The sequence below is a fragment of the Dermacentor andersoni genome, chromosome 2 (assembly GCF_023375885.2).
Source record: "Dermacentor andersoni chromosome 2, qqDerAnde1_hic_scaffold, whole genome shotgun sequence".
Taxonomy (NCBI): Eukaryota; Metazoa; Arthropoda; class Arachnida; order Ixodida; family Ixodidae; genus Dermacentor; species Dermacentor andersoni.
In genome coordinates, this window is record NC_092815.1 from 117,726,212 (window position 1) to 117,833,908 (window position 107,697).

The following is a 107,697-nucleotide window of genomic DNA, read 5'->3' on the forward strand; positions in this document are numbered from 1 at the left end:
GTTGCATACCAGGACGTTTTCTGCGTTCGAAAGTGTATCTGCACCAATTTCACTACAGTCGGCATTGCTTTATCAGCAGGCCTAATTAAAAATCCAGCCTTTAAGATGCCCCATAAAAAGCGTTTAACTCACCCAGCCACACTTCAAATAGTGCTGGCGGTTTCACGGTTGCAGTACTGTTAAACGATAACAAAACGGCACCTTTTTTTTTTTAATCCAGGTGAGGCAGAGCACACTGAAAAATTGAATGAACACACCATTTCTTATAGACATTTTATTTTGTACGAGGAAAGAAAAAATATCAGACAGGCGCTGTGGGTAAGTACGTGGAAGCATAAAATATCCTGATTTGGGACGTGCCAATAAGAAAGGACGGGGAGGCTCTTCGCATGGACTCTCGTCGCAGATTAAGGAACAGTGACACAGGTGGAAAAAAAAAACGGTTTCGCTGCTGCGCGATTACTCGTGGCCAGTTATTTGCTTCAAAATTTCTGACCTCTTTATTTCCTTCTCTTGATAATGTGTACCGTCTTTTGTGGATGACTCAATGTGAAATTCGAGCACGTAAACTTGAAAGAACCCTGTAGTAAGCACTCAAGCGCGATTGTAGACGGTAGTGTAAGTGCAATTAAAGGAATGTCCACCTGTGCATGCTGTACAACGCGCGCAACAGAAAACCAGCGGTAAAATATCACTGCAGAGTGTACTTAAGGGAATGAGTAAGCAACTGAGGCAGGCAAATCATTAGAATTCGCACATATAAGGTTGGTTTGCTAGACGTGAGAGAGATGTGGCCGAAAACCTCTGAGCATTTATCTTGCAATGGGCTCAATTAAAGTGATAATTATTATTATGACGACGATGATGCTGACGAGGACGAACCAATGCTGTGTCCGAGCAGTGCCCCTTCGTTGCGGCATCACATGAAGCATGGCTTCTCTGCCGTGAAGCCTGCCTTGCTAAATATGAAACGCTCACCAGCATGGCCTTGGATATGGGTAGTTACTACAGTTGCTACGGCAACTTACAACGATTGCTTACTGCAAAGCGGTGACTTTCTGATCTTATCACGTCGCCGACGGCGAGTGTTAAAGGGTGTGTCGAACTAGCACGACCGGACGGTTCTCGTGCAGAGAGTAAATGTAAGAAGGTGAATTAGATGCACGGACCAGTGGTGCAGAGGCATTGTATAAAAGGTGTTTTTTAAGGTGAAAGCCTTTCTAGGCTCATGGTGAAGTTTGTGTCAGCCGACCTGACCGTCGGAGTGTCCGCCGAAGCATCATCACGCCATGTGAAGACAGATTAAAGACAGATTAGAGAATGAAAAACGATTGATAGTGACAGTTAGTGAATGATAACGTTATAATAGAGATTGGTAGAGGTTAATGACAACTAATAATGACTACTAATGACTCCGAAATGACCAATATGTTTAACGACGGCTTGTAATGACCATAATTGATTAGAAATGTCTAGTAATGAGCAGTAATGACTAAAGTGACCATTAATGACTTCTAATAACTACTAATGACTACGAAATGACCAATATGTCTAACGACGATTGTAATGACCACAATTTATTACAAATGACTAAATATGCTTACTAGTGAGCAGCAATGACTAATAATGACTTAAATAACTTGTAATGACTAGTAATGACTATGAAATGACTAATATGTAACGACAACTTGTAACGACTACAATTGACTAGAAATAACTAAAAATGCTTAGTAATGACCAGTAATGACTAAAATGACTTGTAATGACAACTGATGCCTATGATATGACCAAAATGTCTAACGACGGCTTGTAATGACCACAATTGATTACAATTGACTAAAGATGCTTAGCAGTGAGCAGTAATGACTAATAATCACTGAAATGACTTGTAATGACTATAATAATGACTACGAAATGACCACTATGTCTAACGACAACTTGTAACAACTACAATTCATTAGAAATGACTAAAAATGCTTAGTAATGACCAGTAGTGACTAATAATGACTGAAATGACTTGTAATGACTACTGAGGACTACGATATGACCAATATGTCTAACGACAGCTTGCAATGACCACAATTGATTACAAATGACTAAAAATGCTCAGCAGTAAGCAGTAATTACTAAAAGAAAGAATAGAAGAGGCAAAGAGAAAGAGGGGAATTATAAGAGGAGAAAGAGTAGGCCTTCGCCGTTCACCTCTTCAGAGAGATCTTAAGAGACCCTGCAATTATTTCTAGACAATGCGGATTTTAAAAAAAAAGTTTACGACCGTGAGACACCAGTCCTCTTCGCATACGAGCTGTACCGCGAGGTGGAAATAATTTACCGCTCTATAAGTTAATTATTCTGAAAAAATTGATTTACAAAAACGAATTATTAACTCCTTTAATTTTTTACTTGAGGGCAGTTTATGTGGAAAGTTGTAGAGCGTCACAACTTATGGCACGCCCATTTTATTAGAAATTAAAAAAATCACACGTAATTTGAGATATTCATAATCGAAATTGAAGTTTGAAGATATCTTTGTTTCTGCATGCATTAGAGAAGCAAGAAAAGGGCGAAAAAAGAAGCGTCAAGGAATACGATCGGTAGGGAACAAGCTATAATAAATCCAAATCCAGGAAATATCGAGACTGAGCGCGTCCCGCTGCACGTCAGACTAAAACGCCTCGTAAAGAAGTGTGGGAGGAAATTTGAATGATAGCACGCCGTGGCAAGTACTGCCAACCAGCTCACCCGATTTTGCTCAACCAGCCAATCAGCGCGCTCCTGACGGCGATAGCTGATTGGCTGATTGAACATTACGTCATGCGAAGATGGTAGTATCGCCGAAGTGATCGTCGCAGAATACGTCCCCTGACCCGACACAGCGGCACACGCTTGCCAGTCAAAGCGCGCCGTATCATAGCTGTTGCAACTGGCCGAGACGGTCAGTTTGACACCCTTGAAACTTCCTCGCGCTTATCACCTCGCTGCGTTTCAGTCTGATGATAGCGGGGTCGCCTTTCCTGCGCTCTCGCGGCGCTTTCTATTTTCCTGGATTTACTGTTGAAATTCGATAACTCGAATTAGGTGTCACTTTCAATAATATTTTTTAAATGAAGGTGCATTAAAATAGGACTGCCTTCAAATTCGCCGTTAAGCACTAACCCTAACGCACCAATAAAAATGTCAATTAATATTTTTTTTGTCAATTAGTCGCCTGAAGTTCACGTTATTAGCGGCAAAGTATGTCCACCTCGCGTAGGAACTCCTCTGCAAAAACGCCACGTTCGCTGCGATTGTAGACCTTTACAGCGAAGCTGTATATGGCTAGCCGCTTCGTCCGTCCGTTCGTCTGTCGCCTGCACGCCAAAAACTCATCCGGCACAAACCATGCGCATGTGCGAAATAAAAAGAGAAAGAGAGGCGCACGATTGGCTGCGCCAGCAGTGACGTCGTTGCTCTCCGTCGCAGCCGAGCGCGCGCGCAGCAGTTTCTCATGGTTTCTCTCCAGCTCCGAAACGGGCAGGCCACGCGTTATACGTACTCTTGAGGAGCAGGCAGCTTTCAATCAGCAACGCCGTGAGCGGAACCGAGAACGAGCTCGTTCGTTTATACCGTACCGATGCTGCCCCCCGGGCATAAGAAAAGGCTCGTGCAGCCGAGCACAAGCAGCAATCTGCGTACCATCAAAGCAACCGCATGCCCGTTAGCGTTGAAGCGCGTGCTGTACCGGTGGTTATTGTGTTTACAAATCGGCAAGCGTAACCTGATCATCCCGCGCAAGCTTGACACATAGTAATTGTTTATTGTTGAGTGCCACGTATAACAGCATCGAAAATACAAAACACTGGGTACAACCCGTGAAACCGATTATTCCAGGGAAATTTGCAGGTGTGACAAGCGGTGCGCTGGACACGGAGTCAAATCGAGCATTTTTCATATCTTGTGCCTTCTTTTGATACGTGTCTTGTAATAAACCGAGTGGCCCCGTACGTACAGAGCGATAAATTTTAGTAGGCTTCGTACATACGGGCGTGTTCACTCAATGCTGACGACCCCTTTTGAGAAAAGCACGTTATAGGACCAGCTGATCAGGAACATTGTCATGGTTAAGTGGGCAGTGCAGAGACGCAGCAATTGCAATATCATGCACGTTTTGGTAGCCATGAAAAGGGCATCGCTCATGGGTGCCTTATAGAAATGAAAAAAAAAAGATTAATTAATTTATGGGGTTTTACGTGCCAAAATCACGATCTGGTTATGTGGCACGCCGTGGTGCGGGACTCCGGAAATTCGGACCACCTGGGGTTATTTAAAGTACACCTAAATCTAAGTACACGGGTGTTTTCGCATTTCGCCCCCATCGAAATGTGGCCGCCGTGACCGGGATTCGATCCCGCGGCTACCTCGCAGCCCAACACCATAGCCACTAAGCAACCGCGGCAGGTTGCTTTAGAAATTCTAACCGTGGTTTGCGAGCCTGTGAAACGGCGGCGTGAAACAACAGCTGCAGTAGTTCACACAATTGGCAATTGAACACTGTTTAATATAAGGCACTTATTTTAATCTTTGCACGCAGGTGCCGTCAGAACTATAGTAATTTATTATTCTTTCAATTATGCCGTTCACATAAGTGATGCTAATCATTTTTGAACAACGCGCGATCGGGAGTACGAGCTGCTTAACGTCTCCTTCTTATAAAAAAGCACACACCTAACGACGTTACAATCGCAAAACAGAATTTCATATGATATATGCCATTATCGCACCCGTGTTCCCATGTTTCTGAAACAAACAAGCATACAAAAAAATTCAATGCCCTTCCACTCTATGGAGAAGGATGACCAGCGAATTCGAAGCTATGAATGTGGGCCCCTTAATGGCGAACTGCACCTCCGCGCGGGTCGGCCCGGTATTGCGCAACCTTCGGGATCGGCCCACATAAGGGGAGTGCTTAACGCCTGCTTCACCTTCGCCGCGAGTCGGCCCGGCACTGCGCAATCTTTTTGGGGTCGGCCCACGTATAGGGAGTACTTAACGCCTGCATCATCCCCCCAGCGGGTTGGCCCGACATTTCACTGTCTTCGGGATCGGCCCACGTATGAGGAGTGCTTAACACCTGCTTCCCCTCCACCGCGGGTCAGCCCGACATTGCACTATCTTCGGGATCGGCACACGTATGGGGAGTGCTTAACCCCTGCTTCACCTCCACCGCAGGTCGGCCCGGTATTTCACTATCTTCGGAATCGGCACCCGTATGAAAAATTGTTGGTCCAAGTCCACGGAAACGAGATCCGCCAGAACCTAGTGATAAACAGCTTCGCTGTAAGAATGATTGTTTGCATACAGATTCACCTACCAAAAATATGACCACCACCCAGGAATGACATTAGCGTGCGTCACACCGAAAATAAATAAACAAACAAACAGTACTCGCTTTTGTTTCACACTTTCTAGGCATGGTGGCTTCTTTTGTATTGCAAGCTTGACGTTGCAGCAAATATTGTTGCTGACGGGCGAAATGCACTTGACGTTTGTAGAGACAACGCACAGCTGCGCAGCGAAGCGACCGCAAAAAGAAAAATTTTAACAATGAGGACGCTCTCAGCAGGCGCTGTAGTGCCACCTGGTCGAGGTTTATTACTTCTAGACAAGCAGCTTCTGGAACCGAACCAATTCATGCAATAAAGTTCTCTCTCTCTGCCTGAATCAGTGCGTGAGTGGTGCCCATATCTGTACTTGCGTGGGAGCTAAGGGTAAACAGGGCCAACTTGTGTCGCCACTTCAAAAATGCCTCCACACTGGCCCGCGAACAAAGATGGTGACCTTGCAAATTTCTGGAATCTCACTCTATCCATGATGACCCATTGTGGGACGATGGCACATCCGCCCGCTAGCTGGTATGTACTCATGATTTGAGTAAATTGCGCTAATAGTCGCTATTGTAAATACTTTACATATGCCATATATGCCCTCATTGCTTTTCTTCTCAGTCTTCCCATTCCCTTATTCTGGTCCCTCTTTATCGCACCCCCCATTGCTCTTGTATCTAGCTCTAGGCGTCAACCATCATCTGTGTGGCCAAGAGAGTTGCGCTCTTAACCCTTTGAGGGTCGAATTATTTTGAAAAAGCTTTCCCAGGTGGTGAAATTATTTTTTTGCGATCTTGAATGTCCAAAATGTATTAAGTCGGGAATAAATAGTCAAAAATAATTAGGAACAGTATTTTGGTGTCGGCATCACTCAGAATTGCAAAATGTTCAATAGTATTTCCGAGCGTGGTACTCCTTGTAACACGGGTCTACGCACAGCGCCTTATCGCAGTCTGCACACCTAAAATGCGTGTCTGTTCTCTTGAAGCGAGGAGTTATGTTGGCGCACACATGCCATCTCTGCGTGCGGCTGCCTTGGGCAGAGGTCTGAGGCACCCTCTTGCGTAAGCGCGTTGCCGCGGAGAGCGAGAATACCTCGCGAACGGCGCTGATAAGCAAGTGGTGATAACCAAGCTAAGAGAAGTGCCAATCAAGATAGAAATCAACTTCCACCGCCCCTGCGAGAGCGTGCCGACAAAGAGAAAAACAAGGTTTCGCGCGCCTCCGTTGCGATCACGCGGCGGAACCGAAACCGCGAAAGCGCGTTGCCACTGAGAGCGGGAATACCTCGCGAACGCCGCTATAAGCAAGCTAAGAGCAGCGCCAATCGAGATAGAAATCAACTTCCACCGCCCTGCAAGAGAGTGCCGACAAAGAAAAAAATGACGTTTCGCGCGCCTCCGTTGCGATCACGCGGCGAAACCGAAACCACCAAAGGGGCGTTGCCTAAAACCCCTTAAACTTCGTAAAGTAGTGACACTCTCCTCCTCCGCCTTCACTCCTCCCCGTTTCTCCTCTCTTTGACGCTCCCTCCTCGACCGTGGCGCCGCCTACAATGCTTGAGCGTAGCAACGGCGCCAACGTACGCTCCTCGCCACTCCGTAGACGCTTCTCGAGCAAAAATGGCGCTAATGCACGGCGCGAGGGCCCACGTGATGCTATTAGGCCAATAGCGACGCGGCGTCGGCCTCGGCCAGAGCGTGCGAGGAGGAGGCGGCATTCTTCAAAGCGTGGCAGTACTTTACGAAGTTTAAGGGGCTTTAGCATTGCCGCAGTCTGAGCGACGCGCTGAAGTTAACAATCAGCTCTGTTTATCTCCCCAAGAAGGTAGCACCAATTTCAAACGCATCTTGTAAGTTCTAAGAGGTGGCAGCACCTCCCGATGAGCGCTCATCGTCATTATGGCGCGAAATTTGAAACGGCGGGTCGGAACCGTACCCGTACGGCGAAGACCTTGCGGGACAGAAAACCGCCTCCGTACATGTACGGCGAAAACCTTCAAAGGGTTGAAATTCTTCCAGCAAGCACAGATAACAGTTGCTTTTTCCACAATCACACACAACGTACTAATACAAGAATTTCCGTGCACACTAAAAATAGCCTAAAACTGACAAAGAGGAAAACAAAATTGAATGTTCGCAAATGTGCTTGTGAATATTGCACATGATCAATTTGCATGAAATTTGACCAGTTTTTACAGAAGTGTAAAACTTCAAAATCCATCTGCTGCATATATAGGCGATACTCTTGGAGCCTTCCGAGCTTCTTCCTCCATCTGGGCTTTCTTCTCTGCACTGCAACAAGATTTGGCTTCAACTGTCCCTTTTCCAGGCATTCTTTTCATTCTTGTGTGGTTGCTCAGAGCTACCAACTCCCAAGCTGGAAGGACGCCTAACTTTTATATAATCTACTGAAGGCCTTTGTTTAAATACAGCATATGGCTATATTGAGTGGCCATCTCCACAACAGCGTGCAAAGCAACTACTGTTTTGGCACACAGCAACCAATTTTTTTATGTCGAGAGCAGCCGTATTTCAGGCTTTACCCTGAAACAACAGCTTTTTCTTTGTCAATCTCTATGTAGAAAGCATGGCCTTTCCATGAGCATCAGGGAAAATTGTGGGATGAGCCTGTGCGAGCAGAGCCTGGGCTAGCGCTCGCATGTACTTTCACCAGGAAAACTCACCATCTGGGCAAAACTTGTGGTTGCGAGCCCCTTCAGTAGGCATGGAGAAGTAAAGCCCCTATAGCTACTATTCCTTGAGTAGAATCTATTTTTCAGTCTCTTGGCTAAAAAAAAAAAACACCTTGATCTTTTCAGACGTGCAGGGATGTGAGCACCCAAAGTCACTTGGGAGCAATTTTTGGAGCAAGTAAAATTGTATTCTGGAGCAGTTTGGAGTGGACAAAATTGCATTTTGGAGTAGCTTGGAACAGGCCAATCGGAATTTTTGATAGAATCATAGAATAAGGCATATGGCAGCGCACAACACCAGCGCTGTACTGACACTGTCTTAAGCTGAATTTTGAAGCAGATTACTCCGATACTGAAATCGTCGAGTACAAGCAAATTTTGGTAATAGTGCCTGTAGATCTTTTAATTTGTGGTGGCAATCACAAAAACATGCTTTCTGCAAGAGTGTGTCCAGAATTTCAAAAAGTAACCCATGACATTTTTCATAAATTTTTTTTCCATGTCTCGACAGTATTGGTGAAGTGCCTGGAAATGCTCTTCACCAACAGAGTGTACGAAGAAGCCAGAGTATGAAGTACGGCAGCTATCGCGATAGCAATTACATGGACATTCCAGGTGCATTTCTGCCGTCATCGTCCCCATAGTGTTCTGAATAAAGTCCATGGGAGGGAACATTGTCGTCGCGCGCTGTATGCTGTAAAAAAAGTGAAATCGTGCGAGGGTGATCCGAAGATGGCGGCTCAATCTCGTGCCCACAAGAAAAGAAAGCGGGAAGAAAGCACGGGGTCTTCCGTCGCGCACAAGTCATCGGGTGGAGGGGGCATTCTACTCCGGCGGCTGCTGCTTGTGGCGCTGCCGCACGGGCCCCATCTTGAAAGCGATCTGTCATAGGGATAGTGCATACGCCAAATGCCGATAGCTTTTGACAGCAAGTGAGCATGGTGATAGAATGAAACGTGTTCATGTCTGCTTGTGTACGCGTGACACCATGCTTGTTAATTTAGTAAGCGAATGTTTATACGAGTTAGTATGGCCAATAAAACTGCTATCCTTACTCTGTATAGCTGTCTACTAATTTGCTATCGCAGCTTTTTCTGAAAGCCCTTTCTACATAATAAACTGGGGCAATTCCAAAGCACCCAATGCTTAACTTTCTTGTTTAACATAAAAGTATTCCAATCTCTTTTACTTCAAATCCCCCATTAGCCCTTCGCGATAGGTCAGAATGGCTCAGGCCTTGCCTGTATGGGCATAAAAACAGATTGGAATAATTTTATGCTATACCGGCCTTGGGACAGCGACACCTGCCCGTTGAACCCACTGCAGTGCGTGCCTCCTGTTCGCTTGCAGCGCCTCAGCTAGGGAGCACCGCACCACCCGACCCGCTCAACCGCATTCTAGTACACTATAAATACAGCCGTCCTGACCGTTCCGACAGCAGCGATTACAGCTGGGAGTGGCCACGCCGACCACTTCCGATCGCGAAAATGACAACAAACTGTGCGGGAGTCGCGGTCGCGCGGTGTGAGGAATGTGAACGACTGCACACTTTTTCAAAGAACGAATTTGCTTGCTGTTCGCGGACACTGCCGGAGCACACACGCCGAAGGTGCAGCAATTTGCGCTTGTATCAAAATGGCGCAATTAGCGCAGGAGTCCCACCCCTGGCTGTGATTGGGGTAATTTTGCAACCAGAATCTAAGAAATGAAGTTTTAAAGAAAAATTTGATTTTTCGACACATGTATTTCTTTAACCTTGCTCACTTAAATGGTCACTGCCACCACCAGATGCCATTGACTTACATTATTAAAGACTGTGGCAGCAGTTCGTGTGGTGAAAACCATAGATCTGGTAATTAGAAATGAGCACTTGTGCTCCCATAAGCCAGCAGCAACATGCTATAAAGTGACACTAAAGAGAAACGTAAGCTCACCAGCATTAGCAAGTTGCTTATCTGCAATAAAAAAACAAACAATAGAACAAAGCCTTCTCTGTCATACGAGGGTGCTTGACAAGCCAGAAAAGACACAAAAATGAGAGGGTAGTCGACTATGCCTTGAAGCTCCTGTGTGAACTCTCTGTGATGTCATGAATTTGGACAGCATCTGATTTAAAAAATTGTTTTACATGCTAAACCACCATCTGATTATGAGGCACGGTGTATTGAGGGACTCCAGAATAATTTGGACCATCTGGGGCTCTTTAACATGCACCTAAACCTAAGCACATAGGCGTTTTTGCATTTTACCCCCATCGAATTGTGGCCGCCATGGCCGGGATTCGATCCCGTGACCTCGTGCTTAGCAGACCAAAACCATAGCCACTAAGCAACGAAAATTGGTGAGCATTTGATTGAGTACAGTGGTTTATAGGTAAATACAGACAAATTAAATTCTGAAGGTTTCACAAGCCAAAACCATGATGTAATTATGAGGCATGCCGTTGTGGGGGACTCCAGATGAATTTAGATCACCTGGGTTTCTTTAATGTGCAATCAACGTACAGTACCACAGGTGCTTTTACATTTCACCCCCATTAAAATGCAGCTGAGGTTCGATCTCGCGACCTCGTGCTTAGCAGCGCATTGCTAAAGCAACTAGGCAACCACAGCAGGTGGTAAAAATAGACTAGCACACTGTATTTTAAAGGAGCTGAACACTGAATGTACAAAGTTTCGAGAATGTTTAGTGTTCCATAATGGTCCAGATGTGACAAAATAAGTGCTTTGAAATCAGTGGTTCCCCATAGATGTACAGACGCAAAAACTTTAAAATACTGTAGTTTGACCTTTGACCTTCATCTGCCCCTCTGTTAATTGTCTTGTCATGAAATTGTAACGAAAATAGAATTATGAAACAGTACTCTGGCACTCTAAAAGCGTCCAAAATGGTCAACAGTTAAGCGACTTGTACAAGGTTTGTACCAATCACATCATGAAAAATACTTTATTGCCCATGAATTTATGTACAGAGATGGTTTCGTGCATCATGAAAGGAAGGAATAAGTTACAAATAATCTGACTGAATGAAAAACAGTTGCTCCTTTCAGAGCTTCACAAGTGCACACTTCACAAGTTCAAAAGGTAAAACAAAGATTCTTTACATCAACCCACCACATCCGTGCAAGTTCTACTTCTAACCGAATTGCACCAAACCAATTTAAGTTAATCATGCACTTGCACAGCAGTCAACTCTACATGCATTAAAAACGCATTGTCACGGGCTCTGGTTCAACAGCAGTATGTACATCACTTCCCAAACACAAGCCCTCACCGTTGGCTGTGCTTGATCTGAGTGTATTTTTTCCTGCAGCACAACTAGTTTTTGGCTGTTCTTCAGCGATGGCACGAGACACAAACTGCAAAAAACTGTCATCACTGTCTGGATCTGATGAGGCATCACACTGTCTTCTGGACAGGGTGGGCTCAGGAACAACACCACTCACAACATCGGTCCACGAATATTCCATTGTGGAACTGTCGCTGAATAAGCTTTCCGATGCTTTGTCAAAAACTTCACTCATGTTGTGGACAAAGTTTCCAGCACTCTTGACAGATGTGCATCCTGGATGACCTCCCACAATGTCGAAGCCAACCAAGAGATTGTTAGTCGTTCCACTGGGTTCGGATGAGAAGCTGGGAGGGACACATTCCTCTTTCTTGCTGCACGAGTCACTGCAACACAACAACATTCGGGCGCCCTTCACGACGGCCTGAGTCTCAAAATCAGAAAATGTTGCGGGCCTTTTCCTCAGACGTGAGCCACCAGCGGTAGACGCCTCTTCTGGATTTTCAGCAATGGGGACAGATTTCTTGCGCGTAACTTTCAGATGCCGGAGGGCAGAGATGGTGCCAGAAAATCCAGACTGCTTGACTGCACCAGGATGGCCCTTTATGACAGATACCGCTTGAGGAGGAGACGACCAGGGCCGACCTGCAGTAAGACCGAGCACATTTTCTTCATCACCGGAGGTCGATGGGAAGGCAGGGCCTGCCATTGACCAGTCTTGACCATTTATCTCCGACAAAGGATGAGCCAGACGATTTGGCAAAGTGCACGGGAGCGTAGAAATGATGTCACTGACGATGCTGAAGTTGTTAGCATTTTGCATGAACTTCTGGTGCTTCTCAGATTCCAAGTGCTGCGACATCACAAAAAGAAACAGTATAAGCAAAACAGCGCTTTGAAAGCTTACCTAACGAGAGAAAAAATTAAACAAAGCTCACTTTCTGTAGGCAGATATAGGAACAACCACAAATTTCACAATTTAGCTTCTTCTGCTCAGTGACCTTGACCCGGGGTGCTACTTTTGATGTGCCTGGCCTGTAGGCAGAAAAGAGAATAAAGACTGATGGTTACAACAATGGAAGAAAACAGGTCCAGACAACAGCATTAACTCCTTTGCAATCGTCACATATAGTGGACTTTCGTTAATTCAATTCTGACCAAAGGTACCAGCCCCCATGCATTTATTTATATGGGCAAAAACCATCATTACTTCGATCCTAAAACTGGTCTTCCCTGGATAATTCAAACTTGAGCATGCCTAACCCCTATGATGACCCCTTTAGTGGCAGCATCTGTCTCGGCAGAGCTTAGGGGACAGTGAATGCGTTTATTAAACGTCACATCCCACCAAAAATGCTTATTTTAATCCTGCCCTAGGAAGATTAGTAAGCAATAATAGTAGCTCACAATGTCCGATAACGGTATTTGCTTGATTATGATGTGCACTCTTCTTCCCCCCCCAAAAAATTGAACTGAAGCCGCGTTCGTGTTTTGCCGCATGACATGTCTGTATCGCGGCGAAGCCAATTTTAAAATGCCGTTCACCCTTGTACAGCACATATTTGATACTTGCCCATTTTTCTTGCTAAAAAATCTGGTGCGCCTTAGATCTCTACTTTGTTTAAGAGCTGCAATGTTATCTTTATGTTAGTTTGTTACTTTGGACACATAGAAAGTGGAGCGCGTTTGATTCGGGACACGTTGGAATCAGGAAAATACTACCAAATGAATCAGCTGTGTGTTTTGGGGTTTTTTAAACATCTTGAGTAGTTCGACTCGCCAGATCATTTGATAAATTTTGTCGGTGCTGTCAAGGTCGAATTAACAGAAGTCGATTGCGCAACAAGAAGAATATACTACTTAACTGAGTGCACAAAATTATTTATATAAGGCTGCCATTAAGTGTACAGTTGAACACAGCTCCAGAATTTCATTAGCGATTGGTAACCCATGTACACACACAGTTTTATAGATTGGACAAAACCTAAATGCTGTAAGCATATTATTTTGCGGGGGATAATTTACCACTTTTGCTCCAATTGTATGTTTATTTAGGCGCAGTTGACATTCTGAAATATTCACAAACGATTCAGAAAGACTCACATTTATGAATCATGACTATTCGATTCGAAGACCGAACCACATAGGATGTTATTTGAAAGTTTCCTTTGTTCGCACAGCCCTACTATACTATGTCCATGCTGCATTATTGGTTATAACAACTAAGTTTGGTGTCTGCGCTAAAAAGAAAAGGAATGTGAAATCCAGGAAAAGAAGAAAGTGTGAGCCATCACGTCGGTCTGCGTGCCTCACACCTTCGCCACAGTACATGAGTCGAGCACGCTGACATTGAAGAAGTGGAAGGGAGACAGGAGAGAGGTGTGCGAGGCCCACAATGGGTAGGGTGATTCGACGACCGTGCTGCGTGGGTGGCACGAAGGGTGTGGTGAAGGTGCGGGGGCAAGGCTCACATTTCTTTTTCAAGGATTTTCCTTTTTTTGTTTTGGCGCACACACTCAGTAAACATATTTTATTGTTATAACCAATAACACTGCATAGGAGCATTGTAGTAGGCGGTTTATTTCACCATAGAGCACATACAAAAGCTAACAGTGCATCAGCTGCTCATTGTTATAGTATCTAATATATTGTTAAAACCAGTATCGTTATAACAGGGCTCAATTGTATTTTCCAAAACTAGATTCATAGCAAGATCAAATACAACATCAATTACGTGGGACGACAGAGTAGCAAGGCAAAATTTATACAAAACATATGCAGATAAATACATTTACTGTACTACAAATCAACCTGCGTACATATTTCCAGCAATAGTTGTCATAGTGCTGAGCCTTTACTGCAGTTTGACTTCAGTGATTCGGAACTGGAACGCAGTACACATGTGACGTCAGTGAAATTCAGGAGTACCCTACTCAGTGCTTCTCAAATGTTTAGTTGTCGCAGGGTTCTTAAAGGGCCCCTCACCAGGTTCGGGCATTGGAAACAGACAAGCATGGTGTGTAGATCCTGCATTGACGATGGTGTCTTTAGGGTATCAAACCACTGCACAGCACGAAAATAGCTGAAATTTCAAACAAAGGCCTGTGCGCCCTTCGCCTTGAGCGTATATAATAAAAATTTCTGGTGGGGCCTGGTGAGGGGTCTTTTAATCAAGTGGGGGTTAGTCAAGGGCTTATTGAGGTCAGGATATTTTTGAGTAAGTTCATTCTTTAACACGTTCACTGTAATATGGGTCATGAGAAGTTTCAAAAGGGCACAACTCCCTGGTGACTCACCGATGGGTCATCACGTACAGGAATAGAGTTCAAAAAGAATTAGAAGGGTGCAAATTAACACATGCATGGAAGAAGGAGACAAGACAGGAGTCTTAATTTGCACCCCTCACCTGACAGCTATGCATCACCGACAAGCTCAACAAGTACTCCTACGGACTTCAAAAAGTCGTGCCGCAGTTAACGTGTTAAAGAAAATCATTCACATTTTGTGGTAACAGAACTTAAAACTGTATAGAATAGCATATCTGTCTTCGGGCATTAGGTTTTCAAAAAGTACTGGAAAATTTTGTCTCATAGTTCATATCAATGATGAATGACTGTTGACCCAGTGCTTAAGCTATGGAGCCTCAATTCCTCAAGAGTGCAACAAAATGATATTAAGCACAGTCTTGAAAATGGCCACCAAGTACAGTACAGATTTTGACATGAAGCAGAAGGCTATTCATGTCACCAAAACAATGTGTGCCAGTTTTGTGGAGCCATTCAACAGTGAAATGTACAGGCTTACTATACGACCATGCTGCTGAAAGCAATGACCACTCAGCACACAATGGGACAACAGGAAAGACAGGACATCCCTGCATTTCCAAGAGAAGTGCACACACAATCAGAAGGGCCAACTTGGCAGCTTTTGGCAACACGGTCATTGTAGAGCCTTCAACCACTGCAACAGACTGCCTGGCACATGTTTGAGTTGCCTGTAATACTATGCGACTTCTATCTCTGGCTTCAGTGATGTAAATACAATTGAGCCCACTTATAACGAAGCTGAGCATTACGCGGCATCTGTTTGTTATACCCTGAAGTTCGTAGTAAGTGGACGACAGCTTAAAGAAAAGAAAAGTGGCTAGTCAAAACACAAAATTTATTTCTTTGCAAAGAAGTTTGTGATGCTCATCTGTTTCTACAGTGCAGATCCGATGAGGGCGGTCCTCAGTTTATTTAAAGCAGAAGCGTGCTCTTCGCCGAGGCCCTTGGCAGAGACAAGTTGCCTGAGGCTCTCTGTGTAGCCCATTGCTACAGGCATGCTTATGGGTGGTGGATCTGAAGTTTCATCGTCATCCGATTCCTTCGAGTCGCACTCCGCCCGCACTTCGCAAGCGATGCCCTCGTCCATGCACGGTTCCGCAATATCAGCGTCTTCATCAGCAGAAATGGTCATCCCAACCAGTCTCGTAGCCCCTATGTCGGAGTCGACGACGCGCTGCCACAAATCGCCGCCGGATCGATCATCTTCGAAAGCATCAGGCTCGGCATCAGGCAGTGCGTCGATGATGCTGGCCTTGTGGAAACAGTTCCGCATGCAAGCAGCCGTCACCTCCGCCCAGGCCGCTTTCGCCATGTCAAATGGCTGCATACAGTGAAACTCAAAGCGGCAGGTTGGCAGCCAGGCGGTCAACAGCGATGAGCAATGGTGTGACTTCGGGGTGGAGGACGAAAGATGGACTCGTCCCATAGACGAAGAAACGAAAAACTTTATACAATATTTACAGATAGTGGATGATAGCCTACAGGTAGTAGCAGGAGCGCATCAGACCGACTGGGTGGCTGGAAATGACTCTCTCTTCTCACAATGGGCTGGTTCTCCCTTAAATCCCTTCGGAAACCCCTTGTTGGCAGGAACCAAGCGGGGCAGGGCGATGACATCGCCCTCGTCAAATTTTTTATTCATCGTGGAGATGGCTGGGCGCTTCTTGAAGTTGCCTCCTGTGTCAAATTCTTGACTTGTCGCGGAGAAGTGGGAGCTCCCGTCACGCTCGTAGTATGGCACAACAGCAAGCACTCCACAATGCGGCGCCTATACGATGCCTTAAATGTGCGTATTATGTCCAAATCAAGCGGCTGCACCTTCAAAGTGGTATTGGGTGGCAGGAAAAGTAGAGTAACTGCTGTCAGAGGAGTTCGCGCATTGTGCGCTGTGCAGTTGTCGAGCACGAGCAGCAGGCGCCTTCCTTGCCTCTGCATGTCGCGGTCAAACTCGTCCAGCCACTCTGTGAATAAATTATGCGTCATCCATGCCTTAGTATTGGGACTGTAGCGCAGAGGTGCACAGCTCCGAAAGCAGAGCAGCTTCTTTGATTTTCCGATTACAAAGGGCACATGGCGGTTACTGCCATCCATATTAGTGCACAGAAGCACGGTAACTTGCACTTTACTGTGCCTGCCACCAGCACATGAGTCACCTTTCATGGCGTGCATCTTGTCCGGGAGCATCTGATAACGCAGGTTTGTCTGTTATACGCGTCCTGCTCCATGTAGCTTGCAGTAATGGCTCAGTTTCTTACAAGTGGCAACGTCTTAGTCACTTACCGAAGCCGCCTCGCCGACAATCGATTTAAGAACAATCCCATGCCGCACTTTGAATCGATGTAGCTAGCCCTTGCCTGGGCAGAAGTCAGGAAAATCTAGCAGGAATGCAAAGTTTTTGGCTTTGCCCAGCATCAATGGTCCACTTATTGGAATGTTGCGAGCCCATGCATTGGCGAACCACTTAACCCTTTGAGGGTCAATGACGTAAATATACGGCACCGCGAACAAGCCCAAAAATGGTTGATCCTGTATATTTACAGTGCTGTTCGTACGTTTAAAAAGAGCGCCAATTTCCTAACTTTTTCTTTTCTATCATGTGCTGCCACTATGTGGGAATACAGGGAATTTTTTTTGCGCGCCTCCCTCATTTGGTTTTTGTTGCATGGTTTGTTTTAGAGCTAGTTTGCTCCCGTGTGTCTATATACTACCGCTCGCGCATTGGTGCGCGCGCGGGTGGGCGGTGGTTTGGGTTTTGTTCCGCGGGAGGTTTCAGCTTCGTGTGCTTGCAAAACTGATGGCTATCTCGTTACTAAATGCTCAAAGGGGTGACCGCTTGTTTAGTGCTCGCTAGGGTGCGCATAGGAAGGATGCCGCCTTGCATGCGCTTCTGTTGCTCTTCGTTTTTTACACTCGCAAAAACTTATTGCCTCTGGTTGACGATAAGATGAACATTAAGGAAAGTTTGTCACACATTTTGCTTTTTTGACGGGCACACAACCACACAGTTTTCTTGAGTGCCCGCACCTACGCAGTTCGTTTATGCTATGGACGTAAATAGTAGTGTAAGAGCAGGAACAGGTGAGAGTTGCCAAATATTCTCATGTGCGCATTTACAAATCCTTGAACTATGTTTGTAAGAGTGCATCAAATTTTTAGTTATTATAAGTGTTTTTTCTTTTTTATTGTTGTTATTAATAAATGAAGAATACATATATACTGACGCAAAATATTTTCTTTTCACTTTACGGTCACCCTAGAAAAATTACGGTAAATTTTTGACGAAATAGGTCCCTAAGAAGAATTGGAATCTGCAATAAGATCGACCCTGGGCAGTCGCATATGGCAAAAAAAATCAACCCTCAAAGGGTTAAGCAGCGCGCCCTCTACGTTCGCATAGGTGGCCTTCCGCAGGCGCTTTCTGTTCGTCAACTCGGCGGCACAGCTGGCGATCTTTTCCTTGTTCTTTAGAATCGTTGAGATGGTTGGTTTGGACATGGTACTTTTTCACCAATTCATAGTTTTTAGCACCTTGAGACACTTCCTTAAAAATTGCTCACTTTGTTGCCATGTTCAGTGCTTGTCATTTCGTGACTGCTGTAGGCATGATTCTTGTCCGCCACCCTGAAATACAACTTGAGCCCGACTAGAATGAAGCGCGGAAGCATGGAGACTAGTGTGGAGAGGCCTGCTTTGCCGGTAACGGCCAACAAAACTTCTGAACTTTAGCCAGCGCCGTAGCGCACGCACCGAGACAGCGAGGGTGTTGCAAGGAAGAGCGAGGAGAGGCGAGCAGAGTCGCGAGGATGGGAGGCAGGGCGATCTTGGAAGCCACACGCCAACACTCATGGGCAGCGCGTGACGGCGGGGAGGGGGTAGAGGGGCATGAAATGGATAGTTTGGCTCCGAGGAGGCCTGGGAAAACAGAACGCGCGTGCAAAGGGGTTGGAGGTAACCCTTATTTCGCATCACGATGGCGGGTCTACAACGTTCGTTCGCTGTAACCGATCGGCATGGCTGAAATACGTTTGTTGTATGTGCAATTTTATGCCATTTAAATAATATATATTTTGACAGTCACATGGCTCTCGTTTGTTTTAAGCGAAAGTTCGTCTTAAGTGGGGCCGCTATATGTGGGCTCAACTGTAGTCACCTGCTTCACATCTGAAGCCATGCTGCACTTGGTCTAAGTTTTGGAATGTTTCCATAAAAGGTGATGCAATGAATTATTTGCGGCACTCTCGAGAAATTGAGGTTTCATACTGTAATTATGGAGCCATCAGCTACCTAAAAAAGCAAGAAAAGTGGGACATAAAATATTAATGACAGTGCTTTTTGCATTGCATGCAGGAAGCCAGGTTCCATGTCAGGTTTTGTTGCACACTGTTCCAAGACTTAAAGCGGCACTAAAGGAAAATATTAAACTGAGCTATACTGAAAGATTACGCTTCTGTAATAATGAATTCATCATTCCTAACAATAACTGAGCTTTTGTAAGCAATAAAATAATCAGAGTGGTGCCGCCTATTGTAGACTATTGTACCTCTCGTATGTTACATCAGTTACTCGATTCACAGAGAGCAGCTGCTATTTACCACCACTGAGAGCAGCACTGCTTTCTTTGCTTATAACTGCACATGCAGAACTGCCCTCGCACACTCCGGTGCCAAGATTCAAGCGACCATATCTGGTATTCTCAACCCAAGCAGAGCTGCAGAGCAATTCACCCAAGCAGAATACCTGCAGCCAAAAAGTTTCGTATATAGAGCTAAATAAAGAGTTTCTAAAGGACATAACAGTGGAATAGAGAGGTCACATGGAGATTACGTCAGCTCCTCAGTTTTGGCTCGGGCGGTTCATATTGAAGAGCATCAGCGAGACCATCAGTGACGATTTCGTATGCAACAAAGTGGTATATTGGCATACAGAAAAGGATAACAGACTTTTAGATGAACATTTGATCGATCTAGCTCAACTTAGTATTTTCCTATTGTGCCGCTTTAAGCAAGACACAAAATTTTAGTGCCAGTACTGCAATTTAAGTGCTTTGTACATTGCGTACAGGAAGCCAAGTTTCATGTCAGGTTCTATTAAAGCTTGCTCAAAAATATTTGTTTTTACTATATTACTAAACCCTCGAAACTAATTTAGCTGTATCTGCCTGTCCTTTGTATTAAGCTTTTGTTGTTGTTAATGTGCCTGCATCATTATGCCACCTCCCCATAATCAGCTTTACCCTCACCACGTGGTGAAAAATCGAAATTTGGCCACTGCCAACAACGGAGATCTCAGTCATGATCCTATCATATAGTACAGTTGGGAAATGAATGCGTTATCACGCCATGCTAAGGGCCAACTTATGCTGCAGCTGCACACTTGTTAAATGTGTGCAGTCATGCGAACAACTGCACATGTTGCACACAGGTGCAGTTTTCCGCACGACCACACCCATATGGTTTGAGCCTAAGTTGACATTAACATTAGGCTATTTGTGCAGGGTTCTGTGTGCCATGCAGCTCCTGCGAGTGCTGGCATCTTAGTACTGTACTTACTGTACTTTGGAGGGCACAGTAAGCAATATCCTGTAGCAGACGAAGATGACGCATGCATTGCAAATATAATTGAGAAGACAGTGTCGTCATAGGAGGAGCAAGCAAGTATGATGGCAATGTCCACTGTGAGAGCCTGCTGCTGTCACAGTAAAGAAGTGCGGAGCTGGAGGGAATCCCTGAAGTTTACCTATTCTTAAAAACTTCACCTGAATTGAAGCTGGTAAAGTGGCACACATAGGTTGCAGTAAAAGCCTCATCAGATGTCCCGTTCACTTTTTTATTTTGCAATGGTTATCACTGGCCTGTCTCAGGAATAGTTTAGACAGAACACGTCTTAAAGGCCAACAGCAACGAAATTTTAGGCAACACAAGAAGCCTAGATTCAGATAGTGCAGGTATAGAGCAGCCTCCGTGAAAAATTTTACTTTTAATATACGAGTGGAAATGTTACAGAAGACTCATAGAAGTAGACAATTTTGATACTGAAACTGCATAAAGATAGCATTATCACTAGCCAGAAATGACGCATGACTTCGAAAGTGACTCCTCGGCCTGCCTGTTGAGAATAGGTGCCATCCACAGCCTGCTGAAATATCTCTCAGGGGACATGCTAGGATTTTCGTTATATCTGCTAATCGCATGGTGCACACGTCTGAATAGGTGCTATATAAAGGCTGCTAGAAATATCAGACAATTGCCAGCCCTGCAGCTTTGCCAAGACTGATTCACTTGACTTTAGCTCATTCAATGCTGGCGGGACCAACAATATTAATCAAGTCATCTGGCGGGTCGAACTAGACAAGATGCAGAAAAAACATCAAAACACATCACCAATTCCTTTGGCAGCATTGAATCGGTGATGTGTTTTGGTGTTTTTTCGCAATCTTGCTTAATTCGACCCTTCGGAAAATTTGACTTCTAACATGCTCCCGAGTCGAGCATGCACCCACTTTCTTTATTCCAAGGTAAAAAACTAACACAAATGACATTAAAGCTTTTAAACAAAGTAAAAATCTATGGCACACCCGATTATTTATCAATACAAAATGGGTAATGGTCTGATATAAACGGCACAATGGTAGCCGTATTTTTTTAAAGGGCTTCACAACACAGATTTTAAAGCCAGCTTCGCTGCAGTACAGTTGTGTTTTGCAGTAAAGCTAAAGAGCACATATGTGTCTCCAGAATGCCTGAATGACTACTTTTTCTAGCATGAAGTAAAAATATGCACCTCAGCAGAACCCCTTTTAGATGACTGTCAGCAACAGGTTCAGCAGGTTCCTTGGGTAAAGGTGCAGGTTCCTTGGGCACAGGGGCAGATTCCTTGGTCTTAGGTACCCTCTGTTGGCAACGTTCGGCAGTGACGTCTGGCCACTGTTTAAGGCTCCGATACAGTGGCTTGAACACGCTGGAAAGGGAAGAGAACGAACATCATCTTTAGAGCCCGAGATACTAGTTGCTGCCTAGTGTCTTCGGTTCCATGGATAAGAAAAGACCAAGAGAAGAGAGAGCCCAATTACAAAAGGCCGGAAAACTGCTACAAATCTCTGGGCAGTTGCCAGTAGCAAGATATTATTAGTTCCAGCATGTTAGAACATGCAACTTCCAGTTTCAGAATGTTTGAGCACTGGTCACTTGGTGCGCCTGCGTACTCTCGTGACAACTTGGCCAGGAAATTTACTTAGCTATTCCTGCAATGTTTGTTCAGATGAATTGGCAATTTCTAAATGTCGTTGAGCAAGTCAATGTGACATAATGAACATAACAGCCCACTGACTTTACATCGGTTTAATGTCCCAAAGCAACACTGAAGCTATGAGAGAAGGTATAGCAGAGGGCTCTGGATTAACTTTGACCACCGGGAGTGTTTTATTGTGCACCTAGGTCTATGTATATGAAAGTTTTGGCATTTCAACTGCATCAAAATGCTCAGCAGCAAGGTGCCATAGACACTGTAATGGGCAATGTTTTATTGGACAACAACTTTCTCAAGAAATAAATGGTCGAATAGTTCAAATGTCTGGTGTGCATGACATAAGGTGACTAGTCCACATAAGTGAAGTTCTGCATTGAAACTATTTCAATGCGCTATCATGAGATAGGCAATAACCAACTTCATGTACATGTACTAAAATAACTTTAGCAAATCTTGCTGATGAGACAAGCCTGTATACAATACTATGGGCTTCACACGATGTTGCAGTCAATGTTTCATCATTTGCAGGCTTCACTAATGTGCGTATTGATGTACTTAGCAAGGGGAAAACGATGAATTACTAGTGGAAAAGGGCACACAGACTAGTTGTCATGTTACGCAGGACATGCAGAAATTAAAACAATACCAGCATACTATAACTGTCTGTGACCGCACGTACAATGCTCAACAAATGAAAGGGAACAGGGAAATTTTAACTGGAACGCTCTGTATGTGTAATTACTCAATATCATGTCACCATGAATCATCACTAAAGTGATGTGGGCTATTACTGGAGTAATGTCACACAAATTGCATATGGTGGCAATAAATGTATGTGCATTCTTTAGCCCTAACTTGATACATTTCATTCTATGAACACTGTAATTTACTGTGCCTAATGTTAGTGACACTGAAATTTTCAAAACTAAACCAGGAATCTTTCTTTATTGATTTATTTAAGACAATATTCAAATTGTCTTAGGGGACACACCTAAAGGCAAAGAATTGCCTGGCTATTTCCCATCTCAATTCAAATGACTCCCTGAACATAAGGAAATGAGTACTAACCACTGCATGTCCTCTATTTTGATGAAAGGTGGTACAATCTTTTGGGGAAGGTCAGATTTTTGTTTTGTTTTTGCATTTTCTTTCCCATGTTTTGCACTTTCCAACAGGGATTTCTCCTTGAGCTTCTGCAGCCACGGAAGGAAGCTTTTAATGTAACAGACCTCTATCTGCCACTGTCGACACAATTCCAGAACATCTGTAGAGCCAGACTGCAACATGGACAAAAGCAGAACAATGCACTTGTCACATCTTGAAATAACTGGTCTGCTAAAGCAGACTGAGCGATACTTACCGCATTTTGCATCGCCTTTTGGACAAGAGCTTGTCCTCGACCCTACAGGAGAGAACAAATTAAACATGAGCTTTCGACAAAACTGCAGCTAAGAGAAGACAGAAGTTCTCATTGAGCTAATTTAAGGCTATAACCATGACGCTTCATTTTCGTGCTTACTGTGTGACGACTACTCTTCAGATCACTCGATCGCGCCGTTGATGTAGAAGGTCTGAAAAGGAGTTGCAATTGTAGTGTGCAGAGAATGAAGTGCGGTTCAGAAAAAAATAGATGGACCAAAAGATTTAAACAGAAAACTAACGGTGCGTACCCGGCAAAAACAGACGGACTTGTGGATGGGCCACTGGAATCCACCGAATTTGGCTTCGGCGGTGTTGAAGCAGGCCTGAGATCCTGCTGATCAGTAATGACGCACGAGACGTCCTTCCCGAAAAATGGCTCTACCCTCTGAAAGAAACACACACGAGGCCAATTATTAAGAGATCGAGCCAGGTTTAAATAAACTAGTTTTATTCTAACATGACTTACAGCTCCCAGACTCGAGAGGTCTTGGCTGAGTTGGGGAGGAGGTCGACGGTTCTTGAAGTGAAGATAGAACTTTTTGTTCTCGAGTGGTCTGGAGTACCGCTGGCCATCTGTTTTCTTTTTGCTCACTGCACTGCAGAACAGAGCAGAAATTTTCTTCAATTATGCCGAAGAACTTCGCGCAACTTCCATACGATCAAAACGCACGGAAAAAAAAAAAATTTTAACCCGTAAAGTAGACTCACAGGATCCGGCGAGCTTCAGTACGAGAAGACATAACGAGCTCGCAGATGGCCAAGGCTTGCGGAGGTTTCACATTGCGATCCCCATTTAGGTGTTGCTATCTCTCAAGGTGACGAAAAGTCCGATTTATAGCGCACGCAAGAGACATGTTACGTTCGTTCGAAGATACAGTTTCGCGCCAACGGGTTCCGAATGTGGCAACGTTCTACAATGTTATATACTTTAACTGCGCAACGCAAGTCCAAGCTGTCACCGGAAATGTTCCTTATTGATACGAAAGCTAGTTACGAGGAAAAGGAAAGAAAACACAGCAGTACAACACATACGTAATTATTATCTGTCTACCCTAGCATTGCCCGCCCCCGGGTGGATGCCGGGTTCCAACGACCGCCCGCGCTTCGCTTGATGACGCTAAGTATGGTATGGCTTGCCTTGACCTCGGGCTTGGTAAAGTCCGCTCTTATCCTCATTTTGATTTCTGTAAAAATACTTATATGACTAATGTTCTTTTTAAGAGCAATAAACTTATTTTTAACATGTTTTAGACTTGATAATGGTAACATATTGAGGATAAATTGAATTTATTGTGCTTTAGCGGCAGTAGGATGGTGGCACCTACTTTAGCGTCAACATTGGGCAACGCACGCTTGTCGAATTTTTAGTTTGCGCTGTTTGGCATTCGCCGGTATTTGCTGAACACGTATGTTGAAATTTATTCCTTCTAATGTTATGTGTAAATAACTAGCAAAATGTGTTTACGTGCTGAATTATCCTGGATGATGTAGCGATTTCTGCACGCGCAGCACCTAAGCCAGCGATGCCGTCTCGGAAGAGCCGCCTCTGCTTCTTACGGAACCAGTCAGCACATTATGTTGTGGCCCTTTATTGATGCTAAAGGACGATGCTAACAATCAAGAATAACGAACACGCGGACACATGAAATCCCAGCTGAAGGCGTGTGTAGTTTTAACAAGAGCGAAAACCAATAGCGTAGCAGTACAGACATCGCTGCACTGTCATGTGTCTGTAAAGACGGGAAGCACATGACAGTAACCCACAGTGTCAGCATTCATGGGCATTTAGTTGTATTGAAGCAAATATGAATGTAGCTTGACTAATATATTAATTGTTTGCTTGTCGTACCTAGACACCATGGATGCCGACTTGTATGACGAGTTCGGCAATTACATAGGACCGGAGCTTGAAAGCGATTCAGACGACGATGAAACAGATCGGTACGAGCGCCAAGATGCTGATGCTCAAGAGATGCAAGAGGTAATGACCTTGACTTTATACTGTTTGTGTGCCATAAATCGTGGCGGAGTTTGATAATGCTTGAAATTGCGTTGTGTATGTAGGATGATGATATGGATGGCGGCAGAGATGACGACGACATGGGAGACATGCAGGTTGTGTTGCATGAAGATAAAAAGTACTACCCTTCTGCAGTGGAAGTGTATGGACCTGATGTTGAAACAATTGTGCAAGAAGAAGACGCCCAACCATTGACAGGTGACTTCTTATTTGTGTACACTGTTCGTTACACTGCATTTGTTTCTAATACAGTCCCAACGCAGCACGTCCAAATTGCAATCAACTACACGATTGTGTAAAAGTATACGATATCGATAGACTAGTTCCTGGATGTTGAAAGAAACATTGCAAAATCGAGACACACATTTGTTCACAACCTCTTCTGCATTCAGCTGTCAGATGCTTCTGGAGTGTTATGGTTTGTGTAAATATAGGTCCTGCAATGCCCTATCTGCCTACTCCAAAATGTTTAGTATAATTTACAAATTTGGGCTCATACTGCAATTTTAGAAATTTTATTAAAAAATGTCATGGAAACGTTTTACAAAAAATAGATTAAGATTGTGTTCATGAGAAAAGTTTTAAAAGTGTTAAAGGATGCGATGGCCCAAGATTGCAAAAAGTGCATGCAAGAAAGAAGTTGAGACAACACCTCATACTTTTTTTGTAGCAGTGCACGAATCCATATATCTACTTGCTTTGAGCAAGTTTATTTTGACACATTCCTGAAGGAGACGAAATCAGCAACATCAGTGTTTCTGAAAAAGCCCAAATGAAGAAAAGTCCCCGTGTCGAAATGTTGGCTCTGTGACAATCCTTGTTCTACCCTTGTTAATAACCGAGAAAGTCACTGTAATCTAAAAACCATGTTTTGCTTCTCAGTCTCTACTGTTGCTAGTTTGCTGCTGCTGTTGTGTTGCATCTAAAGGTAAATCATAACAAATTAGAGGTGGGCAAATGTCAGCTTTTTCGAATATGAATAGTAAGTATTGAATATGGAATAGTCAAACGCAGACGCATATATTTACCACAGGGATATTTATTTCAATGTAATTAAGTACCACGCCTACACTGGCCATTGTGAAAAGCCATCAGTGACAGAGGATTAGTTTTAAACACAGAACCGCTAATTGTTATTAAAAAAAGCTACGCAAGCAGCCTCTCAACATCTTTATAGTGTCCAGTTACAAACACGCTTTCCAGGAATTAATGGCTGCTGTATGACGCTTTCCAAACGCTAAATGAATGGTTGCCAAAAAAAAAAAACAAAAAAGATGCTAAAGGACTTGCGTGCTATAGACACATCCAAAAGGGCCCTTTGCGAAGAAAGCTTAAAACGACGTTACCTTGCGAATGCCTTAAATTTGAATGGCATTTGCCTGAATGTCATTATCTAATGCGTTCACCAGAGCCCATTTGACTGAAAAATGCATCCCCTCAACTTCATAGCTTGCGCAGTGCAGTATAATTGAAGTGTTTGAAACAGTCTCTACCATGTAAAAAATAATTTATACATAACTTTAAACCAAAACGTTCCTGTAAGGAGTTGTACTTGGTGAACTTTCAGAGGTCAGCGTTGAAACAGCTTCGAGCGGCCAAGTGCCATCTTTATCTTGGGTTTCGGATTTGACTTGGAATGACTGAAGCTGCAATTGTCAGTTGCCACATTGCAAAAGACAGCAACAAACTGAAGCTAACGGCACTATAGTATGCTTGCGTTTATGATTCACTGTTCATGGAGGCGCAAAGGAAGCTTTGTGAATGCATATTTATTTTTTATTTAGTGCCTTAAAATTGCTCACTTCAGAAAGTGCCGTCATCGACATCACCACATCAAGTCTGATTAAATTTAGACGTGTGGCAGCTCCTCCGAAAAAAATGTCATTAGCGAACTGAAGGCATTAACAAACGAATGTCTCTTTTGTGTGGCTCAAGTATTACTGGTTGTAACGTGAAAGACAACTGCTACATGACTAGATGGCCAAAAACACTAAAAGCATAAATCACATCTTGTCATGCAGGCTTGCACCGTAAAACCAAGAACGAAGCTGGTATTATCAATCTTGCGTCTGCATTGCTTCGAAAGCATTTGTTGTTGTTTCACTTCTAATAACTTGCGCAACTTTGTTTAGCAGATGAAGAACAGTAACCAGACTTTAGCAGTCAGTTGTTGCCAAATATTTGGTTTATTTTGAATAGTCTAGTATACTGAATATTTTCTTTTCAAAACAAATCGTTTGCATGTAATATTTTATTCATATTTAAGAACTAGAAGAAAGAGGGTTAATCGAGGTTTTTGATCTATATTAATTGTATCACGAGAAGCCAACAAACAAAGACACCAAGGAAAACATAGGGGTAATCACTTGTACTCAATAATTGAATTAAGTAAATAGTAAATTAATGGCAATGAAAATGGATGAAGAAACAACTTGCCGGAGGTGGGGAACGATCCCACGTCTTCGCATTACCTTTCATTGCACAACGTGAAATTGGTGAGATGGAGTATGGCCACCGCCTCCTGCAATTCCAATCGCAGGCATAATGCGAAGACGTGAGATCGTTCCCCCACCTGTGGCAAGTTGCTTTTTCATCCGCTTTCATTGCCATCAATTTATCATTTCTTTAATTCAATTAATAAGTACGAGTAATTTCCCCTATGTTTTCCTTGGTGTCCTTGTTTGTTGGCTTCTCATGATCTGATTCGTATTTGAAACTTTGAATATTTGCCCACCCTTATCACAATTAAGCTTTGTACTTGTCCCACAAAAGGTGTGTTCTCAGGGCAAGCTTTCAAATATAAATGCATCGAAGACATTCCATTGTATTCTTTGCTCAAGGGAATAAAGTAGGTGTATACATATGAGCTTTGTGTTGCCTTTCAGAGCCCATCATTGCTCCCATAAAGCACCGAAAGTTTTCCTTTGTGGAGCAGGACCTGCCCTTGACAACCTACGATCTTGAGTAAGATCCTTGTTTGTTGTGTAACAGCTTGTTCACTGATAAGGAACTTCTTATTTGTTGCATGTAGGTTCCTGACTGATCTGATGGACAACTCTGAGCTGATACGCAACGTGGCTCTTGTTGGGCACCTTCATCATGGCAAGGTATGGACAACTGTGCTCCCTTTGAAAGTCCTTCGATCACTTTGCTAAATTTTAATTAAAAACTTGCGAATGCACTGTTGATTGTATACAGTGAACTGACCTCTCCGTGGCATTAGCTAGGTACTTTGAGATATATTGTTTTCTATTCATTTCCTGTTCCAGCATAATTCCTCACTGCATTAGCTGATGCATACCGGCCCACAAAAGCATTTGGAATGCATTTGCAACAAAAAGATTTTTTCTTGTCTGACCATACAGCAAAAAGAAAGGAAAAAAAATCAAGGGTTATTTTGTGCATGTCCTCACAAAGCCATGTGCCGTCTTACCAACTCTCTGCTGAACAGCGAAATGAGTGGTTTGTGTCAGCCAGTTTACATATAGATCAAAAACCACCTGCATGTGTTGAGAAAGGAAGAAGGACTCTCCTATTTGCTGTTGCTAATTCTCTCATGAGTGTTCCATTTATACAGCATCGTGCGTAGTAGGATTAGTGGCGCACTGTGAATGAGAGACATAATTGGCTCTCATTTGCAATTGGCTGACGCTACTCGTCGCTTTGATTGCACAACATGAAATTGGTGAGATGGAGCATGGCCACTGCCTCCTGCAATTCCAGGCTCTGTATTCCTGTTTACAAAGAAAAACTTCTTTTTATGACTTTTGAATCCCAAGGATGTCAGTTGCACAACTCTAGACATTCACAATGTCTCCACCACATGACTTGTGCCCTCTATTCAGGAAATGCCAATTCTGTGCACTCCTTGTACTTGCGACACTAATGCAAGACAAATGTTTTTGTGTGTGGAGGAGCTTCAGAGACGGTGATGACTGGACAGACACGAACGATAGCACTTGTCCATGCCTCCCACTCATGCTTCGATCTACTCGTAACAATATCCCTTTACTCTATTTTTATGATGTCGCAGCAGTGGAATGTAGTAGCTGGGAATATGTGTTATGCTAACATGGTGTTATCACGGAGACCGAGCTTCAGCAACATGACAACTGTTAAATTGCGTTAACAGCGAACATTGGCGCGCTTCTACGTTAAGAAGCCATGCCTTGCAGGGGTGTTGGTGCTCATGTACAGGGTGTCGGAACGAAATGTTTTTCATTCTGGTTTTAGTTTCATTCTACTGAAAAAAGTTCTGTTCCATTTCTGCTCTAGGAACAAAAAGAAAAAGAAAAGAAAGGGATCCGATACAGTTCATAACGGTTTTAGTTTACATGCAAAAATTGTTGAAGCAAAGTAACGATAAAAACAGTATTAATTTTTCTCTATAAGAGCATATAAAGTAGCATGTCAACGACTGTACTCGCCGAAATGCAAGACTGCTGTTCTGAAAAACGAACTTGACCGAACATGAACGAATGATAAAACTTCAGTAACAAAGCATTGTACCTGTAGAAAATGAAATAAGCTCTTCAGTGCACAAGCCCTCAGTTTTGCTACAATGCCGATATGCTAGCGCACCGATTGTCAGGCTTAGTTTAATGGAGCGCTTGACTGGCTATTGCTTACACTATTCCTGCCTGAGATACATTCCAATGCGAATGCCTGAGGTACGCGCTAATGCTGATGTTGCCTGACATCAGTTGTTTTGGATTGCCAACTTCCCCTTGAACTGAAAATCGATGAAAAGTGTTTTTGTTTTACTTCGAAACAAAATAACAAATAATGTTTCGGTTACGTTGTCTTTCTGGAATTTTTTTTTTTCGTTTTGATTTTTGTTTTGTTTCGACACACTGCTAATGTATATGGGAAATGCATGGGTGCTCATTTTCTTGCGGCTAGCACAGATAGCAGTTCATCTGTCTCACAACTGCATTCATCAGTCAGTCACATTATGCATAAAGAGCTTTTCTTGTTTTCTTGTTGCCTAAAGTGCTTAGCAAATTCTTGTGTAAAGCTGTTATGCAAACGAGGGCTATGCAAACATATTTAGGGCTAAAATTGTAAAACTTGTTGGCACATGGCAGTGTAAAACCATGTCGGAATGTTGCGTTTTTAAACATGAATGACTATGAATTGATTTTCTTTTCTCAACATTTATCTTACAACATTTTTAAATTATCCCTCTGGTTACATTCCATGTGTTTGCTTTAGCTATGAGGAAACCTTTAGAGTGAGCTTAGGCTCTGTGGCATAACACTTAACGGTCCTGCTGAGCTTTTCGAACCTGATCAGAACGCTTATTTGAACATGGTTTCGTGGATCTACAACATTTTTCTTTCCTTTAGACTTCATTTGTTGACTGCCTGATAGAGCAAACTCATCCTCACTTGCGAGCAAAGGAGTGCAAAAATGTAAGTTCAGTGCTTTAACCTTTTCTGGTATATTCAGTGACATGTGGTTTTCTCATCTCTAATCAACTTATTAAACATTACTTTCCAGCTCAGGTACACTGACACACTGTACACAGAGCAAGAGGCAAGTTCTGCAACTTTGCCGTTTTTTAGGCTGCTCCCTGCTTTTTGCATCTCATGCATGTTTTACTTGCCTCAAACAAAAGACTTTTAAATGTTAACATTGTGCTTTTGCTTTTTTTCTTGTAGAGAGGAGTGAGCATCAAAGCCAGCCCTGTCACACTTCTGCTGCAAGACCTCAAACAGAAATCTTTTATTTTGAATGTCTTTGACACACCAGGTTTGTTCACTTTTTGCATACAATAGTCAATGAATTCCTTGATCGTCAAGCTGAAGAACACTAGTTTGAAACTGAAGGTGTACTGGGCATCCCACAGAGAGCTAGTAGCAACATCCTGGGACAGTGCGTTTAACTACTACTATCAATTCTAAACATTCTTGTGTCTCGCTATTCTTCTTGGCAAAGAAACACACATTCTTATGTAATAATAATAATCGTAATAACATCTTATCTGCCTGCCAGGTTTATATTCCATTGATTATGTTGTACACTGTCATTTGTGGCAAAGAGCCTAACATGGTTTGCTTAGTAAAGCTTTTGCAAGACCTTACTGCACCTCCAATGCTAATATGCCATGACTGGAATGGACGGAGTGGCCAAAAGAAATATTCCATTTGACGGCACGAATAGGCAGTGTGCATGTCTGGGTTTAAAATTAATTTGGTAACAAAACCACACAACCCCGAGCTGCACCATTCAGCGCAAATGACTAAAGTACATTGGAGTACTTACAATTTTGTTATCGAGGTCCGTACACCTAAAAGATTTCCAGAATTGCTTTTCAGAGCTCCATCAATAGGGTGGTTGCTTGAGCGGGTGGTTGCTTGAGCTAGCTGGTAATTCATGATCAAAAATAACATACAGCGCAAAGGACAAGTCACGTATTTAAACAGATAGAAATCATAATGTTTTTTTAAATTTTTCTATTATTTTTTTTTTTTTCTCAGGTGACCATGCTCTTAGTTCAGTGACTTGCTGTTAGAACACCCCATGTCAGTGCCTTTCATTTTCTGCGCATGCCCTCTCTTCTATATATACACACGATGTGGCAATGCAATAAAATATTGTTGGAAGTCAGTGCTGTGTATGTCGTTTATCGCAGTCCTTGTCCTTCGCGCTTTACATTATTTTTGTCCATTAATAGAGTTGTCACACATAATGCTCCATCTCGCTTCTCTTTCAGGTCATGTCAATTTTTCTGATGAGGTGACTGCAGCTATCAGGCTGTGTGATGGTGTTGTGATCTTCATTGATGCAGCTGAAGGAGTAAGTTGGATGAATCCTCATTGCAGTTGGTGTGCAGTGGTGCTTTCCAAATTGTTGAATTTTTGGAAAACCCACCTTTCTATGTTTATTTTCTAGTACTGCAGGGAAAAGTGTAGATGGGCAGTGTGGAAGATGTATTTGCTGGTTGATGGGCCTCTGAATTCTGTAGCATGTACACTCCATTATAGGCCGTCTGTGTTCTTTTGTGCGGTCTTTGTATTCCTTTATACGCCCAGCAGTTTGCATACCCCAATGCTTGGGAACCATAATCTAAAGCTCTCTATTCTCTTGTAATGGGCACCCATTCATGTTCTTTGTAATGAGCCTACAAACTTCGCCCTGGGCCAGAAATGGTGTGCAATTAATTTTGGATGCTCTCATCATGCATTTAAAAGCATTGTTAAATTAAAATGCAATCCAATAGTTTTTTTTTTCTACTGACAAAAGAAAGAAAGAAAAGAGAGTGGGTCATTAGAAGTTTAAGGCAGTCAGCATATGTATATCATTTTTATTCTTGAGTGATGTCACTTTGAATGCCAGGCCAGCGGTGACATCATCTTGCTGTTTATTCAATTAGTAGGGCTTGTTTCAAGCATGCACGAGAAAAATAAGGTTTGTAGGGCTGTCTTATGCTTTGTTAACTGGTCCTAAATACTCTGTATTGTTGGTGTTAAGAGAAGTCTTTTGCATTATGCATCAGCATCTTAAGAAGGCGGCACTTGAAGCTACTGTTAAAATAACTAGATGTAACAGAGGGCATGGTATTCATGTCTCTGTTCAAAGAGGGATTTGCTCCAACGCATTAAGTTGATTTGCTTAAGAACCATGCTGAGACATTGTCACAACACCGACGATGTAACAACACACTTGCCTCCTTCTTTTAACAAGTGTGCCCAGTAATACTACTTTAATGAAAAAATGCTTTGTGGAAACACAGGAGTTTTTGTATTAGTTTGAAGGGGCGCTCATGCTATCGCATACCATGGTGATGTGTCCTCTCGTCATAGCCAGTATTTCGAGGGCATCGTCAGAGGCGAGTTGAGCGGTATGATAAGGGGGGACAACATGACTTGAGATTGCGACCTTGCTGGAACCTAGTGCATGATGGTCTCTCATCAGCGTCTGCCTTCTGCTCTGTTTTGGCTTGAGTTAGCTAGCAGGCCTGAGCTGGCCTAGAATAAGAGAAACAATGTTAAGATTATGCCTTCTTCCTTCAGGTCTGTCTAAACACAGAACAGCTGCTCAAGCATGCTGTCCAAGAGAAGTTGGCCATCTGCATTTGCATCAACAAGATTGACAGGCTCATGCTTGAGCTAAAATTGCCGCCCCAAGATGCCTATTACAAGCTGAGAAACGTCATTGATGAGATCAATTCTTTGATCACGTGAGTCACACCACTATGTCACTGCTGTTGCACTCATTTGAATCTATCTGTACCTAGCATACATTGTGTGATTAAATTAACTGTTCAGTGGCAAAGCCAGGGACTTTACTCAAGGTCAGTCAAACTCATAATATAGACAGAGCATCTGCAAAATAATTAGCTTGCAACGTTGCCAGAAGCTGGTGCTAATCTTATGAATGAGAATTGAAAACTGTTTTAAATCAGTCTTTCACTTCAAAATGGGCTTCAGACTTTGATGAGTTGAGAGAAAGGGGAATTGGTTGTAGCAACGAACTACTTATTTATTTAATTACATTTATTGTAGCTACAGTCCCCACTTGTCTACTTGCTATAGAAGCCTCAAGACTGTTCACTGGAAATGAGGGGCTACGACCTATCGATGTATTTTAGGTGAAAAAAATTAAAAAGGAAAGCAAGACAAATTTGAGTGCTTGATTATGTGATGAATGTCACATTTACACCCATGCGCTAAACATCTGCCTTTGAGCGTCTCTGTAGTGGGCGGCTTTGACTTTAATGACCTTGTGCTTTTGAACGTGCTCCTAGGCTTAAGATTCTTGAGCATTTTCATGAATTTCCTTTCCAGGCTATACTCTGAGGACCCTGAACAGCAGCAGGTGTCACCACTTTTGGGCAATGTTTGCTTTGCCAGCTCTCTCTACAGCCTCTGCTTCACACTGCGTTCATTTGCCTGCATGTACTCACAAACCTTTGGTGGAGTGAATGTTACAGAATTTGCAAGGCGGCTCTGGGGAGACATCTACTTCAGCAACAAAACGTAAGGCTGCATCACAAATAACGAAAATTCTCAATTCGGTTGCTGTATTAAATGTGTTGCCATGTAACTTCTATCCTAGCGCTCTTTCTTTCATGTGTTGACTGAAATATTTACGTAACAAGTCATAAATTTTGCTGGTTTCTATATCAAACTGCAGACGGAAGTTTACAAGGAAGCCCCCTCACAGCTCAGCACAGAGGAGCTTTGTGGAGTTCATTCTGGAGCCTCTGTACAAGCTTTTTGCACAGGTAAGAGCATGTTTTGCAAATTTATGAAATTAAACAAAAATTGCCAAACTTGGAAGCATACATAGTGTATAGATAGAGGGAACTTGACACTTCAAGTCAAAAATGCTGCAAAATTTAGTGGCTAAATATTTCGATCATGTCTGCTTTTCACAAAAAATTGGAGTGGCAAAGCTATAGTGTCTGACACTGTGTTATGAAGCATTTGTGAAAAACTGTTGGATACCGTGCCCTGTCATAATTGCTGTGGTTCACTGCTTGTAGGTGGTTGGTGATGTGGATGAGTGTCTGCCCAAGCTCCTTGATGAGTTGGGAGTCAAGCTGTCCAAGACGGAGATGAAGCTGAATGTCAGACCTTTGCTGCGTCTCATCTGCTCTCGTTTCGTTGGGGAATTTGCTGGTTGGTTGACTGCCTATATTTGCACTCCATACTTGCTCTACAAGCAGTTACAAACACTGCGGGTTTTGTCATGCTATAGAACTTGAGTACTGTAGTTCTACAGACCCTTCTCGCGGAGCAGTTTGCTTTAGAAGAATGACACGGCGCTTTTTCCAGCCTACCACACGTTGCCTTAAGCAAAAGTGCATGAATACAATACCATTATCACTCCTGCTCTGCTACTGTGCAATCAGCTGGTGTAAATGCAGTTGGATGTTCATTAATGCACTGTGTTGCATTCATGCTGCAAAATGTGGAATGGTAGAGTGGAGACGTGCAGTAGTTTGCTGCAAAAATAGTGACTGTTATATTAAGAAATTAAATGAATTTGTGTGACAGAGGCCGCAGAAAACTGCTACTTAAGGAATGTTCGTGTTGCCAGCTCTTTGTGGTGCATGGCTTTTCTCGAGGATAAAAACATTCACTGATCCACTAGCGTTGTATCGCTAACCTCCAAAGAAAAACTTCAGCTCCGGAACGTCAGAAAGAGTGAGTATACCGTTCGTTGCACAGTGACAAAGGGAATAATGCCACTGCATAACATAATAAGTTTCTTGCATGTTATCTACACACATCCACTCCAACTTGCATGTAAACTTACACTAACTCTATCGCTAATGCTTCAAGAATGAGTGAATGCCCGCACGCTTGAATCAATGCACCGAAGCATGCTTGACAGCGACTGCACTAATGACGTACAAATGTTTGAAGCTGAATGTAACGGTCACAGAGTAAGCAAGTGACTAGCGATAATAATTGTTTGCTACAAGCGATAACAAAGTGCAGAAAATCTGTGTCTCAAGCCTTTTACGCAGCAAGAACAAATCTTATCGCAACTGAGCACAATCGTGAGCAAGTAGGCAGAAAGTAAATGATTAGATAATGAATGCGCCGAGGAACTCTACTGAGTCAGAATTATGACAGTCCACTCCTTCAAAGTGTTAGTGTTAGCCAAATAAAGAGCAAAGAGCAAAATACGCTCACCCTGATTTAATTCACAAGTGGGAAGTTTAAGCAGCTTGGAATAAACTTTTGGCACTGCTTCTAGGACAAGCACCCTGAACGCTCTTTGTGGCGTTTGGACAATGCACATTGAGCTCTAAGAGCACTTACATGTTCTCTGAAGCTGTGGCCAAAGTTTCATGTCGTCTGCTCAGTCACTGAACTGCTTGTTGGCCTAGTTGGTGCTTGCTAAAAGACATATTTTTTGCCGCAATCAAACACTCGCAAAAAGAAGACACATAAAGACAACACGGGCGGCTGCCTGTGTTGTCTTTATGTGTCTTCCTTTTGTGAGTGTTCATTTGCGACAAAACACATGTCTTTTACTCAGTCACTGTCCACGATATATGCCAAAATAGGTTTGCGGAGCCGCACTGTCATCATGCACATCCGTTGTAAACAGAGGCAATGAAGGCAGCTCAGGCAAGCAGTGGACGCACCACCATGTGATCATACATGGTGTCGCCCACGGAATCGCCAAAAGGGTCTGTTTGTTTTTGAAGGCCATCTATGGCAGAACAGTCATAGAAAGCTTCATGATATTACATTCTCATGTGATAAATGCTCTCTCTCACTGCTTTTATGGGTTGCATTAAAATCCAGGCATAGAAGCTTTGAAGAGTATTTACGTTATAGTGAGAACTGGTAGAAAGTGGGAAAAAATAAATTCATTGTGGCAGTTTACTTGCATAGTCTACCATTGAAAATTTGTGCTGAGTTCACATGCATGCACCAATGAGTTTTGTAAGTGCGAGGGCATCACACGGCACTGGTGTGTGTTTTAATTTTTCTTGCCATTTCATTTGCACATGGATTATTGTGAGCTATCACATATCCTGAAAATTTCAGAGGGCAAAGGACAAACACACACAGCAAAAAAGGGCTCTGTCTGTCCTGTTTCTTGTGTGGCGTGCCCTGTGCAGTGCAAAATTTTCAGAATCGGTGATGTGTCTAGATGTTTATTATCCACACACACACACAAGCTGCTCTTCTTGTTCTCGGCCTTGGTCTAGCATACAAGGGTGAAAGCTTGGGAGAGTTGGCAATTTATGGCAAAAAACTTGATCTCTTTGCCTCCATTTTCAACAGGCTTTGTTGACATGTGTGTCAATCATGTGCCGTCACCTGCTCACGTCACTCGAGAGAAGATTGAATGCATCTATACGGGCCCTCTGGAATCCGAGCTTGGGGAGGCCATGCTTAAGTGTGACCCTGAGGTGAGCCTTTGTCGAAAGCAGTTGTGCATTGTGCGTATGTTAACCTTTTATGGGCGAGTGTTGCCTACAGGCACCAAACCAAAAATAATTTTTTTGTTCTTGCCGAGTTTCGGTTTTGAGTGCAGTGTTTTGGGCTTAATGTCATCAGCCAATGCTAAATGATAGGCATCAAATGTTATTTGTTGTATTAGAGCAGGAACAGAGGATGAAAAAGTTTGGCATGTAACTCGCTATCTGTTGCATGCACAGTCAGTGAAGAAAGGCTAATGCAAATTTCCCGGCTGAAATTGTATTGCACAGTTAATGTAGAAGAAATGCAATGTGCACCCCCCCCCCCCCCCCCCTTTTTTTTGCATTTCATATTTGATGAGATCTACCTGTACAAGTTCTACACAAAGCCGTAGGTAGCTAGGGCAAAGCTCACTTCCAGTGTTCTGCCAAGTGCGCTCCAGCGGCAAGAAACCTATTGATAAAAAAGTTTCAGCAAAATATTGTTTTCCTTTTGTTGAATATCCTTGTTCTCTGTGTATTTTGCACATTTGAATGATAACTACAGTAGAGCATACCTAGTTCATACGTATTTGAAAGAAAAAAAGAAACACGGGAAAATGTACTAACAGGCAAAACATGTACTAATCTGAAGCAACTAAAATTGACAGGCTCAACTGTAGTAGACATCTACTTAATGCTAAGCGTTGCTCGAATCGTTGCGGTACGAGACCCCAACGCGCGTCAAACTGGTGGGGTTTTGCAGCCTGAGATGCATATTGTTCTTTTCCTATTGCGTAGTGCTTTAGAATGGCAATGGGAAACCGAAACAAAATCGAGGTGGGGGCCAACGCAGGATGCCGCGAGAGCGAAATGTGATGCTCACATCGTGCTGCCTGTAGCAGGGAACTGCAGCGCATTTGTGTAATTGCCTACTAAAAGCGTGCGGTACGCTTTCAATGGCACTACGTTTCATGCGCTGTAAAACAGATAGGTGAAGCTACTTGTCGCAATAATATTGTTTAAAGGCGATAGCTGTGAATGCAGCATTTGAGGACCCAGAATTACATTTGCTGGTACCGGAATAAAAAGCAGTGCGCACCGGCGTTTTCACACGAGACAGGCTGTTTTCGATTTCGTGCGTCTCTTGCTTTTTCTTGTTTACATGAGATCTAGCTGCCACAAAACGTATCATATTGTTACGGCACAACCAAGAGTGGCACCAGTCAGAAGGAGACGATTTGACATGTGTAGGTGGAATTGGTCTTGACAGCCATCTTGTTTATGCATCATTGTCTCTCTTGTAGATATTGTAAATACATCGCTATATGTGACTTCTGCAAGGTAAAATATTGGTGAGAAGTGCGAGGTACCCACAAGAAACAGCAATGGAGATCTGTAGTGGTCGTCACCTCGCACTGGACAACATGACAGACGAAGCAGGACCTGTCCATGGCGTGACGCACATCAACGCCTACAACTCCAATGGTTGTTCTGGCTCGGCTGCGGGATCCAGGAACGTTCTTCGGCACCAACCAGCTCGAAGTGGAAGACTGGATCCCCATGTATGAGCGTCTAAGTGCCCACAACAAATGGAATCTGACAAGTATGTTGGCAAACTTTGTCTTCTGCCTACAAGGCATGGCGAAGGCGCAGTATGACAACCACGAGGAAAAGCTTAATGACTGGGACACGTGCAAACAGAAGCTGAGGGACTTGTTCGGCCGTCCTGCCAGGTGGAAGAGCACCGCTAAGAAAGAACTAGCGACCCGCGCCCAGACGTTTACAGAATCATACGTCTCTTACATTCAGGACGTGCTGGCTCTGTGCAAGGCCAACAGAGCTATGGCTGAGTCAGACAAGGTTGGGCAGGTAGTTAAGCAGATCGCTGATGATGCTTTCAATCTGCTCATGTGCAAAAATTGTGAAACAGTACAGGACATCACAAAAGAGTCAACGCTTTGAGCAGGCCAAGAGCTGCCGCATTGCCATGCCGTTCACACGTCTGCCGAACGTAGCTGCAACATCCTCTTGTGACGACAGGCTAGGAGTGCAGCGACCATCATCAGATGACCTGATGCGGATAGTGCAGCGAAAACTTGCAGCCATGGCTCCTGCAGCTCTTTTTTCCTTCCCCCCCGTGAGCCGAACAACTTGCCTACAGCACCATTTGTGCAGGCACTAGTCTGCAAAGAACTCGCTAATCTTGGTATGCCGTTGCCGCTTCACAGCTATCTCATGCTCCAGGTCCATCGACTGGTCCATGGTATCGTGCACGCTACCGAAATCAAGCCGAGTGCCAAACTGCAGACAATCTGGTTTGCCTGTCACCGTATCGGTCACATTGTTTGCCATTGTAACAACCGTACTGTCTCCTCCCCTCTGCGACCACCATTCACCAGTTATTATCGCCCTAAACAGAGCGGGCATCGTTACCAGCCCCCACTGCCACTGCAACAGCCAAACAGTGACGCTCGTGCACCTTCGAACAGTCCCTCATCGTCATTCCGACATCACCGGTCCCTTTTGCTACCAGCTCATCGACCATTGTGCCTATCGCCCACCGTCCCCGATGCAGCCACAATGCCCTTCTGTGGAAAACTAAGTGATGCAGCTCCCGGAGGTGACTGCATTGACGATTTGACCGCAAAACTCGCTGATCACTTTGTCAACCAAACAGAACTAGATGGACGTTTCAGTCGATGGAGTCAGTGTCCCAGCACTCATTGCACTGGTGCGCACATACCGTATCTACTCGCATAATGATTGCACTTTTTTGTAAAAAAAAAAATTGCCGCAAATTCAGGGGTGCGATCATTACACGGGTTAAATTTCCAGCGAAAAGAAAGAACTTTTTTTTTTTTCATCCGGCATTTGCTGCAGGATGACAACAGGTCAACAAACAGGCGGCTGTCGCTGTAACAGTGCGCAACACCAAAACAAAAATGGCAGCCGGCAGAGCAAGCTGAACGTGCCGAATGCGATGTTTTTTCTTTTCTTGAATACATTACGCTCATTGAAATGGTTTCTTCCGTATCAGTAATGAATCAGTAATGAATACCCCGAGATCACGTGCGCGCACTCTTCTTCGTTTTTCTCTACCTCAGTCGTGCAGTGCTGCGACAATATTGTTAATATCAGCAAATCTGCGGCAATAATGTAGCCATGTCCACTTTGAGGTGACAGAAACAGAGATGGGCGTGTTTAGCTGCCAGTGACATAGAAACACATGACGGGTATGCTGCGGAAACTGCGGCATTTTTCTTCACTACTATCCTGATACGGCACATTTCCGCTAAGGGTGGGTGAATATCTTAGCTGTGTTACAAGCGTCAGAGTATGAATAGGGTACATTTCTAACATATCAGTGTAAAACGTGGCTACTATCGTTGGCGCTCGCGATTTGTTGCGTGCCCATGAGTGCAGACGAGAAAAATCGAAAGGCGCTTTGTTTGTTGTTGTTGTTGTTGTTGTTGTTGTTGTTGTTGACCACAACCATTTTAAAGCCTACAAATAATAAAGTCAAGGCAAGTTTGGTGGTAGCTTTTATTTTTTTTTTTTTTAGGAGGCGAGCAGGGGGAAGACGACGATTAGAGGCTAGCGCGGGCTGTTGCCTTGTAAATATACTTGTATATAGCTTTTCGTCGGCGTCTTCCTACGTAACAATATTTTGAAATCCTGTAGAAAATCACCAACAAGAACTCACATTTGTAAAGCTGCAACTTTAGAATTTCATAACTTTGGCTAAAGTAGAGATACAAACATCCAAGTGCTAACTTGCAGTATTTGAACATCCAGGAACATACCTGCTTCATTTTAGCTATGTTGTTGCAGTACACTTTCTTGCAAATCACATCCCGAGTTTTTAACAGAAGAAGAATTGTAACTACTTTTTGTTATTGACCTCAGAAAAAATCTAATTGGATATTTATAAGCAGCCCACAAGGTTTAATTTGTCCTGAAAGTTTCATGTGTCTAGAGCAAGTATCAAAAATGGTTGTTGTGGTTGCCATGTCCCCTCATATTTAATGCTGTTTGTTTTTTGTACTTTTCCCAAGACATAAATTTTGGGCTCCATGTAATATTCAGACCTCGATATCAGAACACCAAGAACAGATAGAACAAAATTTTTTTTTTTTTTGCGGAATGGAGCCTAATATATACTCTGTGCAGTATAGCAAGCACATTCTTTTTTTTCAATTTGAAAATTGATCATTTTGCTACAACTTCTGCCACTTGGTTGCCATATTTTGTGGGCATATTTTAAGGGTCAGACAAAAAATGTGTTTGCTAGCTTTCATTCCTTAGTCTTTATGCTATCTAAACATGCCTTACAAATAATTTTTTATTGTGCCATTTATTTTCCATTGTGGCCTTAAACAACGGAAGGTAAATGTTAATTATTGTACAAACTAACTGACCTTTAACAAACCTAATTACATATTTAAAATCAGCATAATACTGGAAAGTTTCATTAATATTGATGAAAAAGATGATGAACATTATTTCAATAGCAGTGTTGTCCCTCCTTAAAGAAAAATTGTAATATCCTCAATTCTCATAGAGAAAATTAATAGCTATTAGTATGTGACAATAGGTCACTGCTTACTACATTTTAAGTCACTGACATACCGTGCTACCTGGCAACACTTAGCAGGAGGCAGCTGTTGTTTGAACATTGGACAATTTGAACCAAATTTCTAAAGACCGACTGCCTTTCTCTTAGCACCAAGCTATCAAGCAGGCATTGCACATCATAGTACAGTTGCTAAAAGAAGTGCTTTCAAAGATGGAAGCCGTAAGAACACTGAAGTTCCTTGCAGTATGGGTGCCTAGCCTGAGATTGAGAGACTCCACACCTACATGGGCTGCATGGATGACCATGGAGTGTACCCACGATGCTCATTTGTCTCGATTTCCTGTCTGTCTTTTTGCTCTATGACCATGAATATATTCCAACTCACTCAGCTTGCGAACTGAAGGTACTGCTTGGTTCCGAGTCAGGTACTGACTCATGGGCTCCATGTTCTTTAATCTTCCTGCAAGCCCATGTGCTATGATAACTGTAAGCATAATGAGAACATTTTTGTCTTCTGTTAACAGGGCCCACTGATTGTGCACACCACGAAGCAATACTCAACTCAGGATGCCACAAGTTTTCATGTGTTTGGACGTGTAATGAGTGGCACGCTTAACGCCAATCAAGATGTGCGCATTCTTGGTGAGAATTATACATCCACGGATGAAGAGGACTCCCGTGTGTTAGCTGTTGGCAGACTCTGGGTCCATGAATCAAGGTACACGTATGCATTCTTTTTGGAGCTTAAGAGTGGAGCTTATCCTAATAGCAGACTTTGTCAGATTGCAGAAGTTGGCAAGGTGTTACGGATACTTGTAGGCATTACGTGTATACTTTCTCCCTTACTAGAATGGCTTCGTTGCTGTATCATTTTAAGGAGCTTTAAAAAGGGGGCAGCCATGCATTCAACACGTTATATGCACTGCATATGTATGCTGGAGACAGCTATAGGTTTTCACCCCCAAACACAAGGTATGTGCTCATAAAGCTGTCAGCATGTAGTTGCAGCCACTATTCTTTCTTTGTTTTTTAGTATTGACCCATTTTCTTACCTGGCCACTTTTCTTTTTTCATAAAAAAGCTTTATTAATTGACAGCAATTACTCAATTTTAAGTCACCATCGGTTGTAATGCGCAACAGATGTTTCGTCGGAACTAGTAACAAGCGCCCTTTGACAACTGTCATACAGCAATACGCTATAGTACTATCTGTTTGCACATGTCATGTACGAGCTGCTTGGCAGGTTCTTGTGCAAGAATCACACATTTGGTGTTGGTTAGGTATTGCTTCTTATATGTGGTCAATGCTCATTTTATTGCAATAGCGATTATATGGACACCCCAGGCGCATTTCTGCCGTGAAGTTCTGCATAAAGCCCAAGGGCGATTACATCGTCACGGCCCATCGTGCGCTGTCTTTCCGAGCGAAAGCATGCGAAGGCGATCCGATCATCACGGCTCAGTCTCGCGCACACGACAGGGGAAAGCGGGGAGGAAGCGCACCGTCTTCCGTCGCACGCTAGGTTCTGGAGGGAGGGTACGGAGGGGGGGGGGTGCGTTCTACTCTTCATTCTACAAACGTAAGCTCACTGAAGCTATAAGAACAACAAGGCGCGTCTCAGGCTGCTTGAGCTGCACCAGCTCAGCTCATGTTGGCGTCTCATTCTGCAGTGATTTGCATTATGTAAATTTCAACTACAGTTGAGTCTGTCAATTTTTTTAGTAACTTCTCAATGCACGCTTTCTCGGTTAGTGCATACTTCCTCACACTTTTCTCCAAAATGTATGAACGAAGTTCTATTACATTTTGCTTCCTTCAGGCATAGGCAAACACGATTGATATAGTACAGTCGACTCTCGTTACAGCAGACCTTGATAATCCAACAAAAGAAAGCCTGTTTTATCCGAAGTCCGTAATATCCGAAACGACTCACTTCCGAAACTTTCGTTGCGATGTCTAACAACTTTATTGCAATGAGTGAGGGACAAACATCCAAAGTAAAAAAGAAGCAAGAAAAGACGCAGTTTCGTGCGAAAGGCAAAGCATTGATTGCGGTAGCAAATTAACCAAGATAAGTGTGGCAGCACAGCGAGCGAATTGACCTTCGTGCTGTCTCTCGCTTGAACGCAAACTAAACATCAAAAGCACAGCGCATACAAAGCTACCGGTACGGGGCGCACTTTGTCCACATCCCAGATTGCTTCTAAGGTGCGGCGCCTGTGTGGGCGCGCACTTTGTCCACATTGCAGATCACTTTCAAGATACGGCGGCTGTGCCAAAAGCAGTAGCCGCCGGAGTAGAACCCTCTCTCTCTCGCCTTCTCCCATTGCCTCGCGCGCTAAAGAAGATGGCGCATTTCTGCCCTGCCTTCCTCCTTCGCGCGGCCAATATTGAGCCGCGATTGTCGGCTGACCCTCGCAGGTCAGCCCATGTTGACATGGCAAAAATATGTTTTCTACCCCTGATTTTGAAAAAAATTGCCGCTAATTTTTTACACTGTAGCTGATAGTCCGTTGTAGCATGATCCGTTAAAAGCAAACTTCGTTGCATTAATAAAATAGGTAGAACAAACTAAGGCTGAAATATGGTGCGTTATGTCCGAAAGTATGTTGTACAGTGCAGTCCACTTATAACGATACCACATATAACGATATATCGGTTATAACGATGGGTCGACATGAGAGTGTCATTTTATGCATTAGGTCTATGGGGAAAAAAACCATTTATAACGATAGGTTATTCACCGCATATCGGATATAACGATCAAAATTTTGCAGTCTGGACGGCGTTTTCCGTGCCAAATAATCGTAACGTTTGCGTTGCTTAGTTCCCTGAAACGAACGATGTCGAGACGAGGCGATGTTTACCTCCGTAAGTTCGTATCTGCCGCCATTACCGCGCAGCGCGTCTCGCCCCGCCCGCGCACAAGTAGGCACAGCCAACGTTGGCGCAGCGCGCCACAAGATGGCGCTAGCTGCTTCATGCGCGTCGGCCACAGTCGCTCCGAAAGAGAGAGAAAGAAAAAAAGAAGCGACAAGCAAAGCGGCGCGGTGGCGCCCGTCCCGCGTATCTCTCGCGATAGCAGGCTGACGCCACCGAAGCAGCGTGCAACCAACGGTTCAACCCAGTTCGAAGATGGCGCCGACAACGCGCAAAGCTGTGTCGCTTGACACGAAGATGGATATTTTGCAGGACTCTCGATGCGGCTTCAAGGTGAGCGCCCTCGTGAAGAAGTATGAGCTCGTCCAGTTAACGATATCAACCATCTTGAAAACCGGGAGCGCCGCGATTGTGAAGGCAGGAGCTATCAGCGGCCATTCCGATCAGCGGAAAAGGGGTTGGAGACCTTTGTACGCCGATGTTGAAGAGGCGCTTTACCAGTGGTTCATCACCAATTGCTTCAAGAAGGCGGGCTTTGTGCGTAAGGACGAACTTCCCCAACCCGCTGAGACCGACCCGGTGGAAGTCCCTGACATAACCGAGCTCTGGGAGCTCGTTCCTACTGGTGACACAGGTGGTGTGTCGAAGGAGGAGTTTTTGACTGCAGACAGTGCTGCCTCGTTCTGCGATGAGGTCACCGACGAGGCGATCGCTGACGATGTGCTGTCTCGACAGACGGCAAAGTTGTGCAACGGTGGCGACGGCATCAGCGACAGTGACAACGAGATCGACAGTGGCTCCTTCACCCCGACCACGATGTCCACGCGAAGTGCACTGTCGTCGATCGACTCCTTAATTGATTTTATGCATGCTAAAGGATTGCCGCCAGTGTTCGCGCAGCAGCTGGAATCCATGCACACCGCGGTTGTGAAGCTGAAGCTGCCGCAAAAGCAAGTGCAGATTTTGGACTATTTCGGCGCGCCTAATCCTTGACACGGTCATTGGCGCTAGAAATAAAGTTTGTTTTTCACGGCCTACTGTATACATCATCTATTCTTTAGAGCAAGTAGCAAATTCGAGTTCAGAGCTGCAAAGGTAAAGAGCGCAAACGCGTTTAAATTTTTTTTTTTTGATAACTGCAGTCCAGATATAGCGATCATCGGTTATAACGATCATAGTTTTCGTCTTTCTCGATATCGTTATAAGTGGACTGCACTGTATGTGGGTCCCTTGCAACGATCATAGACTGTACTTGAAGTCTCTGAATATTCATATATTACTGAAGTAAGGCCAGATGATTCATTCAAAGAGGCCTTGCTACTTTTTTTGACCATTGTAAATGAACCTGCCCAGTCACTAGTCAATGCTGTTGTAGATACCGTTGCCACATTTTATCATCAAGCCTGTAGTTTTGCTCGAAAAGGCTGCCTGCACTCCCCTACAACTCTCTCAAAACCTCAACATTTTTCATCCTTACTATGACAGTCATGGAAACATGCTGGCTACTGGCTAAATTTCTTTAAACGTCACAGCTAGTGCCTCCAAAAAGGGCTAAGATATCCTAAGAAGAGCTTTTACTGTTTAGTTTTACTTAGATTTAAAGAATTCCACATTGATTATTTTTTAAAAATGCAGTGGCGCTACCATCACAATTCCTGTAGACGAAAAAATTTTTCTACAGTCTAATGTCGCACATTTTCTATGGAGGCAATATATATATGTGTGGCCCGGATTCTAATACAGTGAAACCTAGTTAAACCGTAGTTGGCCGGAGCTCGGAAAAACTACGTACTAAACGGTAGTACTGTTTAACCGAAATAGCATGAGATGACCCACTTACCTGTCGAAAACGAAACTCAGAGAGAGTGCGATGAAAGGGGAAAAAAACATGCAGTATTTATTCACTTCGCGCGACAATAGTGTTATTTTCGTTTGATACCGCGGTGGCCTAGCACAACGACAGCGGCCTCAAACTTACTGAAGCTGCGTGCCAGCTTTTCAGCCAGCCCCCTCTTCTCGGCAAACACTCGCATGGCAGATTTCTCGTTGGCGTTACGTATTCTCCGTGCAGGCGTGCAGTAGTGCTGCAGAAGTCCCGGGGGCACATTTTCATTGCTGAGTGCCGGAGTATTGAATACTTTTCGCTTGGAATAGAGTTACGTTATAGTGCCCCTGTTCTCGTCGCGACGATTGCATTCATGAGGCTGACGTAACGCGTAGCTTCTGCCACTGTCGGGCCTGAATCGCCCGTGCTGTCACTTTCCGTGTCGTCCTTATCACTGTCGCTAGGTGACACTTCGGCAACAACAGAGGCAACGATGGCGAAAAGTCAAACCTCGTAGCCGACATGTCTTCGCGGTCGCAGCAGCGCTGCCGAGCAACTTCTTCGCATTCCAAATGCCACACACCGTAGTCAATAGCAGATCCTTGTCGCGTGCCAGCGCCGACTTCTCCGTGTCACGTTCGATAGCACGGACGATGTCTAATTTTTCTTCTATGCTGAGCACCCGGCGTCTTTTTTATCCGAGCTTCGGAATGACGCGAGTCCTCGCTTGCACGACGCCATAACGCTCTCTGGCACAGCGTCGAAATGATGTTGATGTTGATGTGGCTTCACGCGCAAACGCACAGGGCGCTTGGAGGCCGTTCCGATCTCTGAGGCTTGGTGTTCTGCCGGGCCTCCCAATGGAGACGACGCACCGCTGTGTTGGCGCGACGAAAAGTTGAAACGCTACGTTTTAACCAATGCGTACGCAATAAGCTTGTACGGTTTATGCGGATACAAAACACATTATGTTCAATGGCCGCTGAGTCGGGGATTTGACTTTACTACTTTTAAAACGAAACTACTGTTTAAGCGGGTACGGTTTAACGAGGTTTTACTGTACAGCCGAATCTCGATAATTTGAACTCGAAGGGGCCCAAAAATGTTTTTGAAATAAAAGAAGCTAATTGAATGGAGGACTTACCTGCAGTCGCACATGTGCACTGAGCTAACACATCATTGGGAAGTTCATCAAGATTTATTCACACGTATTTACAAATTACAGTCAGCCATGCACCAATTTTCAAGTCATCAGTTTGGAAGATTGTAAACGACGGCCTTTCACTCGTACCACCTTAACCAGCACCGATTCTTAGAAAATAGGGACCTGTAGAACCGTCTGGATTTCTCGATTTGGGCCCTCACAAAAGCCGATGTGTCAACGGACTTTTTGAGCAGCATCATGTGCACAGATGCAGCCAGTTTTCGAAGAAACGCCTGGGCAAATTCGCATAATGCACACTATTGGAGTGACTCCAATCCACACTGGGTAAAGTGCACTCGGCACCAGTAGTACCACTGGTGGCTCAATGTGCAGTTCGGAATTTACGCCGGTGCTATAATCAATCCCATTTTCTTCAATCACACGATGATTAGACAGCGTTATGTGAAGGAAATCCTTGAAGGAGTGGTGGATAAGTTTCTCAGCGAAGTCCCGCTGTCATACCTTCCACTTCTGTGGTAGTATCAGCAAGAAGGGGCACCCGCACAAAGCAGCGGCCAAGCACGAAACTGGCTGGATGCAATTTTCCATGCGCATTAGATTGGAAGACGCAGGCCTGTGAATTGGCCTGCTAGGCCACCTGACCTCTCCACACTCGATTTCTCTCTTTGAGGTTCTTTAAGGTTATGCGAAATATTGTGCTTACACAATCAAGACGGAAGTCAGATTAGTTCAAGGCAAGGATAACGGATGTCTGCCATAGAATTCTGGCGTCGGTCTTCAAGAAAGCCACTGAATATGGGATAAAGTGGACTCAGTACTGCGTAGCTGCAAAAGGAGACCTATTCAAACATATCCTCTCGGCAGCAGCCGGTGTTCGACGAGCTTCATAGTTAATAAGGGCACGCTGAAATCTGATGTTTCTCTTCCTTTCTCTTCCTTTCTTTTTTTGTCTTTTTTTTTTGTGCAGACATCCTGATTGCCAATTTGGCTCATTTAGTAGTGGTATATTTAATTTCTTGAGTGCATCAGTTTTGCTTTTTCTTTACACATTGGTCGCTTCCCGGTCTGTTTATTTCACTGTTATTTTTTTAGATGCACCTATTTTTGCAGCACATGTCCACTTTCATCAAAAATAAAACGGTCACTTTAATTTGGCTTTGGTCCAAAGCAAGTTTCTGGCACGAAATACAGTCGAATCTCGATATAACGAATCTCAATTTAACGAAATTCTCGAAATAACGCATTTTTATTTTTCCCAATCTCTGTCCCATTGAAAACCAGGTATTTTCTTTTTTTGCGATTTAACGAGGTCACTTTATACTGTACTTCCGATTTAACGAAGTCCTCGCGCATCTCACGCACGTACCAGGAGCCTCCTTGACAGGCAGACGAAAACTTTAGCCGGGCACACAGCGATTTGCATGCGCCCTTTAATGCTCAAATTTTCCTGGCACGCTTCAATACATGGAGCAGAACGTGCCGCTGCGCCATCTATCGTGTACGTATGAAACCCGCAGCGGACGCGCTTCTGTAGAGCTAGCCGGAGTGCTTCAGAAGTTTCGGAACGCGTCACGCTATGACGTCACCGGCCTGTTGGAACGGGAAAGTGCCAACGGGAAGTAAGTTTATGAACAGCGGTCGTTGGGCACGTTTTCTCAGTTGTTTACCATATTTACACGATTGTAAGTCGACCACTTCTTTTAAATTTGAAAGTCTGAAGTTGGGGGGGGGGGGGGTCGACTTACAATCGAAACCAAAACATGGCCCCGCCAAAAAAGCGAGACCAACGGGAGCTACAACGTAGTTACAATTTTGTTTGCTCTATGGGCTTACCCGTATCTTTTCGCTATCCCGCGTGTTTGTTTGCTTTTCGGAAGGGTTTTTCAACATTTTTGAGAGTTTTACAGTGCATGCAACACTCATAGGTGGGGGTGTCGATAGTTCATGGAAGCGCCGCTGTTCCCATTTGCGGCGGCACCCTCAGAATGGCGGCGCTTGCGGGGAGTATCGGTAGTTCATGGAAGAGCAGACACCGCTCACGGGTTTCTTTCTCTGTTGAAAGGCATTGGCATTGGTTTGATGCGTTCCACTTGACTGCCGGCTACGTGCTACTTCTATGCTTCCCCAGTCGTCACGAGTGCTCCAGGCCCACTAATCGTTCAGCACTCGTTCACAGCAGCGTTCAAGAGGGCTGCCATCCTTTACGCCTAAGAAACAAATCACAAACGGGTGGTGCGAGAGTGGCGACTGCAGCGAAGCGAAATTTTCACCTGTGACGGCAAGTGAGAAATTTCTCACGTACTGAAGTCTGGATGCTTTCCAGAGCTGTAGGCTAAGCTTGCAGCGTACGTCGCTGAAATGTGTGATCGGTCCCTGCCAGTGAAGTGCGACATGGTCATGAAACAAGCTTGCACCTTCGCCTTAATTTTAAGGCCCTGCTCCACCGTGAGTACAATGGCGGTGACGAAAGTATGGCGTACACAACAGATGTTGACTCGTGGCAGCTGCCCTGCGATCAGGGTGGTGCTCCAAGCAACGTGACACTCGAGGACTGTCTTCACCGATGCTTGCGCTGGGACAGCTGAAGAGCTGGACGATGACGCAATAATCCAGACCGTCACAGATACAGAAATGCAGGACGACGACTCGGACAAAGAACTCCAGGCGGCAAGCAGCATGGCTACACCGAAGCTAAACCGAAGCTACACTAAAGTCATGGATGTGCTGGATCTCTTACGCACGTATGCGGGCGCGCTCGCAAGAGCAAGCCTTAGCAGCCCTGTCAACCTACGAGCGCCTTATAACCCCGACCCTTATTAAAAAGCGGCAGATGAAGCTGACGGAGTTCTTCGCTTCCACCTGAGTTGCATAGAATTGCTCTGCGGGAAGTTAAATAAAATATTTCAGCGTTCATGAGTCAACGTCGTCATTGCTTTACTGAGCGCGGTATCATTCGATGGCTGCGAGCGTTAAGCGCTCTAATGGTAAGTGGTGGCCTCATGGATCCACCAAGTTAATGCTACTTCCAATTTTCTTCGAAAGAATATTCAAGTTGATAGCTCTGGTATGTGCATGATTTTTTTTTCTTTGCGCCACAGGTTGCCATGTCTTTGTGAAAGGATTTTTTTTTTTTTTTTTTGTGATGACAAATTATAATGATAGCACTGATGGCCACATCTAGTGGCAGCTATGAGCACTAGGCACGGCGCTTGCTGCAGACCTGCTCTTCACCGTACGCGTAATGGAGAAAAATTCGTTCGTACCGGCTGGCTATCGGGCATCACACTCTTGGTTGTGTTATTAGTTCTGGGGTTTATTGATTATCTTTGTAATTTTGCTATGTACTAGGTGCCATACGCCAGGAGTGTTCCAAGAACCTGAATCTTTATTTGGACTGCTGAAACATGAGAACCTCGACTTATTGAAACTCGCGATTTAACGAAATTTTCGGCTGCAAATTGGACTTCGTTATATCGAGGTTCGACTGTATAGCTTTGCGCGCACTCTTTCGATGGAGTCTGAGCAAAGCCAGGATTTTGAAACATTCTATGCGTGTTACATTGCTTTTCGCATTTTGTGTGTTGTCAGAGCGGCGCTTCGGCCACTTTATTAAGGACCTGCCGTGGTTGCTCAGTGGCTATGCTGTTGGGCTGCTGAGCACGAGGTTGTGGGATCGAGTCCCGGCCACGGCGGCCGCATTTCGATGGGGGCGAAATGCGAAAACACCCGTGTACTTAGATTTTGGTGCACGTTAAAGAACCCCAGATGGTCAAAATTTCCTGAGTCCTCCACTACGGCGTGCCTCATAATCAGAAAGTGGTTTTAGCACGTAAAACCCCATAATTTAATTTTTTTTTAACTTTATCAGGGGGCTTTTGTTATCAGTCTGATCAGTCGGCCTTGAGAGACGGATAATAAGTGTGACGTAGAAATGAGAGGAAGGAAAAGCTACGAAGCCACGAAACCTACTGTTGGTGCTGCTTCGTACCCTTATCAAGGTGATGCGCTGTCTCTTCGGGTTTGTGACAGGCAATGCGGTTGCTTTCAGTCAGCTTATTTTAGAGGGCTGCTTCATGATGTGGGTAGGAGGGCACTCGCAGAGTGTCTTTCATACTTCGTGAGGTTCCATTACCAATCGGAAAAAATTGTACGCAATTAGTATGTCGCTGAAAACACCGCAGTTAGATGTCATTTTGGAGTGCCTACATATGCCTCATTGGCACTTTGAAAAATTAGGACGGTACTTCTCGAGCTAGATAATTACAATTACGGAATTCAATCTCAGTAACGAAAGAATTACTGGCAGCCACTCCACTGTACTGGAAACAGTATGCACTGGGTTTTCTTCAAGTAATACAACTGCTCTTTCTTTAAGTTTTGGTGCGTGATAGTTAGGGAACACTGTATAATTCACTCAGTAACCAAAATAAGGCCAAGCCGGATTGACTCGAGATCAAGATCAACAGCAGTCATGCGCAGCACTGCTTATACTCGTACTCACAGAAAAAAGAGAGAGAGAGAGGCTGCAGTTACGACGGAAAGGCGAAGCAGTATTAGTGATAGCCAAGTATGCGACAATTACACGAAGGAAGATTACACCACCGAGAGGACTCAGGCTGTGAAATTGAACTGTCCACTACTATGAGGTCTAGTGTCTGCAGTTGAACCCACTTAATTAACAATATTCAAGTGCCATGAAAATTCAATTGTTATAACCGATAATTGTTATAACCGGCTACATGAAAAAATCAAAATAGGGGGATGGCAGAGCTGATATGAGAAAACTATGTAGGCAGGGAGGCCAGTGCCCCTCCCCACCACCTTCCTCCGCCCGGCTGCTGATTGTGTTCACTCATTTAACTGCTTCCTGGGCGCTCCGATCGCGTGCAACAAGCCGCGGCTGTCGGCGTTAAAGAATGGCACTGCTACAATTGCAAAGATGTGTCACGGGTGGCAAGCAATATGCGAGCACCGCCGAGGCATCACTTTGGTGGCCCCTAAAGGAGCCTTTCAAAAATTGCGAGAAGGCTGCCGAGGCAGCCTGTCAGCTTGAGAAATTTAGAAGAAATGCTGAGGAGAGATTGCCACAAGCATATCGCCACATATTTCTCACTGACTCGCACGAGAAAAACCTATGTCCATCAGCCATGAATGCTTTACGCGAAGCTTGCCAACATCCTTCTCCAAGGCATCAAACCAGTCCACGTAGTGCAGCGGAATGTTCCTCATTGAAAAGAAGCCTCAGAGGGACTGAATCATGCTGGGCCTCTTGTGAGGACAATGTTGAGGCAGCCTGCCCTACTGTGTCATCGCTGCTGTCGTCGCCGTCGCTAGCCGTCGCAAGCACGTTCACGACGATCGTCTCATCGGTTAGAAGCACTTAGTTTCCAAATCTATAGCCGTGCACTTTCTTTTCATCGGCAACGGCGTGCATTGCCGATGATCAGCGGGCGGATCAGCCATCTTCCATTTCGGCGGCGAGTCAAGTGAAGTTGAGAAACCGTTTGCCCAGGAACGACTTCGACACAACGAACAAAAACGAACGCGAGGGATTAAGCTCTTCGCAGAACTGCTCTGAATGAGGAGCCAGCGAGCAACATGCGAGCAATCTGCTTGCGACACAGTTGGCGCAGTCTGTTTGTGTTTCTTAGTGTGGGGCGGCGTAGCGCTATGGACGCAGCCCATTCGTGTTCAGAGGGGTGGAAGGGCGATGGGAGAGAGCCGCACAGAGATGGCTGGAAAATGAACGCGCAGTGGCTGTTGGAGCAGCGGCCCATCATGCAGCGGCTCGAATTTCTCATTTTCTTTTTTTTTTTTTTCAAGGATTTTGCATTTCACTACCTTTCAGCTCGGACGCCCAGCAGCCAGACTTCATCGTTATAACCGATAATGCGGCGTCGGGGCGTTGTAGTAAACAGGTTATTTCATCATGGAAAACACACAAAAGTCTATGGTGCAGCAGCTTCTCGTTGTTGTAATCGATATATTGTTAAAACTGGTATTGTTATAAGTGGGTTCGACTGTACTCATATAACTCCACCACTTCAGTGCTCAATTCTTCTAGGTCACACGAAGTTTCTTCAAGTGCAATATTGACACGTGTACCACTTTATCTTTATGGGGTGCCCACATTTCACCACCTAACAAATGTTATGGCGCAACGCAGGACGCACCTGCATGTATCGGAAGTTTCTCAAAAGTTATTGATGGTTCTGTCCGTTGTCTGTTGTCACCAAACCTTGCGTAATCTGATTTAATCGCGCAATGCAAATGGTGTAGAACTTTGTGGAAGACACGTGGGTCCCAGCAATGACTGGAATATTTGACGACTGATGTATAAAAGCCGACGCGCTTGACCCGCTGATCAGATTTTCGCCGATCACTGACTGTGTTCGCTGCTATCGTTGTTCTTTGAGTGTAGCCTGCTTTTGAGGGCACAAGTTCGGCCAATAAAAGTCAGTTTCGTCATTCAAGGTATTGCTACCTTCTTTTCCGTCACTACTACATGACAATATATATACAGTTGAACCCAGATATATCGAATTATTCCCTATATCGAACAGTTGAAAAATCCCCTTGGGAATCCCATGCAAAAGTATAGCGTTATTGTTCGCATATATAGAACTCCCGTGCACCAGCATATCGATGTATCGAATTCTGTGCTGTGCTGCGCCCCGGCAAGTGTGCTTCTCCCACCATACCCCATCTCTGCAAGTGCGCTTCTCCCATCGCAACCCACTCCCGCAAGTATGCTTCTCCTCACGAAGCTCTCGCGATGTTTCCGCAATCTCACGTGCGCCGCCCCACTCCGAGAAAGGGGCATGTGGGTAAAAGGCACATGACGAGGAGCGCTTGGAGTGCGATTGGGTGTGAAAGGGAAGCGGGAGGGAGAAACCACGCTGACTGCAGGCGCCCGTTTCCTGTGTTTTGGTTGGCTGACACCGCTGGTGCAGCGAGACGAACAATGTCAATGCAGTTTGGGCTTGTGGTAGTGCGGAGACGCGGAGCGGTGCATCTTTTGATTCACTTTGTTTCTTTTATTCACAAGGCCAACGCGAAGGCTTGAGACTCATGTGGTGCAGTGCGTTTTTCTTTCCGCTTTCGGAGCGTATTCCGGAGCCATGGCCGTGAAAAAACGCAAGAATTTTGATTTTTCAACAAAGGCGGACATCATTTGACAGGTGGAGGCTGGCGAGAAAAAGTCGCCGGTTTCCATGCCATTCGGAACTCCTTGCAACACCCTGAGTACGATCCTCAAGAACAAAGCCGATGTTAAGCTGAAGGCAGTGCAGTCCTGTTGCCCTTGAGCATGTCGTGTGCACGTCCCAACCTTTGACAAGGTCGAGAAGGCATTGTACGCCTGGTTTTTGGAGACACGTGCCAAGAACATACCTGTTGATGGCCCAGTGCTTATGGAGAAGGCCAAATGGTTTGCTGTGGTCTTCGGAGAAGAAAGCTTCACTGGTGGCACTGGTTGGCAGCAGCGATTTAAGAGTCGCTACAGCATCGTCAGAAAGACCCTTTCGGGCCAAAGCCGGGCGGCTAGCACAAGTCACATAGAGAAGTGGTTGTCCGAAGAGTGGCCAAATATTTCCGACAGCTTTTCGCTGTCGCAAATATTCAACGCAGATGAGCACTGTTTTGGCAAATGCTGTCAAACAAGACTCTGCATCTGAAGGGTACTGCATGCCATGGTGGAAAGAACAGCAAAGTGCATGTATCGATTTTGCTTGCTGCAAATATGGATGGGTCATGCAAACTACGGCCGTTTGTTATCAGAAAGAGCAGGTCACCACGCTGCTTTAAGAATGCGAAAGGTCTCCCGGTCCGATAAAGAAGCTTGCGTCCAATAAAGAAGCTTGGGTGACCCGCAATTTTTTCGTTGAGTGGCTACAGGCGTGGGATGCCAAACTGGCGTTACAGCACGCGATTTCGTCAGCGCTGATGATGGCGTGCAAGCTGTAGTGGATTGCGCTGATGCGGAAATTGTGGCTGACATCATGGGTGACGAGGACACAGACTCGAGCAGTGGCGAAGGTTCCGACAAAGAGGACCAACCACCATGCACTGCAGCTGAACTTGCGTCAGCTTTCAGCTGACAGTTTCATTCGCCGCTGTTGTGGCACAATGCAAGAAGCTGGCCTTTCTCATTTAGACACTGTCAACAAGCTTGAGGACAGCTTAATGAACTTGATGGTGCAGAAGAAAAAGGAAGCAAAGGTCACAGATTTCTTTTCTTCGGAAATAAAGTGCTCTGGTCATCGCGCTGTGTTTTTGTTTTCGTACGCGCCTTGGAGCCACAGATCAGTAAGTTCCCGTTAGTCATGACATTGGGAAACTGCCTTGAGATGTGTGGAGTTGTTAGAGAAGCTTTTGACATGCATATTTTATATTTCGAATTATCAATATATCAAACTATTTCGTGATCCTCTTCGAGTTCGATATATCTGGGATCGACTGTATACATGCATACATGCACACACACACACTTTTTTACCTGAAACAACAGAAGGTAGGAAGTGCCACAAAAATGGGGCAAGGTTGTCTGCTCTTTTAAACTCTACCCATACAAATTGGATTAAAGTGCTTATTGGAAAAGATTTGTGAGGTGATGCCTTTCAACGCGAAGAATTGAAGGATGCCCTCTGAAGTTGCCTCTGCTCTCATTAACTCTTGTGCTGATGCTGATCCAGTTGCACCAGTCTTCTACAACTCTCTGGGCAATGGAGGCCCACATCAATGTCCAAAGTAGCAGTAGCACTCATTTTTTGCCTCGCAGTTAACACATGCGCGCTTCATTCCTCAATGATTTTGCACAATATCTTTGCCAGCATTGCCAGTTTCTACACTGAGTCATATCAACATTCATCGAGCAGTTCTAGTGTTGACCTCTAGTCTCTCGGTGTCACCAAAGACTTTCAACCTAGTACCACTAATCACTGAGCCTGGGCTTTGCATTTAACAATTCTATTGATAAAAAAAATGTTTTCTAGACCTTCATATTCTAGGATTGAGCTGTAATAAATGCTGGCATGCTAAATTGGTGTTAATATACGTTGGATCATACTGTACACCTTGATTTCTATGTACCTAAGTTACTGATAGGTTGCAGCATTGTTCTGCAGTGCTAGGAGACTCCCAAGTGCTTGCAGCACCACATTTTCTTGCCGAAAATTTGTAAGCATTAAATTTTGTCAAAATTTTTCAGATATTCAATATTTGCCTTTCTTTTTTCCATAATTCAATGCAACATTCGATTCGAAATCTACTATTCGGTATTCACACACCCCTATAAAAAATGGCGTGGATAATGGGAAATGATCTCTTGGTGTGCTGACAGGGTTAAAAGCTTGGAGCTGGTATAACGTAAGCATTCCTCTCGCTCACTTCTATTACTTTCCTCCCATCCACCATTTATGGCCGGCCACTTTAACCACTCACTAAGTAATAAAAGGAATAGCATTGGAATAGGATACTGCATTAGTCGACCTAAAAGAACAAAAGGTCAGTGACAATATAGCGGTAAATGTGAGAGAAATGCATTAGGCATCACGTCACACCTCTTTAGCTTTGCAGTTAATTTTAGCTCACTTGAAACAAGTCCTACGTCTTCGAGGAGTAAAGCGCAACTGACAGTGGTTCGGAGCAGACTGAGGCGACATGCTTCAGTGCCACTGCCCTTTCCTTCTCTTGAGCTCCCATTTGCAGCTGCCTTCTCCCTCCCTCCTTCCCAGCTATGACTAGCTTCTGGATCGCCCACGCTTTTCTAAGGTCTCCCATACCCTCTCTACCTCTACTGCATGACTGGCCTCAGACACCTCAAACCAGCTTTCACACACTTAACACACATACACTTTTTTCCATGTTGACACTCCTAATGGTAATGCATTGAAACTGTATAGGAGCGTCAGTTTATTTAGACATCATTGTTCTGAGATGTTGGGTGGGTTTCAATTTGTAAAGTATGCTACGTTCGAAGCTTGACAGACACTGTGTGTGCTTTCTGTTACTATACGTGCATCCTTCCTGTGTTTGTTCTAGGTACAAGGTCGAAGTGAACAGGGTTCCAGCTGGCAACTGGGTGCTCATGGAAGGCATCGACCAACCAGTGGTGAAGACCTCAACCATAGTAGACATTGGCATTCAAGAGGAGCTTTTCATCTTTCATCCCTTACGCTTCTGCACGCATTCTGTCATCAAAATTGCTGTGGAGCCTGTGAACCCATCCGAGCTGCCGAAAATGCTGGACGGTTTACGGAAAGTCAACAAATCATATCCCCTTGTGAACACCAAGGCAAGTGAGCATTGTGGCACTTTAAACCTTTCTTCTCTCCTGTTGGGACTTAGCACAAGCATCATTACGTTGGTTTTAGTAAACCTTGTAAAGGCCTTAGGCAAGCTCAGTTCGTTTCTGCCCAAATCTACTTTTTGGGCTTTTGGTGAGCCTGCCTTGTCAAGTTTATTTTGGAGCTGTTTTCAGTACTTTTTATCAATTGAGCACTTTGAATAGCTTCATAGTTGCCGTTGAATGCAACAGATGGTAGCGCAAGTCCATACATGTCTAGCTTGGGACAGCCCATAAAGGAAGCTGTGGAGACAAAATTCATAGCTTAGAGACCTAAATCTCAGAGCCCACATTGGCACATTTTATATTCTCCCAGATATGTTGGCTGGTAAGGGGTTAAAGGTGCCGTAAAAGAAACCATTAACCCTTTATTAAGCACTTTATTATTCTGACCAATAGTGACCTTATTTTGCTTCCTTCTTTATTACATACAGTCGAACCCACTTATAACGATACCGGTTTTAACAATACAGTCAAACCTCGATATATCGAGCACGGATGTATTGAATTATTGTGTATATCGAACACTTTCTGTGTTACCTGTAAAATCGCATGTATATTTAATTTTTTACTTGGAACGGGGCTGGACATAAAATGGATATATTGAACTCTGCCACGCCACACTAGACCACGTGCGCTCTGTTGACAGGAGGTGAGCTTTCCCGCAACACTCAAAGATGGCGGTGGCACAGCCGACTGCTGTGGACTATAGCTGCACACATTGATGGCGCCGAGAGTGCCATTTGAACATAATGGCGTACACACGTGGCAGCTTGGCTAGTTCGACAACGTCAACCACATATTACATTTGCTGCACTGACTCCTCCTTGGTGCCACGCTCTGCGCATGCCATGCCTCACGAGGAATGGCGATTTGCACCTGCAAAGACGTGCGACACTGCAGCCTCACTGGGCTCACTCACACACACCTTGGCAGATGCCACTTCATACTTTGTTATTGACAGTGTTTCAAAATGCTTCGATTGAAGGACGTGGATATTGCAGCAGAAATAGCGGCCAAACGAAGACGCTGCCGAGGTTGATCTCGCAAGCGCTAATGTTGCCCCGCTCCCGACTTCAACTGAGGGTGTAGCTGCTTTGGCCCTTCTACGCTGCTGCAGGCTTATCGCTTGTGTATCTTTTAAGACTATGTTGAGGACTTCGTGTTTAAGCACCGGCTGCCAATAAGAAGTAGGCTACACTGTTGCAGTACTTTCAGGCAAATAAGAGGACTTTGTGTGAAGCTTTACGTGAGTATTTACTGCACCATGATTGGGGCGCAATTGGGGATCGTTGTCCAGAGTGTGCGTTCGGTAGCACCACGCACGATTGGCATAGACCGCGCCGACTTCGCATGGTTGATGAAATAGGCATGGCCTACATTAATTGCTCACGGCACAATCGACCACGCGCTCCCGGCAGACGAAGTCGGCACGGCCTATGCCAATTGTGTGTGGTGCAACCAAACGTGCGCTCCGAACAACGATCCCCTATTGCACCCTTGGTTCATTGATTGATTTGCAGAAGTTTCTGACGCATTTTTTACGTGATTTTATATATCGAACTATTTCGCGATCACTGCATTGTTTAATATATTGAAGTTCTACTCTATATCGGTTATAATAATCAGAAGCTGCTGCACCGTCGACTTTTGTATGCTTTCCGTGGTGAAATAACCCACTTAGTACAATGCCCCATTGCTGCATTATCGGTTATAGCGATGAAGTCTGGCTGCTGGGTCTCCAAGCCGAAATGTAGTGAAATGCGAAATCATTGAAAAGAAAAAAAGAAAACGAGAATTTCGAGCCGCTGCATGATGGGCCGCTGCTCCAACAGCCGCCGCACGCTCATTTTCCAGCCATCTCGGCGCGGCTCTCTCTCGTCGCCCATCCCCCTCTCCGAACACGAATGGACCGCGCCAGCTGCGCCGCAAGCAGATTGCTCGCATGTTGCTCGCTGGCTCCTCATTTAGCACAGTTCAGCAAACAGCTTAATTGTTTGCGTTCGTCTTTGTTGGTTGCGTCGAAGTCGTTCCTGGCCAGGTGGTTTCTCACCCTCGCTTGACTCGCCGACAAAGCGGAAGATGGCTGATTCTCCCGCTGACCATCAGCAATGCACCATGTTGCCGGTGAAAAGAAAGCGCACAGCTATAGATTTGGAAACTAAGTGCTTCTAACCGATGAGACGATTGTCGCGAATGTGCTTGCATCAAATAGCGACGGTGGCAGTGATGGCTCAGGGCAGGCTGCCTCAACATTGTCCTCACAGGAGGCTCGGCAGGCTTCAGGCCTTTCATTGCTTCCTTTTCGCAAGGAACCTTCTGCTGCACTATGTGGAGCACTTGGATGCCTTCGAGGAGGATGTTGACAAGCTTTGTATAAAGCATGCAAGGCTAATGGACATAGGCTTTTCTCGTGCAAGCCAGTGAGAAGTACGTGGCGAGATGCTTGTGGTGATCTCTCCTCAGCGTTTCTTTTGGATTTCTTAAGCTGACAGGCTGCTGCCGCAGCCTTCTTGCCATTCTTAAAAGGCCCCTTTTGGGGCCACCAAAGCGAAGCCTTGGCGGTGCTCGCATATCACTTGCCACCCGTGACACCTCTTTGCAGTTCTTATAGCAGTGCCATTTTTTAACGCCGACAGCTGCAGCTTGTTACACGCGATTGGAGCGCCCAGGAAGCAGTTAAATGAGGGAACACATCAGCAGCCGTGCGGAGGAAGGTGGTGGGGAGGGGCACTAGCCTCCCCGCCATTATAGTTTTCTCACATCACTTCTGCCATCCCCTTATTTTGATTTTTTCATGCAACCCGGTTATAACAATTATTGGTTATAACAATGGAATTTTCGTGGCACTTGAACATTATAAGTTAGTTTGACTGTATTTTCACTTCTTTCAAAACACATCTACAGCATTTTTAACGAATTTGCTTTAGACTTGATATGTACAAACCTCATTTTACCGCAATATATATGTATTTGTCATTGCCCTAAATAGTACATTCCGAAATGAAGAAAATGCTTTATATTACAGTGCTTCAATATCGACTACTCCGTGAAGCAAAGTTCAGCATCAAATAAAGTTTTTCAACCATTCTTCCCCTGCGAAAGCAGATCACGACATCTGTAAAATTTCACGAAGCATGGAATGGCACACACAGCTTTGTTTGCTCCTTCTTTCAAAACCTCCTGCCAAAAGGTGCCCAAGGAGCACAATTTCAAAATTGCTGTCTCTGAGTACTAACAAAATGCTACCACTATATCACAGAACACAAAGACTGCATGGAATTTGAGTGCTGACAAGACGCTACTTTCTATGTTGAAGTAAAAATAAGTCGACATGCTCCGTTCATCTATATTGCTTTGAAATCGAGAATACAGAGAAACCTCATCAATTCAGATTTCACAGGACCAAGAAAAATGTCTGGGTTAACCGAATGTCAAATTATCGAGGTCATGAAGGCAACAATAAACAAATGCATACTACATCAACATGCTTTTATTTACTAAGTGAATTGGCAAATCCCGTTTCTGTTTTGCACAAGAGCAGTGCAAAAGCTGCAATTCTTGTCACCTTGTGACTGATTAGCATTTACAGTGGCGAAGACCTTGCGAATTCCTTCGCATGTGGCTGCAATGCACGTACATCAACATGCTTTTCTTTACTGAATGAATCAGCAAATCTCGTTTATGTTTTGCACAAAAGCAGTGCGGAAGCTGCAATTCTCATCTTTTGGTGACCGACTAGCGCTCGCAGCGGCGAAGGCCTCGTGACTGCCTTCGCAGTGCAGCTGCGGCATACATGTTCATCCGAGACACGAATTTCACTACTGCGTGCACATCCCAATTGTTTTTTAGCCAGTGAGCTGGCTGCCAACAGATAGTCCATCCATTGCACTTAGCCGATGCTCTTCATTCTCGTCAGCGTTCATTGTACGTGTTTGTGACATTGTACCGCAAGCAACTAAAGTCCTTTGCTGCAACCCTGCCAACAAAACCATGGTTGCTATCGACGCAATCATGGGTGGTTACTACGCAGTGCTGAAAGCAGGTAACCGACGTGTGCACCAAGTCAAAACAATGTTACTGTTTGCTGCAGCTGCTGCGGACAAAACCATGGTCGCTATCGACACAATCATGAGTGGCGACTGCACAGTTATGAAGGCAAGCAGCCAACGCAGTTATGTTTGGGAGTAAATGCAAGCATAAAGGCTATACAGTCGAACCCGACTATATTGAACTCGTTTACATCGAATTATTCCATATATCGAACAATTTCTGGACACGGTATAGTTACAATGAGTATATATAGCAAAAATTACGCTTACATCGAACAAAACTAGTAGAGACTCTCGATATATCGAACATCAAGCGGCGGAAAGTGCCCCCGGAAGTTGGCTTTCCCTCGCGGTGACGGGAAAACCCGGCGGCGCGGCTCCATCCAACCGCTCTCCCTACGTGACCGCGCTACCTCGGAGCCGCCGACACCCCCCTACAAAAAATGATCCTGGCCCGCCCGCCCGCAGCGCTTGCTCAGACAGCCAATCAGAGGCTCTTGTGCTCTCGTCGTGCAAGATGGCGAAAGTGCGAGTTGTCTCGCTGCTTTCTGATTCATTGTGTGCGCCTTCTCCCGCAGTGTTGCCGTGATGAAGCGGCAGAATTCGCCTTTCGCCGTGAAGTTCGAAATCATAAATCGGGTCGAACGCGGTGACAAGTCGGATGTCCCCGCAACATACCAGATTCCGAGGTGCACTCTCGGCACGATTTTGAAGGGGGAAATTGGGGCTAAAGCGGCTTAACTCGCGACCCGGTGCCCGTAGTGCCCGTGGCGCCCGACGCGTACGCACGGCCGTGTACGAGCGGTTCATCCAAAATAGCTTCAGCCGTACCGACTTCCGCGTGCTCGGTGCTGACTGTAAATTCTGATTATTGCGACGAAGCCGTTGCCGTTGTTGCCGAAGTTTGGAGCGAGCTGTCAGAATTTCCGAAAGCTGTTGACGAATCAACGGTGGACGAGTTTGTGAGCGCAAATGATGGTGTCGCGACCACGGGAGAGCCCTCAAACGAAGACTACATTGCCGACATCGTGCCGAGCACAAGTGAAAATGGGCACAACGACGAAAGCAACAACCGTCTTTGGCCCACATCCTCCGAAGTGATTGGTGCGCTCGCACTAGCCCGGTGCTTCTGCGCGAATGCGGAATGTTGCGGCCTCAGCTGCTCCGACTCCTTAAAGGGATACAGAATAAAAATCGAAGAATATAGAGAAAGCCCCACAATTGCATTCCTAAGACACGATTGCTATAGTATATAGTCATTATTCAGGTTACTTTTGAGCGGATGGCTTTATTATTGACTCTCTATGAGCGGCCACCGCGTCACTCGCAAAGCGCTCCCAACAACAAGCCGGCGGATCTGACGTCACACCTACCCCCAGCAGCCGCGGAGCGAGCTGGCCGGCTGCGCAGTTTTGTTTTCCTCGCGCTGCGCAGTGCAAAATGCAAAGTTCTAGTGAGAGCGATAGCATGAGCGGAACTTATGACTCCGACTTGGATGAGCGGCCTACTGAACGACCACGAACGATAAGGCGTATGCCTACGATCCGTCCGCGTCGTCAAGCGAAATTGACGACGACCCGCCGCAGCAGTCCCCTTCCGCGGTGCCGAGAGAGTCTGGACCAGCAAAGTGGTGTTTACACGGTGCATTCCATGTACACGCGTTCGCCTCGAGAGATCAGGGGCGGCATCCTAGGTGGAAACCAGATATAAACGCGGTTCCGGCGGCTCGGATCGCAAGCTCGCACCTGTCACGAATGAGTTAGCGAGACCAGAGGCGTACGCCTCATTGACAGTGTTGCATCCGTGGCGGTGCGCCCAGCGTGATTCACTCACGCAAACGCTTTGCCGTGTTTGGCTTCAACAGAGCGAGGACGCTTATGCCTCAGGCTATGCAATGTCAGGCGACGTAAGGAATTTACTCAGCGTTCCGCGCAAAGCGGCTTGCTCCGCCCGCTTGGATGGGTAGCTGCTAGCGCGTAAAACATGAAAGCCACCAATGCACAATACAGGTGCCGTGAGTACACACTGTACAAAAAAAAAAAAAAAACATAGAAATCGTTGAAGATATTGACGCGTGTAGACCTCCCTGTACCTACGCCCTCGGAGCAGGTGTGGCCGGCGGCGTGAGCATATAACAGTCGGCTGCCGACTCTCGCGCGGCAGGTGCTTGATGCGCGCAAGTAGCTGTTTTGAGAATAGATGTGATGAAGCAACGGGTGAGGATTGAAGCCAGGCATGTGCAGTGACTGAAATACGCCTCTGTAAGCAGGAAACGTCTTATTCACGGAGTGAACGAGTACATGCGCAGCGGTTTCAGCGTCCCGTTGTTTCATCGCAGCCGAGCACTCCTTCCCTTGGTGCACATGAGATGGCGCCACCAGTCTCATGTCGGCGAATTTTTTTTCGTCAGCCGTCGCTTCAGACTATCTTCAGACGATGCGGATTTCGGTTCATTCTGGCAGAATTGGCCAAACATCTGGCTCAGAACGTCGTACAAACGACAAATTACGGTCAAACGGCACCTGTGCGCAAAACTACAGCGTGAACAAGTACGCGAGAAAAAGAATACCGCTGCCTGCCGTTTTCACATGCGCACAGGAGACCCTCGGCATTTTGCGGCGTTGACACGGCTGCTCCACACATCAAACCACAAATCCACGAGATGAAAGACGAGGTTTTCGAACAGCTCACACGAGGAAGCGGTACGAGTAGGACGGTCGAACAAAGAAAGCGCGTTGCTGCAAACGTCAACTCGCCCCTTCGCGCGCTCAGTGTGGACGATCGCTCGCAATGGGCCTCGAGGTGGGTAAGCGTGACGTGATATCCGGTTTTGCCAGAGCTTTCGGAGGAGGCCGGTAGGTGCTGTGATTTGAGAAATATTCACTAAAATAATTACTTTTCGCTCACTTCTCCTCAGAAAGAGTGTTGTTTTGGTCGCTCTCGGTGCGACAGCTATCACTGGAGACAGAAATCTTGGCGACAAATTTTTTATTCACTATCCCTTTAAACGAAGTGGAAAAGTGCGTGCCTCGCACGCAGCGAAATTGCCCAAGCAGAAGAAAATGCAGGACTATTTCGTGCGAAACTAAGCTAGTTTCATCAACAAAAGTGATTTTATAAATGGTATGTGCTTTTATGGCATCCAATTATTTAGCAGGCTTATATCGAATTATGCTCTATATCGATCTGATAGGCGTTTTTTGGCGAGTTCGATATAGCCGGGTTCGACTGTATATGCACAAATAGGCACGAAGCGTCCTTCATATGATTTCTGCTGATGACTGGTGATGCGGACTTCGCTGCTTTGTTTCATTTGGACATTAGTGCTGCTTTTGCTCTTTAGTGTCATATATTTGTGGTGTTCCACGCTCGCCGCTCTGCAAGAGTTGTCTGAATTAACCGATGTGTGGCTAAATACATCTGAATTAGCAAGAGTTTCATTCCATTAAATAATGCAAACACCTGCCGGGACCAGAGGATGAGTCTGAATTATCCAATTTTCCAAATTTTGGGAGAAAAATGGTTATAGCATAGATTGAAGGTCAAACTTGCATTGGCTTTCTAAATTGTATGGCAAAGCCAGGGTGCTGCAGGAATCTCTGATGTCATAGGCTCCGTTACATGTTTTTGAAAGTTTTCACACCAAAGTTTCTGAAACTTGCCAAGCTGAGTGTTTGCAGACTCAGGTGAGGTAATAAATTCATTATTAATAAAAGCTAAATTAGGTGCCCAGCAGGTGCTCTCAAAATCTATGATGTTATAAGGAGCTCGTGCACATATTTCCAGGCTATGTCAGCACCTGCTTCCTGCTTTTGTACCTTCTCTTTCTTACCAAGCCAGCTTCTCCATATTTCTCTTCCCTTTCAACTTGCACACACTTCCAAATTTAATAGAACACTTGGATTTCTTTCTCCTATTTTTAATGGAACTAAGGATATTAGGTAACATAGATTTGTGAGGTTGTGGCTTAACCAGAAGTAACTGTAGTATGAATCACTTTGGTTATTATTGTTCAGTGTTCATGCGGTACTTCTTGAAAGCAAAGAAACAGAAGCGAGTGATAATATGCTTGTTCCAATTCTGCTCAAACTTCATTAACTGAGGTTTCTCGTTTATTCTAATTAATTAGATTTTGTTTTTAAACTTGAACATGCCGATTGCAGGTGGAAGAATCTGGTGAACATGTCATCTTCGGAACAGGAGAACTGTATCTCGACTGTGTGATGCACGACTTGAGGAAGATGTATTCAGAAATTGGTAGGATATTTTGGTTCTCTACAGATCTTTTTTCATATTAATATTGGGTAGCAGCTCATGCATGGATTGTTCCTTTTTTTTTTTTTTTGCTTATTTAAATAACATGTATATGTGACGGCAGTCTGTCTTGATTTATTAAATTGTCTCATTGTTTCTAAGGGTACAACAAACACTGCAACAAAATTTTTAGTGTAATTTTGACATGTGCTTTTGTTCTAATCAAGTGGGTTTTGTGGCTAAGTCGTGAACTGAAAACTTCATTCTTACTAGTGGAGCAAACAGTCGTTGAAATACACTGATAATATCATATTGGATCTTTTGGTAGCTGTTTGTTTTTTCATTTTTTCTTGTTATTTCTTTTCAATGTGCAGGTTAGCAAAAGCACTTTAGTTTCATGTTGTTCATATTTTCTCATTTATTCTTCGTGACTATCATGATGAATTGGTCTTTTTCTTCTCACATTTAACTTGCAGATATCAAGGTTGCTGACCCAGTAGTCTGCTTCTGTGAGACAGTTGTGGAAACTTCATCGTTGAAGTGTTTTGCAGAAACTCCTAACAAAAAGTGAGCTGGATTTATTCTTGTAAATTGAACTCTCCTTTCCTTATTTATTTACTCTAAACTGACTTTAAGATGAAGTGTCATCTTCCAAATTTTTGAATATGTGAAATAGTTTTGGGGATCTTTAATTGGTTTCTTTCTGATAAATAGGCGGCGAACTTCGATTGAAATAGGGGAATCCCTACGGCCTTTTCAAGATTGTTGTAAATCTGCTGTCATCATTACAGTGCATTTCGGAATGCCTTCTTGGAAACAGGGGTGGGCCACTTCCACTGAAAACGACTCCACTCCTGCGCTAATTGTACCAAATAAAAAGAAGTAGACCACACTTGCACCAAACTGAGCCAGAACAAGTCTCAGAATTTGATAGCCTCTACTGCCAGCAACTCTACCACCACTGTTACAAAACCGGCGCAGCCTGACCAGCTTTGTACTGTGCATTTTTGTTAATCCTCCTCATGTCGTCTGAAATCCTAATTTCTTTGTAGGTGGTAGCACTAGACAATGGTCACGAAATAACAGTAAACCCTCATTAACTCGAACTCTGACATCTCGAAATATTGTTTACCCTAAGTTAAATTTTTTTTTACGGCCGTGGTGACAACTCGTGTTTTTTAACGCTTATCTTGAAAAGTTTTTGCACCAGATTCCAGATATCTTAAGATCTTGACTTCGAAAATTCCAGGGAAAAAGCAATAGTGTAGTGTCAGCAGCTTCACTTGTACTCCCTTTTCACCCGGCGGTAGGTCACTTGCCCCGCCGTGCCGCACTTTATGCTGATATTTTCCCCTTGCCATCTCTCACCACTCGCATACTTGCTCATCTGCTCTATGCCACTTTATTGTGGCCTCATGCAGAAGAGGTGAGCTGAGACTCAAAGCTTTCTTTTTTTTTTTTCTCTCACTTATTTAGGACGCTGTCACTGACGCATAAATGTGGTCAGAGCTAATTAATAAGGACCTTGAGTAAGATTATTGGCACTTTTGAGCAGGCACGATCAGCCCAAGTAGCTTGCCCAAAAGAAGCCAGCATGCAATCTCGCAGTGTTTCAGCAAGATTGGGGCTAGATAAGGATGCCATGTTCAATCTTGTGCTATAGGGAAGTGTAAAAGCTGCATCACTCATGGCAGTCTGATAAATACATGGAATTTTCGTTTTTTCACAGTTCAGTTTCACTTTTCAAAGCGAAATTGGCTGGAATTCCTTACGGTGCAGAAAGTAGCAGTGTCATCTTTTTTGGATCTCTGGAAACGGTTATGCTTGGACGATTGGCTTCAAATATTGGTTTATGATCAATCACCTTTACTCTGTCCCAAGCACGCTGTCTTGGCACAGTGCTAGTAATGCCGTTGCCCGTAGACGCCGACGTGTGCTTTGCCGATGCATGCAAAAGTTACCGAGATTATTACCAGCAGCACTTTGGAAAGGCTCAACGTTGTACATGTATGTCCAGTGAGCTTCTATTTTCACGACTTCATTTATCTCGAAACTCCGCTTATCTGAAATTTTTTCCAGTTTTTTACAGCTTCGAGTTGACTGGGTTTACTGTATTGACAGTGTGTGATGTAAAAGCCTTCCTCCAGTCTCAAAGTAATGCGCAGCCGGTTCTAGCACTCAGGTGGCTGGCATGACCTGGTTTTTCTGCACTGCACAGAACTGTTTATGATTATGATGATGCTAACGGCCATTTCCTTGTAATGGGCGATCAACAGGGTTGCCCAGCTTTAGTTCAATGTTGCCAACAGCTCCGTAGGCACCGCGGAGGAAGCAAAAGCTAAGAGGGAGCATCGTGTGACGATCCTAATCATAAAAAATATAAAGGGGAAATAGGCCTTCTTCATGTTGTAGGCGATCGGTAGCTTCCAACCTTCTAAACAGTCTGGCAACCATGGAAGATAATCATTCCCCTGAGCCACAGCGCATTTACGCCTTCAAGAGAGAGGCTAGCTAAGTGACGTAACACTACTTCCATCGAGAAGATGGAACTTGGCCAGCATTACTAGGCTCAGGTACATGAACCAAAAGCTGTAGCAACATTAGAACTTTGTGGCAGAAGTTCTACATGTGAACCTTATCTGATGGCTAAGCGATACTGGGTGCAATATCTCATTGGGATCATAAATCTGATAGCTTTGGGGCAAGATCTTTGCATGTTGATGGCCACATAGTATGTACAGGCACGGCCACTGCTAGCAGGAACATGGGAACCAGTGGCATGCTCCTCGGAGCGCGCCACCCCGGCGCCTCATAGTCTTGCGACACTGCCACAATCTAATTGATTGGCGAAAATCCCGATGAGTCATCTGCCAAGACTTCACAAAGCGGTGGTGGTGCCACGCCGCGGAGCGCTGTCATGGGTTCCTGTGTTCCCACTAGCAGTGGCTGTGCCTGTACCTTGAAAGTGTTATCCTTCAAATATATTTGTTCTTTGAGTCAGTATCTTCAGCATATTTATCTGTGTTGAGAAAATGACTGAGGAGGTTAATCCACAACCATCAACTGTATGACTGAATTTCCCCATTTTCGACATTATTGGGGCGAAATAAAATGGAGTGCCGCTGTCTTATAAGCCGTCTAGGTGCTCGTACTGTGACTGGAGATGGTGCATGTGCGCGTGAAAATTAAGGAGCCCGTAATATTAGCCCTTTTTCTCCACCAAGTATATTTCGCCGCAAAACATGGCTATAATGCGGCGAAGCTAACTTTAAAGGTGAATACTGCCAAGTGAATCAACGTGTTTCGCCGTTTTTTCCGCCTTTTGTTTATTTCGACCCACCAGATAATTCAATCGGTTTTGTCGGTCACATCAGGATCTAATTAACGGAAGTCAACTGTAACAATATTTAAGCGCCAACAAAATCTCATTGTCATAACCAGGTTGCATGAAAAAAGCTGAGGGGACAAACATTCAAACATTTTATTGAAACAGAAGCACAGTCCCACTTATAGCATTACTGATGTTAACATTACTCGAATGTAACAATGAGCAGCTGCCCCACCCTGAACTATGTATTCTGTGATAATATAACCACTTGCTACAATGTTCCCATGCTGCATTATTGGCTATAACATCGGCGCCAAAGAAAAAGGGATCACAAGATCTAGGAAACTGAAAAAAAAATATATATGCAACTCGTTTAATACACCCACCTTGTGCCCACACCCCGCACTGCATGCCTTAGTTGCCCCTTTCTGGTCCCCCTTCCAACCCTCCAATCTCAGTGAGGGGGTGGAAGAGAAACGGGAAAGGGGTGTGCAAGTTTGGCTGTGCAATAGGACGAAGGCATGCCTTGCACAGCACAAAAAAATAAAACAAAGAAATTGCAAAGCGGCTCGTGTGTTTATGTTTCTTTCAAAAAAATTAGACAAGGAGGGCATGTCCGGCACAACAGCAGTTGTGACAAAGCATATCGCTTCTTTTCCCACAGAGGATTTTGTATTTTTCTCTTGGCACACACCCAGTAGCCAGATATAATTGTTATAACCAATAACATGACATGGGAGCATTGTAGTAAGCGGTTTATTTTACTATACGAGGGACATTCCGAAAGTACATTTCGCCATTTATTTTGACACCAAAACTTTATTGCAAAAAAAAAAAATACACCATGTCATCATGAACTATACGCCTTGCACTATTTTTCCACGTACTCACCATCAATATTGAGACATTTGTTGTAGCGTGCAATCAGTTTGAAGAAACCACTCTGGTAAAACTCTGTGCCCTGCGATGCAAGGAATTGTTGTACAGCCTACTCCACCTCGGCATTGTTTTTCAAGTGACGTCCCAAAAGTGCAGCTTTCAATGCAAGGAACGGGTGCCCATTCATACTGGATAACAGCACGCACTTCCATTGGCAACTATGTTGTCAGCACACGTCTGTCTGTCATTGTGATTTGTACTCGAATAACCTCGGGCACGCCAGTCTGCTGCTACTCTCTGTTCTTCGTCGCTCTGCCCATGTGTCATTCCTCCTCCGCTGACACTCCTTCCATTGTTGAACTGCCAAAGGGCGTGTATTCTTATGCCGATTGTTTGTTTCGATGCTGAAGATTCTGGGGAAAAAACCTTGCCTTATATTTGAATAAACACGGTATTACTTGTGCATATTTGTACATCTAATAGGCAACATACGGTTTTCATCACGAATGCAAGTGATGCGCTATGACCACTGGTTGCAGAGACATCTTACTCTGCTCATTTGTTGGTAAATAGGTTTGGATCTTCAACGCCTCGTATGTAATACATATGTCATATCTTGTGGCGTACAAGTGCAAAACTTTACCTTACATCAAATAATGTGGCGCATACCTAATAGTATTTTTATTTCATGTGTGACACACTACTTTTTGGTCTCAGATGCAAACAGTGAGGGAAGCCTCTCCAGCCTTTGTAGCATTGCCTGCTAGGTACGAAACTGAGTATATATTTACTGTGTTATGTACTTCTGTGCATATCATTATTCTTGGCAGGAACAAAATCACCATGATTGCTGAGCCGCTGGAAAAGGGCTTGGCAGAGGACATTGAGAATGAGGTGGTGCAGATCACGTGGAACCGGAAGCGCCTAGGAGAATTTTTCCAGACAAAATATGACTGGGATCTGCTTGCAGCTCGTTCCATCTGGGCATTTGGACCTGATGCTACAGGCCCCAATATTCTTGTGGATGACACCTTGCCCTCTGAGGTAACTTGGGTCTTTGTGTTTGGCTTGACACAGGTTTCAGATTTGCTTACTTTGCTGTTATTAAACATCTAATGTGTAATACTGCTATAGCTAGGTGCTTTTCAGCAAGCTGTCTGGTATGGATACCAAAACCATTGTAATACAGTTAAATGGTAAATTGGATGCAAAGGGCGGAAGCAAGAAAAGATGATGGAGAGTTACGAAAACGGCAAGAAAGAAATCAGGAAGGGAAATCTATATGAAAGCACAATGGGGAGTGCCTTGGTATTTGATTTCCAAGCTGGCCATTTGAGCACAAGAACATATGGGAGCAAATATGCGCCACAGAATGTGTGCTGCAAAAAAAAAAAAAAAAAAGAAAGAAAAAAGAAAAAGCCTGGGAACGACTTGGCACATCATAATGAAATGTCAAGATATTCATCCAGTGTGACCTGTAGGGAGTGTCCATCTCTCAGAAGTGTTGGGATTCAAAGAACATGGAAGGATTAACTGGTCAGTAGTCGAGATAAGTAAGAAATGATTAGAATATCGGTGGAAGAAAAACAGTCAAGAGATTGGTAGAATCGGAGTCATTGCAAGTGTAAGTAATGGTACAGTATAATTCTAGAAGTCTTAAATACAAAAGTCAAGATTGAGATCAGATAGACAAAAGGCTAGATAGCAATAGATGTAGTAAAACCAAGTAGGCTCGGAAACGATTTGTCCCCCGTCCCGTTTCAACAGAGGATGCCAATAAACATCATCATCATCACACACCAGCGCAGCATGAAGGAAAAGGGGCGCAGGCACCATGATGGCAATAGCTGCCGACAGTGAGGGTCACTCGCTCACCCGGTGCAAAAGACAGTGAGCGCTGTCATGATTACACACACACCCCTTACTTATTCGCTCTAAGTGGAGTGGCTTATTGATTTGCTTCGAGTAATCTGGTTTAAAATGCATGTGTTTGTGTTGGGACTGTGAGAAATTTTGAACAAAGTGATAATCATATTAAATGATTCCGTTATAGCAAGGGTTTACTGTACCACATAGCCCCCATGTCCATGTGCTTAACGGTGGCACCAAGCATTGTCTCGAGCTGGTCAGCAACTTAAGAAACCTTTCTTTCTATTTTTTTTTCTCACTGAATCGATACAGTGATCAAGACAGAAATGTAGAAGTCTACAAAGGCTGGAATATTGAAATTTGCATGGGGCAAATAAGATTTCCACCAGTGGAACTCCCTGTTTAGACACATAGATAGCAAAACATACGATGAAGGCAAGAAAAGTGAACAGTGTTGTCCATGCATGTTTTCTGTTTAACCATTTTGAGTAAGTAGTATCACTTTTTTGGGTAAACTTTATTGCCATAAGTATCGATTTGACATGTATAGTAATTGTTTATCTCTTCATTGCCAACACTATAGTAAGCTTTGCTGTTTACCTTTTCCAGGTTGACAAAGGGCTTCTCAGTATGGTGAAAGACAGCATCGTCCAAGGTTTTCAGTGGGCCACACGAGAAGGGCCCCTTTGTGAAGAACGTAAGCCATTACTGTCTTCTTGTATTGTTATTTACTACTACCTCCAAAGGGATTTCCAACAGAAAGTGATAAATGTCACGTGGTACCTGGTGTATCATTGTACTGCATACATCTATGGTTTCCCTGGGAACATCAAAGCATCAGGGTTAGCTTCATGAGCTTTGCCATTAATTTTTTAAGTTTTTTCTTGTGCAGTGCTGGTCATCTTAGGAGCTTTTCCATTACATCTAATAGATATTAGGCTTTCTTTGTTGCAAGGTCTGCGAAAGTGTTACGATATGTGTGGCCTTCTGATCTTCCATCTGCAACTCTGCCGTCAAGATTAGAGACATTATTTTGCTCACACCATTTCTCTACCGTGTTCTAGTAGACATGACTGCGTTTCTGGGTGCTAGCAACCTGCACTGTGCTAATTTGCCGACACTTTTGTCACAGCCATCCGTAACTGCAAGTTCAAGATCTTGGATGCTGTAATAGCAAATGAGCCAATTCACCGTGGGGGTGGCCAGATCATCCCAACGGCTCGACGTGTGGCATATTCTGCATTCTTGATGGCTACTCCACGACTCATGGAGCCGTATTACTTTGTGGAAGTGCAGGCCCCTGCTGACTGCGTCTCGGCTGTCTACACAGTTCTTGCTAGGAGGAGGTTGGTGCCCATGTTTGGTTGCTGCATTCACTATAATTGTAGTCAAGAGTTTGACAGAATACCGTCTGGTGAGGTACAAGCGCTGTTAAAAATGAAGCAGGTTACTGAAAAAGGTCAGAGTAAAGATAAAACTATGTTTTGGGATCCGTATGGATCCCATAAAGTAATTATATATTTTTTGACCTTGGCCAGTCACGTGCATCATTCAAACAATGGACTAACAATTCACTATAATTGCATTGTGCTTTCCTCTGCTTTTTGTAGTACTTTTCTCTTGTGGTTAAAAAAAATGATCACAGAAGATGCAGACTTCAAGTGATCGACACTGTCCAAACAAGGGATGTCATTGGCGCTGACATTTCGACTAGTGAATTTGTCAATGAAGACCCTGGCAAAGACAAGTCCCCTTGTCGAAGCGTTGGCTTCAGTGACGCCTCTTGTTCAAACGCTATTGATCCTTTGTGGCTGGTGTTAGGCTTTCACACAGAGCTGTGCGGAGATTCTGAAACCTAATTGTGTTTCGATTCTACATGGTGACTTCATGCCAGGCAGGTTGGCACATTTTTGTTTGTACTGTAACCAGAATTGTAACACTTCTGCAGGTCTTAAATAAACATTGCTTTTATGTGTAATTTCAAAGCAATGCACCACAATTTTCCCTATAGCCTTACTGTGCTTGAGCAGAGAGCAGTGACGGAAGTTGTGGTGACTAGACACAGCGCAGGAGTGTTTCTGAAACTGCTGGGTTGCTTTTCTAGAAATTTGAAATTCCTTGCATGCAGTCAGTCATTTGGGTTGTACGTGGAGATGCTCCTTTCTTTTTTCTTTTTTGTCGATTGTAACTAGGCCCACAGCTTGCATGCAAAGGCAGGTCATATACTGAAAAATGAAAGTGCTTTGCTTGTAAGTGGCCGCATTTTATTTGATTGAGAAGTGGCTGTAAAGTTGCAATCCTTAGTACCAAATTGTTATGAAAGTCAACTGAGTTGGCAAGTTGCGAGCATATGACAAAAGGAACATTTAAGAATTGTAATACAGTCTACGCTTGTTACAACGAACCAGTGTACAACAGACTTTTTTATATAACGGACCATATTTCAGCGTTAGTTTATTCTCCCTATTTTTTTAATGCAACGAAGTTTGCTTTTAATGGACCTTGCTACAATGGACTATCGCCTACTGCGGACGAAATTAGCGGCAATCTTTTTAAAAATCTGGCATATAAAACATACTTTTGCTTTGTCGACACGGGTTGGCAACTGACTTGCGAGGGCCAGCCGACGATTGCAGCTCAATATTGCACGCACAAGAGAGGAAGGCAAGGTGGAAACGCACCGTCTCCTTTAGAGTGCGAGGCGAGGGGGAGGGAGAGGGGGAGGCGAGAGAAAGGGGGTTCTATTCCGGCGACTGCTGCTGCTTACGGCGCAGCCGCCGTATCTCGATAGCGACCTGCGATGGTGAATAAAGTGCTTGCCCACACGGGCGCCGTATCTTGAAAGTGATCTGCGATGTGGAAAAAGTGTACCCAGCTTCATATGCACTGTGCTTTTGACGTTTACTTTGCCTTGAAGCGAGAGACAGCAGGAAGACAGCACGAACCTTTTTTGTTCTTTTACTAAATTTAATAAAAATTGTCACCAAGACAGAGTTTTTCATGTTGATTTCGAAAATATAATTACTTTTAAGATTGACTGAGGTTCCAGATATAATTAAAATTAATCGCTTATTGTTTATCGGAGCAATTACAAGAAGAGTATCAGCCAGAATGTATAAAGACATATGGCTAGATACTGCAGATTGTAAAGAACACAAATGTAGGACTACTTTTTTACATTGCAGGTACGTACATATTACCAATTATACAGCAATTTGAAGTTCGATCTCCAGGAATGCCTAACATGTGGTCCTATTAGTAGCCACAATTTAAAATTTACAAAAGTTAGAAAATGTGATCCTAGCGCCGTGTAGTACACACATTTAGCTACATTCCACTGCTGAAATTATGGTTCTATGTGCCCTGAAGACCGAGATAGCACTTCGGCAAGTTTAAGAAACACCAAAAATCAGATTCTGAGAAAACTTGAAGAAACAAAATGAGCCTATTTTTATAACAGTACACCACAAAATATTTGAATATTTACAAGTGCTATTGCATTAGTAATCTCCAGGAATATAGTCTGTCTGGCTAGAGTCACTACGGTGATGACATCTGAGCACCCGTTCCAAGTATTCAGCAGACACATGCTCGGCAGGCATAGCCAGCTCATTTGTCCCGGCAGCAGTGTCGTCAACGCGATCTAGTAGTTGTAACTTTCGGTCAGTAGCAGGAGTTGACGCTAATGCTTGAAGTTTTCCTTGAGCTTCACTGTCAATACGGCGCAAAACTTCCAGCTGCAGAACAGTAGTGTCATGCCGAAATCTCTATGAAACGCGGCCATTGGCTTTGGGGGACTAGTCCTAACATGCCATTGGGATCTCGGACCTTGCTCGACTGCGGCAGCGGGCCGTTATCGATGTCATCGGGAAGCAGCACGGTGGAGCGTCGTTTCTCGAAGTTGTTCGCCGATCTCCTCTTCCTTTTTTTTTTTCCATATTTGTACTTCGTAGTAAACTTCGGAGTCAAGGTCGACATCGCTGTGAGCGAGGGAAAACTCGTTAGCATGCACGGCGTGTGCGCAGCGACCGCGGAGTGATGCAGATGATGCCAGTCTAGCCAATGGCGTGGCTAGCTGAGGGTCACATGCCTTTGTCGACCAATTACAGCATGCATTGGGACTTCTTTTTGAGGCGGAATTTCTTCACTGCCTTCCCCTAACAGGGGAAGGCTAACCGTTCTGCAGGCTTTCACAACAAAGTTTCCTCACTCACTCACTCACTGCCAATGTGCGCACGGAGCCAGTGGCAGTGGGAAAATGAAGAGGAAAGACTGCTCTTTCAAGTGATATACGAGTCGGCGCGACTGAACGACTGCGAGGGCAGTCACGCGCCGTGGTAAAAGTATTTTTTTTACGGAAGCTTTGGCTCATATTTAGCAAACACTGGTGCCAAAAATTTATATTACGGCTAAAATATTGATTTAGAATGCACAAAATTTGCACAAAAGAAACTTCGAGACCACCACTGAGTGCGCAGCTCACATCAACACTGAGCACGTTTTAACTCAAACAGAATACACTTGCTGTATGCCGGAAGTGCTTGAGGGTAGTGATAAATTCTTGAAGAAAAAAAAACAGTCACAAAGGACAAGAAGACAGGTTCACACCACAATTCTTGTTGTGTGTTCTCCTCCTGTTACTTTTTTTTTGGTATAGAAACAAATGAACTAACATTCCAACTACAGTCAACGACCGATTTTTCAGACACCCGATTTTTAGGACATGCCCGATAATTCAGACGCCTTCATGGCACCACCACATACCCCAAAGAGTCAATGTATAAGAACGTCTGAAATTTTGCACGTAAGAACCGTTCACCGTCCAATTTTTAGGACTTTTTGCCACGACTACAAGTCATTGATCGAAGCCACCACCACCGCCATTTTTATTATTTCGCCACCTTGAAACGGCACTCTCGCACGCAGATCCGCTGGCAGCCGTAGCCACCACCACGGCAACGCTAGCCCTACCTGCTTCGGCATTTGTTACCAAGCTTCCTGCTGTTCGATGCCTTGTTTTAGAGCGCAGCTCTTGATCGCCTGGTTCTGAGGGGTGCATCGGCCTTGGCGTCAGCGTAACCGAGTGAACGAGCATAGTGAAAGATGAAAGCGAATGCGGAGCGCATTGGGGGATGAAAGATGCCTGGAGGGAAGCGGAGAGGAGGGTGCAGCGCAACCAGGAGGCGGAAAGCAGAGGAGGGTATGGCAAAAAGAGTGAGGAGGAAAGTGGAGTGCCGGCACGACCAGGCATGCAGCCAGCGTGGAAACAAGAGAGAGAAAGTAATGCAGAGAAAGGCAGGGAGGTTAACCAGAGGTAGTTCCGGTTGGCTACCCTGCGCAGGGGGAAGGGTTAAGAGGGATAAAAAGAGAAACAGAGTGGAAGGGGGAGATAGAAAGAAAAGTGGAAACAAAGTGTTGGCATGTGCTTCAGACCCACTGCGCATCCGCTACTTCATCTGCTGCACTGCCGCCACTAGAAAATGCGCGAGCCATGCATTCCCATGTTCACGCTCTCTTTCTGAACAGGGAGCGACGCAACCGGTGGATTGTCTGCCACTGCGGCTGAACAAGCTGCCCGAGCAGAGGCTCAGCGCTGCCGCCGAGAGCACCTTGTACTTTAGAATCAAATTCTTCGCCATAATATATCGTACATTCAAAACACCCAAACACCTGCACTCGAAATTCGCATTATGGAGTATTGTAATCGTCGGTGAAATTTTTCATTTAAAGAATTCGTCACTGTCAGCAATGGCGCTGACTCCGCCTTGGTAATCCTTGCCAATGGTTTCGAAGCTCTGAAAGCAAGACACGTTTGTGGTTCCAGAAAGTCAGCTTCGCCTGAATACAGTTGTTTCGCGGTGAAGCATACGCAAACTATTGCGGTGAAGCATACCAAAAGTGGAAAGGGGCAATTGTCACGGGACACATTATGTATTCCTTAACTATACACGCGTGCACCCGCCGTCTCCTGTCACAGCACGAGCACCGATTAGAGTACTGGCAGGCCTTCAGAGCTATTTCGGACGTGCCTGTGGCAACTTGAGCCCTTGGGAGCAGTAAAAGGCATGCATTCTTGTTTTTGGACTGTCCGATTTTTCGGACGTTCTCACAGCCTCCAGGGAGTCCGAAAAAGCAAACATTGACTATTTTGCAAACATTTGTTCACCATAAAGTTGGAAAATTTATCGGTAACGCAACATAGGTAGCCAATCAGATAACTCATCCAACTAACATCGCGCCTGCCAGCTACATGGGTTGTAACAGGGCGTCTAAAAACCCAGGGGAGCGCTGCTGCGATCGGCAGTGATGCACATTTCAAATCCTTATAATAAATTACGCAATTTATGCAGGGTGCCTAAATATGTCACTTAATGATCAGAACGACCTCCCCTAAGACTACGTTCGTACATCGTTAAAATCGTTTCAGGGTCCTTTTAATACATAGTGTAGTGCTATCTCTATTGATATCTTTCGTCATTTGCTGACAGTTATGAACTTTGACTTGACGTACAAGGCACATCGTAAATGTTTTTTTCTGGTTTGCAGAGGTCACGTCACACAAGATGCGCCTGTCCCTGGGTCTCCACTATACACAATCAAGGCTTTCATTCCAGCCATTGACTCATTTGGGTTTGAGACTGACCTCCGGACACACACCCAAGGCCAAGCCTTCTGCCTCTCGATGTTTCATCATTGGCAGGTGAGAGAGCACTTCATCTCTTTAACAGTTGCTTGTAGAGTAGTCAGCTTAACTGCAAAGTAACTATTCAAAGCGATATAATAAGAGGCCAACAAACAAAGACACCAAGGACAACACAGGGGAAATTATTTGTACTTAAGAGGAAGCTTTAGCTCGAGTGCTCCTATATAGATACATGTGAAAGGAGAATTTGTTTTTCTCGCCAACCACTGCACCGAATTTGACAAGGTTTGTTGTATTTAAAAGAAAAACTTGAAATATAGTGACTCTTGGTTTCGAATTTTTGATTTAGATTGTCAATTTTTTAATAAAAAATTGGCAAAAATCAAAAATTTTCAGAAAACGAAACTATCAAGTTTGCAACTCTCTAACTCAGCAATGAAAAATGATATCACAATTATGTGAATTGCATATCATAATACATTTAAAGTGGACAAAATTGATAAGTCACACATGAATCTAAAAAAAAATTTGTAATATGTAAATACAGCTTTTGCAGAACCCTTGTACACAACGTAACAAATTCACGTAAGATATAAATTGACATATCCAATTTGTCCACTTTAAATTATCTAACAGATGCCGTTTACAGAACCACAATATCTGTTCTTGATGCAGAGCTATTAACTTGTAAACTTCGTGCTTCCATTTTTTTCAAACTTCCAAATACTTCAAAGTCTTTTTAACAAAATTCAGGCCCTAAATCAAAATTCCGCTTCCAACAGTCACTAGAATTTAACTTTCTCTCTCAAATGAAACAAATTTCATTAAAATCGGTGCAGGGGTTATTTCAGAAAAACATTTTCGCGTTTTACGTGTATTTTAATAGGCCGCGTCAGAGTTGGGCCCGAGCTAAAGCTTCCTCTTAATAATTGAATTAAAGAAATGACAAATTAATCGAAGTGAAAGTGGATGAAAAAACAACTTTCTGCAGGTGGGAAACGATCCCACGTCTTCGCATTACGCGTGTGATGCTTTATCAATCGAGCTACCGTGGCACCATTTTCCCATCCACTTTCTGGGGTATTTATGTGTTACTACGAGAACTAACCATAGGAGTGCTAGCCAGTGCCACCACTCGCAAACCTCCACCGCCAAAGTGGAGGTTTGTGTTTTCTAAGTTTCTGAAGGAGTCAAATGTATCTCAAGCAAAGCTTTATGGGGCCGATCAGTAATTCTACTTTTGCTTGTGCTCTTATCAGATTGTGCCTGGTGATCCCTTGGACAAAAGTATTGTGATCCGTCCCCTTGAGCCGCAACCAGCTCCTCACCTTGCAAGAGAGTTCATGATCAAGACACGCAGGAGGAAGGTATGTATTGCCTCGCACCTGTTTCAGCGCTCTGTGTCTTGTCATTATAAATATCTGTCGCAGCAACGTTACAGGAACGCACAGCGAGGAACACTGAAGAAGATAAAACCAATTCTCAAAGTGGTTGGACATAGATTTTGGTTCCTGTATCAGAAAACCAATGCCATTACAATTAGGGTGCATGAAGGTCATGAAAACATCTTATTTTTCATTTTTCAACATATGTTGCTTAATTTTTGTGTGCAGATATATTGTAGAATGCTGACTTCAAATATGTATATAGATTTCAAATATCTCACTTGGAAGAAAAGATATGACAGAATACAATAGTCCTAATTAGGTCATTTCTTACAGGTCTTTGTAGTAATTTTGCATTAAAATAAAGTGTTCTTAAGAATATGCAGACATTTCCAAAGGCCCACTGTACATCCTAAAGCTAAGCAAATACCGATAAAGTAATTGTGATTGTCACAAATAAATACCAAAGCTGGGAAAAAAAGCAATGTAGCAGTAGTTAGCTTACATTTGATCTAATTAAGTCTATCACATTTAAGAAAGAATGGAAAGCGTTAGGTTCCAGCTGTGATATTACTAAAAAAAATTATACCTAGTTCACTGAAATCAGTTGATGCAAACATGTATCAAAACTTCTGTAAGGCAAAAGCACTTGACGGAAAACTGAAGGTTGATAAAATTGCATTTAAAGTTTTACTGCCACTACCTCATTTGTCTGTTGAACATATGGAAAACCTTAAGGCTCTAGCTTGTTGCCTAGGTGTTGCTGAGCACAAGAACACCAAATTTACTGAAATCGATTCACGAAAACTTTATCAAACCTTTCGTAAGGCAAAGACACTTGATGAGAAAACACATCCAGGAAGTCACTTTCAAGTTTTCACTTTCAAGCGTTGCCCCTTAAACGGAACTGCTGCCTCAATGGAACACCAGCCTCATGATTGGCTGGTCTTGTATTCATGCAATGCTCTTGAAATGTGAAACTTTCAGGACACATCTAATCTTGTGTGCTGCTTACAAATATTCAATTAAGTTTTTTCTAAAGCCAATAAAAAAAATAGTTACAATTCTTCTTGTGTTAAAGATTTGGCATGTGATTTGCAATGTGACTTGTGGCAATGGTTAGCTTTGCCAGCTGTGTTGTTGCCAATGCGGTATGAGATTGCGCGATGCAGTGACTTATCTCTGGCGCGATCTTGTCGGCTCTTCTGAACCTTGGGATAACTGCCTCTTCTTTCTTGCCGTAGGAAGCAGAGACAGCTTGCGCCTCACTTATCGTGGGCGCATGTTCGGTGTCAAATTTTTTTTTTAGAGGGTCGATTTGCCGCTTATGTTCGTAATACGATGAACAAATAAACGGTGCATCAGCGGTTTTCAAAGCGACTCATTGCCCGGCCTAGCAGACAAGCTCGTCTGCTAGGCCTAGTTGTCATAGCAACAGCCACTCTGAAGGCACCTCTCAGCGCGTTGGCGCTCTGAACCAATAGAAGGCGTTCATCGCGAGCTTCGTCAGACCGGCCCCTGATTGTCTTATGTTTGCGCTTTTTCTATGCGGCTATTGTCGGCAAGAATGAGGGTAACTAAATCAAAGGTGGAACTTTGAGCTTTCGAACGATATCGAGATGGCGGAGCTCAGCGGCGGGAAAGACAAGGAATAGCTCTGTCAACTGCGGTGTTTCTGCGCAATTTTGGGGTTCTCACCATCCCCACTGACTAACTTTTTTCGGACACTTAGGGTTCGTTTCAGGGCAAATAGTTTTGATACGGTGTAGATTTCTGAAAAAAAAAATATTTTTTTCACGATTTTCAGTTTTTAAGACCCGTGTCCCCCCTTAAAATAAACTCTATTGTATTTCTGACATAGCAGCACAAATATGCACTACACATTTACTGTGTTTGGCTTGCAGTTCTGTTAGTGCTTTCTGGAAGTACTGGGTGTTTTTAAAAAAAAAGTGTTGATTTTGATGGAGTTGGAACAGTGGTGCCATCTGGAACTGCTACAGCCAAAGGCTCATTCCACCATGCCAGTGTCAGATAGCTTCACCAAATCACCTGTGGTGTCGCCACAGATGACACCCACTTCGGCTTTATTGCGAACAGAGCAAGCAAGTAACGCGTGCAAACAAACATAGTAGTATATTAATTAAATAGTGAACACTGCGAAATGCTGCCTCTGTGCAAAATTTGATCAGAAACCAGCCATCAATTTTTCTGGAAGAGTCGTGTGCACCTGCCAACTCTTACTATATGTAGAATCGTATATTTGAGGGTTTCCAGACTTGCTTCTTTACTGCATTTTCATACTCCAGTGTGTACTTTTTGTATTCTGAAATATGTGGTCTTTTTCTATAGGGGCTGAGTGAGGATGTCAGCATCAACAAGTTCTTCGACGACCCTATGTTGCTGGAGCTTGCAAGGCAGGATGTCATGCTGTCGTACCCATTGTAAACTACCAGAATATTATGTGTATAGTTTCCTTTTCTCATCAGTTTCACAGAATAAATGCATCATCTTTCCATACTTTGTATGGGACACTTGACTCTCAGTGCTGAAATAATTTGTCTTTGGTCAACAGTGCATGGTGATACGTTTAACAGAAGTGCTATAAATGAGCTGTCACCATAATTAAAGATTTTAATGATGAGCTGGCATTAATTGGGGTTACAACACCAACCTCCAAGCACATTTTTCAGCAGCTTACGGTGCTTGTGTGGATAAGAGGCCGGTATCAGACAAATTTCTTTTGGGCCGTTGACCTAATGCGAACAGCGCAGCCTTGATTACAAGTACAGTTAAACCTCGATGTAACGAAGTAGATAAATCGACAATTTGCTTCGTTATGTAGAAATTTCCTTGTATAGAAATTTGACCTTTATATGCAAATAAGTACAGTCACTGATCGCTTTTTCTTGCACGGAAAGGCGCTGCAGAATTTTTTTAATTATCGGTCAATTGAAAAAAGCAAATTTTAATAAGAAAACAATTAATTTTCATGAATTTGGGAGTGGACCATGAATGATATAGTTTCATGCGACGTCTACGATATCTTCACATAGGTAGTACGAATTAAGCAAAGCCAGCCACGCTTTCGTATGCACTCTATCCCCGCAGCTGATAGCGTCGCCCGCACTGGGGCAATGCTATCATGAAAAGTGCCGGCAGCAGGGAGCGAATGCTTCATCTGCCTCTCGCTCCAACGGGCCACCGAAATTCAATATTAAGCAACCTTCAATACTAAGCGCATGGGAAGACAGTTTACATGATGCCATGCCATCTCGGCATGCCCACTCTTTGCACACGCAGCAGATGTGCCTCTAAACCAGGGTGTGCAGCTGCGTATGCGCACAGCCACACTTATAGCTATGCGCAGCCGCGGCCGAGACGCACACCAACTTACTCCCCTTCCCCCCTTCCTCGCCCCGCACTTCGTGCACGCTTTATCGTGTTACTGCGGGCTCGCTCCCCCTCCCCCTCTTTCCCTTTGCTCGTGCCGGGAGGCAGCACTCGTGCATGAAGCCGTCATCTTTATTTTTCACCCTCGCACACTTTCACTCGCACCTAATACACAAAGTGCGCGGGGTGCAACGGGTTCTTATCACACTTGGACTATAGATGTAACATTGTGTGACTTCACTTCTGCGGTTGTTTTTGTCACTCCGCGCATGATTTAAGAGGTGCATTTACAAGCAGCCACTTGTAGTTCAATTATTTGGCCATCTGCATCCGCTGAAGTTTCCATTTGTTGTTTCTGCATTCCTTTGCTGCAGAAGTGAAATTTTGTTATATTGAAATCACATACAGACAGACTTCGTTATATTGAGGTTCTAATTACATGCTGCTCTATGGACAAGAGGTTACGAAAAGTTAAATACGTACTTCCTTACATAAAAAATTTCATTATATTGAACTTCTTTATATCGAAGTTTAACTGTACTGCTATAGGCTTTCTACAAGCCACTAGGCTAGATGCCTGGCGTTAGAGATGCCACAACGTTATGGACTTGTATATACGTGCCTTCTCTTCGTATCATCATCATCATTGATCAGCCCCTGTCCTCCTCGTCCCTTTTCCCCAGTGTAGAGTAGCATACCAGAGCAAGCTATAGCTCAGGCCTTTCCATAAATAAATTTTTCTTTCTCCCTTGTGCCTGGCACTAGTGCTGTAGTCATTTTCTTCTTTTTCTTTTGCCCATCCTACAGGTCAAAATGAAACGTTTTGGAAAACTTACATTGGTGCTTTCCTGTGGGCAAACAAAAGCAGTCTGAACTGTTTAATTTCTCAAAGGCTTGCAACTGCTCTTGCACCCTTTTTGGTGGTGCTGCTAAGATGGTGTGTGCCTTCACAAGAGCTCTTTTAAACCCCTTCTAATGATGAGTTAATTCGTCGTGACAAAGGTTTATGTACTACCTTCTAATTTTTACGCATAACTTATACACCATGTCTTTTACTATTTTTTTCCCTACAAGAGCATTGTAGGCTTTCTTGGTATGATACCTTTAGAAACAAATGGCAAAATAAATGTGGATTTTTAAAGCTCTGCACATTTCATCAATTTGAAAAAATATATTTGTGGCAGTTCAGGGGTTAAGCAGCATTAGCTGCTCCTCTTACCTGACTGGATAATACCATTTCTCAATAAGATGTGTTGTTGGGTGTGTAAGTTCATGATATGGGATAAATTAAAGTAGCGCAAAAAAAAGGATATGGACGGAACAGCACAAATGCCCCTTGTACTGTTTGTTCCCTTTGTTTTCCGTGTCTTTACAGTAACCTTTTAATTTATTTCCGACCATATCACTTGGCTTCTACAACATGCAAGAAAAGGGAGAAAGAAACTAAGGGTGATTTAGGGGCTCACATAAAAGTTTACGGCAAAACGTTTTACAGCAATAGATTTTGTTGGGTATTGCCCCGGATTATTGCAGTCATTCCGGCCTGCAAGAGAGTGGAGGGGAGAATGAACAGAGGTTAGGGAGAGAGTAACGCAGTAAGAGAAGGAGGGATGTGAGTGGAGAGGGCAGCACTAGTGTGGAGAAATCCGTACCAGGATTAACTGGATGCGTGGTGACGAGTGGAAAGCCATCACCAATGCGCAGCTGCTATACAGGCTGTGTCAGCTGTGGTATGAGCGGCGGCGCCACACGACTGCAGTAGAAATTTGTCATTCATGATTGTATTGCGCTTAGTGTTACACTGACGAACATAAGGGACAAGACGCGGACGTACATAACGCGAACTACCAACTGTTTAATACTGTTGAAGAACACGCTTATATACACAGAGAAGTGGTGTGCAGGGGGGTGGAGGAGATATAAAAAGACATAACAAGGTGATGGCATGTGATGATATTTTGGGCCGGAAATACATCATTCACTCTCACCCATTCGCCCTGGAAAACTCGACCTCAGCTTCAATAAGAGTGATGGACATCTCTCTTACTTTTGCTATCGCAAGTGCCTCCCATTTGCATTGGCACATAAAAAACAAGAACGGAGCAAGAAATATGGGAGGCACTTGCGATAGCAAAATAAAAAGAGGTGTGCGTAACCACTCTGTCCATCGCGCTTATCGAAGCTGACGTCCAGTTTGCCAAGGCGAACAGGTGCAAGTGAGGAATGTATTTCCAGCCCAAAGTATCGTCACATGTCGTCTCTTTGTATAAAAGCATGTTCTTTAACAGTATTAAACAGTTGGTAGTTTGCGCCATGTACGTCTGCATCTTGTCCCTTATGTTCGTCAGTGTAATACTAAGCGCAATACAATCATGAACGTCTACCAACTAGCCCCATTCATTGCCTTACTAAAAAATTCCTCAGCTGTTGGTGACAGCTTCAGGATTTGTTGGCGCTCTCGCCTATGTAACCCGTAGAAGATACCTGTGTGTCTCCTCCACGTATGTTGTGATGACGTCATGCCAACCGTGGTGCAAGAGTCGGCGCTGCTTGGTTGCAGTGAAATTTCCTGAGCTGTCTGTGACGTATACGCCGCATCAGCCAGCTGCCTGGGCACTCATTCGGTGCACCCGTTAACCTTCCGAAGCACGACAAAGAACATACCCGTCAGTTCCCTACCAAAGACTCCAGAGCAAAAAAAAAAAAAAAAAAAATATGTAGAACCAACGCACATTTTGGAATCAATGTGAAAGGGCCCTTCAGCAGGTTTGTGCATTGCAAACAGACAAGCACAATGAATAGATCACATGGTGGAAGTCAGATCTGCAAATGGTCGACCGCCTGCATGGCTCGGAAAGAGCTAGAATTTCATATAAGCCTGCGCGCCCTTCTTCCTAAGAGAGCCATGCTTCCAGCCAATGTGAAAGTCACACACACACAAATGCTTCTGCATAATATGCAGTGCCGGCAATATTACTGAATATAGCACATGACTTTGGTAAGTAATTCGATGCAGGACTCGCAATACAACCCATGCAACATATGGACATGTGTACGGTGCACTATGCAGCAAAAAAGGAGGCGGGGCTCATAGAGCAAATGGAGTGTGGTCTCTCAGTAACAGTATGTGCAAAGGCAGGCAAGGGATGTCTTGTGGACGTTATAATCAAGGCAAAGGCGAAGAGCTGCTTCATTGACAGTGAAGCTCGCCTCCTGGCAGCCATGGCAATGCGGCAATTCAATTTCTCCTATCCTATCTAATAATTGGCCAAATTGATAAATTATTGCGGTAAAACGCATCCTAATGGCACCCTACAACTTACAATTTATAACCAAAATTTTCAGTAGGGTCTGGTGAGGGGCACTTGACGCAAAGCGTTCATGAAGCAGTTAATTAAATGCTACACAAATGTTCTTCAGTGCAGAATCTTGCGTCACAGTGATTATATGCCTGACACCAAGACGTGGAGACCTCCACTATGCGACCACGGATTACACTGTCTTCTGGATCAGCCCACTTTGCTATTGCACTTGTCTCCAAAATTGGCCCACTTCTTCTGCGAGAGTCTGAGCAAGCAGATCTGCCAACCCTCAGGAAACAAGGCAGAATGTTTTGCTTTAAAGTGCCCCTCACCAGGTGCCATAGCAAATTTTGGTTATACCCTGTAAGTAGTTACGTGTCCTCTAGGGAGCGTTCTGCCGCAAAAATTTTTCAAATCGGCTCATTAATAGCTGAGATAGAAATACTTCAGTGCCGCGAACCCATGATTTCAGCAGGCGGGCTCCACTGCCAAGCAAGACGCTCTTTCTACTCGCCCCGTCTAGCCTTCCCTGCGTTCTCCCATACCGGACCTCGAGGGTCGCGTGACGCATACGTCACAGGCCCTGCCTTCATTTCTTTTTCTCCATTTTTTTTTTTTTTTCAGCGCTAGGCATTTCTGTTGACGGCGTCGCGCGCGAGCTGTTGTCTCGTTGGCGCAGCGCACGATTTTGCGCGCTGTGCACAAGAAAACATGACTATCGGTATAATTCAGTGCTACACGAATACTGAGGCAGAACAAGCGGATCGCAGAGCATCATCACGCGCTGGAACACGGTAGAAAATGGCATTTTCGGTACCTGCGCACGTGACCGTACGACCGTGGGAACAAGCAGACGAAGCGAAAGTACATCTTTCTTGCTTCGGTGCGAAGTAAAACAAAAAACACGCAGACATTCCGTTTGTGAGTTTTATTATTTCTCTAAACTTCAATTCGTCAATTCAAGCAACAGATCGCACAGATAACAGATGTCTTGAATAATTCTCGAAGTCACGTGTCACCACGAGCGACGTCACACTGCGGACACCAGTACGTAGGCGCAGGCACACACGTACGTCATATTCCGGCTTGGAGCACGGCGGCCGCGAGGAGAAGGTAAATCGGCGTTAGGTTCGAAATTTCATATCTTACCGCGGCGCGTAGCGATGTAATACTTCGCAGGCACGATCGTTATCGCGCAATGTATGCTCTGCGCTTGTCAGCTCAAAATGGCCAGACCTGATGAGAGGCCCTTTAATAATATAATCATGGGCTTGAATGCACATGTTTGTTGCAGTGAGGATATTTAGGTTGTGTTTGTTTCATTGCGCAGTTCTTTAGAGAATAGAGCCGGCAAACACCGTATCTGTATGACACAGGGGCAAGCTTTAATTTATGGAGACAAAAGAAAAGCTAATTAAATATACGAGTGCTGTCCTCTGAGCCTATTCCTCAAGACAGCTGCAGCCACGGTTAGTGTAATGCTAGAGGGCTCAAGCAGAAAGCTTACCTTTACCAAAATTCAGGCAGAAACCATCGAACCTAATTACACTGACAATCAAACTAGTGTCCTTCCCGTTTCCTTCCTTGCCGTCGTCTTATCTTGTGCTACTGTACTTGTAATGAAAGTGAATAGCCAGGCCTACTACTCTACGGGCCTACCGTTGACAGGCGTTTACCACCATGGTTGCTGGATTAAAAAAAAAAGAGAGGGTCAGTCAAGTGTTGACGTTGAAGAAGACAAGGATGACATATATGGTGGTTAAAATTATTCAGGTATACAGGTTGGTTATAGTTATTACATTCTCTCCCTCTGCCTCTTTATTTATTCATTTGTCATCTATTTATTTGGCATTACAGAGGGGAGTGGTTATAGTACAATCACAAGAAACAATGAAATGCACAGTAGGTTAAGGTATATACAAAAAGCTTGGCTGCTAATACAAAGCTAGATAATTTCTAATAACTAGAAATGTAAGCTTACGGCAAATGACAAAGTATTGAACAGATTAATAAGCGATGTACAATGGGTAGTACAAATCACTGCTTATACAGTGTCAGTTAATGCTTGGTTAAAGGCATGGTTATGGTTTATTAAAAAATGTTGGAGTTTTGCCCAAAAGGTGAAGCATTGATTGCGACAGCAAATTATGAGATGACTATGCGAAGTAAGGATAGTAGCTTTATCGGCCATATAAACTTGTAAACATTTGCCTAATAACTTAACACGCATGGTGTCAAGCCCGCACAGGCAAACATGAGCAGATCTCGCTCTATGATTACGGGCGCTCACTGTCAAAACGCTGGCGTGGAGGAGCGTCAGCAGCAGCAGGTGCATTGACCTGCGTGCTACCTCTCGCTTCAACGCGAACATAGCGCACACGATGCTATCAGTCCTCGCTCCGCCTAGACTGTACCCATCGCAGATCGGTTTCAAGATATGGCGCAAGCTGCCGTGCTCAGCCACGCCATATGCAGCTACTGCCGACCCAGATTTGTAGAGAGGAACCACCTTCACGACTTTCCATTGTGTGGGTAAAGTTTATGCGGCTAAAGATTGCTGAAAAAGTTGAGTTAATATAATAGCCTGGTGATTAATGGTATTCTAAACTGTCCAGCAGTCGGGTAACACCAGCTGCATCAATAATCCTTGGAGGCATCGATAAGGAATCGTTTCGCATCATAAAAAGTAAATATGGGTTAGATAGGCAAGAACATAAACACAGGACTGTACATAACGCAGAACTCGGCCCGAACATTGAGGAACAGTCACAACCAACAACTTACACCCCTCCAAGCTCGGATCAACACATTCAAATATTCATTCTTCCCACGAACAATTGAAGAATGGAACTCGCTGCCACAGCACAAAACGCAAACAGACTCTGTCAGTTCGTTTGAAAAATCTATACACCTTTACCTTGACCTGCCAAATTAACCACGACAGCTCGTTTGTAGCGAATTTCACCTACTTGGAAATATTGATGTTGCTGTGTGTGCTTGTACTACCGCATTTGTATTTTGTTGTGAGCCGCAGGTCGTGCACATTAATTTTATTTTGTATCTGCATGTCTACAAGGCTGTGATTGCCCATGCATTTTCTGCATTGCAACAACGATTTTCCACCCTGTAATGGCCCAAAAAATGGGCTAACCGTATTAATAAATGAAATGAAATGAAAGATTTTCACTAAGCTGCGCATACAAAATTGTTGTACGTTGATCAGTAGAAACTTGTTCACCTAAGGAGTCAGTCAGGGTTATATTGTTGTCAGAAAAAGGGCTGACATTGATGCGCAAGCATCTGGACACATTAGCGTTTAGCAGCAAAGGAGGAACAGTAGTCGAAAAATTGTTTGGCAGTCTTTAGTGTGTTTACATAGGCGTCAGATACAAATTTGTATTTTGCTCATCGTGATTCGCTTGATGATTGGTGATCTAAACGATAAAGACGCCTTTTTTTTTTTATTCGGTAAACGCTTGATGCTGGTGTTATACCATGGTGCCCGAGGATAGGAGTGACGGTACGAATAGGTACGTGCTTCCTTTGTTAATCGTTAGACTTAATCTATGAACATTCTCCAGTTAGATTGAATGGTGCGTTCTTCAAAAGCTTGGAAGAAACATCAATGAAGTCAGATTGAATTTGAAATTTATGTAATCAAAGTTAGCTCTCTTGCAGTCAAGAATGATCTTCACGTTGTCTTTATTTCAGGTGCGGAATTGGAAAGCGTGAACAATGCATGATCGCTAATGCAAGGTAGGTGTGTAACCGGAGAAGTCAGGCCAAGTAGTCAAGATTTAAGTCCAGTGTGTTATGTTGGTTAATATTCTTGTAGGTTCAGTGACGAGCTGTCCTAGTGAAAGCACAAAACACAAATCTAAAAACATTCTGGCATCAGTGGAGGATGGGGATAGGCATGGTGGCTGAGCATTCCATGATATGTTTGGTGAAATTGAAGTCGCCAAGTAAGAACAAAGCCGATGAAGGAAAACGGGTATGAACGGAATCAATGACATCGTGAAGTTGGCCTGTAAATGTGTTTGTAGCGGACGGAGGTAGATAGCATACGCCGATGATAACTTTGAGATGCCCAACAGTTAATGCAACGCCAAAAAAAATCTAGATTAGATTGGATGTCAATGCTTGATGGAATGTTGGATGATTTAGCAAGAAGAACGCCGCCCCCTCGGCGCGTGGCTCGATGCATGTTCATTATTCACTCGTTTCATATCTTATTCGCATCGTATCTCGCCCGCAATTACGTCGACCTTATCTTCTTTAGTTTCGAGTCTTGGTTAACATTTGCTTACCAAGAGGCCAGGTGAGCCGATCCCGGAGATAGTGCAGTCCATGGTGGAATGTGGTTAATTTTCGAGTATATGAGCGTTCATATATCAACCAACTAGCCCGCCAACGTGTTTTAACCACGTTCATCAGAGTTGCGGAGTGGCGACTCCGGAGTTGAATTGATTCCGTAATCATTCCGCAATTTTAAACACCCTAAATGGAATGGGGATGGAGTGATGGCACCAGTCGGACAGATGGAATGAGAATGGATGTGTTTTCTAAATACGGTTCCTTATGTATGGGCACTTTATTGACCATAAGCATGTGTTCGGCCATATGAGTGTTTACGCAATGCTTCTGCTGAAGGCTGATGAGCTTTTTTACAGCAGAAACCAAAATTCACAAAACGCTTCTTAAAAAAAAAAAAAAAATGATAATCCAACACACATCTAGGAATGTATGTGGAGCAGGTAATCAAATAGTATAAATCTGCCCATATCATTCCTGCGTCTTCGGTATAAAGGGAACAGGCGCATGCACATGTGTTCTTGCACATCCGAGCTGCGCAATGTGACCCATGCGGCAATCATCTCAAAAGCGCTGGTTGGCGTTGGCACGATAGAAGTGTACGCGCGATTGCAATGGGACGGGATAATCTTTGATCGTGGTGGTCTAAGCCTGGTCCACCCGCTTACTTTAGAGCGATTGCTCTACTACTCCAGGTACAAACCCAGAAAACGCCTGGTTCAGTAAATCCGACCTTCAAGCTCAGCCAAAGTCAAACTGGGACTTAGCCTGCCACTACCGGCGGCTGCTGTGTACGCCGCGTGGATGCCCATATCTTGAATGCGATCTGCGATGTGGACAAAGTGCGCGGTCACGCGGGCCTCATCTTCAAAAGGATCAGCGATGTGTACAAAGTGTGCCAAGTGCTGGCAGCTTCGTATGCGCTGGGATTTCGATGCCTAGTTCGCGTTGAAGCGAGACAAAACATGAAGGTCAATTCATTCGCTGCTGCTGCAGCGCCGAGCAGCGCCTGTGTCCTTTCCCAAAGCCAGCAAAACCGTGCTATCACTCGACAAACTTGGTTTAACCACGTTCAACCAGGGCAATTTTGGCTGCATTTATCCTAGCGCCATGGAGTTCCATACCCATTTTCCTACGTAATGTTGAGCATCCGTTCTTGCGAGAGATGTTTCAGCGTCAATTTGTCCAATACCTTCTCCACCTAGTTGTGACACCTACCTTTGCGAATGCACCAGATGCCTCTTGGGACTTTCTTAAATCGGTCAATGAGACTTCCTTAAATGTTCGTTTCAGCATGGAGTATATTTTTAATGTTTATAGAAAAGCACTACCTGTCGCAATAGTAGATGCGCTGTTCCCTGCCTGCACCTCTTTATCGTGTCCCCTACTCGAAGTATGGATACCAAGACGTTGGCCTTCACTTAGTGGCAACGCGTGCCTGATTTCATGTGCTCGATTGAGGCGCTTTAACAATGGGTCGATACGAGAACGACAAGACGACCGACAAGAGGTTGGTCACACTAACGATTGACCAACTATTCTGCACCGTGTGTAGCTGAGACCATTTTATCAAACCAGGCCGACAACGAAGCAATCGACGAGCATGAGTTGTCATAGTGCGACGGGCTAATGGAAGGCACCTGCAAGAATCAGTGTGCCGGTAATCGTTCGACCGATCCCCTCGCGATCGGCCGTCAAGCCGACAACGCGATAGCCGTAGCGCCTTCGCTTGTATATATAATTTAATCGCACTCACGATGAGTCGAAAACATGTCTTCAAAATTGAAATGCGCAAATTTCAGCCCTCTCAAGCCGTGCCCATGAATTTCGAGCCAATGTTGATCCTGGTCAGCGAAGGTTATGTCTGGCGCCCTCATGTTTGTGCACTCGCTACCAGGTGCACGAACTCAGCCGTTCACGCTGACTCGTCTCAGGGTGGAACGACGCCGCTCTTATATGCAGTTATGTTTTGCTACGTTTGGCATTATTTCGTATCAACGATGCGCCGTTTCCACAATATCTGAAGCTAACAACGATCTGTGGCTGTAGATGTCGATGTAGACAAACGCATCGCTTTGATAAATCCAACGTGGAAGGCTGCGCTCGAAGACGTCTTGAATATGCGAAATCTCTAAAGAATGTGTAAAAGGAATACCAAAAGCGAAGGGCAAGTGTAGAAATCGGCGACAACATATTTTAAGGCAGCCGCGTCAGCGGGCCTTTATCGGCCGCACTTTTCGCACAACAGCGCACTCAGGCCTGCAGGAACGACATGCTGCCCCGGAGAAGCCATTATTAATTAATCGCGATCCACGAAATGCACAACCGACGCACACTAAACATGGGCGCAGTTACACAAGTCAACCGGTGAAAGCCCTGGCACCCATCCAAAGCGTTTACAGTGGCGTGCGACAGAGGGCAGCACAGGAAAATTAAAAATGCGGATTTGAGGAATTGAATGGTTCAGCTCAGCCACTCCAGGAATGGGAATGGTTCAACTCTCACTATTCCGAGGAGTTAAAAAGAGTGGATTTAACGGGGATTTCGTCTCCGGAATGTGGTGGGAATATAAAGAAGGGCCCCACACCGCAACTCTGGCGCTGATTACGCCTACACCGTTAGTTTTACCTCTTCTGTGACTAATTTTCGCTTCATGTGATGACTGGTGAAACCGCCTTTCAGACACCGCTGCCCCGCGAATGCCTTGCTTAGTCCAAGCGAACTCGCCCAAATTCTCAAGGTGGGCCGTACGGCGGCTTTGCCTTAATATGTCTGTATATACAACGGTGCACCCTTCACAGGAGTATAGTATAATGTGTTTCATTTTTTACTATGTTGGCGCTAACCTACTCTGCAACTAATTCTCGCTTTTTGTGTTGCTAAGATGTTCTGGAGGTGCTAAAGGAGTGTGTTATTTTTCTGTAAGTGGTTACAAGATGCCCAGATACACTAAATACACTGCCCACCGCCCAGTAACATTGTCTATGCGAGTAGAAGGTGCTTACATTGAACGAAGCCGCGTGCACTTCCACTAATGATAGAGGAGATTCTGATGACGTGAAGCAAAACTCGATTTCCTGCAATATTACCACATGGTGTTGCCCTACACGCATCACGAGCGGCTGCATCCACTGATTTACGCGTTTTGCAGTGGCGCGGTCACGCCTCGCTTTACCCTTCGCGATCCAGTGGCGGCGCAGGCGTTTGCCGCCGCGCTACCTATAGATGGTGTTTAACATGACGGCGTGCGCCAGTGTATGCTTAGGAAGCCGGCGAGCATTCGGGCATCGGAGAGGGGCGTAATAGTTTAACCCAGAATGCTATATACCATCCTTTGCACCGAAATGTCATGGAGGAAACCGAGCCTTCAGACCTCCAAGTGATTCGGCAGGCTCGAGAGCACGATCGAAAACGACAATCCCACACCGCAGCTAACGCTTAGACATACGCGTTACAATTCGCAACGTCCGTGTGATTTTAGTGCGCAGCTCTTAGGCGGCGGTTCCTGCGGCGAGCGTCGGCGTCGGCCTCGGCGTAACCAAGCGAACGAGCACAGTGAAGGCTGAAGGCGAACGCGGAGCGCTGCGGGGGGATGAAAGACGCGAGGACGAAAGCGGAGGAGGGTATGGCGAAAAGGGTGAGAAGGAAAGCGGAGTGCCGGCACGACCAGGCATGCGGTCAGCGCAGAAACAAAGCGCTGGTGTGGGCGTGGGACCCACTGCGCATGCCACTAGAGAATGCGCTCCGCGCGAGCCACGCGCTCCCGTGGTCACGCTTTCTTTTTTTTCTGAACGATGAGTGACAAAACCGGTAGAAATGCTTCGTCTGGCATCGTTGCTAAAAACGAGCTGCCCGAGCAGAGGCTCAGCGCCGCCGCCGAGAGCACCTTGTCTTTCAGAATCAAATTATTTGCCATAATACAACGCGAATTCAAAACACTTAAACGGCTGCTCTAAATTCTTATTAGGGAGTATCGTAATCGTCGGCGAAATTTTTTTTTCCAACATGGGACGATATGTATCTTTTGTTTTTTTTAAAAGGAGGAGGAAGGGAGGGGGCAGTATGCATCATGTGGCGGTACGTGAAATACGTGCACTGCCACGTGGGTTTCATTCGCTCTCGCTGTACAAAGCTTTTTTATGACGCTTCTGCTAGCGCGCGAGAGCCAGCTCACGATATCAGATGACGCATGGTCTTTCAATGTAGTCGAGTACTCTTCGGAAAGATAGGCCCGTTGGTGTTTCAAGTTTTATTCAAAATTTTTAGATATTCACCGAGGAAGCGTTTAAAATGCCGTAAAATGCGTTCGTAGACACCCTATTTGTGCCACAAAGCACCTGGCTCACTGAGACACTGGACGGAACGCCTCATTAGGTGAGCCGGCGCTCCTGCCTATCTTACTCGGTGGCCCGGCCTTACATGCTGCCTCGATCTTTCCACTGCGGAAATTTCGAATGTCAGTTATTTTTCTTTTGTCGATCAGCTTTTTTACAGTTTACAGATTTTACAGGGGTCCTCATCTCATCATCGCCGACCTTCCCGGGGGACCCTATCCCGACGTCCCTTGCCCCTTGCGTTCTCTTCAGTAGTTATACTGTGGCCCATACTGTGCTTACGTGTATAAAAAATAATAAAAAATGAAAGAAACAAAAAAGAAAAACCAACACGGTTGTAGCCCTATGTACGAGTCTGTGCGTCTGCATCGGACGCTGCGCAACTGAAAACAGCCAAAACCGCAACTTCTCTGGATGCAACACAGGCCACGCTACATAACAGAAAAAGTTACATCATTTCCTTTCGGAGAAGCCAGTCTGTTTGATGTCATTCGTTGGTGCCCTCGCAGCACGTCCTGTAATATCACGCCGGTATATTGAAGACCGAAGGCGGCACTTTTTCGGAGTAATCAAAGAAATATTCTGCTTATCAGTGAAAGGGCCTCCGAACAGAGACGCCAGTATCAAGGCATTATAAGTTATACGTTTCCGCATTTCTTTTCATCGAGGTTCCTATAAAACGGAAAGAGGGGGGAGGGTTTGTTTTTCTACCCACTTTTTAGATGCGTTAAACGCTGCAGGTGAATGCAGCTAAAGCTGCACTCTTCCGGCGTCATCCATACAGGATCACTAAAGAAGTGGTCGCTCGCTCTTTCTTACCCTCGCTTGACATAGCACTGTTAGAATGCTGTTCAAACATCTTCAACGTGTTCTGAAGATTTATTCACACGCATGAATATTTATCTTAGTACTGTAAATAATTTAAAAGAAGTCATTCCCATTTCAGTCTTTGAGTATACGATGCGGATAGAAATGCTGTCACTTTCACGGTTAGAATACACGAGAAGTGGCGGTGTTTGTATACCCTGGTAGAGGTGTGAGTCGGTCTAGCAGTGTGCCAAGAAATCGGCCCGCCATCCCTTAGTCTCTCTATTACAAGCTCATTAAAAAGGGTAGACGAAGGGCAAAATGTCATTTGTATCGGCCTGTATAGTAGAAAGCCCAGAACGACGTCATTACTAGTCGCAAACAACCTCGACTCACGCTTACTACCGATACGCCGCAATGTGAACAAATATTTGTCAAGGCCGGAAAGTAAGGCGAACGCACCAAACAAAAGCACCTGTTCGCAGGTGCTACCATACGCGATCATTCGATAGAAGTAAACGAAAGCGCACATTCGATTCAGTTATGAATGTTGCGTCAATAATGCTGTCTTGGCAGCGGTGACTTGACGAATACGTTCGGTGGTAGTTCACATTCTATATCTACTCGCAAAAAGAGATTCTCTACTCTGTTTTTCTTTTCATGTGCCTGACGCCGGCTATCGGTTCATGTCATGCATTATGTTTGGCGACATACTACGTAGAACCTTGAACTCGACCTGGGGCCGCTGAATATCTGCTCGACCCGCCATGGCTGCTTAACCCTTTCGCTGTCGGACGTTTCTGGCCGTGACGCACCCCCAGTGTCGGCTTGGTTTCAGGGAACGAGCATAACAGGGAATGAACATAGCAATTTATTTTTGATTATGATTGGTATACAAATAACATAGTCAATGCAATATGCACATTTCAGTGTTCTGCAGCTGTTGTTAGTAAACATCATCATCATCATCAGCCTGACTATAAAATCTGTTCAACATCCGAATCTGACGATGCGGAACCCTCTTCGTCTCAAGCGACTTTGTCCGAGTCCGAATCCGAGCTCGGCTCGTATTCTGAATCGGAATTCAGCCACCGCTCCCATGAGCAGACGAAGGTCCCGCGCGCCGAGCCATCCGAAAGTAACCGCGCGCAGGGAGGATGCGCTTTCAGTCGCCCGCGCAACGGAGAGTAATGGGACGTTGAGTGATCAAGAAGGCAGAGGGAGATGAAAAAAGGCTAAGGGCCGGATTCTGAAATCCTCCTAACCTCAGACCGTTTCCTTACCTTCCGCAAGGAGCACTCCATGCTACCTAAACGTTAGGCGCCCTCGGAAGGCCACCGCGAATTCTAAAAGCTTCCTTTCGCCTTCCCTGCGGAAGGAGCGCCTCGCCAAAGGAAGTGTAACGTTAGAGGCTTCTGGTTTCGAGATTACCCACAAAAAATGCGAAATATTTGTAATGAGTTGCCGAGACAAAGTGCCGGGACTGTTAAAATTGCATTTCTACTTTTATACTGGGGCATAAATTGCATTTCTTTGGTTAATAACGTAAAAATGGTTCGAAAAGGATGCGCGTGGCAAGAAAGCAATCTCAGTCTAGCAACTATGGCAGCATCTGAGTTCGTTTGGTCAGGCGTCGCTTTTTTCCTTTCTTTGCATGCGCTTTCTTTCGTGTGTGTGTGTGTGTATGTGTATTTGCCATGCCGGGCAAAGCATATTTTACGGAAGAAGAAAAGGACTTGTTCACGGAACTTCTACAAAGGTACAGCAATGTGATTGAAAGCAAGAAAACAGATGCTGTGTCGCTGAACGCGAAGGCGAAAGCGTGGGAGCGGCTGTACACAGAATATAACAGCATGCCGCACGTGCGTCGGCACGAAGTAAAACAACTAAAAAAACTGTGGGAGAACCTGAAACAAAAACTGAAAAAAGCAAAGGCGCAGCAGATCAGAGACGTCATGGCCACAGGTACGTTTTCGTCTTTGTTTCCCCTAAACGTTGGAAATATTTTCCACCTGAAAACTTGCAAAAAGAGAGCGTAACGTATTTCAGGTGGCGGACCACCGCCTGAGCCGCTAGACGACAGGCTCACCCGAGTCGAGGCGCTCGTGCCGCACGTGGCGGTGCGAGTGCCGAACCCATTTGACAGCGACAGGCAGTCGCAGACGCCAGCCAGTGAAGCCGTTACAGACATTATTGACAGCATGATGCATGAGACCGATTCACGGCACCACGACAGCGACGATGGTAAGTATAGTTTCTACGACTACAACTGTTTTTTTTTCGTAGTTTTGCGGCCACCTTGGCACGCCTCACCGCTCAATATGTGCAGTAATTGCTCGAGTGCTGCTCACGGGCCATTTCATTACGATAAAAGCCCAAACACTTGCTGGCCTCGCTGCCCGACGTTTCCATCATATAGCGCGGCAAAATTTGCGGTTGGACTGCATGTCGTATGTACTGTAAGGAATTAATGAATGTCAGTGTAATTACCTGCTGGTGCAAAATTGTGACGCACATTTTCCGCTCAAGGAGCAGGCTTTGCGTAATGAGCGCCTGACCTGATAATATGAAAAATAGCCTATTCCTTTGCACATTACTCCGATATTTTGCTACTTTCCCAAATTATCCCAATGTTGCATTGCTGCGCTTCCGGGAGCACAGACAACCGATTCCACTTTTTATGCGGAACTAGTTCCTCTGCATGGTTAGGTGAAGCCCGTATGCCTGTTGTGAATGCACGCATTCAAGCTACCACTGCAACGCAGCAGCACGATCTTGTGTTCGAGCAACTCGCTGTAGAGCATGTACAGAGTGTACATCATGCATTATGTACAGTTTGACGTAGTAAATAAAGGCGGTAGAGTGTAGTGCGCTGCAATAATTGCTGCCATTCTTTCTTCTGGACAGAGTAAAGTGGCATGAACAAGTTTGTTTTGTGGTGAACCGTTTATTTGTTCTTTTTAAAGCACTGTGAAACTTTTATGAACACTGTTACTTGCAGAGTTCGGGATGAATAGTAACCTTAGCCAGGCAGGTGGGTTTGCCGAGGCTACATCACAGCAGTGCTCGCCAGCACCTCCTCTCAGCAGTGGTGGGCTGCCTGCAGAAACAGCAACCTCAAGGCCATCGGGCAGCCAAAACAGAGAAGATGCTTTCGTGGACCAAGGCTGAGGAGCTGAGCCAGTTGTTCGCCGTCGCCAAAGTGGTCGTCTTGCTGCTGTCGACACAGCATTATCGACGGAGCTGGATGCTCGCCTTCGTGCTGTAGACGACGAGAGAAATCAAAGACGTATTGAACACGAGGCCAGGATGAAAATGATATCAGGCGAACATGCTTTGAAGATGCAGCAATATGCCGATGAACGGCGCAAACGGAGTGCGCTGCACAGAATGAAGGTGCGTGTTCTAAAAGCTAAAGAGAAGGTACAAAACTTCAAACAAGCAATTCTAAAAAAGCAGCTCGAACTCCTCAGGCCAGGAGGCATTGCTGAATGTGACCTCGTTCCACAAGACTAAAGGCATTTTTTTTTCAGAGGCGGCAGCAATAATAAACCTAGCCACAAGCCATATAAATGAATAAAGTCAATTTCATTTATCCTGAAGAATCGCCACTGTCTGATATGCGAACACTTCTCCACTTTTAATTACGCAGCACAGATCGCAGTTTTACCTCTACACCGTGTCCATATCGCTGTCATCTTCACTTTGGGCACTTGTGAAGCAACGCTGGATAAGGTACCTTCGATGTTGGGTACCCAGAGGTGAGTCAGGTTCACACAATGCCACACCTTCACCTTCAGGCTCCGGCTCGTCAACATTAGGGTTGGGTTCCCGCAAAGTGCAAGCAATGTTATGCAGTGCTGCACATGCGGTGATAATTGCAACCGTCAGCTCTGTCAGCGTTTCCAGCTTTGTCCTGAGGCATGCAAAACGTCTCTTCCAGAGTCCAAAAGCTCGCTCAATGGAATTCCTCGTTCTAATTTGACTCCTGTTGTACCTGCCAGGAGAACAGCAAAATAATGACTTCGTGCTTATTTCACATTGCTTGAACAAAATTCTTTCTTCCTAACCTTTTCTCTGCAGTTGTTTGAGGGTTCCTCAGTGGGGTCATCAAATAGGGCGAACATGCGTAACCTTGATCGCCAAGGAGTATGCCAGTTACTGCCTTCTGCTCATACATGACACTTACTCTGCTGTTAGTAAAAATTCGACTATCGTGGACAGAGCCAGGCCAGCTTGCCACGACGTCGAAAAACTGAAGCTCGGGCCCTGAGACCACCTGTAAAAGCAAAACAATGATTTCACACAGTGGCACATGCGTTGACGTATTGCATGCACACAGATGCCATGTACAGTTGTCCACACACTCGCCTACACCGCTCAAAATGACTGGGCTTCCTTTGCATTTATGGCATTTGCCGCTGCCTGCTAGGGTGAAGAAATCTTTTTCACGCAGGGTTACACAGCTATGGTCACGAATGTGCACGCCCTCTAGATAAATATGTGGTCGACATATATAAATTTCTAATGCCACATGTCAACTGCGCTCAACAGATATACATACGTAATGCGACACGTTAACTGTCATTTCACCTTACAACCTTTCGTTTTACCTCTTTTTTTCTCTCTGTGTGCGTGCGTACTTTTGTGTACAATGGACACAGCACCTGCATGATTCATGTACGGAAGTGAAGAGAAACGCGAATTGCGCTGCAGTCATTTCTAGCAGGTTTCGGGGAAAACTGGCCACTCACCTGCACATTTATGGAGAATACTCCTTTCCTGTTTCGGAAGACTTCTGCGTCGTCTCCACCGGGACTTTTAATGGGTATATGAGTACAATCGATGCACCCAGTAACCCCAGGGAATCCTCCGATTGAATAGAACCTTGTCATGACTAACCTCGCTTCACTGGCGTTTGGCAGCCGAACGTACTTGGGATACAGACGTCGGCATATCAGCTGTGTCACCTCCCAAATACACCGGCACACAGAGGGTTGGGATACACACACAAGGTCTCCTACAACAGTTTGCATGGAACCCGTTCCGTAAAAACGCAGTGCAATGAGGACCATCAAGAGAGCAGGTAGCGGCGCTCCTCTGTTGTCAGTGTTACAATGCAGTTGCAGCTCTGCCAGTATGGCTGTAACAGCTCGCTTGGAAAAACGATACCGGGCTAGAAAGTCCCCTTCGTCGTAGTATTCCAGTGGATTCTGCCTGTCAGTCAGGCGCCGGGCTAGAGTCAAAGGTGGAGGCTTGTACACAGTCCCGTAACGGAGTTCATTTGCTCGTCGAAGAAACCGTGCATAGCTTTCGAAGCTATCGTCTTGCAAGGCCGTCATTCTCGCCGCTCGCTTTCCACAAGATCACAGTGCAAAAAAGATATGGCACAAAACGCGGTCCGCGTAACCAAACTGGGCGTCAGTACACGGCGGCGCGTGCGTCTATTTGTCGTACAAAAATCCCTCACGTGACCTGATCCTAGGTGCCTAGGGACAGCATCATTTAGGGATTTTTGAGAAGGCGTGATGCTGGCGCCGAGCGACGCCGTGGCGTGTTCGTCCTCGCCGTGATCGTTCTCTGGACCGCGCGTTGTTCAACATTGCTCATGTAATCGTGCGTGCGTTGCTTGTGTGTTAGTTGTAGGTTCTGTGTTACTTGGCGGAAAACCGTGAGTAGTGGCGGTGCGGCAATGCGGCTTTGGCCTCGATGAGCACTACAGAATCTGCGTTGTGTGACCCGTGCTTTCTTGAGAACCCGGCGGTGGTGACAATTGAAATATCGAAGTTATCTAGCCACCAATCGAAGTGGCCTAGCGCCTCGGCAGCGAAGTTCTGCGAACCGCGATGTGGCGTCGCCGTGTCCGACTTTGCTTAACGGACATCGAGGCATGTGCTGCTCGCTGCAAGTCATGTAAATGCAACTGCGTCGACCGCCCACTGTTCAGCACTGGATGTGTGTTTAGTGTGCTGTACTTGAAACGATTGATGCAGTCGTGCAGCGGGGGTGGCGGAGGAGTAGAGTGGCTTAGGGGCTTCGTTTGCGCGTTCACAGACATGTGCTCCCGTCTTGGTCTCATTAGCGGCTGTCGCGGGATTGTGGTGTGCTAGCTCCTTGCCTAGTATGAAGTTTACGACGCTAACACACAGCATGTTCACGTTTTTCCGCGCTATATGTCATTTGCATGACGGCCGCGTTGAAACGAGACATATAGTGTTCTTTGCGTTTGTGTGTTGTAAATTACTTTCTATTGTGGAAGTTCTGGGAGTGTTTTTACGCAAGGAGTGCGAACGTAAACATGAACACATATGTGTGTCTGAAATTTTGAATTACCCATAATACCCTTTACAACTAATAAGTAGGCTACACGGCTTGTGTGAATCAGCTACCGTATATTGCGACGCTCTTCCGTGTGGTAGACTGATGCATGGTGCGCGTTTATTTCTTACTGTTGTAAAAACCACTTGTTTATTCACTCAATACAAATGTGCGGCTTCTTCGCCGCAGTACATTTTAGTTACGCGGTGAACCATACTTAAAGTGGGAGGGGGGCCGCTATCAGCCAGCATAGTATGTCCACTTAGGTGACCTGAGAGGCGGCGGGTGCGCGAGTGTGTAATTAAAGAAGTCTTATTATGGCCAGTGATAGTGGCCCCTTTTCAGTTTTAGTATGTGTCGCTGCAGTGCATTGCTTAGGCTTCACCGCGAAATAATAGTGTATTGCGAGAAAGATAATCGTAAAAAGCCTAATTATGCAACGTTTTTTTTTGTAGCTTGCTAGACCGCAATACAGGGGTGTAAATAAGCATCGTGCAGTAAAGCATACTAAGAGTGGAAAGGGCACATAGGTTTACACTGTGCTCATTACTTTCAATTGTGACATAATTTGCAAGTGCATCTGTGCTCGTGGTAAGCTTCATTGACAATTCTTTGTACATTACAAATTAATATTGCAATGAAGCTTACTAAAGCACATTCGCCATTATGGTACGTGTTATTCACCTTCAATGCAGGAGCACAATGCGGATTCTTGCCCCTGGACTGCACATGCTCTTTGAGAATTGATTCATTGTTCATATGCGCACTGGTACTTTACTCTAAACTGGAGGGCTCAAGTTGATATGAAAGCACAACTTGTATTAAGGGGACAAGATGTTGCCAAGATGGTTGCAGCACAGCTTTTTTTTTTCTTCCAGGCACCTTTTCTACTTGAAGCTTCCATTGCAGTGTTTCGAACCTCTTTGAACCGGCACATAGTGTATACAAGTACTGGACACTGATTGGGAACATCACCTAAGTTCATGCCTATATATATGGTAAAAAGATGTAGCACGACCAGACAAAATAAAAGAAGGGGGTGGGCTGTAGCAATACTAAGTGTTAAATGGTGCTTTATCCTTTACCTTGAGTTTTCTGTTTTTGTGCTTTTTATGAATCCTCCGCAGTAACCATGCGAGTGCTGAGCTTGAGCTTGTTGGTTTCAAGTATCATGGTTGTTACTAACAGAACAGTGTGATAAACGAACAAGGGCTTGGAGGCATCCATTCACCTTGCTTGCCTCATGGTGCTGCTTCATAAGCACAGTGAGCATCCAGGCCAACTAGGAAGGGAGGTTTGTTGCAATTGCTTCTGAAATTTATTGCCACCAGACCAACAGTGCTCTCAATGACAGCTTTTGGACAGTAGAATGCTTGCACCCAGCAAAGTCTTAAGAAGGAAGCATTCAGGATGTGCAAAATAGGCTTTTGAAGCTGGCAGCATTACTGAAGGGGGCTTTGCCCATCTGCCCTCTTTATGGATACACAAAGATGATTTCCTCTTTAAGAGGGATTGTTTCAGAGGTCGTTACATGGCAACAGTGTTGGGTGTTTAGTAGCTTGTCTTTGCCCACTGTTAATAACCTGTTCCTTCTCCAGTGCCCCCCTGTGAAGTGCATACTTTTTGGACACAATGTGCTCTTCATGCATTCATGCATTTTTAGCTTGTAAAGACGTCTATTACCCCTTGCCTCAAGCTGGTCTTTGCTGATGTCACCCAAGAAGGCATTGGGGAGTATGGCAATGTACGCTTACAAAACACCGTCGATACCAGTGAAACTAAATAAATGGAGCTGCTGTTCTTTTTTTGTCCACTCCATCCTTGTTAGTTACAATGAGCAATGTCCGAACAGAAGGCATATGTAGTTGGTCGTGCATAGCCTGCGCACTAAGACTTGTTGGCATGTTATGACCTTAGCACAGTGTTTATATGTAAAAACCTTCTGATGTGTTGATGACTTCCTTCTGTTTATCATACTTTGCCTGGTGGAGCCAGCAAGTGGGTCAACCAGATGTTCAACAGGCTTCCCACTAGTTTTCCCAGAGTCTCCTTACCAGGGTGCTGCTCATAGATATCTGTTTTCTTGACCTTGCACTGCACATCAACCATGGCCACACCTGCTAAACCTATAGCATGCGATCAAAGAAGTGCTATACATCATGTTGCTCCAAACTCGTAACATGTGCTACAAGGCCTTGAGGAACACCCTCATTTATTTACGCCCTCATCATACTGTATGAAGATTCGCATAAGTGCGACAATTAACATCTGCTGGTTTTTCAGTGTTATTCCTGTCCAGCTTGCTGAAAGCTATCCTGTTTCAAAAAGCAAACGACCGCTGCTAGACAAGAAGTGCTTAAAACAAGGGTCGCTATAACCACATATGTCACACGAAATGAAGGCCACTGAGTATACAGGCGGTTTACTTCATATCCGACAAGCTTGGTTCTCCCTTTGCTAGTGAGTGAACTCAACTTGCCCCGAATACATGGCCTGTGACAAACTATGTGCCAGATGCTGTGTCCCCTGCAAAGCTGAAGATGTGTATGAGATCCTGACACCCTGCTGCGGCTTCTACACTGGGCAAACAGGCTACTATAAAAACGACTGCCTTTACTAATATGCTAATAACATGAAAACGGGCAGAAATTTGGCTATTCCACCAGATGTGTGTTGTTCACAGAAACTGGAGCTATACAAATGCAGATCAAAACAATGATGTTTGAAAATAGTAGAGCTGCACTATATTCTGCACAAGCAGTGCTATCTGCAGTGCTGGTACCTTATAGCCACAATTCATGGCTGTACCACCATGCAAAGGCACTATTCTTGAATTATTAACTTCAATTATATTTATGGTGGCCATATATTGCAATTACATATCATCCACATTGTGTGCAATATGGTTAAATGTCAATTATGATAGCCATTCCTGATCTGAAATGCAACAAAAGAGCAAATATAGGCAACGAATTGCAATTCAAAGAGACAAAAGGCAACCAGCGCACAGGATAAGTGACAGACTTCCTTTTATTGAAAAAGAAACGTGACATGTGTCATGCCACCACCAGTGGGTAGCAATCTTTCAAGCTTGGGTGACAGAGGTAAAACTTAGCAAAATGCTACAATCACGCTGTAAAACGCCTTGGACACAAAAAACCGACATCATATTGTACAGAATGAAAGGGCAAGACTTCATCTAAGAACAGTCTATGGCACCACATACTTGAAGTGGTGTAAAAAATGTTGACATGCCGTAGCCATAAAGAAAAAGCAGCAAACACAGAAAACATGCCTTAAAATGCAATGTGCAGAGCCTGAAACCAAGAAAAAACAACCCGAAAAAGGTTTCGCTAAGTCTTTCAATGATTAAAATTGTCAAACTGTGTCATCACTTCTTAATGAACCTGCACAGCTGAAAAGGAAGGAAGGAAAGCTTAATAGCAGGGCTGCAGAAAATGTCACCGAATAAATATACTTTGCTTATCAACGATACCTGTGGTTTAGTTGTAGTCTGTGTATAAACTAATTGTGTATAAACTTTTCTTGTTTAGAATGGCTGAGCGGATAGGGAAAAAATGACCATAAGAGCACCAGGTGTATGCATAGTCTACGCACAAAAAGCCACTGCTTTCTTACTTTTTTTTCTCTGTATTACTATTCATGAGTATTTAGGTGCCTTATTAGCACTGCTAACATCCCACTGCAAAACACAAAATTGGGCAAGTTGTGGCATAAAGAAAATTGCAGTTTCACTCATAATGTGAAACAATGATGCAGTAGCTGGTGAAATATGCACAGGAAGCTTACTTCATGCAGTGTTTGCTGAAGTGAACACTTGCCAATGCAAGTCGGTAATCTCCTTAAAAAAGTAAAATAAGTAAGAGTCCTATTTATTTGTGGGAGTTGTGCCTCAGTGTTGAAGTGGAAAGACTCGGCTTTTCTTCCTCCTCTTGCATATCCGGACTTAGCCACTGATCTACACCAAAACAACCCTTTAGCTTCTTACTGCTGAATTCGTTTTGGTTTTCTCAAATCTATATTTGGGCTATGCATTGCTATGTCTCGAGCTTTGCTTGAGGAAAACAAGACACCAACGGCTCCATCCAGTAAATCTGAGAAGCCAAGCACTAGAAGAAGATTAATGAAGCAGATGCACCCAATCATTGTCATCACATGCAAGAAGAAAACTTAACATAGGACTGCCTTCACAAGTGGGAAGGTGATGTGCAAGAACTTCAAGGTGTGGATGCCAGCTCTATATACAGTATGCAGACATTGAGCAGGTGTTAGCCAATCTAGGCACCTGTTGGCTAGATCACGCTCTCCGGGATCAGTATTCACCACGACTGCACCTTCAGCAGAGTGGCTGAAATGTAGAATTGTGGACTGCCACTCTTTTGATCGTATGTTTGAATCCTCGCTGCACAACGAGAACTTTATTTGCAATATTCTAGCAAGAAATTCGGGAATTCCAGTGACAACACCAGTAGACATCAGAACAACCAGGGGAGTTAGCCCATAGCAGCTATTGCTATAAAAAATAAGACTGGCATAAGCACAAGAATTGAGATGGGCATACTACATGCCTTTGTTCTGGTAGTGGTCCACTACTTTGGTGCTACAGTTAATGATCTCCACTGTCACTGGACATAATAAGAGTTCTTAAATTATACACTCGCGCACCCGCCGCCTCTCAGGTCACCTAAGTGGACATACATGCTGGCTGATAGCGGCCCCCTCCCACTTCTAGTATGCTTCACCGCGTAACTGAGCTGTACTGCGGCGAAGAA

General features: G+C 44.6%; 3 protein-coding genes and 1 long non-coding RNA gene across 5 annotated transcripts; 2 read left to right on the forward strand and 2 right to left on the reverse strand.

Moving 5' to 3' along the window:
- Positions 1-10,975: 10,975 nt before the first annotated feature.
- Positions 10,976-24,451, reverse strand: chif (DBF4-CDC7 kinase regulatory subunit chiffon). Its single transcript, XM_050188078.3, has 9 exons — positions 24,048-24,451; positions 23,806-23,935; positions 23,588-23,724; positions 23,437-23,488; positions 23,278-23,319; positions 22,986-23,194; positions 21,453-21,629; positions 12,285-12,381; positions 10,976-12,199 (listed from the first exon to the last, which is right to left on the reverse strand). Exons 1-9 carry the CDS (start codon positions 24,077-24,079, stop codon positions 11,261-11,263), a joined length of 1,815 nt encoding a protein of 604 aa, XP_050044035.1. The 5' UTR covers positions 24,080-24,451; the 3' UTR covers positions 10,976-11,260.
- A 210-nt stretch (positions 24,452-24,661) lies between these two features.
- LOC126541329 (116 kDa U5 small nuclear ribonucleoprotein component) lies at positions 24,662-82,975 on the forward strand. The gene is made up of 24 exons (XM_050188075.3): positions 24,662-24,745; positions 25,193-25,320; positions 25,404-25,557; positions 28,245-28,323; positions 28,391-28,466; positions 30,708-30,773; positions 30,862-30,897; positions 31,023-31,113; positions 32,078-32,160; positions 33,378-33,544; positions 34,152-34,343; positions 34,501-34,591; positions 34,853-34,988; positions 37,119-37,246; positions 42,338-42,531; positions 57,726-57,978; positions 66,245-66,338; positions 66,812-66,902; positions 71,373-71,586; positions 73,021-73,108; positions 73,544-73,757; positions 78,958-79,111; positions 80,314-80,421; positions 82,789-82,975. Exons 2-24 carry the CDS (start codon positions 25,198-25,200, stop codon positions 82,882-82,884), a joined length of 2,928 nt encoding a protein of 975 aa, XP_050044032.1. The 5' UTR covers positions 24,662-24,745; positions 25,193-25,197; the 3' UTR covers positions 82,885-82,975.
- Positions 82,976-97,861: 14,886 nt separating this feature from the next.
- LOC126541344 (myb/SANT-like DNA-binding domain-containing protein 3) lies at positions 97,862-99,757 on the forward strand. The gene is made up of 3 exons (XM_050188096.3): positions 97,862-98,551; positions 98,636-98,830; positions 99,588-99,757. Exons 1-3 carry the CDS (start codon positions 98,284-98,286, stop codon positions 99,755-99,757), a joined length of 633 nt encoding a protein of 210 aa, XP_050044053.2. The 5' UTR covers positions 97,862-98,283.
- On the reverse strand, positions 99,514-102,016 carry LOC129387575 (uncharacterized). 2 transcript variants are annotated; one of them, XR_011892550.1, is made up of 4 exons: positions 101,341-102,016; positions 100,657-100,865; positions 100,257-100,583; positions 99,514-99,848 (listed from the first exon to the last, which is right to left on the reverse strand). It is a non-coding gene; the product is annotated as an uncharacterized lncRNA (long non-coding RNA). The 2 variants fall into 2 exon arrangements; XR_011892549.1 differs by having other exon boundaries at positions 100,257-100,865.
- Between the last annotated feature and the right edge of the window lie 5,681 nt (positions 102,017-107,697).

What these genes read in the sequence shown, in the direction of transcription:
- LOC126541329 (XM_050188075.3), top strand. Translation starts at nt 25,198, where the DNA reads ATGGATGCCGACTTGTATGACGAGTTCGGCAATTACATAGGACCGGAG. An exon ending in CACTGTACACAGAGCAAGAG is followed by an intron (nt 30,898 to 31,022) that starts GCAAGTTCTGCA and finishes TTTTTCTTGTAG; the next exon opens with AGAGGAGTGAGCATCAAAGC. An exon ending in ACAGTTCTTGCTAGGAGGAG is followed by an intron (nt 73,758 to 78,957) that starts GTTGGTGCCCAT and finishes TCTGGTTTGCAG; the next exon opens with AGGTCACGTCACACAAGATG.
- LOC126541344 (XM_050188096.3), top strand. Translation starts at nt 98,284, where the DNA reads ATGCCGGGCAAAGCATATTTTACGGAAGAAGAAAAGGACTTGTTCACG. An exon ending in CAGAGACGTCATGGCCACAG is followed by an intron (nt 98,552 to 98,635) that starts GTACGTTTTCGT and finishes AACGTATTTCAG; the next exon opens with GTGGCGGACCACCGCCTGAG. An exon ending in GCACCACGACAGCGACGATG is followed by an intron (nt 98,831 to 99,587) that starts GTAAGTATAGTT and finishes TGTTACTTGCAG; the next exon opens with AGTTCGGGATGAATAGTAAC.
- chif (XM_050188078.3), bottom strand. Translation starts at nt 24,079, where the DNA reads ATGTCTTCTCGTACTGAAGCTCGCCGGATCCT. An exon ending in AAAATAGAGGACATGCAGTG is followed by an intron (nt 21,630 to 22,985) that starts GTTAGTACTCAT and finishes TTCCCTTTCCAG; the next exon opens with CGTGTTCAAGCCACTGTATC. An exon ending in CCTATATCTGCCTACAGAAA is followed by an intron (nt 12,200 to 12,284) that starts GTGAGCTTTGTT and finishes GTGATGTCGCAG; the next exon opens with CACTTGGAATCTGAGAAGCA.